Raw genomic sequence first — 144,179 nt, forward strand, 5'->3', positions numbered from 1 at the left:
AACTGACATACTAATATGCATGTCAACACATACAAAGGTCCATTCCATCTAACCATTCATCATTTGTTGACACTGCATCTTTCTGTAATTCCCTTGTCAGTCATCTAGTTTCAGAGTGTTGATGGGAATAGGTATTTGTTGATTCTTGAGAGCAGCTTTCCTTTTAAGTACCTGAAGCCAAGCTTCCTCTTGGGCTTCATCAATAACCTGTTGTCATTTTATCTTTCTTTGCATAGCTGCATGCATCCTTTCTAGCATTTCATTGGTTAGTGGAAAATTGTACTTCTTTAAGCGGCATCCACTAATCCAATTAGCCATGGGTTAACCATCTAGGGTGGACAACTTAACAGCTCCACCTGGAGATACATCTTCAATGATAAACGGTCCGTCCCTTTTTCTTAAACTTGGGAATGTGTTGCTTAAGGGAATAGACTAAAACTAAGCCCCCTTTTTTGAAGATTTTTGTAATTAGATGGGAATCAGAAAACTGTTTTTGTTTCCGCTTTTGTGCATAAATGTGAGCTATAGCAGTTAGCCTTTGCTTATCAAGCTTTTCTAAATCTTCAAGCCTCTCTGAAAATTCATGTCCAGTCCACTCGAGATCTTTAGTTGCCCTTAATGTCGGCAATAGAAATTCTATTGGCAGTATGGCATCAAGACCATAAACAAGGTTAAAGGGTGTAGCATTTAAAGTTGTTTTGAATGAAACTCTATAAGCCCATAGAGCAGCATGCAGATTTATTTCCCAATTTGTCCTTCCTGAACTAGCCACTTTAGTCAATACCGAGCTAAGAGTTTTATTTGTATGCTCAGCTTGTCCATTTGCTTGCGGGTGATAGGGAGCTGCTTTGTTATGGATGACCATAAACTCATTAAGCGAATACTCAATTACCTCACTGACAATTTCTATTGGTAGTCCATATCTTGTGAACGCGTACTCATATAATAATGCGGTTGTAGTTCTGGCATCATTCTTTTGAGTTGCTTTAGCCTCTGTCCATTTGGACAAATATTCTATAGCTATAATGATATATTGAGCTTGGGTTCTATAAGCAGGTGGTTGTATTGGCCCAATGAAGTCTATACCCCATTTTGCGAAAGCTCTAGCCCCCATCATTGGTCTTAAGGACATGATATCTACACGGGTTGGCATTTAAGCTCGTTGACATGCATCACATCTTCGAATATATTCCTTGGCATCCGCAAAAAGTATTGTCCACCATATGCATGCCAATACTTTTTGCGGATGACAAGGAATATATTCTTGTGGTGGTCTCACTAGAAAAGTGACCTCTAGCTAATCCAACATGTGTTTTTTTATAATATGAATGTATTTGGTTTCATTTTCACAAACTCAAGTGTTGATCCTTACCTCTCTGATACAATTGGTTTCCAATAAGAGCATAGTCTCTTGCTTTCATTTCAATTGCTCTTTGACGGCATTTACCCATATCCTCAGGAAATGTTTGGCTTGATAAGTAAGTAACTAGATAGTTACTCCACTTAGGAACAAGTGATATTTGGAACAATGTCACATGAGGTATGGGTGTTTGTTTTTGACATTGAGGATAATTTTTCACAAAAGAGTGAACATCCCTCCTCATAGTTGGCCAAAATACTCCAAGTCTCAAGATCCTTTCCATAGTTTGGTCTTCCGCAAAGTGAATTCCTACTATGGTAATATGTGCTTGACTCAGGTATTGGTTTTTCTCCTCAGGGTTAATGCATAAAAGCAATATTCCATCTCGATTTCTTTTGTACAACCTTCCATCTAATAATTGATAGATATCTGATTGCTCAATTAATCTTATTGTAATAGAAAGTGGTATTTGCGAATCCACTTGAGCTATGGTCATCAAGGATACCATGTTTTCCGACCATCGAGGTATCATTTCCAGAGAGAACAAATATGCATCTAGTAGATCATCATCTACTCCCTTAGGTGGTTCTCCTAAAACAATCCTTGACAAATGATTTGCTCTTTAATGAGTGGTGCCCTTTTTTACAACTACAGTGAAATTAAATTTTAGAAGAATGATGAACCATCTTACTATTCTTCGTGTGTTGCATGGCTTGTTGACCAAGTACAATAAGGCTTGGTGGTCCACAAAAAGCACAAATTTGTTTGCTAATAGATAATAACTATACTTTTTGACGGCATAGATCATTTCTACTCCTTCCTTTTTGGTGGTTGTGTAGTTTTTAGTATACATTCGATGGCAAAATTGGAAGCATCTATATATATGTGGAAAATCTTATTTCAATCTGGTGCTTTCAATATCGGAGCTGAGGTGAGATCTTGCTTAAGCTTCATGAAGGATTCTTCACCCTCATCAATCCATTCAAAGTGTGTGATCAAAATGTACATGGGTTTTGCAATTATAGCGTACATGTAAATGAACCGTCTGTAATATCCACAATGTCCCATGAAGGGTTAAACCTCTTTGACTGTTGTCGGTCTAGGCGAATCAGCAATAACATGAATTTTATGCATATCATTAGCTATGCCATTTTCAGACACTATATGTCCAAGAAGTTTTCCTTGTCTACCCATAAAAGAGCACTTTTTAGGATTTAAGCAAATTCTATAAAGTCTACATTTTTCAAATATCTTTTTGAGGTTCAAAATGATCAGCCCAGATTGATGAATGTACACATAGATCATCCATATATACTTTCAAGAAATTTCAAAGATATTCTTTAAAAGCATGGCTCATCAATCTTTGAAAGGTGGAAAGAGCATTAGTTAATCCAAAAGGCATAACCCAATAGGCAAAAATACCCCATTCAGTTGCAAAGGCAATTTTATACAGATCCTTGGGGTCAACCAAAAGTTGATTGTATCTCAAAAATACACCCAAAGAGCTATAAGCTTCTTTTCCTGCAACTTGTCTAAAACATGCACAGTGATTGGAAGAGGAAAGTTGTCTCTAATGGTAGTTGCATTCACTTTCTTCAGATTGATGCATACTCGTAGTTTTTCATTTTTCTTGGGTACTACCACAATTGGAGACACCCAATCTATGTGTTCAATTTCATAGATGAATTCGGATTCCTTTAGCTTTTCAATATCTTCTTTGATTTTTCTTGCAAATGTTTCATTACATGTGTATGGCCTTTGTCTGCTCGGTTTCGCATCATATTTCATGGGTATGGTATGTTGATAGATTTCTAGATCAACACCCTTGAGATCCTTATAAGCCCAAGCAAAGATATCTCGGTATTCTTTCAGTAAGCTTAACAAAATCTCTTCTTCTTCTTCTGTAAGGTCATTTGCAATGTAGGCAGGTCTAGGCTCTTCTCTTGGCTCGACCGGATCTATCTTTTTTGCATTTTCAGGTCCTTCATAGAACTTGCTCTGTTTTCATAGTTCCCTAATAGGTTGTTCGACTATGATTTTTTGGTCTTGGAAAGTATATTTTTTGTAATGGGATGGAACACTCATTACATCTTTACCTTCCTCTTTAGTGATTTCCATTTCAGTTGTATATATCTCCTTTAGATCTTTTTTTAACTCTTGATATTTCTTTTTCCGTTGAACTCGTGTCATTGTTGAATTCTTGTCCTGGTGTTTCGGTTTTGCTTGAATTTCCTTTCTCGTTTTTCTCGATGTTTTTGATAATTTCTATTTTTTGTTTATAGGATATCTACCAGTGATTTTGTCCTTGACACAATCATGTGCATCTATCTGCATCAAAAATTGTGTTCTACTGGAGACTGATTGCATAGGTCTAGCTTTCAAGTTTTTGTTGTCTCTTTTTCTTCTATACCATTTTTGTCTTCTCGGTTTCTGGTTAGGAAAGTCAAAAACTTTTCCTCCCCTCCTTTGATGAGTAGTTTAGCTCTCACATGTTCTTTTTCTTACCTCAAATCATCTAAGGTAGCTAAATGTTCTTCTAACTCATCTGTTGCATCATAGTAGACGTCTGAAAAGACTTTTTGAGCTTTCATCAAGTCCTTGGATTCTTGAATTTTGTCTTCAACGTGAAGGATTGAGATCATTTGTATGGGAATTATGTCATAGCCATCCTCATTCAAAAATTGATTAGGCATAGACGTATTTACACATACATCCATTGTTGCTAAAATTTGAGTCCACTCAAATGGCTCAAACAAATGCTCTAGAAAGGGTTCAGGTACATAGGCTTTGTTTGTGCAATCCTTTCGAAGATACACTCTTCTCGTTTTAAACTCTCGTGTTCTAAGGCTCTGCACATCCAAATAGGTGTGTCTTTGTTCAACCAAGATGGAAGCTTAGTTTCAGCCGAAGAGACTAAATCAAACTCGTGTATGGTTGGTTTCATGACATATCTATAAGTGTGATCTTTTAGATTAACCCGTGTTATTGATCCCACTTGCTGCAAGTACAGATAATTGTTTCTCCAATCCTGGATGAGTTGTACTTGTCGCATGAAAGGTCTTCCCAAGATGATTTTGTAATTGAGTTTCTTTCCAAACTCTACTATGGCAAAAGTGTGTTGATATTCAATCCACAAGAATTAACTATCACTTTTTCAAGCAGTCCTAAGGGGTCTTTTGATGTATCCATTAGCCAATTGCAATTTCGTTTGAGTTTGTCTAATGGTTGGTTGTCCCCATGATTCCCATACTACTTCTGTGCCTATGGCTATGCATGCCCCACTATCCAGTATTGCCATGGTTTCTATATCATTATGTCTCACTGGAAGGGTTGTGTTTCCTTCTTCCCCTTCGTAGTATTCTTCAGCTTTGTTCATTGGAACAGATCTAATCTCTTTGGTATCCATTTCCTGTTGCAATTTTCCCAAGTTTTTTGCGATTAGACCTGTTATCCCCACCTTCTCCAGAGTTTTCTATAGATCATTCCATAAATATGGTCTGATCTTTAACAGTTCTCCTAAAGTAAGAGTGCATTGGATGGGTGTAGACATGATTGAATGGATGTTGTCTACCTCTAGGGTCTGTTCTGCTCTTTTTACCTGAGTGGTTTTACACACTATGGATTCATCTTCATTATCTCCCAAGTAAGAGGGTAGTGTTTTCAAATTCAACGGTTTAGACATTTCTGAAGCTTCAGATCCGCAATCATTAATCTCTCTAACTTTTTCACATAAGTGTCCTGGCCAGTCTTCTTCTACGAATGGAATTTCATCTAAGGCATCTTCGCTGTCCGGCAATATAAGTTTTGGCTTTTTTGTTTCAAGGTGGGGTTCTACCACCACTTTGGATTTTTCTTTACAGGTTCCTACCACAATCTTCTCAGGTTTTATCATATTCTCAAGCTTGGGTTTTTGTTTTTCCAGCATCTCTTGCATAATTCTTACCAAATTTTGATAAGCTTCGAGCTTAGCTGCTTCCATGTCTAGAGAAGGATCGGTTTTTCATTTGTTTTCCATGTTTTGTCCTGCTTTAATTCTCGCTTGATAAGCTTCCAAAGGTGCATTAATAGGCTCAAAAATTTTGTCTACCAAAATTGATCCTCCAGATTTCACAGCGGTTTCTTTGATTTCGCTCCCAGTTTCTTTTACTTTTTCTTGGATTAGTTTCTTTGCTACTCCTCTTTACCCCTTTAGAAAAAGCACTCGAGCTACTGTACCCGTGGCTCAAATACCATTAATTGCAAGGAATAGCAGAGAGGGTTGTTCAACACCAAAACAGCACCGGCTCCTGTCAAGCTTCTAATAGCTCAATAGTGGTTTAGCCGTAGGCAAGCCCCATAGGACTCCACTATTAAGACCATAGCTCTTGACGGTGATGCCCCGTTAGCTGTAGGAAGGCACGCGCACTGCAAGGTTGAAAATTCCCTATTCTACTTACTCACAGGCAATTAATAATACCAACCATTTATAGCTAGCTTGAGGACCTCCCTTCTTGAGCAAGAAAAGAGAAACCTTGCGCTCTGATACCAATGTAACATTTAATGGCCTAAAAACTTATGTGTAGCGGAAATTAGCATGAACATAGTGGGCATTTCATTAGAATAGGTTCATAATGAGAATTACAAGAGTGCTTGGGTGGAGAGAGCAACAAAAAGCATAACACCTAGTTAGATAGAATGAAAAATACTTTGAAAAGAGAGAGAAATTAAGCTATTGACAACAATTGAGGACCGGATTTACATGGAGCCGGTCCCCCCTCCAAAAGGCTTTGTATTATGGTTTCTCCCATCAAGAGAGACATTGTACAATACAATTCTTTGTGTTTCTTCAAGACTAGCTAGTGCAATGAAAATGAAAGCTTCATGCACTAAGAAAAACACTTATCAAACACAACATCAATTCTCTCCGGTCTCAGACCCAAGACCTCACACACCTTCGAAGATGGTGAGAGCTAGCGGGGTATGAGAGTAGATTGAGAAGAAGAAGGAGTATTCTTACGAGAAAGATGTACATCTCCTCACATAATCACTCATATTAGCATAGCTTAGCTTAGTAATTAGCATGGTGGAGGAGATGAGCATGCATTGAAGCTTGGCTCTTGGTTGGATTTTCATCACAAAGCCAAGAGTTGTTGTTGTAGGCCTCCCTTCTCACAAGCTTGGAGTAGGTGGTAAGCTTTCCATTAAAGCTTGAGAAGGAGAGAGAGTCTTCTTTACTTCACACATGAGATTTTGTGAGTGTGTGTGTGTGTGATAATGGCTTGCAAAAATCAGCCCCCTCTCTCTCTTGGTCGACCCCTCTTGCTATTTCCTCATGCTATAGTCTCATTGGACCTCCCTAGGGCTAGCCAATGATAATTAAGCAGTATAAGTGATAGCATTCTGACATGTGTCCCCCTTTCCCCTTTTGTGAGAGCTTTATGTAATTAAGAAATACAACTAAACTCTCATTGGACCCCTTTGCCTCCTGGCCAATAGGAATCAGGCAAGCCATTGGGCTGCTGAATGCTGATTGGTCCCCTTGGGAGACTGTCCAATAGTCTTCTAGAGAGCTTAATTCTCATTGATTCTTTTATTAAGTGTTTTTAAATCAATTAAACTAGATTTACTCTAGCCTAATTTTCATTGGTCCACCTCCAAGGCCATCCAATAGGAATTGGGTACACCTTGTGGGCATCTGGGCTAGGGAGCTGACATGTGTCCCTCATTCCCTTTGTGTAAAGGGAGCTTGTGTGTGTGTGTGTGTGTGTGTGTGTGTGTGTGTGTGTGTGTGTGTGTGTGTGTGTGTGTGTGTGTGTGTGTGTGTGTGTGTGTGTGTGTGTGTGTGAGTTTCTCTCTCATCCCCTACTCCCAAGGCTTGCCCCCTCCTATGTAGGGATTGATAAAGACTTTTGGGACACACACAAAGCATCCAATTCCCCCCATGCTTGACCTTTGGACACAACCTTTGAATTTTGGAACCTTAGCATTTTGGAAGTCTTAATGGGCTGAACCTTAGGGTCTTTTAAGCCCATTGTTGCACATGGCTCTTTTGCAGATGCCCCCCCCTTTGGATCCCTATTTTCCCTCCTTTGGATCCCTATTGTGGCCGGTCTACTAGCTTAACCAATATTCTAGCTTTTTCTCCCCTGGCACTTCCCTATATTAAATGATCAGTTTAACATGAGAAAATCATTTAGGAGAATTAGATATTGATTATTATGACATTACCTCTCTCTTGAAATCATAGTCGTCGTCGAATATGGGGTAGAGAAGATAAAGCATATTCATTAGTCCTTTTCTTAGCGGGTAGACGATCCCTATGTTACCCTACGACATCATTCCACAATGGATAACTAGTCCATTTGGCGCTGAGAGCCTGAGGCTGCCGCAAGCATGTTTGCACATTAGTCCTATCAATCTTCCATAGTAGAGTGACAAGCTCTACTTGGTGTTTGGGAGACGTCGTCTCCACAAACTTGATCTAAGCATGCATACTACTTCATTTTTGTGCACAATAAAGAAAAAGAGAGTCTTATAAGACAAAAACTTTGTTCATTTTTAACATTTTGTACATTTGCTTACTCTTGGGAAGCATTGTAAACATTGACAAGGTTTAGGTTATCCTTTAATTGTATGCCTTGCATCCATCTAGCATCTTCAAAAGGATAATTCTTAAACTTAATAAGATATCGTCGGATAGTCTTACCGCCTCTTAGTACCTTGTCTTCATGTCGGAGAATGGACACGGGCTACAGCACCTCTTCTTGGTCCTCGATCTCCGGTGGGTCTTCAGTAGTTGGTGGTTCTTGAGGTGGCTCTCCTTTGTAAGGCTTTAATAGGCTCACATGGAAAGCATTGTGTATGATCCAATGATTGGGCAACTTGAGTTGATAGGCCATCTCATTAATTGGCCTAGGAATCTGAATAGTACCTTTTTGCTAGTTTAGCATAGTACTTTTGGTGTCCCATAGGATTCTTGCCCGTCATGTGCCTTAATCGAGCCTTTGGAAATTTTAATAAGACCCAATCATTTTCTTTAAAGTCTTGGGCTCTTCTGTGCTTGTCAGCAGCAGCAGCCTTTTGCCTTTGTTGTGAGATAGAGATAGCATCCTTAATCTTTTGAAAAGATTCTTGTAGGTCTCGGCTATACTCATCTGCAGCGAAGATCTTCCCATGTATCTTAAGTAGCAAGGGACTTTTTGATCTTCCCTCAATTACCTCGAAAGGTGCTTTTCCTGTGGAAGTATGTACATTGTTATTGTAAGCATACTCCACTAAGGGTAAGTACTTCTCCCATTGGGATCTTTGATCTACTTCCGTTACATAGGCTTTTAGTAGATCAAGAATTGTTAGGTTAGCTAGTTCACTTTGGCCATCCGTTTGTGGATGATAGGCCGAAGAGAAGTTTAGCCTTGTCCCTAAATTCTCAAAGAGACCCTTCCAAAAATTACTGGTCATTTTAGGATCTCTATCCGACACTATGGACATTGGCAAGCAATGGTACTTGAAAATTTGTGAAATGAAGAGGGTTGCCATTTGATGGGCTTTGATAGTCTTTTTGATAGGTATAAAATGAGCTTGTTTACTGAACCTGTCTACTATCGTCCATATTCCCGTATTCGCATGGATCGACTTAGGCAATCCAAAGATAAAATTCATGGATATGCTCTCCCATGGTGAAGTAGGGATTGGCAAGGGTTGAAGCAATCCAGGTTGCTTCCCTCTATATCTTTTGGCATACCACACGTTTAGAAACATACTCTTGTATGGTCACTTTCATGGTAGGCCAATAGATTGTTTCAATTTCCTTTAGGGTAGACTGAATCCCTCTATGCCCCGCGTAAGGAGGAGCATGAGATTCATACATTACTTTCTCACGTAGTGAGTTAGTAACGCATAGTCTATTGCCATAGAGAAGATAACCATCGTGTAAAGTAAATGGTTCTTCTTTCTTCCCTAATGCAAGGGTTGAAATCACATCTCTAAAATCGGGATCAATAGCATACTCATCTATCATTGAAGATAGATCATTGTGAGTTGCTATGAAAACCGCATTCACTCTCGGCCGTCTTGAGAGTGCATCGGCTACTTGATTATGCTTGCCAGCAATGTGAGCAATATGAAATTAAATTGCAAAAGGAAATTTTCCCACCTCATTTGTTTGTCGGAGAGCTTGGTCTGCGTCATGAAGTACTTAAGACTTTGGTGATTCGCAAAATGAAAGGAGTCACCAATAAATAGTGCTTCCATGAGTCTAAGGCATGTAGAAGTACAAGGAGTTCCTTTTCATATATGCCTAGAGCTTGCTCAACAGGGTCAAGCCTTCGACTTTCATAGCCTATGGCGTGCCCTTCTTGAAGCAAAACAGCTCTAAGGCAATCACCACAAGCATCACATTGGACCTCAAATGGTTTTGAGAGATCCGGTAGTGAAAGCACAGGTTGAGAGATAAGCTTTTCGAAAGCATTGTTCTCCTTAGCAGACCATGTATACCTAACGCTTTTCTTTGTTAGGTCATGTAATGGTCCCACAATTTGTGAGAACTTTTCTATGAAGCGTCTATAGTATGCACACATATTTATAAAGCTTCTTAGTTCATGAAGATTCTTTGGTTTAGGCCATCCTTTTATTACCTCTAACTTTGATAGATCCATTTGGATGCCATCTTGAGAGATAATGTGACCTAAATACTGAATCTCTTGCAAGAAAAATTCACTTTTCTTTCGATTTACATAAAGTTTATTCTCTCTTAAAACTTGAAATATTACCTGGAGGTGTTGCTTGTGTTCGTCTAATGAATTAGAGTAGATGATAATATCATCAAAGAACACTCCAGTGAAGGTTCGATGAGGCATGAACAGCTTCTCCATCAAGCAGTTGAATGTGGCTGGTGCATTGGTCAAGCCAAAAGGCATGACAATGTATTCGTAAAGACCAAATGTGGTGCAAAATGTGGTCTTTACAATGTCTTGATCAACTATCCTTATTTGATGATAGCCACTTTTTAGGTCAATCCTACTGAAGTAGGTCGATCCTTGTAGCTTATCAAATAGGTCTTCTACCCGTGGAACGGGAAACCTATTCTTGATAGTGATCCTATTTAGTGCTCTATAGTCGACACACATACGATATGTGCTGTCTTTCTTTTGCACTAATAGCACAGGTGAGCAAAATGGAGATGAGCTAGGCCTAACCATGCCCTTCTCAACTAACTCATGAACTTTCCGCATAATCTCCTCTTGTTGAGCTTGAGAAACTCTATAAGGAGGTTTGTTAGGCGGTGAACTTCCTGGAAGAAGTTCAATTGCATGGTCATCATTACCTCGTTTAGGAGGTAGCTCACAAGGGATGTCGTCAATAAAAACATCTTGAAACCCCTCGAGAAAATTGGATAACTCTAATTCCTTTTGGTTGCTTTTATTTTCTTTTGCTAAAGCATAAGGTTCATTTTGAGAATCTTTAACCACAATTATGTACACGGAAATAGAGGTCTTTATTGACTTGTTGAAAGCTGGTGTATGTACAATGGGAATAGTGTTACCCATTGTTGGAATTAGGGTTGCAAAGAAATGCACACAGCTTGGAGAAGACGAAGGAAACTCAAGGCACACAACTGAGAGTGTATTACTTAGTGTGCAATGGAAAGATAGATAGCCCTAGAGTGATGGGCATATATTCAATGCACGGGGGAAAAAAACTACTAAAGAGGGAAAAAATGCCCCAGCGGTCCTAATGTGTTCACACACAGCACTACCACATGTATATGGTAACAAATCCCCCCTGGAGTGATGCGGTGAACGAGAGCTGGCACATGAGTAAAGGGAAGTGCCATGCCCTAAGGATAGGCTCAGTCCACAAAGGAGAGTAAGCCCAAAGCTTTGCGGAAAGCTTCAAGCTTCTCACGAGACAATGGCTTTGTGAAAAGATCTACAAGGTTATCCTGTGTTGGCACATAAGCCAAGCTGATCTCTCCTACTAAGAGCCTCTCCGTGGCATAGTGGTAATGCACCTCAATGTGCTTTGTGCAAGCATGAAAAGCTGGGTTCCTCGCAATTGCCAATGCGCTCTGACTGTCAATGTAGATAGTGTTGGTAGTGTCCTGTCCAACACCCAAATCAGCCATAAGGCGTCTGAGCCATACACACTCAACCGTAGCTATGAAGACTGCCCTGTACTCATCCTCACAACTCGAAGTGGCCATAGTAGGTTGCTTCTTGCTCAACCATGATATACATGAACTGCCAAGCATGAAACAAAAACCACTTGTGGACACTCGCGTGTCAAAACAACCAGCCCAATCTGAGTCTGAAAAAGCATGTAAGTATGGCCGCAATGATCCCCCCTTGGGTTAAAACAAGCCCAGATGTAAAGTGCCACTAAGGTAGCGGAAAATCCTCTTAACAGCCTGCCAATGCTTAGACCCTGGGCTATGCATAAATCTGCTGGCCTGTGAGACTGCAAACTGAATATCCGACCTCGTGTTGCATACATAAATGAGGCAGCCAACAGCAGTTTGGTAAAGAGTGACATCAGCAGATTGCCAGCATCATGTAGACTCAACTTCAAACCTGTTTCCATGGGAGTGGCAATAGGTTTGCAATCCTCAAGTTTAAACTTACACAGCAATGTCTCTATGTAACTTTTCTGACACAAGGCAATACCACCATCACACTGCTTAAACTGTATACCCAAGTAATGATGCAACAGTCCCAAATGTTGCATCTTGAAAGTAGCATTCAAATCAGCCTTAAATTCAGCAATATGTCTCTCATTTGGTCCAGTGATCAGCAAATCATCAACATAAAGAACCACAATGAGAAGTACATCACCCTCACACTTTACATACAATGTGCTTTCTGTTGGACTGTTACGAAAGCCTTGTTTGACCAAATGAGTGTCAACTTTCTCATACCAAGCACGAGGAGATTGCTTCAACCCATACAAAGCCTTGTTACATTTGCACACTTTGTCCTTTTGTCCTTTTATGACAAAACTGCAAGGCTGCGTTACATAAACTTTCTCAAATATGTCACCATTCAAGAAAGCAGTAACAATGTCTAATTGATGTACATCCCAACCAAAATGAGGAACCAATGCACATAGAAAATGCACAGTAGTCATACAACAAGTGGGAGCAAAAGTCTCTGCATAATCTATGCCTTTTTGCTGTGCAGAACCCTTTGCAACAAGTCGAGCCTTATGGCGATCAATCTCACCATCCGGCTTGCGTTTCAACTTGTAAACCCACTTCATACCAATGGCATTTTTTCCAGGAGGCAAATCACATAAAGTCCATGTGTCATTTTCTATGAGTGCATCATATTCTAATTGCATGGAAGCCATCCAATTTTCTAAATTCTGTGCTTCATCAAAACACAGAGGCTCCTCAACATCATGTAAGCTAGACACAGCCAAAGCATAACAATCTGATGCATAAGATGCATGGCGAGAGCCTGAACGAGTATGACTAGACAAAGGTGCATCCAATTTACTATCACGCAAAGTGTGCACCGGCCATTTTGGCATACCTCTAGCCTGCTCATTTTCAGCCCTTTCCTCATCAAGTACATCATGTACTTCTGCATCAGTAATAGGCTGATCTAAAACATTTTCAAAAACCCCCATAGGCTGTACATTTGCCTCATTGGAACTTACATTCGTATTTCCACCACCAAAAAGAGGCAACAAAGTGTCATAAATGTCCTGTGAGCTTACATTATTGTGTCTAGTACATGACAACAAGGGCTGAACAGAATCTTCCACAAACACTACATCCCGTGAAACCAGAATACGTTTTGTTTGTGGATGATACAACCTATAACCTTTGCTTTCAGCACTATAACCAACAAAAATACATTTGACAGCCTTATCATCCAATTTTCTTCGCTGTGTTTTTGGCACCAAAGCTTTAAGCGGAAATACCCATGCATGCCTAGAGTAATCATCAATGAAAGTCACGAAGTACAGGTAATTGCCCAAGGACGGAGTTTGCATGGGCCCACAAACATCACTATGCACAAGCTACAACCTGCATGTGGCCCGAACTGAATCATCCTCTGGAAATTTAGAACGCTGCATCTTACCCAAAATACAGCCTTCACAAACATGTTTGACAGGTGCTTCAAGAGGCAGCAAAGAAGAAACCATATCAAATTTCTGCAAACGCAGCAAACTGGCAAAATTCAGATGACCAAAACGTGCATGCCAAAGTTTTGCATCTGAAATAGCCCTTGAATCTGCAACAGCATTTGCAAAATTTTGCTTGTCCACGCTTGTCATACAAAGTGAGCTTATACAGCCCACGGCACAAAAGGCCAGATGCAACAATTTCATCACCAAAACTGAGATCATGCACTTTACATCTGTCATCCACAAATTTGACTACAAGTCCAAGTCGAGCAAGTGTGGATACAAACAAGAGATTCTTCTTGATCCAAGTACATAAAGTGCATCAACAAGTGTGAAAGAACTGCCATTAGTAGCAGTAAGCACAATCTTTCCAACTCCCTGAACTAGATAAGAGGCGTTGTTGGCACAAGTGACTGAATTCCCATGAGGGACAGACTCGAGAGAGGTAAAAAATTCACGATGTGAGGTAATGTGCTTTGTAGCACCACTGTCGAAATACCACACATGTGAATCTGCAGCAACTGACAAGCACACATCATGGATAGCAGGATTGTAAGTGTACTCTGCACTAAAAGCCCATTCTGCATCAACATCAGCATTACAGTCTCCTTTCACAGAAGACTCAACAATAGCTGCATTTGTAGTGGAACCAGCATTTGCAGTGGAACCACCCTCTTTCTTCTTGGCCTCTTTGGCCTTCAACTTAGGACACGACTTGATCAAGTGATCATTAGATTTACAATAATGGCAACGCATCTTCTTTTTGCCCTTGTCACCAGAATTTCCAGACGAATTGCTGCAAGCAGAAGCATTAGGAACAGAATTTTTTCCACTCGCAGCAGAACCTAAGAAGTAGCTGCATTATTGTTACCACCCTTTCTTTGAGAAGCAATAAAAGCTTGTTCAATTGCACGCTGCCTAGTCCTATTTTTTCTGGAAAGTGACCCTTGCAACAGCAATGTGCATAATGCATCAAACTTGACAGCTTCTGGATTTCCTTGGGTCATAAGTCTCCAAGTACTAGCAAAAGTCTGGTAAGAATCTGGTAAGGCATCAAGAGCAGTCTACACAAGGGAACTGTTTGAAATGACTTCACCTGCAGAAATAAGTTGCTCATTGATATCCTTGACACTAGCAAGGAAAGTGTCCATATCATCTTCCTCATGCATAATCTTCGACTCCAGCTCTTTACGCAGAAAAGCAATTTTAGCCTCATTGCGGCTTGCATAAAGACCTGCTAGAATATCCCAAGCCTGTTTTGCAGATTTTGCCGCACAGATGTGAGGAACAATGGTGCGCTTCATAGAAAATGCAATTAATGCATGAGCCTGCGCATCCTTAACATCCCAATGAGCTTGTTCTGCCCCGTAGGCAAAACAACTCTAACAGCAGCAATCCTTGCAGCAAGACCTGCAACATCCTCAACATCGCCTACATCTTCAGAACCAGGGCGTACATCAATGCCCTGCACAATGTTCCAGACGCCATTTGACACAAGAACATGTTGCATCATATAAGCCCACATAGCGTAGTTGTCCCCATCCAACCTGTCCTTAGCAGCAAACATCTTGAACACATCTATGTTGTTGTTGTCAGCCATGGTAAATGCTGCACCTAATGTGAAAACTGCCCGAAAATAGGAGAAACGAAGCGGGAACAACACATGCTATATAGCACAAACCGTAGAAGACGCAGAAAACGGCACTGACAGAAATTCTACACAAAATGATGAAATAGCCTGTGCAGTACTTCCTGTAGTGGAAACGGAGGCCGAAATGAGCTCAAATCAAAACTATGAGTAGATCGAGCTCTACGAGCTCACCCGAAGTATTTGTCGACCTACGAACGCTCACCAAAGCTCACTGAAATCGGAGAAAGTGAGCAGGCGTGTACTGGAGCAGCTTGCGACTAAGCCTGGGAGCAGCTGGATAAAGGCCAAGACTTTGTCCGTAGCACCAAAGGTGCCATCATAGGTAAGGAAAGAGATGCTCTTCCCTCCCTCCTTGAACTTCTTCAGCTTGGACGACCTCTTCCATGCGGCATAGGATTTCCTATGGCCTCTTCTTTTTGATGGTTCAAAGGTTGCATCATCAAGAAGTAAATTCTTGAGCCTTTCGTAGGATTCTCTTCTTCTTCCCGAATCGGAGAGAGACCTCTTTTGGAAATCTCACAAGGAGGCTTCCTAGGTGTTCTCTCGTCATGGTGGTGAGCTTGGAGAATCCCATGAGCACGGAGCTACCGTTGCACGTCATTTTGGAGAGATGGATTGCCCATGGCTTGTTGAAGCCTAGAAACAAGATGGTTAACAAGCATCAGGGCATCATTAGTAGCTTGCTCATTAGCAAAATCAAAGTTATCAACATTAATTTCACTCTTTTTACTATTGTCAGCCATTCTAACAACTTTTAGGTGTAAACTTTTTAGATGTACTTTGGCACTTCAAGCCCTAGTTGCTACTCCTCTTTACCCCTTTAGAAAAATCACTCAAGCTACTGTACCCATGGCTCAAATACCATTAATTTCAAGGAATAGAAGAGAGGGTTGTTCAACACCAAAACAGCACCGGCTCCTGTCAAGCTTCTAATAGCTCAATAGTGGTTTAGCCGTAGGCAAGCCCCATAGGACTCCACTATTAAGACCATAGCTCTTGACGGTGATGCCCCGTTAGCTGTAGGAAGGCACGCGCACTGCAAGGTTGAAAATTCCCTATTCTACTTACTCACAGGCAATTAATAATACCAACCATTTATAGCTAGCTTGAGGACCTCCCTTCTTGAGCAAGAAAAGAGAAACCTTGCGCTCTGATACCAATGTAACATTTAATGGCCTAAAAACTTATGTGTAGCGGAAATTAGCATGAACATAGTGGGCATTTCATTAGAATAGGTTCATAATGAGAATTACAAGAGTGCTTGGGTGGAGAGAGCAACAAAAAGCATAACACCTAGTTAGATAGAATGAAAAATACTTTGAAAAGAGAGAGAAATTAAGCTATTGACAACAATTGAGGACCGGATTTACATGGAGCCGGTCCCCCCTCCAAAAGGCTTTGTATTATGGTTTCTCCCATCAAGAGAGACATTGTACAATACAATTCTTTGTGTTTCTTCAAGACTAGCTAGTGCAATGAAAATGAAAGCTTCATGCACTAAGAAAAACACTTATCAAACACAACATCAATTCTCTCCGGTCTCAGACCCAAGACCTCACACACCTTCGAAGATGGTGAGAGCTAGCAGGGTATGAGAGTAGATTGAGAAGAAGAAGGAGTATTCTTACGAGAAAGATGTACATCTCCTCACATAATCACTCATATTAGCATAGCTTAGCTTAGTAATTAGCATGGTGGAGGAGATGAGCATGCATTGAAGCTTGGCTCTTGGTTGGATTTTCATCACAAAGCCAAGAGTTGTTGTTGTAGGCCTCCCTTCTCACAAGCTTGGAGTAGGTGGTAAGCTTTCCATTAAAGCTTGAGAAGGAGAGAGAGAGTCTTCTTTACTTCACACATGAGATTTTGTGAGTGTGTGTGTGATAATGCCTTGCAAAAATCAGCCCCCTCTCTCTCTTGGTCGAACCCTCTTGCTATTTGCTCATGCTATAGTCTCATTGGACCTCCCTAGGGCTAGCCAATGATAATTAAGAAGTATAAGTGATAGCATTCTGACATGTGTCCCCCTTTCCCCTTTTGTGAGAGCTTTATGTAATTAATAAATGCAACTAAACTCATATTGGACCCCTTTGCCTCCTGGCCAATAGGAATCAAGCAATCCATTGGGATGTTGAATGCTTATTGGTCCCCTTGGGATACTGTCCAATAGTCTTCTAGAGAGCTTAATTCTCATTGGTTCTTCTATTAAGTGTTTTTGAATTAATTAAACTAGATTTACTCTAGCCTAATTCTCATTGGTCCACCTCCAAGGCCATCCAATAGAAATTGGGTACACCTTGTGGGCATCTGGGTTAGGGAGCTGACATGTGTCCCTCAGTCCCTTTGTGTAAAGGGAGCTTGTGTGTGTGTGTGTGTGTGTGTGTGTGTGTGTGTGTGTGTGTGTGTGTGTGTGTGTGTGTGTGTGTGTGTGTGTGTGTGTGTGTGTGTGTGTGTGTGTGTGTGTGTGTGTGTGTGTGTGTGTGTGTGTGTGTGTGTGTGTTTCTCTCTTATCCCCTACTCCCAAGGCTCGCCCCCTCCTATGTAGGGATTGATAAAGACTTTTGGGACACACACAAAGCATCCAATTCCCCCCATGCTTGACCTTTGAACACAACCTTTGAATTTTGTAACCTTAGCATTTTGGAAGTCTTAATGGGCTGAACCTTAGGGTCTTTTAAGCCCATTGTTGCACATGGCTCTTTTGCAGATGGCCCCCCCTTGGGATCCCTATTTTCCCTCCTTTGGATCCCTACTGTGGCCGGTCTGCTAGCTTAACCAATATTCTAGATTTTTCTCCCCTGGCACTTCCCCATATTAAATGATCAGTTTAACATGAGAAAATCATTTAGGAGAATTAGATATTGATTATTATGACAACGTTCACTACTGTTTTACCCTTGTTTAAAGGATTTTCAGGACAATCTTCAGGGAAGCGTCCTCCCTTTTTGCAACATTGTATGAAATAAGATTCAATTGGCTTAATGTTCTTGTCAGGCTCTAAGCATTCATCTTTCCAATGATCATCTGCACCACAGTTATGACAGTTTCTAGTTCTTGGATTAATCAGAGGTCTTACCATAGGAGGTCTAGGACCTTGATTAACTACATAGCACATTGGTGCAGGTTGTGGTGTAGTATAAGTCATAGGTTCTTCCATTGGTGGTGGATGTGAATTATACCAATCTCCTTCTACCATTACTGTAGATGGACTAGTCTCCGCATAGGATATAACAGGCACTAGTGCTTGTTTATCTATGAATCTCTCTGGATGCATGTACTTTACAGGCACTACATTATGGAGGTTGTTGACCTGACACGTGCTGAGGTCTTTCCATACCCATTGGTGGTCTTTGAGTTGGGGCCATATAAAGTTGATATATGTACATGGGTTGTCCTTGTGGTCTCATAGGCATGTATTGAACATTCCCATCATACTTCAGTGGTTGGTAATAGCACTTATTGGTCTCATGGTTGGTCCATTTACCCTCGATTGCACACCATTTTTGCGGCCTAATTGGTTGTCCCTGTTGAGGTATCCCTTGCCTTGGTCCCCTCATAGGTGCTTTTTGCATGTTATTCATCATGTCATTCATCCTTTTGAGCATGTCTTCTATGGTTGAAAGCGGTGTTGTAGCAGTCATTCCCACTTGTGCTGGTTTGGTGGATGTTGTTTTTTTGCTTTGTTTTCCTTAGGGACATCTTCTTTGTTGAAAATATCACAATTGTCTCCTAAGTCAATAGCATCTGACACACACTCTTCTAGGGTTGTATGCTTCTTTCTATACAGTATAGCATGAAGTTCTTTGTTTATCAGTCCCTCTAGAAACAATGATACTAGTCGTTCTTCTGCAAGTATCTAAAGCTCTGGAAATATTGCAATGTATTGCTTCATTCGAGTTGCACAATCCCTAACAACCTCACCTTGTTTCTGTTTAAAGCTATAGATTTGAGCCACAGTATTATGTTTGATCCTTGTTTTGGAACAAGCAACTACAAATCCTTGAGCTAATGTATTGAAGTCCATGATTGACCTTGGTGGAATGTTTTGGAACCATGTCAATGCTTTTCCTTCTAATGTCATTCCAAACCGCTCGAATTGAGTATGGAAATCAAATATGCATTTTGCTCTTAGCACTTGTTTAAATCTTGCTAAGTGGTCATATGGATCCCCAAATCCACTGTATTTTTTGATCCATTTTTGAAAATCGGCTGATCTAACTCCCAGTCTCCTGGCAGTTGGTCATGTTTCGAGTCCTTCAAACCGGTCTATTTGGTTCAACTCCCGGTCTCTTGGCAGTTGGTCATGTTTCGAGTCCTTCAAACCAGTCTGTTGGAAATAGTGACTCATCTAGCCCTAGACTGGCCTTAGTGTCACCCGGTTTTCTTTGTGATGAGGTGGTTTCTAGTTTCTTAACATTACTCTCAAAAGATGTCTCACGGTGTTCATTTCTTGGAATAGTTTCTGGTCCTTGGCCTAATATTCAATCCCTTATGGAGTACCCTTGGTATTTGGTTTTTTCCACCTCCTCAGGAGTCATCATAACAAATTTATTGTTATAACAATCCCTAAACAGATAGTTGGTAGATTTTTTGAACCCTTATCTTTGATTTTGAAGATATAGATGTTCTTCATGGGTGTTAGCTGTCCTGATTTGGCATGAGGTGTGCATAGAATATCTTTTACGTTTCTATCTTCCCAACAATAGACTCCGATACTAGGATTATCCGTACTAAGCCGTTTCAAAGGCTTCAAGTCAACTTGATATTATCCCTTGAATTCTAAAGTTGGTGGTCCTTCTTTTGCTGCCATATCTAGAATTATGGTATTTACCTCTATCCCCATTTGTTTATCACGTCGGGGTTTTCAACTTGTAAATACTGAGTTCCGTTTCTATCCATGTACATGTTTCCTTGTTTGTTTGCCTTGATTTCCTCTTCAAACTCTATTCCATGGTCATCAATGCAAATAGCATACTCTTCATTAGGATCCAGGTAAACTATTAAGTATGGAGCTTGATGTAACCCTTGTAATTTTTTGTGGTAAAAACGCACATTTGTAAGGCCCCCATTATGAGGAGAAGCCATCGTGCCTCAAGAAAAATCACTCACCAAAAAATAAAATCACTTGTCGAAAACCAAAATTTTCACGCCCAATCTTGAGCCTAAACTCGAGACTGGCTTCGCCACAATACTCCTTTTCGTCGAAATGTTATGGCCGAACAGCAATCGAAAAGTAGTCGGAAACGACCGGTCGGTTGGCCGGTTGGCCAGTAGTCAATGGTCAGTGGCCGGTGCCCGAATTCAAAAGAGGACTTGTCTTCTCACGGGCGGCCACACATGGGTGGATTGGAGGGTCCGATTTGAACTTATCTACACAAGGGTGGCTACACATGGCTGCCTCTTATGAGAGAGGGCAGCCCTTTTGGCCTATAAAAGGAGGCCATTTCTACACATATTTCTTAGTGTGAAGTTGATGCAACAAGGTGGGTGTGAGGTGGTGAGAGTGAAGCAAGGCGAGAGCTCCAAAAAGGGTATAATCCCTTTGTAACCTACTTCTTGTTTTGAAGTACTAAAGCCATTGAGTGGCTGCTTTCCCGTGGACATAGCCCACATTGGGTGAACCACGTATATCGTCTCTCTCTCTCTCTCTCTCTCTCTCTCTCTCTCTCTCTCTCTCTCTCTCTCTATAATCTTTTGTGTGTGAAAATTTCTCTCTCCCCATTAAGTAAGCTACTCAAACATCTATTTAGCTACGTCATATTTCCTACAACTGGTATCAGAGCAAGGTTTGCTCGTAGCTAAATTACCTCAAGGAAAGGATTCCTTGAATTGAAAGGGATTAATGGCGGAGGAAGGTAAGCTCAAGATTGAGAAGTTCAACGGCAAAAACTACCAACATTGGAAGATGCACATTGAAGACTGTCTCTACCATAAGACCTATTTGCCACTAGGCGGTCTTCAAAGAAGCCTGCAATGATGGCAGATGAAGCATGGATTTTCCTTGATCAAAAGGCATTGGGAACAATCCGGTTAAGCTTGGCGTCAATGGTGGCCTTCAATGTTTTGGAGATGAACACCACAGCAAACTTGATGAAGTCACTTGACGACTTCTACAAGAAACCATCGGCATCCAATAAGGTATTTCTCATGAAGCGCTTATTCAATCTAAAGACGGTCGAGAATGGTTCAGTTGCAAAACATAAATGACTTTAACACAAACATAAGTCACCTTCTATCGTTGAAAATAAATTTCAATGATGAAGTGCGAGCTCTCCTTATACTATCATCTCTATCGGATTGTTGGGACAGCCTTGTGATGGCTGTAAGTAATTTTATTTTTGGCACAAATACTCTTAAGTTTGATGATGTTGTGGGTGTTCTCCTAAGCGAGGAAATGCGAAGGATAAGCACAGGAGAATCATCAAGTGATGCACTATCAGTAGAAACAAGAGGAAGGCCTAAGGAGAGGTTCAAAAACTAAAAGGGTCGTGATCGCTCAAGACGAAGCAAGTCACACACGAAGTCAGTTCTTGAATTTGGAACTACAGCAAGAAGGGCCACGTCAAGAAGGATTGTTGGTCCAAGAAGAAGAAGGAGTTGGAGTCTCAAGACAACAAGCCAACATCAGAGGCCAATGTGGTAGGTAAAATAGAGCAAGATTCTCTAATTATCTCATTAGACAATGTGTCTAATTCCTGGATAGTAGATGTCGGGCTTCATTCCATGCGACACCAGATAAGCAACATTTTCAAGATTACACCAAAGGTAATTTTGGGTATGTATACTTGGGAGATGATGAAGCTTGTGAAATTGTTGGCAAAGGTACAGTTTGTGTCAAAACTACTAACGAAAATGAATGGAATCTTAAAGATGTTAGGCATGTTCCTTCTCTTCGCAAAAATTTGATCTCTACAAGACATTTGGACAATGAAGGTCACAACATTGCATTCGGAAGCAAACAGTGGAAGATCTCAAAGGGATCTTTGGTGGTTGCCAAGGGAGAAAAGGTTGGTACACCTTACTTGTGTATTGTTAGCACGCAACCTTCATCTTGTGCAACAACTACAGAAGTCAACAGTGCGGTGTGGCACTACCGGCTTGGGCATATGAGTGCCAAAGGAATGCAAATCCTTCAAACAAAGAAACTTCTACCAGGTTTGAAAGAAGTGGACTTAGAGTTCTGTGAAGATTGTGTTTATGGTAAACAAAAGAGGCTAAAATTTTAATAATCAGGAAATGAAAGAAAAATAAAAAACTTGAGTTGGTTCATTGTGACGTTTGGGGTCCTGCAAGTACACCATCACTTGGTGGCTCATTGTACTCTGTAACATTCATAGACGATGTGACTAGGAAAACATGGGTTTATGTAATGAAGAATAAATCCAATGTGTTTTCCATATTTCAAAGGTGGAAAGCCTTTGTGGAGAATGAAACAAGTACTAAGGTTAAATGCCTCAAATCTGACAATGGAGGCGAATATTACAGCCAAGCTTTTGAAAGATTTTGTGCTAGCAATGGCATTCGGAGGCAAAGAACAACCCCAAGGACACCTCAACAAAATGGAATTTCCGAAAGATAATCATGGAGCGAGTACGAAGCACGTGGCTATATGCAAGCCTACCACTTGAGCTTTGGGTGGAAGTTGTAAGTACGTCTATGTACTTAATCAACCGGTCACCCTCAACGGCATTGGATGGGGGAGTTCCAGAAGAGGCATGGACAGGTCAATCGTGAATTATGCATTTTCAAAGTGTTTGGGTGTGAGGCTTTCATGCACATAGATAGAACCCTAAGATCAAAGCTAGATGCAAAGTCCAAAAAGTGTTTCTTCATTGGCTATGGAGAAGGTGACCTTGGGTATCGCCTATGGAATCCTGAAGATGGTAAAATTTTTAGGAGTAGGGATGTAACTTTTATGGAACAAAATATGTACAAAGATTACTTGGAAAGAAAACACACAAAAGAAACAGGTGATGAGTACATGGAGCTTGAGGATGGTGAAGACTCAAGGACTGTAAACGGTGATAATGTGCAACAACGTCAACAAAATGAGAAGCCTCAACCTATTCCCCAAAGATCTACAAGAGCAAGTAGACCTCCAGAAAGGTTTATTCCTTCCTTCAACCATCTCTTGATCTCAGATTCTAGAGAGCCGGAATCGTACGAAGAATCTATGCAGCACTAATCCAAAGAAGAATGGACGAAGAGCATGCAAGTGGAGATGGACTCACTACATCGCAACCAAACATGGGAGTTGGTTGAGTTGCCTAAAGATAAGCGGGCACTTCAAAACAAATGGGTGTACAAGCTGAAGGAAGAAGAAGGTGGGAAGAAAAGGTACAAGTCTAAGCTTGTGGTAAAAGTGTTTTCTCAAAAGAAAGGTATTGACTTCAATGAAATATTTTCTCCTATTGTAAAAATGAACTCAATTAGGCTTGTTTTAATCCTTGTGGCTACTCATGATCTAAATCTTGAGCAAATGGATGTAAATACGGCATTCTCTCACGGTGACTTAGAGGAGGAAATTTACATGCTTCAACCAAAGGGGTATGAAGTAAAAGGTAAGGAGAAAATGGTTTACAGATTAAAGAAGAGCTTGTATGGTTTAAAGCAAGCATCAAGACAATATTACTTGAAGTTTTATCGATGGATGTTAGATCATGGATTCAAAAGATGCAATTTCAGATCATTGCGTCTACACGAAGAATTTGGGAGGTGGGAAGTTCATCATCCTAATGTTGTATGTTGATGACATGGTGATTGCAAGTGCTAACATGCAGGACATTAAAGACCTAAAATAAGAGCTATCTAAATCTTTTTCAATGAAAGATTTAGGTGTTGCAAAGAGGATACTTGGTATGAAGATACAAGGGACAGGACGAAGAAGACAATAAAGCTATCTCAAGAGGATTACATCAAGAAGGTACTAGAAATATTTGCAATGCAAAATGAAAAAACTGTTTCTACACCTTTGGCTGGTCACTTTAAACTAACCAAAGATATGTGTCCAAAGACGCAAGAGGAGATAGCCTATATGTCTAAAGTTCCATATGCTGCAGCAGTAGGTTCTCTCATGTATGCTATGGTCTGAACAAGGCCAGACATTGCACATGCAGTGGGAGTTGTAAGTAGGTTCATGGACAACCCAGGTAAAGAGCACTGGCAAGATGTGAAGTATTAGGTATCTAAAAGGGACAATAACAAATGCTTTGTATTTTGGAGGAACTGATATATTTCTAGAAGGGTATGCTGATGCAGATATGGCAGGTGACAAAGATACTCAAAGAAGTAGTACTGGCTATGTCTTCACGGTTGGAGACACAGCAGTAAGCTGGGCTTCAAAGATGCAGAAAGTTGTCTCACTTTCTACCACGGAAGTAGAGTATGTAGCAATGACAGCGGCAAGCAAAGAAATTATGTGGCTTCACAGATTCTTAGAAGAGCTTGGATTCAAACAAGACAATTATGTCTTGTACAGTGATAGCCAAAGTGCTATCCATATTGCGAAGAACTCAGTCTTTCATTCAAGGACAAAGCACATTGAGGTGAGAAATCACTTCATACGCACTCTTTTGGAAGAGGGACAACTAAAGCTAGGAAAGGTGCATACAAGTGAAAATCCTACAGACATGTTTACAAAGGTGGTCAACAAGGAGAAGTTGAGCTTTTGCTCATCTTCAATCGGCATTCAAGGATAAAAAGCTAGGATGGAAAGCAGTCACAAGTTTGGTTTGGAGATCAGTCTCCAAGTGAGAGATTGTTAAGTATGGAGCCTAATTTAACCCTTGTAATTTTTTGTGGTAAAAATGCACATTTGTAAGGCCCCCATTATGAGGAGAAGCCATCGTGTGTGAACAAAAATCACTCACCGAAAAATAAAATCACTTGCAGGAAACCAAAATTTTCACGCGCCCAGTCTCGAGCCTAAGCTTTAGACTGGCTTTGCCGAAATGTTATGGTCGGACGACGGTCGAAAAGTGGTCGAAAAACGACTGGTCGGTTGGCCAGTTGGCCGGTTGTCAATGGCCGATGGCCGGAGGTCGAAAGTCAATGGCCGATGCTGGTGGCCAAATTCAATGGCCGGTGGCCGAATTCAAAAGCGAGCTTGTCTTTTCAAGGACGGCCACACATGGGCGGATTGGAGAGTCCGATTTGGACATATCTACACAAGGACGGCTACACATGGCTATCTCTCATGAGAGAGGGCAACCCTTTTGGCCTATAAAAAGAGGCCATTTCTACACACATTTCATAGTGTGAAGTTGATGCAACAAGGTGGGTGTGAGATGGTGAGAGTGAAGCAAGGCGGGAGCTCCAAAAAGGGTATAATTCCTTTGTATCCTACTTCTTGTTTTGAAGTACTAAAGCCATTGAGTGGATGCTTTCTCGTGGACGTAGCCCACATCGGGTGAACCACGTATATCGTGTGTACTCTTTCTCTCTCTCTCTCTCTCTACTCTATAATCTTTTGTGTGTGAAAATTTATCTCTCCCCATTAAGTAAGCTACTCAAATACCTATTTAGCTACGTCATATTTCCTAATATAAACCTGAGCCCCATGGCGATTGGTCTTATACAAAGAGAGTATATGCTTATAGCGCACTGTTGTTTCGGTTTGTGAATGAGTCGAATAGGAAGACATTTCAGATGTTGATTCTAAAAAAGTTTCTGAGACTTCTTCAAGGATAGTGTGCAAGGAATTGCCTTGATTCACACTTTCTTCGGTGGCTACTTTACTAGCGGTCTCTCCAAATATGTCTTGGTTTGCTAGTATACGACCAAATCTAAGGTTCATATAGACTTGTGAAGCCCTGGATAGAGTACTTACCAATGGATTGATTGGTTGTCAATTTCTTCCACTTGACTTGATTGCAACTTCCAACAAGCTATCAATTCCTTGTCTGCAACTTGATTCCTGTATCAATTTTCATCAAGTTTGTTATTCTTTCACAAAGAGTGTACAATTCTTGCTAACTAATGTGACTGGTCTATGTGTATCTCTTCAAATTGAGCTAAGTGAGTCAGCAATTGAGAATTTTAGATTCTACTTTTGCAAAAAGTCAAAGGACTAATCTGTAAAGTGGAAAGTAAGCACGAACATGTACCAATTTGAATCCAAAATTGCCGGGTGGCCTTGTATTATGTTGGTCTAACATTGTACAAGTTCAAAAGTTTTACTTTTGAAATTTTTTGCACTTTCTGGCTTGATTTGCGAAGTATACAACTTGTTAAGGTCTCTGGACAAGTTTCACTAAGTTTGGATAAAATTTTTTCAAGTTATCAATTGTTTCGTGTCCGCAGACTCAGTTTTCAAGAATCTGGCTTAAGTCTCAATTTTGTGATCCAAATTTCACCATAATTGATTTGTGTGGTCTACTTGATATGCTTGACCATGTGGTATACTCAAATGTGCAAAAATATCAATTTTTATAGCAGATGTAAATAATTGCAAGGATCATTTACTCCAGCTATTTTTTGCACTTTTTTGCAACAATCTTGATACAGATTTGTTAAGCAGCTTAGCTTAAGCTTCCTAGCCAAGTTTCATCAAGTTTGGATAATTTTTATTCAAATGGTCATCAGTTTTGTATCTGCAGACTCTGACTTTGCAAATTTGGTCACAACTTCCAATCCAATGATCCAAATCTTACCAAATTTGGTTTTGTGGGCTTATTATAACATAGTAAAGCTGATGGTATGCAGACTTGGTCAAAAAAGTTGAAAAATGGGGCAGATATAAATTTACTTCTAACAAATTTTTGCATCTTTTTGGTCAAGTGAGCAAGTACACTTGTCTATCACATCAATATAAGCCTATGAATCAAGTTTCATTGAGTTTGAACAAAAAAATTTCCAATTCACACTCAAGTTCACAAAAGTTAGTACAGAATTCAATTTTTACCCAGTTTTTGGTCAATTTGGTGGTCCAAATCCTATGTGCCTTTACAAAAGTTGTTTGTACACATGAATAGAGTCTATGGTATCAACCTTGGTCACTTTTAAGCTGAAAGCGGTTATTTAATTTAGGCCTAAAATGAACACTTTTTTGAACTTTTTCACTAGCCAGTCTTTTCATGAGCTATTGTAAGCCTCTGAGTCAAGTCAAAACTTAATTTGGCCTAAAATGTCAAGAAAAAGTAAATAATTTGAGTTTTTGCAAACTGTTGAAATTTTTACCTCAATGTGTCCATGAGCTTACCCACTGGTTCATACAACTTTTAAAGCATACTCTCCAGTAGGATTGAGTGGTTGACAGTCTTTTGGTACTATCTCTAGTCGTAGACCTAAAATTCTCCAACTTCACATAACAACTCACAATTGATTCTCTCAAAGAGAGCAATCTTCTGAAATCCACCTCGGATTCTACTTACCCTACTCCTAGGTTCTACTCAATGGGGTTGTGGAAAGTGTCCACAAACACTCGTTTTCTTGTTTTTTATGGTTTTTTGAGCTTTGATCTTAAGACTTGTCTCGTCCATCAATCGTTCTCAAAGTCCTTATGTAATTCTACAATCCTACAATCCTAAAGGCACTCATCAAGTACGATTACTTCCAAGCTACCTCTACACAGCAAAAGACGACAATCTTAAGCTATGCAATTTTAAAAAGAAAGTTTTGATTCTAGGTGAACCTAGAGGAAGTTAATGGATAACTTCACAGGACGCTCGTGTTTTTCCCTAGTTTAGATCTCTTTGATCCTCGACAGCGGCACCAAATGTGGGACGGGTGTCTAACCTCACTCGTATCTTATTGCAGACATAGTGAGAACCACGAATAAATTATCAATCTATGGGATGAAGCTGACTCGACTAGTTCATAGAGGCTACAAGAGGTTTTGATACTCTTGGAAAACAATAAACTACTCGCATCTAACTCAGACTACACTCACGTGACTGAAATCACCAAAAGTCAATCGCTCATCGGCAAACAAATCACATCCGTTATAGCATCAAACGACATCCAAACGTAACAAAACTTCTAGGACATGTTTATAAGACCTTAGGACACATGCTTATGGTCTCAAATCTCACTTTAGGTCAAGTGCAAAAATCACGATTATTAACAGCATTGAGTTTTTGACCTAGTCGTTTTTGACCCAAAATGCATCTAAATGCTTAGCAATGATGCCCCAATACCCCACCTATACTTAGTTTTTGCTTTTGAAGTGTAAATTCCTACTTATGATGAGATTAGGCCGCGGGTCTCGGCGACGCCAAAGGCTACAAAATACTGTGAAATGCTTACATCAATGCGTACAGCTCTTATCTGCGGTTGCAACGGAACAGATGCAACTGCAATGTGACAATTGAGGAGGGAGTAGGAAGCGCGAGAAGGAGATAAGTGAGCGTCGTTAGCTCATGCTATATTTCATTATCCAAAAACTTATGAAAAACTTATAAGAATTGGCTTTTATACCTCAGCCAAGGTTTTTGGTGGTCAAAACTAATAATCTAGGAGCTCTAACTAAAGACAGGTTGATACAATCTGGAAGCTTGTAGCCCCGGCTCATCAATTACAAAGTTTATCTAAAAAATAGGAGTTATAATATTCCCAATTCATCAAAATAATAAATGTTTTTACAATAAAAGCTTCGAAAAATGGTATCCGAGTTAGCTTGTTGCTAACAATGGTATGGAGCAAATTGTGATAGCAAGTGGTGATGTGTGTAGCCTTTTGCAAATTACTCCCGCGTATGTATCCCTTTAAGTAGCCTGAGGAGTGTGTATATGTATGTGTGTGTGTGTGTGTGTGTGTGTGTGTGTGTGTGTGTGTGTGTGTGTGTGTGTGTGTGTGTGTGTGTGAGAGAGAGAGAGAGAGAGAGTTAAGGAGAGAGAAAAATATTAACGTGAGTGTGTATCAAGAAAAACACCGAAATTGGTTTTGCTAGGCAACAAGCACGTAAGTATAGCCAGCTAGAAGATGCCACTAAAGCACTATATGTAGGGTTTGTGTGTGTGTGTGTGTGTGTGTGTGTGTGTGTGTGTGTGTGTGTGTGTGTGTGTGTGTGTGTGTGTGCGCGCGCGCGCGCGTGCGCGCGTGCACGCACCCACCCTCACCCAAGCTGCAGAATGAGTCGACAGTAGGCACATTGAGTATGGGCCTACTACCTCATCAAGTTGATGAAAGTAGAATAGTCATGTATGAAGCCAAAAGGTTGTATCATATCGAAAAATCCATGAGTCTTATTAAATCTATAAGTGATAATGTTAACAGAGAGAATTATACTCTAGTAGGAGTTTCAAGCCATTTTAGCTAGTAGAAAATAATATGGACGTCATTCACTGTCAATTGTAGAAGTTTTCCATGCTTTTACCCGGTTGTAAAAGACCGTCCATCCAAGAGTTATCCGTTTACAGGTAAAATGTTCCTGAAATCATAAGAAAAAACACAAGGAAAAGTAATTTTGGATTAACCTACAACCTAAAATCAGCAGAGACAAAAAGATTATAGTAGCTGAGAGCAAGAATCCAATCTATTGACAAGGAGAGACCATCTAACACATCTCAAGCTAACAAGAAATTATAGAAGGTGGGTCCATCAAAGCCTTTAAATAAAAATCTCCAAAGCTACCATCCTGGTTATCCAGTATTTTGGGAGAACCTTGTAGTCATCAATTTTGTCATGGGTTTCTCAATTTGTTTTGTTGTTTCTTAGTTTGTCTTATTTGATCTCTTTTGTGTCCACATTTTTTTATTAGGAAACTCGTAGATAATCAGCTTCATTTGTTCTTTTGCATTTTTGTTTCAAAACTACTTGAGAGTTCATCTCCCACATTGTTTGCTAATTCATCGTTCCTCAAAGCATGATATTTATCCTTGTCATCTTGTGAAAGGTCCCATATGGAAACTTTGGCTAGTATTCATTTGCAATTTCTTGTTTGTTCAATCTTAGTTGTTTTGAAAATGTTTTCAATTTCATGGACAGTGGATACCATTAGAAAGGTTCTGATATTGTAACCATCTTTGTCACAAAACGTAGTATTGGTCACCTTGTTTACATAGACATCAAGAGCTGCCATTAATTTTTTCCTACCAAAAGGGTTCAAACAACTCCTATGGAAATGGCTCCTTCATATAGTAGTCATCAGCTACTGAATTCTCTAGGATGCAATCTTCCTTTGAAAGATCCCCGAATTGTGATCACACCCAAATGTGAGAATCTTCCACTAGCTAAGCAGGCAATTGTGTTCCGTCATCCGTAGTGACAGCAAAGTCTTCTATCAGAATTTGGTTCCTTTGCGTCTTTCTTGCTCTATTGCTCATGTCTAAGCAGTTCTTTTCTTTGATTCAATTCCGTTTACAAATCTATTTTCTTCTTCAACCTCTTTGCTTTCATTTTGTCACGTTTGACCTTCCATGATTTTCTTTAGTTTTGATTGATCCGCTTTCAAATTCTATTTGTTCGAGAAGTTTCAAATCGTCCTCTATAGGCCAATTTTTTGTTGCTTCTTGAGCTTCATCTCTAGTCACGGCTTTGTTTGATATTGTTGGCTTAGACTCCGATCCGCTCGTGCATGGTAAAATTCTTATAACATCGACAATTGTGTTCCCCAAATAGCCATGGTTCTTCGCACAATTTTGAATCAAGTGGTCTCTCCCAGATCCATCACAAAATCCAAATAAACTCATTCGTTGAAATTTATGGAGACATTCTCCTGTCCAATGGTTGCCTCCACATTCATAACATGGGCCCTCAGGGTGGACTACTGGTGGTGCCCCCATTGGCTGGCCTGCCCTCAACGGTGGTTTGCTATGAACATGAGTGTATTTTGGTCCATCGTGAACTGATTTCTAGAAGTTTGAGCTACATATAAAGGTTTGGTTATTTCATCAGCACTATCTCAAAATGGACACTCTCAGGGGTAAGCTACACCCTATGTCTCCCTTGCATGACTCGCGATTGGTTCTGCATAATACATAGTTGGTGGTATCATCGGCTAAGTTATGAGAGACTCTTTTGGTTGCACATAACACACAATGGCCAGATTATCCTGAGGTAAAGGCAATTGTTGCCCCAATACTGGTTGTGGTTTGTCCCCTCCCTGTATGGTGTTGTTACATCTAATATAGTACCTTGGAGGTGGTGGAAATTGCTGTACTACCCATGGTCCATACGGTCTTTTCCTCGTGTAATTTCAATTGTAGTAACACTCACTAGTGTCATGGTTTGTGTATTTTTTCTCTATAGCAGACCACTTCAACATTTGTGGAGCATCGACTCCTTGTGGTTCTTGTGGTTTCATATTAGATTTGGCATGTAGGATTGATTCATTTTACGGACCACTTCTTTGACTAACCGGTCCATATTTTGTGTGATTGAAGCAGGAGCACTATGTTTTGCAGTAGACTCACTGGTGGTAGAAGAGACACTACTAGTATTGGTCTCTACATCCTCAGTTACCTCGCCGTATGTTTTTCAATTGTCAACCAGGTACAATGCTTCCCTAGTGACTTGTTCAAATGATGTGCACACTTTTAAGTGTAAGTCATTTTTTAGGATTTTGATTATCAAGCCCTTGATAAAGAGAACTGATAGGCGATCATTATGTGATAACTCTTGCAATGAGCATCTTTTGATGTATTGCATGAAACAAAGTGAATCTTCCTTCGCCTTTTCATTTTCTTTCTGTCTGAAAGCATAAATTTGAGAAATCATGTTGTGCTTGATCCCCCTCTTAGAGAATTCCTCCGCAAACTCTCGTAAGAGCTGATCGATATTTAGGAAATCTCTATTGTCTAGTGGTTGAAACCAATTCAACGCCGTTCCTTCCAGTGCCAAACCAAATCCCTCGTAGTATACATGGAAATTTGCCACTTGCTCTACTCTTAAGACTTGCTTAAAAATGCAAACATGAGCATATGCATTTCCCAATCCACCATACTTCTTTGGCATGCACTTAGCCACTTGAAATGGTCGCATTCTTCCATTTTTTGCTACAATCCTCATCATTCTAGGCTCTCCCATCATTATATATCTTGTCTCGTACCCACTAACAAGTGCTCTAGAAGGGGTTTGATCAATTGCTCTTCCTTGGATTCTTACATGTCGGCTTTCAATTTTGATATCTGGCACCCTCGTACTGAAAATCGTAAGTGCAATGTCACTACCTTGCTGTGTAGACATGGGAACCTGAGATTCCAAGAATCCCATTGATCTTGGTACAAAAAAATGCGATTGACTAAATGAGTCTTCCACATGAGATTTCAGACTCGCTCTTGTGGTTTTTGGATTTGTGGTTTTTGAGACTGTAGGTCTGAGTACGCTAGGGGTGACATAGCATTGATGGAGTGGGCCCCCAAAGTACGTATATCCCTCAATCTCATTATTGCTCACTATCGGATATTTCCAACCATACTTGTCTAACATAATTATTTGTGTATCTCTCTCAACCTCAAATGTAAATACGTACAAGTATTTTTGCTCAATTAACTCCCTCACATTGGGCTCCTCAAACCTATAGCAGAGCATTTTCTCTCCGTTATCATACTTATATAAGCCGGCATGCGTGTTGTCGATGTTGACGTGTGTAGCCACATTTATTCATCTAAGCTTGGCATTTGGAATAGGCGGCTTCTTTTCAAGCTCTACGTCAACTTTTTCTTTGGTGCCTGTTAATTCCCACTCGTCCACAATAAAAGGATTAAGCACAACTATATACATATATCTTTCTTTATCAAAATACCGATCAACACTATAATCTACGAGCATTACGAGCTTAAGCTCAATAGGCATCTCTTCAATTTTAACGCAATAACGATCCATACCGTCTTTATAGATTTGAGCACCTTGCTCATTCTCAAATTGACATTGCAAGTGCAAAAGTTTATGGCTTGGTGCATGCTACGATGGTCTCGCTCCCATTCTGGTGTCTTCTTTGAAACTCACACTTTTGGATCCCTTAGCCATATGGGTGTATGATCTCTTCGATGAGGTATCAAAAAGAATCTCCTCCAAGGTTGGCTCTAAGGTGGGTATGGTCCCTTGATTGACACTACCCTCAGTTGAAATATGGCTTGATTGGTCTCTATTAATAGGGTTTCTACTTTGATAAAATTTGTCTGATCTCGCAAATACATCAAGAAAATGAAGTTTGCAAAATCTTGACATGTTACCTTTTATGAGCATTCAGTCCTCCAACCAAAGGCAACTCACTACAACTCTAATTCACAGAACCTGGACAAAATTCACTTGGTGGTTGTAGCTCTATAGTCATTGGGTTAGTCAAAATCTATCGGAATCAAAATTTTGTCAAACTTTTGACAAAACCCCTATTTTGCTTGCAATTTCCACAATCCAACTCCAAATTGAATCTTGAAAACACCACTATGCTCTATAACTTGTGCTATCAGTGGTACCAATCTGGGCAATTTTTGTGTTAGGGGGTCATGGATCGCGATCCATGTAACCCAGTGCAAACTCACTTAAAACTTGGCACACAGGTCTCCCACAGACTCTTGATAGCTATTAAGTGATTTTTAGATGGTTTGATCCCCTTCAAGTCTCCCAAAAGTCACTTTGTCGGCCTGTTTTGCGTTTTTTAGTCTAGACTGCCTCTGGTCGTGTTTGAGCCTCTTGTTAATGTTTTTTTCTACCCTTGCTTTTGGACAAAATATTTGTGTTGGTCTCTACTATAATTTTGTAAGACTGCACTCCCAGGGGGTTACGGATCCTAATCCATGTTCCTCGATCTCTGGACTCTAAACTTGGTGAGATTGTTACTTGATGCCTGTGGGTCTACCTATCCACTAATTTTTGGATTTGAAACCCTTTCACCTTGCTAGAAGCAAAATTTTGTGGCTGCGACCTTCACAAAAGTATTAGATGGGATTTTGGTCCACTTTTTGTTGTTTTTTGCTATGATGACCTTCACAAAAGTTTTTCCAAATGATATCAACTTCTTACTGTCCATTATTAGATGCTTTAGGGGGTCATGGATCGCGTTCCATGTTCCACAGCATCTGGTCATGAAATTCGGTCAGTTGTATGTCCAACCCCTACAGAGGTTAGATTTTCTCTTATTTATTAATTTGGACATCTTAAAGTCAAAAAAGCCCATTTTTTGTCTATTTCCAAGGTTTTTGGTGTCTTTGCCCATTTTTCTAACCTACCACTTTGTCGCATCCGAGGAGGTACCAAAATCACGATCCATCATGATCAAGGTCTTGGAATTGTAACAAACGATACCAGAAAGGTTTCTCTAGGGTCTAGGAACACTCTCCTATGGTTAGAATGTCAAAAAATAGTCATTAACACACTCAATTTAGCCTACTAACGCATGATCATAAATCACATTAGAATAGACAATGAATATACTTGAAAGAAAGAGCAAAGGACAAGGAACACAAGGCAAGTTTCAAAATCAAAATGTGATTACCAAAGCTCAAGTTATGACGATTACAAGTTGCGAGAGAGTAGCCGCTCTCAGTCGTACACTTCAAACTCAAAACTTGTCCTTTTTCTCTTTACTAAATACACTTTATACCTAGGGCTCTCCTTGCCAGTGGCCATCTTTACAAGATTCGGACTCCATTACAAATTTTACAACTTAGCTTCTCAGAGATTTCTACATATAATCAAAACTATCAAAAAATTACAAGGCTTTTCAAAAAAATAATGAAAATACATCAAAAATTTTGGGCTCATGGGAGAAGGGGTCAACTCGAAGGGCGCCTGTCTGGGTTGACTTCCAATAGATACCCTCTCCTTTAAGTAGAGGCCCCTCCAGTCTCGACAGACAGAGACACCCACAAGCCGAGCTTCCAGAATCAACATAAAATCCTACTAAGCATGTAGTGCTTTATAAGACCTAAGCACACATACTAATGGTCTCAAATCTCACTTTAGGTCAAGTGCAAAAATCCTGATTATTAACAGCAAAGAGTTTTTGACCTAGCCGTTTTCGACCCAAAATGCATCTAAATGCTTAGCAATGATGCCCCAATACCCCACTATACTTAGTTTTTTATTTTGAAGTATAAATTCCTACTTATGATGAAATTAGGCCACGGGTTGGCGACAACAAAAGCTACCAAATACTATCAAATGCTTACGTCAATGCGTAGAACTCTTACCTGCGGTTGCAATTCAGCAGACACGACTGCAATGAGACAACCGGGGAGGATGTAGGAAGCGCGAGAAGGAGAGAAGTGAGCGTTGTTAGCTCACGTTGTATTTCATTATCCAAAAACTTACAAAAGTTGGCTTTTATACCTAAGCCAAGGTTTTTGGTGGTCAAAACTAATAATCTAGGAGCTCTAACTAGAGACAGGTTGATACAATCTAGAAGCTTGTAGCCCCGGCTCATCAATTACAAAGTTTATCCGAAAAATAGGAGTTACAATATTCCCAATTCATCAAAATAATAAATGTTTTTACAATGAATGCTCCAAAAAATGGTATCCGAGTTAGCTTGCTGCTAACATTCCCCCCCTCCTCGCCTGTGTCATCCCTTGACACAGCTTTATGGGCTGAAGTAATCTTTGGGTTGACGGCTAATGAGGCGGTCTTTAAGTGCATGTAAAGCTTTCTCATATCTGATCTTTCTTTCCTTGTCTGGAACCTGCAAGAGTTGCATGTTCACCGTGTTTTTTAGCTCAATAACTAAGTAGCCAACAGATCTGGAGGTTAGGTTGCTAATCACTGGCCCAAATATCTTCGTTCACCAAGTGAAGAACCCTGTATAGAATGCTTCTTCAAACGCCAACATATTGCTAGATGGCAATGACATGCCTCGGGCGTAGAAGCGGTAAAGAGCTTCTTCAAAAGGCTGGCGGCTTAGCAAAGACCCTTATTGCTCTCAAGGAATGATATCCACGGTGGTCCAGCTTGCTCTGGCTCGTGAAAAGCTTCAATGCATGTGAGCAGCATTCGAAAAATCTTGCAGAGCATGGCACATGTGAGATCAGGGAGACTTTTGAAGAATGTCATGGTGCCCGTTAGGGTTTCCACCATGTATTCCTCCATTGGTGTTTCCTCCTCTAGTGCTGGAAATCTTGGATAATTCAGCCATGTAGGTCGCTTCTTTGTCATTGCTTCATGTGCTTGCCATGTCCTTACCCTTGGTATATGACAAAAGGTCGGGTCTTTCTGAAGTGCTATAGGTGCTCTTGTGAACGGAATCAAGTATTGTGGATTCTTGTTTAGCCAGCTCTTTCTCCACTTGGGGTGGACTTCCTCTACGCCTTCTTCCTGCATATCTTTGTATAATCTTTCTTTGACTTGTAAATGTTCTACCTTGATCAAAGGATATGGCAGTGATTGTTGATGCAATTGTGCATTGATTTGGTTGGGAGTGAGTTGAGTAACGTACTGAATGGAGAACCCTCAACTCCCAATCCATGGCTACTTTCCATTGTTCATCTGTGTTCTGAGTAACCTGCTCCTTGAGTGCATCTTCTTAAGCTTCTAACAGCTGGACCAATAGCACTTGCTCAGCATCTGTTAGTGGTACCTAAATCTTCCTCTCCTCCTAGCCCTGCTACCGACTGTGTTTCCATCTCATTAAAAGATACGGATGGAATTTCAATGCTTGGTTGCTCTGAGGTACCAGCTTCTTCTTGTGTCTCTGGTTCTGTCTTGTAGCAGCTGATTGACTCTCTTTAGCTCGGCTATCTCCTTGAGCAGATGTTCTTCTCTTTGTATCTGCATCAATGCAAGGTCACTACGTTGTGACTTCTCTAGCTTTAGCTCTAGCTCAAGATCTTTATTCTTCTTTTACAATGCCTTATATACTTCATCGGCACTTTTGATCGAGGCAACTGCAGGAGTTTCCCTTATCTGTCTCAAGAAAGTTGCCTGATCATTGATCCTTTGCTCTGAATATTGCACTGAAGCATTCGCTACGTCGAGTTGTACTTGGATCTTTTGTACTGACAGAGTTATAGTTAAGAGTTCATTGATAACCTCTGTCAGTTGTTCATCTTTGGTCTTGCAGGCATCTGATAACTTTGTGAGAAGTTCACCCAATTTCTCCATTTCCTTTTGTTGCTTCTCTTTTGCTAACAAGTGTTGTTCAGCCTCAGCTCTCAGCTCCTGGATTTGTCTTTGCAAATTTGTGATGACAGTCATTCTGTCTTCTAGCTCTCCTTAGAGAGTGTTTATAACCATATCCAGCTCTCTAGCCTTAGTACTACGGCTAAGTGCTGCTGTTCGCAATTTCTCAATCATCTCCTGCATCTACTTGGCATATTCAATCACTTGTATGATGACTTCATCGGTTGTCTGCCAATCTTCAGGCTCTGTAGGCTGTCTGGATGTTTCAGCTGTTTATGTGTGTTCCTTGGGTTTTTCTGTAGTGGTTGCTTATGGTTGCGGTGGGGTTTTACCTCTCCTTGAGTCTGTGTGGTTTCCTTGGCTGCTTTGTCTTCATGAGGCTTCATGGATTCCTCGGCCATTTCCTATTGGGTGGTGGTAGAAGGTGTGGTTTCTGCCTTTGTTGCCTTGGGTTGTTTAAAACTTGTTGTTGCCTCTGGTTCAGGTTCAGGCTCAGGCTCCTTTTCTTTGGCTTGCTCGTCCTCAGTGGGTCTAACTGTCGGTGAAGGGGGAGGGCTTGGTCTTCCTATTCCGTATATGGTGATGATGGTATGGAAGACATCTCACCCTGTTCGTGTTGGGCTTCACTCTATTGGGCCGCTTCAGCTTGTCTCTGTTGCTCCGCTGCATCTTCCCTTGCTTTTCTTTCTGCTTCTTGAGCTTCTTTTTGCTTTAAGGATTTTGCTTCCTCGTACATGCGTTCAAGAGAATCGTTGGGATCTTTTGGTTCTCTCCTGGTAGGATTCTTTGTTCGCAGGCCTTTTATTTCTCTTGGAACCCACCGTGCCGGGTCCTCACCTGCAGCTTGGCGGCTTCTTTCGTTGGTTTGTTTTTCCCTTTCAAACCTCGCCTTCTTTTGCTGAGGTTCTTCCTGATGTGCAGCCACTGCTTTCTTCTTCATCTCCCCTCTTCTGGCTCTCTTCTCTTCATTGTTTGAACTTTCACTGCTATGTGCTTCATGAGAGCTTTCTGTCGACTCTTCATCAGATTTGTAAACTCTCTTTGTCGAGTGGGTGGTTCTTGGAGATGGCTATGCCGACACAATCCATGTCCTCTAATCTGGGGGGGCAAGTGGCAAATTGTCTGCCATGCTAATAGCATGGTATGCTATTCTTGTCAATACCTCAGGTGCACCCAGATACGTGATCTTACCCTCTTTCTTGGTACCTTTCAGCGTTGATAGCACATACTGCGTGTGATCAATGGGTTGCCTGGTTGTTGACTTCAACACTTGGGTGAATGTACTAGCAACTGCATGATTTGGTATTGTGTACCCTGGCGGTCTCTTTGCTAGAAAATGAAAGTGTTGATGATATAACCGTGTTGGTTCTTCCACTTGCTTCTGGATGAGATCGGCAAAGGTTGTCGCAACACTTTCTTTGGTGAAGGTGCCTACTGTCTTCGTGTTACATGGGCCCTCATTGTCATTCCTTCTATCGGCAACTTGAGTGCCTCAGCCACAATCTCTTTTGTGATAACCACTTCGACTTTCTACCCTTGCTGGTCAGTAATTTGGGATGATCCCTTTTCCTTAATTGTAGACAAGAGCTCATAGGCTTTCTGGAAGTCTACACCACATGGTTCTTGGTCATAGAATTCTCTGAGGCCGAGCCTTCTATTGGCCTCCTTTGTGTCAGGCTTTGCCATGACATCATAGATTTCTTTTGGTAGTAGTTGCAGCTCTACCTGATGTCCTTCTTCACTTTTAAACCTGCCTGTGAAAATGGTTGTATTGTTTTCCTCAAGCTGTTCTCTGGACAAGTGCGTTGCTTTGGTTGACTTTACTTAATTGGGGTCCAGTTGTTGGTAGGGTGGCAGTTCTTGCATCTTCTCTTTTTGAGAGACCCTCTTCTTGGCCTTTTCCGCAACTTGCATTGCTCCTATTAAGTGAATAGGGTGTCAAAGTTAGAAAAAAATTTCAATTTCGCTCTAAAATTCCCTTCAGACTGAATTGCTGACAAATTGAGTCCATTTTGCTTCAAATCAATTTTTGAATATGCATAGATGCATAAAAACATGTAAAGGTCAAATCCATAAAGTCCAAACAAAAATTTGCAACAAAAGTAAATAATCGCGATTATTTATAGCTGAGAAATTTTTCCAGCTTTTTGCAATTTTGACATCATAGGCTTGAACTATATATCAATTAGATACTTTAAGTGAAGTCGGGGCTCATTTGAGTGCACAGGGTGAAAATGGTGCCAGATTTAGGCTTTCAGTCTCTGAAACGGTAAGATATAAAGGGACTTTGAGATTTTGAGATCCAAATTTGCTCAAACTTGCTCAGTGGGCTTGGGACATCATTTGCTTTGGTCCCATGATGTCAAAGTTGCAAATTCCCCCCATCTAGGCAAAAAAGTAAATAATCGTGATTATTAACTTTTTCATCAAAATAAACATTTGTTGGTGCAACTTGGTTCTAGGCTTGATATAGACTCTACGTATGAGATATGGGGTGATTTGAATCAAGAAATATGACAGATAACTCAAAATTTGGATTTGAAGGACTTCTTTGTGTTTTTTTGACAATTTTCCAAGTTATCATTGATCAATTTGGCTCATACTTATGTGGCATGTAATAGGTGTGCACAAGTGATAGGTGATGTGAAGGTACCATTTTCAAGCCAAAATTTTGCAAAACTAAATAATCGCGATCATTTACAGCAATCAACTTTTTTCGCTAAACTTGACAAATTTTGACCTAAATATATTCAATACACCTCAAACAAGTCCTAAATTGAATCTGGTAAAATTTTGTCTTGTCGGCATCACTTTGTGCTTTGTTGACTCTGAAATCATGGATTTTTGTGACCACATGGCCTATGGAGTTGGTTAGTCACTTTTGAGGCTAGGGACTTGTGCGCTACATAGTCCTGAAGCAATTCATCCAGTTTTGGCCCATTTGGAGTCAGTTTGACTTCGTATGTCAAATTTGACGCTTTGTAGTCTTTGAGCTGTTTTCTAATTTTTGAGAGCTTGCCTTGATTGATTTTATGAAACCAACCATATAAATTGTATATAGACCTAGTCTATAAGCTGTCTGTGGAGTCAGAATCCAATTCTAGCATCTGGCAAAAACCTAGCTTTTCTACTTGGACCCCCCTCGACCCCTACCGAATGGTCAGCTGTTGATATAGAAGTGTTCTCTTATGTAGGGGCATGCTACAGTTCAAGTTTCATCCGATTTGCTTGAGCTGACAGGCCGCTACGGTCAAATTTTGGTTGTAGGACTTCGTGCACTGCTCGGATTCTAGGGTATTTTCCTTGGGGTTTAGACTAGCTACCAGCCATACAGTATGGATCATTGATAAGTACAGATTTTACCTCTCATGTCTCGTGTAAGATGGCGTTGTAAACGGGCGACTGTGGACTCCGGAAAATGCACGCGAAGAAGGTCGAAAGCTCTCTCTCCAAGGGCGACAAGTGAAAATGACGTGATTTTAAACTACCCTAGATATCTATACTCAAACTTCCCGAACCATTTTTTCCCAAATTTCCCTAATAGTTTTACTAGGCCGTGAAATCCATGTTAGACTCAAAAATTTCTCCAATCGGATTCATGTAGCTCATTCTGCAAGAATTTTGCAAAAGTAGGCCTTGATCGCCTAATTTAAGCTTCCCGCTTCTATCTGTCAATTTGACTAAAAAAAATTGTGCCTGTCCACCTTGTTCTTCTGATCATCAGCCTGTCTTCAATTTCTTCATCTGAGCTCATTTGCTATTTATTATTAATTTTTGACTTGTTTATTAAAAAAATCAAAAAAAATATCAAAATGCGCTCAAAATGCAAAGTGAAAATCCAATAATTAAGAGAATCCATTGAAAAACACAGTTTTATTGTTTTTTGTTGGATTTCTCCATTTTTAAGTCCCAATTTCAAGAAAAATGATGAAAAATAACCAAAAAATACTATTGTTTGATGATTTTCTCATAGCATATACACTATTTACACTCATCGGGGAGATGTTATCAGTTAAATTTTCCCAATTGATGATTTGTAAGGGCATTATTAGGTAGTTTTGCAAAAAATCACATGTTAACATCAAACTTTCCCTCTTCAAACATTGCCCTTAATTACTTAGTTTCCTTCCACCCCTCCTAGATTGCGTACTCTGGGATGACTATGTGCATGGGTTGAACAATCGTGTCTATGCATAGCCTTGGTTGGCTCTACAATGCTTTGAAGATCAATGTAGCTCAAACCATTATGTTGTGCAAGAGTTGGGTCTTGAGTAATTAACTCAAGGGATTCTGATGTCGAGGTTTTTTTTTTATGTCTTCCAAAGAGCAAATCTTGTAGCTTGTGTGCTCTTTGCTTTATTGTACTATCAGGGTGCCTTGGTATACTAATTTCATGAGCTATCGGTATCAATACTGATTTTGTCGAGCTTTTACCCGCCATTGTATCTTGGTTTGCTTGGGTCAGAATGATGTGGTTGAGTCTTTTGAGACTTAACCCTCCATTGCTTGATTGGTTTTACAGTTTGCAGAAAGATAAGTGCTCCTTTTTCTTCCAAATCCATTTTGTTTTAGGTTCCCTGTTTGAAGATGTTATTCTTTGTGTTTTGAACCTTGGAACCGTCTTTGGTACAGCAGATGATGTTTTGAACATCTAGATTTGAATCGACTTGTCCTTAAGATGTGCCTTTGGTACCCAAATTTGCATGACTCCTTGCATGCTACTTGTAGAATTTTCTTTTCTATAGAATGGAGAAGATTGATTGCTTCGTGGTTTGCTCTGCTGGTAACCTCCTTTCCATTCCTCCTTGCTTGGTGCAATTGGAACAATGAGTTGTCTGCCTTTAGGTGATAGTTTGAGCTGATTGGTATCCCAATCATGTACTGCCTTGTACGTCCGCATCCATGAGATTCCAAGAATCATTGTTTCATTCATGTGTTCATCTGATAAGCATCCAAATTGATGAGGGAACAAACATCCATGTACTATCACATTTAAGTTGACTACTCCCAATGTTGGTGTTGGGTTCTTGTTGCATCCTTTAATAGTCGTTATTTCTGCTGTCAAAGACTGACTTGTTTCTTTCTTGTACGTGGAATAACTGGCTGCATTTACTTGAGCTCATGTGTCGATCGATGTATTTGTGCTATGATTGTTCAATTTTACTTTGATGCGAAGGTCCATTCCATCTAACCATTCATTATCTATTGACACTGCATCTTTCTGTAAATCCCCTTGTCAGTCATCTAGTTTCAGAGTGTTGATGGGAATAGGTATTTCTTGATTTTTGAGAGAAACTTTCCTTTTGAGTACCCAAAGCCGAGCTTCCTCTTGGGTTTCATCAATAACCTGTTGTCATTTTATCTTTCTTTGCTTAGCTGCATGCATCCTTTCTAGCAATTCATTGGTTAGTGGCAAATTGTACTTCTTAAACGGCATCCACTAATCCAATTAGCCATGGGTTCACCATCTAGGGTGGACAACTTAACAGCTCCACTTGGAGATACATCTTCAATGATAAACGGTTCGTTTCCCTTTTTCTTAAACTTGGGAATGTGTTGCTTAAGGGAATAGATTAAAACTAAGTCCCCTTTTTCTAAGATTTTTGTAATTAGATGGGAATCAAAAAACTATTTTTGTTTTTGCTTTTGTGCATAGATGTGAACTACATCAGTTAGCCTTTGCTCATCAAGCTTTTCTAAATCTTCAAGCCTCTCTGACAATTCATGTCCAGTCCACTCGAGATCTTTAGCTACCCTTAATGTTGGCAATAGAAATGTTATTGGCAGTATGACATCAAGACCATAAACAAAGTTAAAGGGTGTAGCATTTAAAGCTGTTTTGAATGAAACTCTATAAGCCCATAGAGCAGCATGGAGATTCATTTTCCAATCTGTCCTTCTTGAACTAAGCATTTTAGTCAACACCAAGCTAAGAATTTTATTTGTATGCTCAGCTTGTCCATTTGCTTGTGGGTGATAGGGAGTTGATTTGTTACGTACGACCATAAACTCATTAAGCAAGTACTCAATTACCTCATTGAGGAAATGAGTTTCCCTATTGCTGACAATTTTGATTAGCAGTCCATATCTTGTGAACATGTACTCATATAAGAAGGCGACTATAGTTCTGGCATCATTTTTTTAAGTTGCTTTAGCCTCTGTCCATTTGGTCAAATAGTTTGTAGCTACAATGATATATTGAGCTTGGGTTCTATAAGCAGGTGGTTGTATTGGCTGAACAAAGTCTATACCCCATTTTGCGAAAGCTCTAGCCCCCATCATTGGTCTTAAGGGCACACGGTTTGGCATTTTAGCTCCTTGACATGCATCACACCTTTGAACATATTCCTTGGCATCCACAAAAAGTGTTGGCCACCATATGCCTGCCATTAAGATTCCTCTTGCGGTGGTCTCACTAGAAAAGTGACCTCCAACGAATCCAACATGTTCTTGTTCTATAATAGGAATGTATTCATTTTCATTTGTACAAAGATGCAAGTGTTGATCCTTACCTCTCTGATACAGTTGGTTTCCAATAAGAGCATAGTTTCTTGCTTCCGTTTTGATTTCTCTTTGATGGCGTTTACTCATATCCTCAGGAAATGTTTGGCTTGATAAGTAAGTAACTAGATAGTTACTCTACTTAGGAACAAGTGATATGTGGAACAATGTCACATGAGGTATGGGTGTTTGTTTTTGACATTGAGGACAATTTTTCACAAAAGAGTGAACATCCCTCCTCATAGTTGGCCAAAAAACTTTGCGATTAGCCCTGCTATCCCCACCTTCTCCAGAGTTTTCTGTAGATCATCCGATAAATATGGTCTGATTTTTAACAATTCTCCTAAAGTAAGAGTGCATTGGATGGGTGTAGACATGATTGAATGGATGTTGTCTACTTGTAGGGTCTGTTCCGCTCTTTTTACCTGAGTGGTTTCACACACTATGGATCCATCTTCGTTATCTCCCAAGTAAGAGTGTAGTGTTTTCAAAGTCAGCGGTTTAGACACTCCTGAAGCTTTACATCCACAATCCCCATACAAGGATTGTACATCCATATCAGGAGGTAGGTTGTCTAACCAAACTTCCTCTATAAGGACTCACTTCAAAGTTAGGCTCCCATCATTAATCTCTCTAACTTTTTTCCATAAGTGTCCTGGCCAGTCTTCTTCTACGAATGGAATTCCGTCTAAGGCATCTTCGCTGTCAGGCACTATAAGTTTGGCTTTTCTGTTTCAAGGTGAGGTTCTACCACCACTTTGGATTTTTCAAAGTTAGGCTCCCATCAGTAATCTCTCTAACTTTTTCCCATAAGTGTCCTGGCCAGTCTTCTTCTACGAATGGAATTCCGTCTAAGGAATCTTCGCTGTCAGGCACTATAAGTTCTGGCTTTTCTCTTTGAAGGTGAGGTTCTACCACCACTTTGGATTTTTCTTTACTGGTTCCTACCACAAGCTCCTCAAGTGACCATACTCTCAAGCTTGGGCTTCTGTTTTTCCAGCATCTCTTTAGTAATTCTTACCAAATTTTGATAAGCTTCAAGATTAGCTGCTTCCATGTCTGAAGAAGGATAGTTTTTCCATTTGTTTTCCATGTTTTGGCCTACTTTAAGTCTTGCTCGGTAAGCTTTCAAAGCTGCATTAATAGGCTCAGAAATTTTATCTACCAAAATTGATCCTCCGAATTTCGCGGTGGTTTCTTTGATTTCGCTCCCAGTTTCTTTTACTTTTACTTGGAATAGTTTCTTTGCTTTCTCCTTGATTTCAGCCCTTTGTTTCTATCTTCTCATCGCATACCTTTTGTTTCTGCTTCTTTTGGCCTTTTGCAAGGAATTTTTTGTATTCTCCAAGTTATCAGAGGAGTTATGTTTCTTTTTCTTAGCATGGGCTCTGGTGATTACCTTGATTGTGACAATTGGTTCACTTTCCGATGAGCTACTAGGTATCACTTGGACTACGTTCACTGCTGTTTTACCCTTGTTTAAAGGATTTTTTGGACAATCTTTAGGGAAGTGTCCTCCCTTTTTTCAACATTGTATGCAATAAGCTTCAACTGGCTTAATAGTTTCCAGTTCTTGGCTTAATCATGGGTCTTACCATAGGAGGTCTAACACCTTGATTAGATACATAGTACATTGGTGCAAGCTCTGGTGTAGTATAAGTCACAGGTTCTTTCATTGGTGGTGGATGTGAATTATACCAATCTCCTGCTACCATTACTGTAGATGGACTAGGCTCAGCATAGGATATAATAGGCACTAGTGCTTGTTCATCTATGACTCCCTCTGGATGCATGTACTTTACAAGCACTACATTATGTCCAAGATATGGAGGTTGTTGACCTAACATAGGCTGAGGTCTTTCCATACCCATTGGTGGTCTTTGAGTTGGAGCCATATTAGGCTGATATCGATACATGGGTTGTCCATGTAGTCTCATAGACACGTAATGAACATTCCCATCATACTTTGGTCAGTAATAGCACTCATTGGTCTCATGGTTGGTCCATTTACCCTCGATTGTGCACCATTTCTGCGGCCTAATTGGTTGTCCCTGTTGAGGTATCCCTTGCCCTGGTTCCCTTATAGGTGATTTTTGCATGTTATTCATCATGTCATTCATCCTTTTGAGGATGTCTTCTATGGCTAAAAGCAGTACTGTAGTAGCCGTTCCCACTTGTGTCGATGCTGTTTTCTCGCTTTGGTTATCCTTAAGGACGTCTTCTTCATTGAAAATATCACAATTGTCTCCTAAGTCAATAGCATCTGACACACACTCTTCTAGGGTTGTATGCTTCTTGCTATACAGTATAGCATGAAGTTCTTGGTTTATCAATCTCTCTAGAAACAATGATACTAGTCGTTCTTCTGCAGGTATCTCTAGCTCTGGGCATCTTGCAATGTATTGCTTCATTCGAATTGCACAATCCCTAACCGACTCACCTTGTTTCTGTTTAAAACTATAGATTTGAACCACAATATTATGTTTGATCCCCGTTATGGAATAAGCAGCTATAAATCCTTGAGCTAATGCATTTAAGTCTATGATTGACCTTGGTGAAATGTTTTGGAACCATGTCAATGCTTTTCCTTCTAATGTCATTTCAAACCCCTCGAATTGAGTATGGAAATCAAATATGTGTTTTGCTCTTAGCACTTGTTTAAAGCATGCTAAGTGGTCATATGGATCCTCAGATCCACTGTATTTTCTAACCCATTTTTGAAAATCAGCTGATCTAACATGTCTATTTGGTTCAACTCCCGGTGTCCTGGCAGTTGGTCATGTTTTGAGTCCTTCAAACTAGTTTGTTGGAAATAGTGACTCGTGTAGCCTTGGACTGGCCTTAGTGTCACCCGGTTTTTTTCGTGATGAGGTGGTTTTTGGTTTCTTAACATTACTCTCAAAAGATCTCTCACGGTGTTCATCTCTTGGAATAGTTTTTGGTCCTTGGCCTAATATCCAATCCCTTATGGAGTACCCTTGGTATTTAGTTTGTTCCACCTCCTCAGGAGTCATCATAACAAAATTTTTGTTATAACAATCCCTAAACAGGTAGGTTGGTAGATCTGTTGAACCCTTATCTTTGATTTTGAAGATATAGATGTTCTTCATGGGCGTTAGCTGTCCTGATTTGGCATGAGAAGTTCATAGAAGATCTTTTACGTTTCTATCTTCCCAACAATAGACTCTGATACTAGGATTATCCATACTAAGCCGTTTCAAAGGCTTCAAGTCAACTTGATAGTATCCCTCAAATTCTAAAGTTGGTCGTCCTTCTTTTGCTGCCATATCTGGAATTATGGTATTTACCTCTAACCTCCATTTGTCTATCACGTCAGGGTTTTCAACTTGTAAATACTGAGTTCCATTTCTATCCAAGTACATGTTTCCTTGTTTGTTTGACCTGATTTCCTCTTCAAACTCTATGACATGGTCATCAATGCAAATAGCATACTCTTCATTAGGATCTAGGTAAACCTCCATGGCAATTAGTCTTATAAAAAGAGAGTATATGCTTATAGTGCACTATCGTTCCGGTTTTTGAATGAGTTGCATAGGAAGACATTTTAGATGTTGATTCTAAAAAAAGTGTCTGAGACTTCTTCAAGGATAGTGTGCAAGGGATTTCCTTGATTCACACTTTCTTTGGTGGATAGTCTACTAGCGGTCTCTCCAAATATGCCTTGGTTTGCTAGTATACAACCAGATCTAAGGTTCATATAGACTTGTGAAGCCCTGGATAGAGTACTTACCATCGGATTAACTAGTTGTCAATTTCTTCCACTTGACTTGATTGCAACTTCCATCAACAAGCTGTCAATTCCTTGACTGCAACCTAATTCCTGTGTCAATTTTCATCAAGTTAGCTATCCTTTCACAAAGACTGTACAATTCTTGCTAACTATTGTGACTCATCTATGTGTATCTCTTCAAATTGAGCTAAATGAGTCAGCAATTGAGATTTTTAGATTCTACTTTTGCAAAAAGTCAAAGGACTAATCTATAACCTGAAAACTGAGTGAACATGTATCAATTTGGATCCAATTGAACCCAAAATTTCCGGGTGGCCTTGTATTATGTTTGTCTAACACTGTACAAGTTCAAAAGTCAAAATTGGTCTCTCTTTGTAGCAGTAGTAAATAATTGTTGTAACATTTAATGGCCTAGTAACTTGTGTGTACCGGAAAATAGCATAAACATAGTGTGCATTTCATTTGAATAGATTGCTCATGAGAATAACAAGAGTGCTTGGGTGGAGAGAGCAGTAAAAAGCATAACACCTAGTTAGATAGCATGACCAGTTCTTCAAAAGAGAGAGAAATTAAGCTATTGACAATAGTTGAGGACCGGATTTGCATGGAGCCGATCCCCCCTCCAAAAGGCTTTGTATTATGGTTTCTCCCATCAAGAGAGAAATTTTACAATACAATTCTTTGTGTTCCTTCAATACTAGCTAGTGCAATGAAGATGGAAACCTTAAGCACTAAGCAATACACTTATCAAACACAACGTCAATTCCCTCATGGTCTCAGACCCAAGACCTCACACACCTTCAAAGATGGTGAGAGCTAGTGGGGTATGAGAGTAGATTGAGAGGAAAAAGGAGTAGTCTTACGAGAAAGATGTACATCTCCTCACATAATCACTCATATTAGCATAACTTAGCTTAGTAATTAGTATGGTAGAGGAGATGACCATGCATTGAATCTTGGCTCTTGGTTGGATTTGCATCACAAAGCCCAAGAGTTGTTGGTGTAGGCCTCCCTTCTCACAAGCTTGGAGTAGGTGATAAGCTTTCCATTAAATCTTGAGAAGAGAGAGAGAGAGAGAGAGAGAGAGAGAGAGTCTTCTTACTCCACACATAGACTAGTGTGAGTGTGTAATGCAATAATCCTTGAGAAAATCAGCCCCATATCTCTCTTGGTTGACCCCTCTTGCTATTTGCTCATGCAGACACCTCATTGGACCTCCCCAGGCTTAGCCAATAGGATTTTAGGAGCATAAGTGATAGCCTTTTGACATGTGTCCCCCTTTCCCCTTTTGTGAGAGCTTTAGGTAATCAATTGATGCAACTAAACTCTCATTGGACCCCTTTGTCTCCTGGACAATAGGAATCATGCAAGCCATTGGGCTGTGGTGAATGCTCATTGGACCCCTCGGGAGACTGTCCAATAGTCTTCTAGAGAGATTAATTCTTATTGGCTCTTTTATTAAGTGTTTTTAAATTAATTAAACTAAATTTACTCTATCCTAATTCTCATTGGTCAACCTCCAAGGCCATCCAATAGGATTTGAGTACACCTTGTGGGCATCTGGGCTAGGGAGCTGACATGTGTCCCTCGTTCCCTTTGTGTAAAGGGAGCTTGTGTGTGTGTGTGTGTGCATTTCTCTCTCATCTCCTACAACTAGGGCTCACCCCCTCCTATGTAGGGATGCATGAAGACTTTTTGGGACACACACAAAGCATCCAATTTCCCTAATGTTTGACCTTTGGACACAACCTTTGAATTTTGGAACCTTAGCATTTTGGAAGTCTTAATGGGCTGAACCTTAGTCTTTTAAGCCCATTGTTGCACATTGCTCTTTTGCGGATGGCCCCCGCTTTGGATCCCCATTTTCCCTCCTTTGGATCCCTATTGTGGCCGGTCTGCCAGCTTAACCAATATTCTAGCTTTTTCTCCCCTGGCACTTCCCCATATTAAATGATCAGTTTAACATGAGAAAATCATTTAGGAGGATTAGATATTAGTTATTATGACATTACCTCTTTCTTGAAATCATAGTCGTCCTCGACTATGGGGTAGAGAAGATAAAGCATATTCATTAGTCCTTTTCCCAGCGGGTATGTAGAGGATCCCTATGTTACCCTACGCCATCGTTCCAGAATGGATGACTAGTCCATTTGGCTCTTCAGATCCTAAGCTCCCGCAAACATGTTTGCACATTAGTCCTATCAATCTTCCATAGTAGAGTAACAAGCTCTACTTGGTGTTTGGGAGATGTCGTCTCTGTAAACTTGATCTAACCATGCATACTACTTCACATTTGTGCACAATAAGAAAAAGAGAGTCTTTTAAGACAAAAACTTTGTTCATTTTTAACATTTTGTACATTTGCTTACTCTTGGGAAGCATTGTAAACATTGACAAGGTTTAGGTTATCCTTTAATTGTATGCCTTGCATCCATCTAGCATCTTCAAAAGGATAATTCTTAAACTTAATAAGATATCGTCGGATAGTCTTACCGCCTCTTAGTACCTTGTCTTCATGTCGGAGAATGGACACGGGCTACAGCACCTCTTCTTGGTCCTCGATCTCCGGTGGGTCTTCAGTAGTTGGTTCTTGTGGTGGCTCTCCTTCGTAAGGCTTTAGAAGGCTCACATGGAAAGCATTGTGTATGAGCCAATAGCTGGGTAGCTTGAGTTGATAGGCCATCTCATTGATTGGCCTAAGAATTTGGAAGGGACCATAGTACCTTTTTGCTAACTTAGCATAGTACTTTTGGTGTCCCGTAGAATTCTTGCCCGTCGTGTGCCTTAATCGAGCCTTGGGAAATTTGATTAAGACCCAATCATTTTCTTTAAAGGCTTGGGCTCTTCTATGCTTATCAGCAGCAGCCTTTTGCCTTTGCTGTGACATAGAGATAGCATCCTTAATCTTTTGGAAAGATTCTTGTAGGTCTTGGCTATACTCATCTGCAGCGAAGATCTTCCCGTGTACTTTAAGTAGCAAGGGACTTTTTGATCTTACCTCAATTACCTCGAAAGGTGCTTTTCCCGTGGCGGTATGTACAGTGTTATTCTAGGCATACTCCACTAAGGGTAAGTACTTTTCCCATTGGGATCTTTGATCTACTTCCATTACATAGGCTTTTAGTAGATTGAGAATTGTTAGGTTAGCTATTTTACTTTGGCCATCCGTTTGCGGGTGGTAGGCCAAAGAGAAGTTTAGCCTTGTCCCTAAATTCTCAAAGAGACCCTTCCAGAAATTACTTGTCATTCTAGGATCTTTATCCGACACTATGGACATTGGCAAGCCATGGTACTTGAAGATTTGTGAAATGAAGAGGGTTGCCATTTGATGGGCTTTGATAGTCATTTTGACAGGTATAAAATGAGCTTGTTTGCTAAACCTGTCTACTATCGTCCATATTCTCGTACTTCCATGGATCGACTTAGGCAATCCAAAGATAAAATCCATGGATATGCTCTCCCATGGTGAATTAGGGATTGGCAAACGTTGAAGCAATCCAGGTTGCTTCCCTTTATCAAACTTCGTCTTTTCGCATACCACACATTTACAAACATACTCTTGTATGTTTCATGGTAGGCCAATAGAAATATGTTTCAATCCCTTTTAGGGTAGACCGAATCCCTATATGCCCTGCATAAGGAGGAGCATGAAATTCATACATTACTTTCTCACGTAGTGAGCTAGTAACGCATAGTCTATTGCCATAGAGAAGATAACCATCTTGTAAAGTAAATGGTTCCTCTTTCTTCCCTAGCGCAAGGGCTGAAATCACATCTCTAAAATTGGGATCAATAGCATACTCATCTATCATAGAAGATAGATCATTGTGAGTTGCTATGGAAACCGCATTCACTCTCGGCCATCTTGAGAGTGCATTGGCTACTTGATTATGCTTGCCATCAATGTGAGCAATATGAAAATGAAATTGTGAAAGGAAATTTGCCCACCTTATTTGTTTGTCAGAGAGCTTGGTCTGCGTCATGAAGTACTTAAGACTTTGGTGATATGTTCGCGGAATGAAAGGAGTCCCCAATAAATAGTGCTTCCATGAGTCTAAGGCATGTAGAACTGCGAGGAGTCCTTTTCATATATGCCTAGAGCTTGCTCAACAAGGTCGAGCCTTCGACTTTCATAGGCTATGGCGTACCCTTCTTGGAGCAAAACATCTCCAAGGCAATCACCACAAGCATCACATTGGACCTCAAATGGCTTTGAGAGATCCGGTAGTGTAAGCACAGGTTGAGAGATAATCTTCTCTTTAAGCTTTTTGAAAGCATTGTTCTCCTTGGCAGACCATGAATATCTAACGTTTTTCTTTGTTAGGTCATGTAATGGTCCTGATATTAGTGAGAACTTTTCTATGAAGCGTCTATAGTATGCACACATACCTATAAAGCTTCTTAGTTCATGAAGATTCCTTGGTTTAGGCCATCCTTTTATTACCTCTAACTTTGATGGATCCATTTGGATGCCATCTTGAGAGATAATGTGACCTAAATATTGAATCTCTTGCAAGAAAAATTCATTTTTCTTTCAATTAACATAAAGTTTATTCTCTCTTAGAACTTGAAATATTACCTGGAGGTGTTGCTTGTGTTCATCTAATGAATTAGAGTAGATGATGATATCATCAAAGATCACTCCAGTGAAGGTTTGGTGAGGCCTGAATAGCTTCTCCATCAAGTGGTTGAATGTGGCTGGTGCATTGGTCAAGCCAAAAGGCATGACAATATATTTGTAAAGACCAAACGTAGTGCAAAATGCGGTCTTTACAATGTCTTGATCAACTATCCTTATTTGATCATAGCCACTTTTTAGGTCCATCCTACTAAAGTAGGTGGAACCTTGTAGCTTATCAAAGAGGTCTTCTACCCATGGAACGGGAAACCTATTCTTGATAGTGATCGTATTTAGTGCTCTATAGTTGACACACATACGATATGTGTTGTCTTTCTTTTGCAGTAGTAGCACAGGAGAGCAAAATGGAGATGAGCTAGTCCTAACCATGCCCTTCTCAACTAACTCATGTACTTGCCGCATAATCTCCTCTTGTTGAGCTTGAGAAACTCTATAAGGAGGTTTATTAGGTGGTGAACTTCCTATCCAGAGATTTGGAACTTGATTTGGTATCAGCTTTCCCTGCAAAAAATCCCTTATTTGCTTCAGCCAAATTAGACATTACACACAAACACCTTGTATTTTATCCTTCCTAACAAGATAGAGAAGGGCAGTCTACAGAAAAAATGCGAACAAAAAGCTTTTAAAGTTTAGCAAGGATACATCACAGTGAGAATCAACGTTGCTAAGTTCATATAATACTTGGATTACGACCTAGTGGCAGTTCACTAGAGGCAGCTAGAAGAAGTTCAATTACATGGTCATCATTGCCTCGTTTAGGAGGTAGCTCACAAGGGATGGCGTCAATAAAGACATCTTGAAACCCCTTGAGAAAATTGGATAAATCTGATTCCTTGTGTGTGTGTGTGTGTGTGTGTGTGTGTGTATAGTTTCTTTTGGTAAAACATTAGGTTCATTTTGAGAATCTTTAAAAAATCATGTACACGAAATAGAGCTCTTTATTGACTTATTGAAAGCTTGTGTATGTACAATGGGTATGGTGTTACCCATTTGGCATCTATGTACATATCTTTTTTCCTGAACCTAAAGTAGATTCTCCTTTCAGGGAATTTAACATTGGCAGCCATGCAATCAATCCATGGTGCCCCTAGGATTACATCCTCATGTTTGAGAGGAGAGATAAAGAAGTCCTCTTTGTCCACATAGCTTTGGACATGGAGTTTCAATTTCCTGATTCACGGAGTGACTGAAGCTTCTTGCCCCTTGAAAGCACCGTCTTCCGGGTAGGAAATCTCCCATCTCACAGGCTTGTATGACTAGCTTGGTGGCCAACTCTGTGGATATGAAATTATGAGTAGAGTCAGGGTCAAACAGAATAAAAGCATCATGTTCTCTTACCTTTCCCCAAGCATGGCATACAGGAGATCCTTTGTGGTGAGTTTCCTCCTCTTGGATTTCAACCAAGGTAGCTCTAGGAGGCTCATGGCGGGTGTTCTTTTAAGAACAAGTGAGGTATGTATGCCCTTGCTCGCTACACTTGAAACAGCGGTGATCCTTGCGATAACGCTCAAGCTCTTCAGGAGAGAGTTTGTTTTTGCCTTTGTAAACTTCCTTCTCCTTAGCTTTGTTGGAGTTGCCCTTAGGAGACTTTTGGACATTATCCTTCCCCTTAGGCTCATTGGAACCCTTGTTTTTTGTGGGCTTAAAATTTCTCTTAGACCCTGTTTGGAAATTCATTCAAGAAGCCACCATAGTATGGTGTATAACCGTTGATATGGTGTGTGGCCTTTGGGAGTTGACACACTCCGGAAATTTCTTCAATTAATCCTGCACAAAAATTTGTTGCTTTTTCTCTCCAAAATCCAACTTTTTGAAGATAGTGGCTTTGAGTTGTAAGTCACAAAACTTGTCTACATATTTGTGAATGGCTTCATAGGGAGAGAGCTTCAAGCTTCACCATTCGGTGAGTACTTTGTCTTTGGCTTGTCTTTGGCTTCATAATGGAAGCTCTTAAAGCTTTCCATGTTCGTGGAGCTTCACCATTGGCCCGTAGGCTAGACCACCATTCTCTGGCGGAATTTTGAAAGTGCATAGCTACATGGCATAGCTTAGAGGACTACATGAAGCCCTCATCTCCAAACGCCACATCGAACTGTTGGATAAAGGCCAAGACTTTGTCTATAGCACTAAAGGTGCCATCGTAGGTAAGGAAAGAGATGCTCTTCCCTCCCTCTTTGAACTTCTTGAGCTTGGACGACCTCTTCCACGTGGCATAGGATTTCCTATGGCCTCTTCTTTTTTATGGTTCAAAGGTTGCGCCATCACTTTCTTCAGAAGGTGAAGAATTTGAGGAAGATGGACAAGAGGGTGACCTCTTTATTGCCTTTTTCTTGCCTTGATCTTCTTTGTCTTCACCATCACTTTCATAAGAGGAAGAGGATGAAGAAGATGGAGAAGATTTGAATTATGATGTGGAGAAGTGTGCGATGGTCTTCTCCGTTTTGGAGGTGATGGAGAGTGTTTAGCCCGCCGTCTTCATGGAGCCATCTCCGCCGAGGTGGTAGAAGACTCACTTCTTTCTCGTTCCTTCGGTGGGGGCTCTTGAATTCTCCTTTGAGAAGGAGATGCATCATCAAGGAGCAAATTTCTGAGTTGCCTAGTAACTTGTGTGTAGCGGAAAATAGCATGAACATAGTGCGCATTTCATTAGAATAGATTCCTAACGAGAATAACAAGAGTGCTTGGGTGGAGAGAGCAACAAAAAGCATAACACCTAGTTAGATAGCTTGAACAATACTTCAAAAGAGAGAGAAAAATTAAGCTATTGACAAAAGTTGTGAAGACTGGATTTGCGTGGAGCCGGTCCCCCCTCCAAAAGGCTTTGTAATATGGTTTCTCCCATCAAGAGAGACATTTTACAATACAATTCTTTGTGTTCCTTCAATACTAGCTAGTGCAATGAAGATGGAAACTTAAGCACTAAGCAATACACTTATCAAACACAACATCAATTCGCTCACGGTCTCAGACCCAAGACCTCACACACCTTCAAAGATGGTGAGAGCTAGCGGGGTATGAGAGTAGATTGAGAGGAAGAAGGAGTAGTCTTACGAGAAAGATGTACATCTCCTCACATAATCACTCATATTAGCATAACTTAGCTTAGCAATTAGCATGGTAGATGAGATGAGCATGCATTGAAGCTTTGCTCTTGGTTGGATTTGCATCACAAATCCCAAGAGTTGTTGGTGTAGGCCTCCCTTCTCACAAGCTTGGAGTAGGTGATAATCTTTCCATTAAATCTTGAGAAGGGAGAGAGAGAGAGAGAGAGAGAGAGAGAGAGAGAGAGTCTTCTTACTCCACACATAGACTAGTGTGAGTGTTTAATGCAATAATCCTTGAGAAAATCAGCCCCCTCTCTCTCTTGGTCGACCCCTCTTGCTATTTGCTCATGCAGACACCCCATTGGACCTCCCTAGGCTTAGCCAATAGGATTTTAGGAGCATAAGTGATAGCGTTATGAAATGTGTCCCCCTTTGCCCTTTTGTGAGAGCTTTAGGTAATTAATTGATGCAACTAAACTCTCATTGGACCCCTTTGTCTCCTGGCGAATAAGAATCAGGCAAGCCATTGGGCTACTGAATGCTCATTGGGCCCCTTGGGAGACTGTCCAATAGTCTTCTAGAGAGCTTAATTCTTATTGGCTCTTCTATTGAGTGTTTTTAAATTAATTTAACTAGATTTATTCTAGCCTATTTCTCATTGGTCCACCTCCAAGGCCATCCAATAAGATTTGAGTACACATTGTGGGCACCTGGGCTAGGGAGCTGACATGTGTCCCTCATTCCCTTTGTGTAAAGGGAGCTTGTGTGTGTGTTAGTGAGTTTCTCTCTCATCTCCTATAACTAGGACTCGCCCCCTCCTATGTAGGGCTGCATGAAGACTTTTTGGGACACGCACAAAGCATCCAATTTCCCTAATGTTAGACCTTTGGACACAACCTTTGAATTTTGGAACCTTAGCATTTTGGATGTCTTAATGGGCTGAACGACCTTAGGGTCTTTTAAGCCCATTGTTGCACATTGCTCTTTTGCAGATGGCCCCCCCTTTGGATCCCTATTTTCCCTCCTTTGGATCCCTATTGTGGCCGATCTGCCAGCTTAACCAATATTCTAGCTTTTTCTCCCCTGGCACTTCCCCATATTAAATGATCAGTTTAACATGAGAAAATAATTTAGGAGAATTAGATATTAGTTATTATGACAATCGCGATTATTTACTTTTGCAATTTTTTGCACTTTCTGGCTTGATTTGCCAAGTATACAACTTGTTAAGGTCTTCTAGACAAGTTTCACTAAGTTTGGATAAAATTTGTTTAAGTTATCGAACTGTTTTGTGTCCATAGACTCGGTTTTCAAGAATCTGGTTTAAGTCTCACTTTTGTGATCCAAATTTTACTAACATTGATTTGTGTGGTCTACTTGATATGCTTGACCGTGTGGTATACTCAAATGTACAAGAATATCAATTTTTGTAGCAGATGTAAGTAATTGCGAGGGTTATTTACTCCAGCTATTTTTTTGCACTTTTTTGCAATAATCTTGATACAGATCTGTTAAGCATATTAACTTATGCTCCCTAGCCAAGTTTCATCAAGTTTGGATAATTTTTGTTCAAATGGTCATCAGTTTTGTATTTGCAGACTGACTTTGCAAATGTGGTCACAATTTCCAATCCAATGATCCAAATCTTACCAAATTTGGTTTGTGGGCGTATTATAACATAGTTTAGCTAGTGGTATGCAGACTTGGTCAAAAAAGTTGAAAAATGGGGTAGATGTAAATAATCACGATTATTTACTTCTGACAAATTTTTGCATCTTTTTGGTCAAGTGAGCATGTACATTTATCTGTCACATCAATATAAGCCTATGAATCAAGTTTCATTGAGTATGAACAAAAAAAATTTCAATTTAAACTCAAGTTCACAAAAGTCAATACAGAATTTAGTTTTTACTGAGTTTTTGGTCAATTTGGTGGTCCAAATCCTATGTGTCTTTACAAAAGTTGTTTGTACACATGAATATACTCTATGGTATCAACCTTGGTCACTTTTGAGCTGAAAGTAAATAATCACGATTATTTACTTTAGGCCTAAAATGAACACTTTTTTTAACTTTTTCACTAGCCAGTCTTTTCATGAGCTATTTTAAGCCTCTGAGTCAAGTCAAAACTTAGATTGGCCTAAAATATCAAGAAAAAGTAAATAATGTGAGTTTTTGCAAACTCTTGAAATTTTTACCTCAATGCGTCCATGAGCTTACCCACTGGTTCATACAACTTTTAAAGCATACTCTCCTATCGGATTGAGTGGTTGGCAGTCTTTTGGTGCTAGCTCTAATCATAGACCTGAAACTGTGCAACTTCACAAAACAACTCACAATTCATTCTTTTGGAGAGAGAAATGTTCTGAAATCCACCTTGGATTCTACTTATCCTACTCCTAGGTTCTACTGCAATGGGATTGTAGAAAGTGTCCACAAACACTCGTTTTCTTGTTTTTTATGGTTTTCTGAGCTTTGATCTTAAGACTTTTTTCGTCCATCAATCATTGTCAAAATCCTTATCTAATTTTACAATCCTACAATCTTAAAGGCACTCATCAAGTACGATTACTTCCAAGCTACCTCTACACAGCAAAAGACGATAATCTTAAGCTATGCGGTTTTAAAAAGAAAGTTTTGACTCTAGATGAAAGAGAAAGTTAAAGGATAACTTCGCAAAACGCTCGTGTTTTTCCCTAGTTTAGGTCTCTTCGATCCCCGGCAGCGGCGCCACATGCGAGATGGGTGTACCACATGCGAGATGGGTGTATAACCTCACTCCTATCTTATTGCAGACATAGCGAAAACCACGAATAAATTGTCAATCCATGGGACGAAGCTGACTCAATTAGTGCATAAAGGCTACAAGAGGTTGTGAATCTTTTAGAAAACAACAAAATACTCGCATTTAACTCAGGTTACACTCAAGTGACTGAAATCACCAAAACCCAATCGCTCATCGACAAACAAATCACATCCATTATAGCATCAAACAACATCCAAACGTAACAAAACGTTTAAGCAGTGCTCGAAAAAAACCTAGGTTTAGTGTAATCTCACCTACAAATTTTGAGATTTACCTCATTAATTTTTTATTCTAAGTTTTGGAAACCTAAGGGAAAAGAGATCCCTAAGGTTTTTGAATTGTAAGGAGTGTGAGAAAAGATAAACCACCTTTATAAAATATAAGAGTAACATTCTTTTAAGGGCAAATAAAAAAGTATGAGGTTTATATTATATTGTGTGTGTGTGTGTGTGTGTGTGTGTGTGTGGATGTATGTTATGTGTTATGACTCATCACTCTCATGCCTCATTAATAATTATGTGATTTTAGACACTAAAGTCTTAGTCTAGACTCTAAAAGTTAAAACATGAATCCTAATACCTATGTGCACCAAATTCCAATCAGTGCGACCAAGTGGCAAGTTGTCAAAATTTTATTCATGCTTTAAAAATTAATTAGCCCAAGTGGCAAGTTTCAACTCCCAACGTTCAAAATAAACGTTATTTTAATTTTTAGCTCAAGGCTCAAGGGGCAACTTGCAAGCCTAAACTTTCAAGGCTCACTTATATAGTTTAAACTTTAAACTTTGAAGCTCCCCCCCCTTTTACTCTCATGGAGTCTCATCCCCCGCCTCTGGAGTTTGACAAATTGCAAAATTTGCAAGCTTGGTGCCTCATTTTAATGGAGTGTGCACTTGCCATTTAGCATTGACTAAAGAGCAACACGTTACACAACATCTCTGTCATTCCCGTTCCTCATCACATCATCTCAAAGCTACTATAATCAAGAAGAACTCAGACGCTGCTAAGCATTGGGGAAAAGCTTCTTTCCTCATCCCATCTCTGCCTATGCGATTAAGAAGAACTCCAAGAAGAGGTCAGCTTCTCTCTCCGTCTCTCTCAATCCATTGTAGTCTTTTAAGACTTTATTTGAATAACAACTCCAGAGTACAGATTCATTACTTGTGGGCTTTGTGTGTGTGTGTGTGTGTGTGTGTGTGTGTGTGTGTGTGTGTGTGTGTGTGTGTGTGTGTGTGTGTGTGTGAGAGAGAGAGAGAGAGAGAGAGAGAGACAGAGTTAGAATTAGTCATGCATAGCTTATAATCTTTTTACTCTCAATATTCCAAGTTTTTTGCTTTCAATCACTTTGAGGTTTTCTTCAACAATGTGTACTCATATTTTTTTAGAAGTTTATGAATCTTAATTTTATCTTGTGGACAACCTTTCCATGCAGAAAGCAACTTGGAGCTCCTTTTCAAACTAATTGATATGTGTTCGCGCACGAAGCTAAAGCTATAAGATCTTTCGGATTATCTTTCGATTTAGGAGCCACCACATCAAACAAATTCTCTTGCAAGGTTTTCTTATGGCCTCAAATTCCTCTAAGCAAAAATCTTTGCTTGCTATGCCTGGGTTTTCAAAGCAAGTTAACATTAGCAATGAAAAAGGAAAAAGAAAAATTGAACTTCTGCTTGATGATAATGATGTGGATGATATAGAGGTTGAAAATGTCGGTATAATAGAGGACGCCAAAAGGCGTTAAAAAACTCTAACTTCGTGGAATGATAAATGGAAAATTTTCGGGTAATAGGTTCTTGAAGTGCAAAATTTAGGGATAAAATTAATTTACCTATGTCTACACGTTTTTTAGTTTTTTTAATTAGAATTTATTTTAAAAACCTACTTACTTCCATAGTTGAAGGTTTTATAAGACTAAAAATCTAAGTTTTTTTCAAGCACTGCTTCTAAGACATGTTTAAAAGACCTAAGCACACATGCTTATGGTCTCAAATCTCACTTTAGGTCAAGTGCAAAAATCACGATTATTAACTGCAGTGAGTTTTTGACCTAGTCGTTTTCGACCCAGAATGCATCTAAATGCTTAGCAATGATGCCCCAATACCCCACCTATACTTAGTTTTTGATTTTGAAGTGTAAATTCTTACTTATGATGAGATTAGGCCGCGGGTCGGCGACATCAAAAGCTACAAAATATTGTAAAATGCTTATGTCAATGCGTAGATCTCTTACATGTGGTTGTAACGCAACAAACGCGACTGCAATGTGACAATTGGGGAGGGAGTAGGAAGCGCTAGAAGGAGAGAAGTCAGCGCCATTAGCTCACACTGTATTTCATTATCCAAAAACTTACGGAAAACTTACAAAAATTGGCTTGTATTCCTTAGCCAAGGTTTTTGGTGGTCAAAACTAATCAGCTGAGAGCTTTAACTAAAGACAGGTTGATATAATTTGGAACCTTGTAGCCCCGGCTCATCAATTACAAAGTTTATCCGAAAAATGGAAGTTACAATATTCCTGATTCATCAAAATAATAAATGTTTTTACAATGAAAGCTCCAAAAAATGATATCCGAGTTAGCTTACTGCTAACAATGGTATGGAGCAAATTGTAATAACAAGTGGTGATGTGTGTAGCAATTTGCAAATTACTCCCTAGCATGTAGCTCTTTAAGTAGCCTAAGGAGTGTGTATATGTGTGTGTTACGGAGAGAGAAAAATATTAACGCGAGTGTGTATCAGGAAAAACGCCGAAATCGATTTTGCTAGGTAACAAGCACGTAAGTTTAGCCAGCTAAAAGATTCCCCTAAAGCACTATATGGAGGGTTTGTGTGTGTGTGTGTGTGCGTGCGCGCGCGTGCACCCACCCTTACCTAAGCTGGAGAATGAGTCAGCAGTAGGCACATTGAGTATGGGCCTACTACCTCATCAAGTTTAGTATAAAATAGTATGGACGTTATTCACAATCAATTGTAGAAGTTTTCCATGCTTTTACCCGGTTGTAGAAGACCGTCCATCCAAGAGTTGTCCGGTCACAGGTAAAATGTTCCTGAAATCATAAGAAAAATACAAAGGAAAGTAATTTTGGATTAACTTGCAACCTAAAACTAGCAGAGTCAAAGACTATAGTAGCTGAGAGCGGGAAGCCAATCTATTGACAAGGAGAGACCATCTAACACATCTCAACCTAACAAGAAATTATAGACGGTGGGTCCATCAAAGTTTTTAAATAAAAATCTCCAAAGCTAGCATCCTGGTTATCCAGCATTTTGGGAGAACCTTGTGTTTAAGACGTGTGTGTTGTTGTTTTTATACTTGTACTTATACACAAAAGAGCATACACTTCAAAAGACAATTGACTTTAGACAAAGGACAAGGATTAGCACAAAACCGACTCAGTCTTTTATTCATTTTTGTACATCATAGTGAGAATGAGGTATCATTCTAGTGATATGTACATAAGAATTGTCAAAAACAATTGATTCTAAAGTGACGGAGGCCAAGTCAGGTTCAATATTGACGGACATCAACAAAGCCAAAAAAGATCCTTAGTAAAGATAGAGTCCTCACTTACATCCATATAAACAAAACAACAAATTCGTTAGCCTTGAATACGTTTAATAGGTGTCAACGAACCCTATCAATCGTTATCCATGTCCTACTTAAAACCATTTTTAACTTAAGCCTACCATCCATGAAGAGTTAAATATAACAAGTATCCATTTTTTTTAAAAAGTAATGAGGCTGTCACAGTGAGTGAAGAGGCCATTACCCCGCTTTATCTAGTGTAAAGTGAGTTTTTTATTTTAAAATTCATTTTAGACTTGTGATTAGAATGCCATCACCCCTTCTGATCCAAATGGAATTCTTATAGTAGGTTGTAAAAGTAAGTAGTTACCCCTTTTTTTCCTTTTAAAAAGGAAATGATTCATATAAATTAGATCAAGCTATAATTAGAAGGCCATCCATCACCCCTTCTAATCCAAGTGTTTCACGCAGTTTTATCCCATGAAGTCTATTTGTCAACCCACTTTAGGCTTTAAGATGTTCTTATTTCCAAGCAATCTAGGTCAAAAAATAGTTTAGTCACTTCTTATTCAAAAAAATCCATGGTTTAATTACTTCTTAGTCAAAAATGATTTAATCATTATCTATGCAATACAACTGACTTGTTCTAATAAATATAGTTACAAATGTTAAATCATTCCTAGTCAATAGCATCTGTACAAGCTAGGTAGTGAAAGGTGTTATCAACCAGGCATTACGCAAGTTATGAACCAACAGTCATTAAAGTAAGCGCCACTAGTAAGCTAGGTTTGAGATGAAACACCCAATTTATACCCTAAAAGGGTTAAAGTGAACATTTTAACATGTCTAATCATCAAAACATTACTAAGTAGGAAAGCCTGTCAACCCTAATCAGTCAGGTATTCCGAGCCATCACGTGGCCACCAACAAGTATTTAGAGCCAGCAAGTCGCATTACTTCTAAGCAGTCTTCTTGTTAAACCACATATAGTTTAAAGTTGTTTTTTGTAATGAAGAAATGGATCTAGGATCAAACCCTTTATAACCCTATTAGAGAGATATCCTTAGGGCCGAAATGTTATGTAAGTATGTATCAAAAAAAGCACAAAGATTTGATGGATTTAAGGACCCAATCATTGACCTAACTGGTATCGGTGTAAAACCTAGGATCACATATGCCATATTTATCCCCAACCAACCCAATTTGTGAGGTTCACTCCTGGTATTAACTAAAAATATGCCAACCATTCCCCCTAAGTTTGGGCAAAAGTTTAGGCCAAGTAATACCAATATCTGTGGTAGAAATCTCCCAATCTGGTTAGTAAACCCTATTCTAACAGCCATTAGGCTAATATTAGTTTCAATAAGCCTTCTTTCCAAACCACTTATGGTTTTCGTAAACAAGTCATCAGTATTATTATGCAAATATAAGTTTTTAAAAAAATCTCAGTAGCCAAGTACCACGACTCAACTGAGACCCCATATTAAACCTACCATAGTGTACGGTAAAAAATAGCATATATAGTTTACAATGAGGCAAAAATTACCCAAGTATTTCCATTAAAAAAATCCTAATTGTCACCATGTGATGCTAATCATGCCAGCTACAAAACAACTCAGAAAGCTACTTCAATATACTTGCATCCTTGTTAAATGAAAAATAAGCCAGAGAGAATAACTGAAATGTTATCGACAAGTAATCATAGGGAAGGAGCACATCTTGCTCAATTCGTCCCCTTCGAAGTTCTTTTGCAAACAAAATTGGTTTACCATAGCTATCCAATGTATGGTAGTAAACGGAGATTAAAAATGTGTTTAAAATATTCATACTACAGGTTCACCTCAGTAAAGTGAGTGCAAAACCACAAGATAACTGAGATTATATCTTTATTGAAAACAACAATATGCGGACTTTATACAACCCAAACATGCCTAGAAGCATTCCCTTAAAGCGCTCAATACCTCGTCATCAACCATCCAGCCAGCAAACATCAAAAGCACAGCCCAAGATTGTAAATATCTTTATAACGCAAAGAGAGAGACTAGTGCGACCTCAGCCAGTAAGGAGAAAAGCATTATCACCGAAGTTAAATCAAGGTGGGGGATCATTAAAGCAACTAATTACAGCAAAAATAAACCAGATGTAGGTTTTGCAGTAAATTTAAATCATGTATGGTTTAGCACCAACCTGAGAGGCGGTGCCCTACTCGACCAACTTTATGTTGCAAGGGTTTAGTTCAAGAAGCTTATCAATCTACACCACACAGTATAATCGCCAAAAAAGCCCTCAAACTCACTTTCCAAACACACATAAACGCAAGCAAGGCTAAGTGAGGGGCAAGACCAACCCTCACCTTTAAGTAGAGGCCCCTTTAGTCGATATCAAACAGAGACACCAGCATGCCGAGCTGTTAAATTTTGAAATCCAAGTGTGCAGGCAGTGGTCAAGCTTGTATGAGTCTACGGCACTGGCGAGAGAGAGAGAGAGAGAGAGAGAGGGGGGGGGGGGGGGGGGGGGGGGGGGGGGGGGGGGGGGGAAGATATACCATTGCTAGGATTTAGGTGGGGACGAAGCAGGCAAAGAGTCTCGTGACTCCACTTGGAAGGAGAACCATATTCAAGGGCGTGTAGTCCATAATGCTAGGGTTATTAACCCTTTGAGGTGTGTACGAGGGGAGTGTTCATATTATAGCAGAAAATCAATTCCCCAAATTGTTTAAGGGTGAGTTCCTCCAATATCATAATTACACCAAGGGCTAGATGGTGTGGTCGGTGGTTCAATTTACTAGGAGAGTGGAAGGTACGGAACAAGTTATTATGGGGGTGAGATTAACCTAAAGCAAATCGACACCCACACTTTGCTTAGGGTAATAGCCCTAAAGAGTAACTATTGTAGTTCTAGGTAGCTAGGTTAACCAACCATAGCCAAACAATGTAGTTTGTCAATTAGAGACCGAAGTTTCCATGTGTCAAATAGGCTTAGAATGAGCTATTGATGAAAGTGACGTGTGTGTGTGTGTGTGTGTGTGTGTGTGTGTGTGTGTGCGTGTGTAATAACCCATTGAGAGTAAGCTTTAGGGGTATGTTTACACAACATTAAGTCAGACTTCACTGATTAAAGCGGTGACTTCCCACCAGCAAAACTACAAGTAGTTTACTAGTTTGAGACAAAGGTATCAAGGTGCAAGATAGCCCAATGGTAGGCAACAGATGAGTGTGTGTGTGTGTGTGTGTGTGTGTGTGTGTGTGTGTGGAGAGAGAGAGAGAGAGAGAGAGAGAGAGAGAGAGAGAGAGAGAGAGAGAGTTATGGCAAGGACCCAAAATCATGATATAGCTACAACATTAGTGAAGATATCTTTTTTTTCTAGACGTTGAGTGCAAAATCGTAAACGTCATTTTTTAGGAAGCTATATTGCCTTCATTTGAATATAGTTATGATTGGTTTTCTATTTAATCCAATCCACATTCACATCCACAGTTTTTTCATACATGAATCAAATGTCAAAGGCAAACATGTATGTAAGTACAATTGGCGTATGGTTTCAATCCTTTAGTTGAAAGATACATGAGCCTAATTTTTTGAAATATTTTAAATACAAACATTTATCATCAATTGAGATAGCATGCAAATACTAGCAAGGAATATGTCTTGACTCATAAAGAATAATAGTAATGCAGGAAAAACCAAAGAGAAAAGTAAAGTTTGAAACTTTCATAACATAAATAAAAATTTCAAACCTTCATAAAGGAATCATAGGAGTACAATTGCACTAATGTTGCACATACTTTGCTGATGGCTCACCATGTCATGATACATAGTTTTTCATTCCCAACAAGATAGCCTTTTTTCTGGCATGCTTAAGCATTCCTTAAGAAGGGATACAAATCCCCTAAATCGGTGGAAGGGCTTATCCCTTCAATGTATCATGTGCTTTTGTTTTGTTTTAGAATAGCCACATGCAACATCACCCATATGATTGAGTGAGCATTCAAAGAAGAAATTTGCTATCCAGGCCAAGAAACCCTTTTGTGTGGAAGAATTAAGGCAATATATAGCCTTGAGATATGTACCCTCGCCACCTCAACGCAAACACAATGATCTCTTAATTCAATGGATACATACCATCTTCCACCGATAGCATTTCATCTGTATGCTCATACAAAAATAGCATACTCTGGAGAAACATGCAAGATTTCAAAATGGCATATAGATGTTTCATATAGGATCATGATGTCAAATTTATTATTTTTCAATACATGGTCATACTCCACTTTGCTCATGCACTCCTTCAAAACATTCAAATCAACAATAACCATGTAGCATGTTCTAATAATTGAACCAATGGATTGCCCGTCGTTGGGTATAAAAAGATGATATGCCTTGACCAGACACCTTATGACCAACCACACTACAAATGTTCACTCGATTGCCTCCATATGTGAAACTTAGCCAAGTGTATTTGCCCCGGTTGGACGAGAACAGCAGAGATGGCCAAGATTCCGTAGTCATCTGCTACACCAATCATTGTTGGATATGAAGAAGACAATGTGCCTTGACTAGACACATCAGGACCAGCCAAGACCTATCTCAACTCAATTGCCTCCATATGTGAAACTTAGCCCAGGGGGGAGAGCACTGAGATGGCCAAGATTCCTTATTCATCTGTTGTTGGTTCATTTATGTATGCCATGATTTCACATTTTACAAACATCGCATTTGTAGTGAGACTAATTTTAGCAAACTAATGGCAAGTCCTGGCAAAAAGCATTGGAAGGCATGAAGGATTATCTCTTCTCGACTACCTTTTCTCAAACAATATAAATATCAATATTCATGAATAAACTTAAGCACAGAATGGAGATGGATCCCCACATAAATTTTCCTGCATGTAGGTGTGTCAATAGTATTAATTTATCTTACTGTACAAATTTTATCTCAGAGCTCTGCAGCTGAGCAGCACAAAATCGTCAAGGGACAAAACGACGCCAAAGATCAAGCTCATTACCAGTAACCAGCAGAAAATCTACTGGAGACCAAATCAACTCACAACCTTTTATTGTTTTCTATATCTAAAGAATGAATAAAGATCCTGCCAGAAAGATTGAACTAGAATGTAAGTGTAGTAAAGCATGCTAGGTAGGGCTTACACCAGTCGAACTAAAAGCAATATCAAGAGGCCTTCAACATCAATGACCTGGTTGGTGTGGGCATGATTTCTATGATAGTGGAATTCTCATTTGCACACAAAGGTTGCCGCCAAGGCTCTCCATCCATCTGCATGTATATTCTATGTCTTTGATCAGCAATAAGATGCATTCGAATGGCACATGCCTGCACACAGAGCTCATTGGTTAGTACCTTCTCAAAGATGAACAATGTCATAAAATGGATGCCGAATCCTACCTGGGCAAGTCTTTTGGCTGAGCGTAGACTTAGCATCACAAGGGATGCATGCCAACCATCAAAGAGACCAAAGATCTCCAGAATCCCATCATGGGCTGTTGGTTGAACAAACCTTTTCTGCAATATGTAAGCCAGTATATAATCAGAGTAAAAATTATACTTAAATTTGTGGAATTTTTTTCCAAAATACCCCTCAACTTTCAAAAATACTCAAAATACCCCTCATGTCTTGCCAAAACTCCTACAATGCCCTCAATAATTTTCCAAAATCCCCAACATACCCCTTTGTTAAGGTTGCAAACATTTTCGAAGACAATTTCTTTCACAACTCTTCATTGGAAGACTGGTTCTTCCTCAATAGAAGACTAGGATTCAGATAGTACTCTGGGCTCTCAAGATGAAATGACTCTTTATTTATAGACACAAATGCCTCTACTTGCAAGCTTATTGGCAAAAAAAAATGTCCGAGACACTTGAAGAAATTCCACAAATTTCAGGCTTATTTTGGTGGCTTTCCCATAGAGGAATAGCACCACCATACATGCAAACTTCCTGCCACTTGCACAAATAACTACACCTATGCATTAGTTTTTGCCACTCTGCTTACCTTCTGATTGTACTCTTCAGTAGGATGACCCCAGGGATTCCGACCGCTTGCATAGCTTTGCAAATTGAGCATAATTACTGCCCTCACACTGCGGAATGGTTCAGATGAGCACATGAGACACAACTTAGTTACAAACTATTGAAAAATAGGTCTGCACGCACTTCTGAGGCAGATCAACAGGCTCCCAATCACCATTCGATTCCCTTTTGACCTCTAGTCGCATGATGTTCCGCAAAGACCTGCAAAAGATCCACAACCTCAGAAAAGGTCATATCTAAGAGCCACACATGAAGAACCACACATCTATGAATCATATCTATGAACCAAGGGCCCAGGGCCCATAAAAACAATGTGATGGGTCATTTTGGCCTTCTAAAACGAACAAAAAATAATAAGGACATATGAGGCTCTTAAATAAGAGGACCCATTTACAACTAAAATACCAAAAAAGATTTCAGTCATTCAATGCTTCACAAAGTCAAATGTATGCCTAACTCCCTTCTTTGCTAAGCTTTGTTTTAGAAAGCCAAAAATCACCAAAATGTTGGATTTCTCAATTGAACTTGCCTTACACGTGGGTTGGCTGAGCATGGTGTGCAAAACCATCCTTGCACGCAGCTACAGCCCGAGTAAACGATCTATACAATAATAAAAAAAGACAATCAAAACCTGCAGCATGGTATTGTAGCTAGCTGCAGCCATGATATATAGCTTGAAATACTTTTAATCATGCCACACAAGATTTTCACACCAAGATAAACACACACAACCTTCAAAGCATGCAATAAGGGCATCATCAGAAATTAATTTGTCACAAGGAGCGTGAACGCTGAACTTGGCGAGGCTGACATAGTCAATAAAGCCAATGCCCATTATTCCTAAACCAAAACTTAAAATACTCCATTTATGGAATGGCTGCCCCATTCAATAACTGTTTCATGTGTTTTCTTTGAAGCTAGGTCTTTACCTTATTAGAGATTGGACCCAGTGCAAGATATGGTTTTCTCTCACGAAGGTTGTGGAAACCATAAGCCACCTGGGCATCCATCCCTGTTATGAAATTGACAACTGAATTAGGATCAGGACACCTTTGAAGTGTAAATACATCAATTAGGCATACCAAATACACCCATAAGTGTTTGGAATAGACGCTTGTACAAATATTATGAGCATCAAGTGGATATGCCAAAATTTGATGAAAGTAACCATAGAAGGTCTGGTTTATGATGTTGGAAATGACACCAACTAGGACACTAAATAGCAATAACTGAACATCAAGTGGATACGCCAACTCTGACAAAAGTAACATAGGTTTTTTACTTCATAGGCCAAGATACTGCCACCTTGACCTGTCTAGCTGACCATTCACTTGAACCTTCATAGCACTGATTACACGAACACTAAAGAGAGATATGCAGACCTTACTAACAATTGGTTCCCACTGCATATGAGATAGAGTATAGAGTAGCTTTACTTACAAAGTTTTTAAGTTAAAAGTGATCAGATCCAACTAGCAAAAACAGACACCTTCAAGAGCTACTAAGTTTACCAAAAGTCAAAAGTTCCAAATTTAAGCTCATTAACAACAGCCCTAAGACAACCTATTTTTTAAGGCAACCAACAAACTTCATGCTATCAAATCGACCATACAAAGCATCGGACCACAAATCAAGGAGAGTTATATCGATCATCAATAACTGTTCATAATGATATCAATCCTCTACATGGGTGTAACGTACACACCTCTCTATGTGTCACATGCTACTACTACGTCTTTGGAACCAAGGTTTGTCTACACAATTTATGATGATAGCCATCCTTTGCATGGGTGTCACGTACACACGTCTCTGTGCGCCACGTGGACATGCTGCTACTACGTCTTTGGAACCAAGGTTTGTCTACACAGTTCGAGGAATTCAATTCCAACGGATTCCTCTTAACCTAAATCTACATGCTTATAATGCGAGATGCTCACCGAAGTGCAATAACATCCATCAAAATGCATACAAACCATTTATGCAAGAGGGTTCCAAAACTGGGAAAATTGTATGTATTATGATGGAATTGTCGGACATGCAGGTCCTCCGAACAGGCTCACAAAATAAACGTGTCCATTCCTGCAACAATGGATTCGTGGGTTGAGAGACGTGCAACGATTCCACCCAAAAACTAACCCTCCCAATAATTGGTATGGAAGTATGGAAAATGTATGATTGGCCAGCCTCAGCTGAATCACATGACCCTAGCCTACTTTAAGACAATACCATGTAATGCCCTACTTTAACAGTTTCATATTGATCTACCCTCATAAATAAAATCTATTGAAGACTTTATATAATGGGAATGATAAAGCAAAACCATCGATAGATAGTAATAGCTGCACACAAGCTTGCCCTATCTAGTATTAAGTCCTCGACTATCCGAGTCAAAAGAATATAGTTATAAGCTAGAAGCTATAATAAGCCCATACAATCTTCCCAAAGGCCAAAAGCATCCCAAATTGAGCCTCAAAATTTTATTTTTACACGAACTTGCAGGTGGAGTATGGAATGTGATATCATACACTTGTTTCGATGTGATATTATACACTTGTTTTCCATATGTTTGCCAAAGTAAGGAAGGAAAAAAACTACATTACAAAGCATCCTCTTCACCATAAATCTTCAAGGTAGTATTGTTGCTTTTCTTCTTACCCTTCTGCTTCTTGTTGTTGTAGTTGGAAGAAGCGGCGGCTTCAAAGCCTGACTTCTTCCCCCCATCAAAGGCTCCTCCTGGTTCAATACATTGGAATGGTGTTCAATCACCCACTCATAACCAGCGAAGAACAGATATTGGAATACTGAGGAGGCAACTTGGCCAAAATCTGAAAGGTCATGTCCTCAGAACTGATTTGCTTTCCCATATGAGGTATCTCATGTTGGAGTTCTTGCACCTTGTTGATATGGTCCCTCATGGACACCTATTTGGCATCCAAGGTCCACAATTGCACCTCCAAAGCAACCCGCTTCATCGGAGGAACTCGATCATATAATGAGGAAAGTCGATACCAAATCTGCTCCGAGTCCTCCATCAATCAGATGTGACTAATGACAGTTGGTGTACTGTTGAGAATGAGAAATGATCAGATCCGAGCATTGAGACGCTCCCATAGCTTCACTCTCGCTGGGTCCTTTGGCTTCAGTAAGCTGCTACTAACAAAGCCTCCAAGCTTATAAGAGTCAAAGACAGTTGTCATGGTCGCTTTCTAAATAGCATAGTTGTCATCATTCATTGCTATCTGAGGGAAAGATAGGAAGGGTAGGTATCTTGATTGGTTGATCACCTACGACGGAGTATAGATTGGACCAATCTCCCCACTCCTCATGACTTGTTGCTCCATCATGAGCTTCCTCTTCTTCCACTTCTTCATCTTGGACCAGTTCAAGTCAAAATCATCAACCCATGACATCGTCAATGCAAACTGGGGCATGTGAGGAAGCTAGGATGTGTTGGGATAAAGAAGAGCCTTTGAATTAGCCCACAAGAGCTCCAAATCAATCCAGAGAGGATGAAAACAGCAAAAACCAGCAGTACGCCTCTTTTCTTCATAAAAAATAAGCACCATATACTCACATAGATCGCCGATCTGACTCAAGCACACACCTTGGCTCTGATACCAAGCCAAAGGTGCACTTTAAAAGACGAATGGGGTGATAATCGAGTTTGATACCACAACCAAACCTCCTCTCGGGATTGAAAGTGATTGGATCTCGAATCTACAATGACAAATCTTCTCTGTAACGTCATCCGTGTGTTAATTGCCCATTGAACGGGCCTCAGTGCAACACATGTAAACAATGGGGTGGGAGGGGGGTGACAGAGAGTGGAGCAACGTAACCGCGAAACGTTTCACCCTGAAACGCGGTGTTTCATTGCGAAACGTTTCGGTCCAAAATGAGAGCACACTGAAACGTGAGACCGAAACGTGCGTTTGGCAACTTTGAAACTAAAATATTTTTTAACTTGTTGTTAGTGAAACGGCTTGTGTTTCACTTGGTGAGCGAAACGTTTCAAAGCCCGAAACGTTTCACCTGTCGTGACCTGTCGAAACACGTTTCATGGTGACGTTAGAGTGGAGCAATAGCAAGAGCTACAAAGATGGCAAATTGAATGCACAAGCAGAGAGAGAGGTCGCCAATGTAAACGTTAGAGAGAGGAGAGAAAGCGCTAGGCAATGATCCCAATACACTAGATTATTACAAGCAGAGAGAGAGGTCGCCAATGTAAATGTTAGAGAGAGGAGAGAAAGCGCTAGGCAGTGATCCCAATACACTAGCAATAATCTGCAAATAACAACATGAGAAAACACAAGGGGAGGGGGGGGGGGGGGGGAGGTTCCTTTTTACAGACTCCCCAAAGTTGCCCTACTCACTCTAGTATACTCCTCCACCTGCAAATATTGGGGACGCCCCAATAAATAAGCCACATCACCATAAGTGGTAACAAACTGGCTCAAGGGACCAAATTCGGTCCTCGACTAGGCATAGTAGGGGAAAATTGCAAATACAAAACCTTGAGAAACCCTAGGAATAGGGACCCCACCTCATGCCAACCTACTGAGTGGGCACAACACGTGTGTCATTGCCGAGAAGGTATTTCTGCCTCAGGTATGGCCGAGCACAACCACAAAAACAGCCCTCAACTCCCTAATCTACTCCTCGGAACCACCACCAAACAATGTGTTAGTCTAACACGATGTGGGGGGTCCCAACCAACTCTCTCTCTCTCTCTCTCTCTCTCTCTCTCTCTCTCTCTCTCTCTCTCTCTCTCTCTCTCTCTCTCTCTCTCTCTCTCTCTCTCTCTCTCTCTCTCTCTCGTATCTAAAGAAATCATCAATAATGCAAAGTTGCATTCATTAACGCAAGGAAAGAACCAAGGATTGTGAAAGTGTGAAAGCTCGATTCTACCTACTCTCTCAATTCTGTTGCATCTAACAATGGGCCATCTTCCCCTTAATGCACAAAGCTTTCTGCTCTGGCAATACCTCTTCAACTCAAGAGGCAACTCCCAAAAGTATCTCTCAATCTGTTTATCGAGGTTGACTATTCTGAAAAGAAAAGATGCAACTAAATAGAAAAGCATCCAAGAACTTTTGGTTGCAAAATTGAACTTCTGTTAGTGTCAACAACAAGGAAGAATATACCTAGATGAATCCAAGATAAGGCCAGATTCACCCTTAAAGGAAAGCGCAAGGTATAGACCCATGGTAGTCACCCACAAGACAATATAACCATCAGCTCCATCACAAATAACATTGACTAAATACCACGACATCCGCACTAACATCGTCAGTGCCCAATAGTGGGTGTAGAACTAGGTACTAACATATGCTCCCAAACACGACATACACCACACGCGCACGCACACGCACACGAGCATACATCAACACAAAGTTCATCGTACTGAGTTTTTGTCACGACTCTGGACATCAAGAGCAAACTCAGCCATAATGAAGCCTAGCAATAAAAGAAACATCAACCACAAGCAAACAACTGCTTGAATCCCACCCAAGTCTTCAATGACTATCCATGAAACAAATAGGGTTGACCGCCACTATAAAGCATACCCTTTAAGGAAAGAAGATACTTTTCTCACCTTAAAGCTTCTATAAAATTGCCCATTACGAAAGCGGTATCAAACTGCTAAATAAAAGTACGAGCTTTTTCTCATCTTGAGGCCCTCAAAAAATGTCGAGCTTGCCGTTCTGACCCCTTGTAATCCTTTTTGACCCCCCATTGGAGTCAATTGATCATAAGCACTCCATCATAGAAGTATGTTGCCCTCAGTGCTGATAGTCGTACACAAGGTTGGAAGCATCTTCCTCCATACATGTCATTGTTCCTACCCTGATGGGATCCATAAAGTATCCATGTATACCAATTGTATCTTACCTCCCTCCCATAAAGCCAGACATCCTTGCACCATATGGTCAAAAGCCACCATATCTAAGAAAGCAAGATTCTTGTCTAAAAAGTGAAGGTAGGGTGGCGTCTACTGCTGCTGATCGACAACAGAATTGCAGCCCTTCTTGTTGCTAGACTTTTTGCCTAGAAATCTTGGAAAAGAGTTGACTTACGTTGTTTGTGCATCGATACTTACCTCATACCAACCAACTGTTGATATACTGCCATAGATCTCCTCTTGACTGACAAAAGAAGTGGAGCCTTCCTTGTTGGTGTATGTCGTTGGCTTTGCTTTGGTCTTCATCTGTTTACGATCAGCCACAGCCTGCCACTGCTTGCAAACACTAACAATAGGCCGACTATACATATGTTTTGGCGTAGAGATGATCTTTGGAAAAAGCAAGCTAAGTATGTGAAATTGCACCTCCTCTTTCTGCCTCTACTCTATAACTTTCGACGCGATTAGGCTATGAGTCGGGCTTCATGACAGGACTACCATCCTCACTCTTGTCAAGAGATGCTACTTCCTCATCCTCTTCTTCCTCTTGCACTTCCACTTCCACCTACTTCCTCCTCCACGTTCACATACTCTTCCTCTAAGTCTCTATTTGTTGTTGGGTCCATGGTGTATGCAACAAAGAGTCGGATCGGATTCTCCGTACAAGAAGACTCGGTTGAAGCTCTGAGACCACTATAACCAACAAGTCACTGACAAGGCAGTGAAACGACAAGGCTGAACTAAAGACAAAAAATATTTGAACTTGAAAAGAGAAGAAGAACTGAAAAACTTGCGACAAGTGAAACCGGCCCGTGAGGCGGTAGGGCGTTGGCTTTCACCCGAAATTCTTTACTTTAGACACACACAAAGTACTTTGCAAGGGTAACCTATAACAGGGATTAACACCTAAGTACACACACGGCTCGGGGGCTAGAATGCTCCGAGCAGACGCCGACAACCTGTAGGCCCCAAAATTGGCGCCACTTTCGGTATTTTTTTATTCTTTAACAGAGGGAATAAAACCTGTGATCTCCTACAAGCTGCCCCGCACAATCTAGGCTAAGAAACTCCTGTTCTGGCCCGATTTCGGCAACATAACTATACTAGGACGCTTCACAGTCAGTATCCCCACGCAATAGGTGACTTTCCCGACGCATACGGACACTTTGCAAAACCTGGCGAGAATCTGCAGCACGCTGAATTCTCTGTTTTCTGCCCCGAAAATGCGTCAGTTCACCCGTACAACGATCCCCTTGCGTCCCCGAACCTCCTCTGGGTACTAGGGTCCGTTTAGGGCCGAGACCCTAAACCTGCAAAAATACACAGCAGGCTGTAATTCCCTATTTGGGGCTCCGTTTCGCGTGCCGGTCGCATTTGTAGCAAGACCTCGAGCTCCCGCACCTGTAGGTCTACTTGCCCTTTGAATCGGACGAGATTTCTGACGTGAAACCTCTCCGAATTCACCTGTACCTGCGGGGGATTAGCCGCTAGCTAATCCAGTACCTGTGCAAGAGGCTCTTGCCTCGGCAAATATGCATGAACCCACATAACTCTACATTGGTCAAATGAAAAGCCCACTAGTGGGGCATAACATACTGCTCATAGGGGGGATAGAGAGAGAGCAGTGCGTAGCGTGCAGGGCATCACTCTTGGCACCGCACTATACATAAGAGGGAAAGGAAGCACTCCATAGCTCTTAACCTGTGATGACAGAGAGTTGCAAAAGAGCCTCCCAGCTATAAAATCAGTGCCAACACTTCCTTGCATTGGAAAGTGCACAAAAATGTGCCACTTGGCGCATTTACAAGCATTTTCCCATTTCGGGTTTGCTGCTTAAAAATCTCCCAACTGGTCGCCCAGTTAACTTCGCGGCACAATTGTAAAATGTTTCCCTAGTCGTACCGGAGGTAATGACGCGAACACATTTCGTGGCCCAAAATAGCAGTTCCCTAAATTTTAGGAGATGATTCCATTGGGCTCCATGTGGTCATCTGACCATCTATCCTCATTGGGACCGCATCCAAAAGTGCAATGTGGCCCAACTATCGGATACTTTCTGTTGGCAGTCGCACCTTGACTTTGGACCTTTATTGAGTTCACTTCCTAGTATCCACCAACTTGCTAAGTGCGACGGGGCGACCTATATGATCTTGCTCTGAGCCTAGACATCCTCTTACCATACGAATTCCAGTGCCGACCACTACCCATCTGCAGGTGAAACTACCATTCACATTGGCCATGCAATGTCCGACCGTTTGCTACTTCAAGAAGAGGGTCTCACAAATAAAACAAAACCCATTGGAAAGAAACCAACAACTAAAGTTAGCAGTCGCCACGTCCTCGTGACATAGTTAACAGTTGCCACGTCCCCGTGACATACCCCCCTCTTGAAATCGCAAACGTCTTCGATTGCATACCATAAATACATGCCACTGATGATCTTGTGCTATTAACACTCTTTTATCATCACATGTATCCACAAGAAAGGTCATAACACATAGATACAAATGACTTAATGAGGCCTTCATACTTTTGTCATTTCCATCTATTACACTAAATTCATATGTACATTTGATGTATTAGCTCTATCATTACCCCTCCTTTGCACACGTTGGGTTGGGGCATAAGTAGGCTGTAACCCAAAGGCTTCAAGGTAAAGATGCAATACATTTGGTGACTTTGACAGTTCATGCTCTTCCGTCCACTTTGCATCCATAGGCGGATAGTTCTTGAGCTTCACCAAATAGCGTCTTGCAAATTGTCCTTTAACTTTTCTGTCCTTATGTGCCAAAACTTGCTCAGGTACCACGATCTCATCAAGTTCCTCAACTTCTGGCTGATCCTCGTCTGGCATATCTTCTAGCACATCACCCACGAAGGGTCTTAGAAGACTCACGTGAAACGCATTATGAATCTTCCACGCATCAGGCAATTTCAGCCTGTAAGCCACATCGCTGATCTTGTCAAGCACTTGAAAAGGCCCATAGTAACGCATGCTGAGCTTAGGAAATAGCCGTTCTTTGCCCTTCATCTTCTTTAACCTTGCCTTTTCGAACCTTAACAGAACCCAATCACCAGGTGATAACAGCAATTCACGACGGTGACGATCAGCAGCCTTTTTCTGCTTTGCCTGAGTCTTCTCCAAGGCAGCTTTAATCTTCTTATACATCTCATCCATGTTCTCAACATATCGATCTGCCTCAAAGATCCTGTCCTTTGTATGCAAAATGGGAGGAACCTTTTTGCCGCCTTCAACAATCTCAAAAGATGCTTTGCCAGTAGACGAATGCACCGTATTATTGTACGCATACTCAAGCATAGGCAAATACTGTTCCCACTTGCCCTTATTATCTGACACATAGCATTTTAGTAGATCTAAGACAGTAGAATTAGCCTCTTCTTACTGTCCATCAGTTTGTGGATGAAACGAAGACGAGAACTTGAGCGTAATGCCCGAGTTCTCAAACAATCCTCTCCAGAACAAACTGGTCATGCGAGGATCACGATCACTGCGATTGTGGCATACCATGGTACACATTGTACATGAACAAGCGTGCCATCTGATCAGATTTTATCTTCTTCCTGACAAGGATAAAATGGGTCTGCTTGCTGAACTTGCAGATAATGGTCCATATACCATCATTCCCTGTTGGCGTTCTTGGAAGATCAAAGATAAAGTCCATAGCAATGCTTTCCCATGGCTTATCCGGAATCGGCAATGGTTGTAACAACCCTGGTGCCTTTTGCCTGTCAAACTTGACCTTTTGGCAAACTATGCATGCTCGCACAAAAAGGCATCCACATCTCTTCTCAAGGTAGGCCAATACAAGAATGTCTCTACCGCTTTAACTAGTGCATCAATGCCACGATGCCCTGCATACAGTGGGACATGACTCTCTTCCATGACCTTATGTCGCAGTGGCCTAGTGACACAAAGTCTGCCACGCATCATCATAAAACTATCTCCGAGGAGGTAGTGCTCGTGATGTTGCCCCTCTTGTAACTGTTCAAAGATCCTTGCAAAACCTTCATCAGCAGTTCCTTCATGTCATCTAACTCATGATGATAAGGAATTGACACAGCTGAAATTTGTGGCTTTCTTGATAACGCATCAGCCACAACATTCTTCTTGCCTTCCACATGCATAATCTAGAAGTGGAACATGGAAAGAATGTTTGCCCATCGCATATGCTTTTCGGAACTTTGACTGTGTCAAGAAGTATCGCAAGGTCTGATGATCTGTTTGGACAACAAAATCAACGCCTAAGAGGTAGTGCTTCCAACTAGAAAGCGCATGAATCACAGCCAAGAGCTCTTTCTCATAGACTTGCATAGTCCTCTCTGGCCCTTGCAAAACTCGGCTTTCATAAGCTACTACCCGTCCATCTTGCATTAGCACTGCTCCGATGCTATTGCCACACGCGTCACACTGGACCACAAATGACTTCCTGAGATCCGGCAAAACAATAACTGGATCTGAAGTCAACTTTTCCTATAAGACTAAAAGCTGAAATCTCTTTTTGGGTCCATCTGAAAGTGACCTCTTTGTTTTGCAAAGCGTGAAGAGGCGATGCTATCTTTGCAAAATTTCTGATAAACCTTCTATAGTAGGAACACAATCCCAAGAAGCTTCTGACATCGTGCACAGTCTTCAAGTCTGGCCATGTCTTGATAGCTTCGACCTTTGCGGGATCCATTCTAGCACCATCCTTTGAGACTATGTGGCCAAGAAAGTGGATCTCTTCGAGGAAGAATTCACTTTTCTTAGGATTGACAAGTAACCTGTGACTGCGCAGCTCTTCGAACACAATGGTCAAGTGACGCCTATGCTCCTCTTCATTCTTCGAATACACTATCATGTCATCAAAGAACGTTCCAACAAACTGATGATGCGAGCAGAAAATCCGGTCCATCATTCTGTTGAAAGTAGCAGGAGCATTTGTTAGCCCAAACGGCATCACTAGAAACTCATAAAGACCAAATGTCGTTCTAAACGCAGTCTTGTGCACATCCTCTGGCCTTATACGAATCTGATGGTACCCACTCTTAAGGTCTATCCTGTTGAAAGTTGCAGCACCCTCTAAACGATTGAGAATATCATCAATTCTAGGAGTAGGGAACCTATTCTTGATGGTATTCTTATTCAACGCACGGTAATCAATACACATGCGCCATGAGCCATCCTTCTTCTGCACTAGGAGCACTGAGGAGCAAAAGGGTGAAGAACTAGGCTGAATCAGCCCCTTCTCTAATAACTCCTCAACCTGGCCCATAATCTCTTTCTGTTGCGCCGCACTAACCCTGTAGGAAGGTCTATTTGGTGGGCTACACCCTGGCACCAAATCTATCCGATGATCCTCAGGTCTCTCTGGCGGCAATTGCGACGGTAATGAATCAGAAAAACAGTCACTAAACTTTTGCAAAAATGCTGACCTTTCTTTATCTAACACAGATAAATTTGACTGATCACTATCTGAGACATCACGTTCAAAAATCAAGTACACAGAAAGATGATTCTTTATTACAAAAGTGATAGCAGAAGCAGATATAATAGGGACTGACTCTCCTTTAAGCTTTACATCCAAGATGTGAGTTTTGCCCCTATGTTGTACAGTGATCTTTTTGTTGTAGGCATCCAAGACTCTATGCACTCGGAACATCCACGGGATCCCCAACAAGGCGTCACAACCTTCCAGCAGCATGATGTAGAACTCTTCTGTGTCCACATACGACTGAATATGCAGACGCAGTTTTCCAATGATGGGAGTAACACACTCTGAGTGGCCAGGACAATGCCAACCCTGCCTCTGCTGTGTACCCCATCTCTTCAGCTCTGATGCCTAGCTTCATAGCTAACTCTGGTGAGATAAAGTTGGCTTGGCACCTGGATCAAAGAAGATGAGTGCCGTCTGATCCCTAACTTTACCCCATGCCCTGCATAACTCACTGGCATCTGTGTTGGGCTTGTCACCCACCATATCTGGCACTAAACCTGCCGTGGGTTTAGGCTTCTTGCCTTTCCGGTCTTCTTTATCCTCTGAGTCAATTGGCCTTTTCCTTTGTGGACAATCGATAGAAAAGTGACCAGGCTGCTCGCATATAAAGCATTTGTTCTCAACCATTAGGACCTTCTTTTCCTCGAGTGACTTGCGCACAAAAGGCTTCCTTTTCTGTTTCTTTGCGTGCGCTCCAGAAGTCCCAGCTGAATTCTTATCTTTGGTGGCCTTTTCTGACCCCTGTGACACATCAGGAGCCGTTTTCACAAAGGGCTTCTTCGCTGATTTTTCTTTTGCTGCCCTCCTTTGTCGTTGCTCGAAAATCCATTGTCCTCTCCTTTCAACAAGACAAGACGAGTGTTCGCAACTTCCATAAGCTGAGTGAGGGTAGCCACTCTGTTCTTTGTACAGTAATCGCGAAGCCCTTTAGGTAACCCACAACAATACTTCTCTATCTGCTCTGTCAATGGCACAAATCTGTAGGTCACTGAGAGTAACGCTTTACAAAACCTCCTATTGTACTCCAGCAAGCTCTTGCACGAAGCTGAAGTAAGTTGGTGCCAATCTGTCATGACGTCGGCTTCAAATTCATTTGACAGCCAAGCAGATGCAAACATTTGCTTGAAGTAAACCCAAGTAGCAGGTGCCTATCCTTGCTTGAAGTAAACCCAAGTGGCAGGTGCCTATCCTTGCATTAACAATGTCGTCCACCATGTAAGCGCATTGTCCTTTAAGAAAGTGGCAGCTTTCCTGACCTTCCGAGGCCTCTATAAAATTCCCTCCCGCATAAGCTGTATCAAACTGCTGGAGGAAGGTAAGAGCCTTTGCTTTATCTTCAAAGCCACTGAAAGTACTGAATTTTACAGTTGCACCACCTTCTTTGTAAGCCTTCGGCTTCTCTAGTGCCCCCAAGTTGTCATAAGGGATGGTCTGCAATATGGCACTGTAGTAGGCATGATCGGCACATCTTGGCCATTCACATTTTGCGACAAAGGTGCAATATCTGGCTGCTGTCCAAAAAAACCAGCCATGCCAAAATGACCCTGTGGCACCCCAAACTGGCCCTGGTTGGACTGAAAACCTTTCTGCATACCGATACTACCATACATGGGGTTTGGCATGATGCCTTGCATACCCCCAAACATTGTTCCTGGCATGTACGGCTGACTTCCAGGCGCATAACCAGCTATACTTTGGAACACTGATCCACCCCTGAAATACCCAGGATGTACAGTGGGTGGTGGAAAAACTGAGTGCATAGCCTCGTATCCAGTTCCTTGTCCATTCAAGACAACATGCTGGCTCTGAAAGGTGGCGGGCTGAACTGGCGTAACCTGTGGAATAGGCGTTCTAGCCACCTATTCAAGCACAGGAGGAACCTGTTTTGGAGCCCCTGCCTCCGCAACATGCGAGTGTTCCCTATCCTCCTGAGCCGCATGAAGTACCTGGGCTTGAGCATCAACAAGCTCCGTACGCGGCGTAGATTGCCTATTTTGTTGTTGCACTGGTGGCACTTGCAAGAACTCCATAAACCTTCGATTCTGCACCAGCTACGAAAAGACATTCACCGTGGCAACTAACTGAGTCTTGAACGCATCATCCTCAAGTTGCCCAGTCATAAAGCCCTGCACTACTGGAGGGACATTCACGTTGATAGGAGGTCCAGACTGACGTGGCCGTGAGCTCTCGCCAATGTCGAAAACCATAGGGATCTCTTGCCTGTCCTTTGAAGAGGAATCCTCTTCCATAATGCCCTTCCCCTTGTCGGCCATTGTGTAATCCCGTGTTCCTGTAGTCTGTGTCTATACCCAAAACAACCGAGGCTCATCTTTAAGGAAAAATTGATTGATGTCTCAGCAACGGAACCTTGAAACCGGCCCGTGGGGCGGTAGGCATTGGCTTTCACCCGAAATTCTTTACTTTAGACACACACAAAGTACTTTGCAAGGGTAACATGTAACGGGGATTAACACCTACGTACACACACGGCTCGAGAGCTAGAATGCTCCGAGCAGACACCGATGGTCAAATGAAAAGCCCACTAGTGGGGCATAACATACTGCTCATAGGGGGGATAGAGAGAGAGCAGTGCGTAGCGTGCAGGGCATCACTCTTGGCACCGCACTATACATAAGAGGGAAAGGAAGCACTCCATAGCTCTTAACCTGTGACGACAGAGAGTTGCAAATGAGCCTCCCAGCTATAAAATCAGCGCCAACACTTCCTTGCATTGGAAAGTGCACAAAAATGTGCCACTTGGCGCATTTACAAGCATTTTTCCATTTCGGGTTCGTTGCTTAAAAATCTCCCAACAAGTCGCCCAGTTGACTTCGTGGCAGAGTTGTAAAATGTTCCCCTGGTCATACCGGAGGTAATGACACGAACACATTTCGTGGCCCAAAATAGCAGTTCCCTAAATTTTAGGAGATGATTCCATTGGGCTCCCCGTGGTCATCTGACCATCTATCCTCATTGGGACCGCATCCAAAAGTGCAATGTGGCCCAAGTGTCGGATACTTTCTGTTGGCAGTCACACCTTGACTTTAGGCCTTTTGAGTTCACTTCCTAGTATCCACCAACTTGCTAAGTGCGACGGGGGGACCTATATGATCTTGCTCTGAGCCTAGACATCCTCTTACCATACGAATTCCAGTGCCGACCACTACCCATCTACGGGTGAAACTACCGTTCACATTGGCCATGCAATGTCCGACCGTTTGCTACTTCAAGAAGAGGGTCTCAAAAATAAAACAAAACCCATTGGAAAGAAACAAACAACTAAAGTTAGCAGTTGCCACGTCCTCGTGACATAGTTAACAGTTGCCACGTCCCCGTGACAACAAGACACAATGGAGTGTAGTTCTCCACCCAAATGCACTAGCCCCCAAGTCAAGCGCTCCTTGCGGTACTTCTTTATTGCTTGATCTCACTAATACAAGAGCATGGAAGCTCTCTTTGCAACTAAATACCCAAACGCACCCCCAAGGCCCATATTTAAAGGCCTTGAAAGCAATTGCTATCAACAACTAGCACCCCAAAAGCTTTGCAATTTAAGCTAGCACTTAGAAAGTCAACAAATTTCATAGCTTCCGAAAAGCACTGCCTCTACGCTACCATGTCATCACATCCTACTACCACATCAGCATGCCATACAGACTACCACAACAGCAATCTCGTGATTCGCGCCACGAATCACGTTATGAATCCCGTCGCGTTTCACACATCCTCAGGCTCATACTTGGGGTCCCTCCATCCAGTCCAACTCTAGCTTGAGACTCTCTCCACTTGCACTATGCTACAGCCATGTCAGATCATTACTTTGTGACAAGAAGAGGAAGGGGACCTTTGCTAAGGTCTGGCAAATATCTCTCAAATACCACGACCGAAAATAAAACCCTCAACCTATAAAAAACTAAAATGGCCAAAACAAGTTTGAGAAGGGCGAAGTGCTGGTGCAAACCATAAATGAGCCTAAGATCACTATGCAACAGGTGTGTGGATGGCCAACCCACATCCAAGGGCCAATGCACATGCGATGAGAAGCATGTAAGCAAGAGGAAACGCATCTTGAAGGTGAACATAATGCTCTACCATAGTTTTTACTTTCATTGTCTCCAAGTTGTGAATCAAAATTCCAAGTTGAAATTTGAGTCTTGAAATTTTAAAGTTCGAGTCTCCACTTCCATAACTTGGAATCTTGAAGTACATGTAACTTGAAGTGTGTATAGAAATAAGGTTAAGTCTTTTGTGCTCTAACAATTGCTTTGTTACCATGTTTAAAAAAAACAAAACGTTTTTGCATTAAAAGTAGCTACGTATGAGAAAAACTATGGAACTTCTAGCTCTACATTGTGATAGCCAGTAGCTATACAATTGGCACAAAATCCAATGTCTCATGCAAAGAAGAAGCACATTGACAGCAACGTATCGAGCTTGTCAAAATTCTCTCTATGGTTTGATGATGGCCATGAGTTCCTTACCTCATCTAGTGCTCCTGTAGTGGAGGGCATGCATGGTCGCATTAACTTGATACACATTAGCACTTAAAATACCAATAAAGAAAGAGTGAAAGCCTTGATACACGAAAAGTGATAGAAAGGACGCGTGCACCACTAAAGATAAAAGCAATCAATTAGTATGCCAATATACATGCTTGCAACTAAAGTGCTAACACACATAAGCAATGACACAAGGAGTGAGAAGCCACCGGACCTATGCTGAAATAATTGTAATAAATTCCTTCAAAGGAGGCTGCTTTAACATCACTAGACGCGTCCTGCATCAAAAGAAAAACACACATGGGACTTTTTTAGATTAACCCAAATTATAAGTCAACAAGAAGAGGAAGTACTTCATAAATACCAAAAAGACCACAAATAAAATTTACTAGGTTTGAATCAAAAAATGATCAAAAGAGAGCATGCTCCACTCAAAGTTGAAAGCATGCATCCTATGTGCATATTCACCATAAACAAGTAAATTTTCACGACTCTTTGATGACCTCATATAGCCGCAAAACAACATCAAAAGCTCCCATGCACAACAATCTAGCAATCACACAAATAAACTTTCTTAATTCAAAACAAATTGCACTCAAGGGTTTAAAAGAAGACGAACGCTTGCACAAATAGACAATATATACCTTCATAGGAGGCACACATGTACCTGATTTCTTAATGGATCAAAAAGAACTTAAACAAACAGTCACACCAAGGCATATCCATTACACTCGCTGGTGTTGTACCATTGCCCCCAGCACAGCACACACCCCACACACACACACACACACACACCCCAACCTTTTCTCTACTCTCACCTTGCCCCCTCCACGTCTTACATTGCACTTTCTTTTTCTTTTCTTTTGCACTAGCCCGTTCGTGCCCACTCTTTCTCTTTCGAGCTTTTCAACCATTGTGATAGACATGGACTTTCTTGAAGCTACCTCATGGCAACATCAATCATCTGCAAGATTGCAAACAAGCGCCCAAACATGGAGGCTTGGTGCACATGCTTGACCCCTTGCAGAGATGTGCAAGATCGTCCATGTGCAGATTCCGAACCGCGGATATTTACAAAATTATCTCTCAAAGTCTAGAAATACAAGCCACAGCATTGCATGAGAATCCTTCGGCTTTCCGTCCCATACAAACACACTTTTCACAAGGGCTCCATGGTTTTGATCATGTCATCGATGCAACTACTAAGGAGTCAGCCTGCAACGGGAGTACCAACACCTACTACCTCAGCTTTGAGATTTCCTTGGCATGATGGTATCTACAGTGAGTCCCCTTTGTCTGCTACCTCAATGACCGCAAAGGTGGCAAGGATCCCTCCTATTTGAGTTCTTCTACATCACCCGAAAACTGTCTGGAAAGTGGTTCTTCTTTCAACAATAAGGGATGGTAGGTAGCGAGTTGAGTACTTCGAATTGTCAATCTAGTGCATCATTTGATTGTCAAATGGCACATTTGGCGAAGGCTAGTCCTTATCGGAGACCTAAACCAATTCAAGGGCCCCATGCTAAGACACGGTCACCGGTGCCTAATGCCGATGATTCTTTGGCTGATCTACGCCCCGGCCCCCATTGCCTTGACTCCACAGGGGAATGCAATCCCTGAAATGAATGACCAAGGGTGGCAATCGCCATTCACAGACATCGTCACAACCCACCAGGCCAACACCCTGAGTTAAAGGCGCGCATACAACCGAAGAACACACGAGAGAGAGAGAGAGAGAGAGAGAAAGAAAGAAAGAAAGAATTTTGAACGTCTATAAAAGGCCGAAGTCGGCCTATGAGACAAATCAAAGTACATGAGGTGGGTGTCCTCTGTGTATCCTAAAGGATAAAAGGTACAAAAGTAAAAGTGACTATCCTGTATGATGACTGGGGGAGGGAAGTGATACAAAGGTGGGGATGGAGCTCCAAAACTAAGGAAAGATGTAATCCTATATGCTGGGGTAGAGTGTACAATCATAAGATGAAATGCTATCCTATCTCTGGTTCCATCCAGTACCATAATCCGAGTGTAGTACAAGACGCATGGGCGGGTAGGGTGTGAGCAATCCTCGTAAGATGGCTGTTGGATCTGCAAAAGCCCGGAGGCATCTCTCCTCCAAAGATCTATAGTAGTGCGGCGAGGCGCCCTGCATCCATGGGTACGTGGGCGTCTGCGAGCTCGGACCTCCTCAGCTTGCTGTAGAGTCACTCCTCTCTGGATGGTCGGAGGTGGTGGTGTTGCTATGGTCCTCTGAAAAAAGTCTGTGAGCTGTGTCTGGCACTCATCTCTCCCAGCTGATGCTACCTGGAGGAGGGAGTCCCGATGCTGCAAAAGGCCTAAGAGACCTATGATACTACTAACTAGAGAGAGAGAGAGAGAGATGAAATGGAATGAAATGTTTCTCAACGCTTGCAAAAGGCCTAAGAGACCTATGATACTACTAACTAGAAAATCGCATCATCATCGTACGATCCAAACGTTAAGAGTTCATCTTCAAATCGCCAATGGTGGCTCTTATATCTCTCGAGAAAATTAGGGAGTGAGGGTTGTTTTGTGGCCATAGTGACAACCCAAAACGGAAACGGAAAAGCCAGAGTTTCAAAGTTTCGACCAAGGTCAAAACAGTCAAGAAACAAGGTTTTTTTATTTTATTAAAAAACTCCAATATAATACTTAAAACAAGAAGCCTAGAAAGATAATTCATTGATCATATTATACAGAACTTCAGAATTTATATGACAAAAACTTAGAACCTTCAACCTACGCTCTACCAATGACCGCTTTGAATTCTGAAGGTCTGCAACGTTCGAACCAAGACTCAAGAGACATTCAATTTTCAATGTCATAAAAAAACAATCGTACATGATACTACTCAAAGTCTCATTGTGAAAAAAATAAGCAAAAAGTGACTGAATCATAAGAGAAGACTCAAGAGCCATAACATGTCCAGACTCCAAACCCATAAATCACCGCAATACAAAAAGATGGGGTTCATGAACATAAAGATAAGCAATCCATTGAGCCAAGACCAACATAGTCGTCCACTGGAACTATTGATGCTCAAGAATCTGAGTCTTGGAATATTAGACATATGCCCTCAAATTTTTTTGGGAATTTTTTTGGTCACTCAAGAAATATACCTAGATGAATCGAGGATAAGTCCCAATTCACCCTTAAAGGAAAGTGCTCAAGGGCAGACTCAACCATAACGAAGCCTAGTGTCACAACTCAATGACGTGGCTGCCCAATACTCGCACACACCTGCTGGCTGCTCCCAGAAAGGCCCTGTACGCGAAAATGCTGACGTGGCTTGCTGTACGGACGCCCATGTTTGGCGGGGGCTGTTGACGCGTGGCAGCAACGTACGGACAACAGCAGCAACTTTTGGGGACAACTTTTTGGCTATACAGGAGTTACGCAAGAGAGAGAAAGCTTTTAGTTTTTAAAAGCCTTGCTTTAATTTACTAAGCCTTGTGAGAGGCTAGCTTTTAAAAATTTACAGCTTTTGATTTTGAGGCTTTTTGGCTCCGCTTTTAGCATCCCTTGTAAAACTATATATATTATTGGCCGGGGCTCTCACTTCTCAGAGCATTTGGACGCAGAGTCTAAGAGTGAGACCTGACCACTCCCTTATACTTTGAGTTGCAGATTAATACAAAAATAAATATTGGAAGAGGCGCCAGTCTTTGGGGCCAATATCTCTAGGCACGAAACTCCGCCGGGCCAGCATCAAATCAATTGTGAACTGTGAACTGCTTTGAAGTTATTCTTGTGGTGTCGCGCTAGAATCTCGACTTGGAGTGTCCAAGTCTGTTATAGTGGTATCAGAGCGCGGCCGATTTCTCTTCTACCGGAAAATCCGATTCTTTTTACGCGACACTTATGGCTTTAGACAGAGATCAGTTGACTTCCTCTGCATCCGGGGATGCGGGAAGAGGTCACAACAAAGATTCACGCGAGTATGGCCCGCCTCAGCCTACCCAGGTGGAGCTCGATGAGATGGAGCGTCGACGATTGATCGGCGATGCAACAAAGATGATGCTAAATTTTGCGAAGGACCCGAAATTTGCAAAATTTATGAGCCAGACCTCTTTCAACGAGGTGCATGCACAGTGGTGTCAAACCACAGAACCACCCCTCAAAACCGCACTGAAGAAACCTCCTACTCCAAGGATGTACACAGAGCAAGAATTAGAAGAGGTGGTTGATGCACGAATTGCTCAGCTTTTTGACGTGCAGAACAAAGCAAAAAAGCACGACAAAAAGCAGAAGAAAGGGATTGACTTCCCGGGTTATTTGGGTCGTCAGTCTACATTTGCATCGACAAGAAAGAAGAAGAAGCGTGTTCCATTTGAAGGAGTACCCAGTTCTTCTTCTTCTTCTTCTGATAGTTCTTCTAGCTCTTCTCAATCGAGCGAAGAAGACAAAAAAGGCAAAAAGCGAAGCAAAAAGCAAAACTTCGGAAAGGGCAAGAAAAAGGCAAAGAAGCCTAAATCTCGCCCAGTGGTTGACAGTTCTACAGAGGACTCGTCTTCGGATAGTTCGGACTCTGACGACAGCAACTTTTATGCAAAGAAGAAGAATTTTTATAAAGCCAACCAGTATGACTTTTTGAAAGATAAAAGCAAGAAAGTCCGAGAGTTCAAAGAAGGTGGACAGTCAATTAAATTTGATACTTTTTCTGGTTATGAAGATGCTTCGAAGTCTTTGGCTTTCATACAGCAGTTTGACATAGCTTTCTCTGGAGGGCGTTACTCAAAGCACTCCAAGATTCGGAGGGCTACTTCTTACTTCAAGGGAAATGCTCGAACTTGGTGATCCACGCTTCTATTAAACAAGACAGCGCCAGTTAAATGGCTGAAATTTAAAATGCTTTTTATTTCTTCTTGGCTGACTCGAGAGTACGAACGCGACATACGAACTGCTTGGAACCATCTACAGATGACCAAGAAGGATACATTGGATGCTTATTGCGAGAAATTCTAGAGCTCTTTTCTACTAGCCTCTTCATTTAAGAAGATCTCGTTCAAAGAACAAATTGAGCGGTTTACCTTGGGTCTTCCTACAGAGATCCGAGATCACTGATTAGAGCAAAAGTCAGATTCCATTCAGGAACTGATCAGTCATGCAAAACGGGGTTTTGCCATTCACTCAGGCAATTTGACCTACCCCACAGATGAAATCATGACGCAAAGGACCGAACAGACTTCGAACAATGAAAGTAGAAAAAGAAAGAGCAACCCAGAAAAGAAAGAAAAGGATGCACGACCCAAACTCACTCCTCGAAAGAGAGCTCTCTACATCAAGGAGGGGATGTCACGTGACACATCCCAACCCTATGTGTTCGTGGACAAGCTAAACCACAACAGGGTTCAGTCAGTCCAGTCAGTTTAGATTAGCAGTGCTCTGGCACTTTTGTGAGTCTATTCGTAGACCGTGCATGCCTAGTCACTTAGCATAGATGCATATCCTCCGGTAGCACACAGCATGATCATCAGTATTCCCTTCAGAATCCATCAGATTCAGTCAGGGGAATTTTCCAGTGCATTTAGCCTATTTTCCCTATTTTTGGTATTTTCACTTATTATTTTTAAGTGACTTCCCAACAAAAGTAGGCAGGGCAATTTTGCTAAGTTAATATATAAGCAACCAAGTTAGCACTTTCTGGCAAATAAGCAAAGAGCACAACAGGCTTCCCCAAGCAACAGGTGCTCCCTCCCTCTCTCAACAAGACTCTCGCCAAGCCTCTTTTGGTGAGACCCATCCCCATCAGCCATCAGCGTTTTGGATCACCATCAATGCATCACTCTCCCCTGGCGTTTCCTTCTCCAACAGTTATCGCCATCAAGCCTCTGTGCTTAGCGTTTTTCCCCTACCACAGCCAGCGTTTTCAGCCAATCACTAACGCTAGCAATGCTACCATTTTCAGCGTTTTTCAGCATGGAACCCACAGCCCTTGCAACGTTTTCAGCGGGTGCAAACAGCCCTAAAAACGCAGCCAGATAGAGCAGGTATCTCAGCGTTTTTCATCACCATAGGAACCCCCCCCCCCCCCCCCCCCGACAAAACCAATCATTTTGAACCATAAAGACAACAGTAAAACAGTCATTTTCAGCCACCGAAACAGCCCCGAAATTCAGCAGATAGAAGACCACAGATTTCACCCTAAGTCGTCATCATCATCACCGTCGTTGTCGTCGGCATAGTCCAAGTTGCATCAGTCCATTGCATACGCATTGTACACCTTTGTGCAATCAAAGTAGACCACTCTCGCCGACGAGAGCGGGGCCTTCGGAGGAGGGTTTTACAACCTCTCGGGTGTCGTATCTCTCTTCTCTCTCTCTCTCTCTCTCTCAGTCTCATACACTTGCACGCACAATATCCACTCACTTTGTTCGTGATCATAACACTCTCCATAAGACGGAAGGCTCTCTCCTTCCCTAGGAACTAAAAGGAACCTTGAGCAAATATAGATCACTAATCTTGAGAAAATACAACATTCATTCCGCTGCACGTTACAGGGGAAGTGCTTTAGATGCGGGGAAACTGGGCACATCTCCGCGAAGTGCCCTAAAAAGGGACCGAAAGTATAGAGCGACAAGGACGAAGACAGGCCTGAAGGTTCAAGAGCAGTTGAGGAACGTGGACGAAAAGGCAAGATGAAAACAGGACTAGTTCCAGATTGCGTGGGTATTGACCGAAGCACGATGGACGAGAGTACAAAACTTTGCCGAGCTTGGGCAAAGCGAAAGACCAAGAAGCCCTGATCTTCTTTGATGGAGGAGCCAAGGCCAACTTCATTTCACCTGAATTGGCGGCACGACTCAAGACCACACCCGTTCGGATGGGACCACTAGCAAAGGCAGTTCTAGCGGCACACGACAAAGACGTAGCCATTACACTTGTCATTGGCAAACTTCGGTTGCATTGTCAGGGGTATTTGGGGCATGAGGACTTCTACATAATGCCTTTGGAAGGTTGTGATGTCCTCTTGGGAATTCCCTGGTACCACAAGAACAACGCCATGGTCGACTATCAGGCGAGAAAAGCGACTTTGACTACATAGAAGGGCGGAACCATTGTACTAGATGTAAAACTTAAGGGCGAGTTTGTCCCTATTGTATCGGCTTAGGCCATTTCAAAATTAATGAAATCCAATCTATTTGTTTACTCGACTTCTAAAGAGAGATGAATGATGAGAATAGGACAAATATGTTTGAACTTGATAAAGAATGCCAAGATTTTTTCCACACTCGTGCCCATTGCTTCACCAGCTCGTCCTGAACATCATACTATTGATCTGATACCTGGAAGCACACCACCGAACCGGCCACCTTATCGTGTCAGCCGAGCCCAGAACGAAGAAATTATGAACCAAGTGAAAGACCTCTTGGGAAAGGGTCTTGTCCAGCCTAGTACTTCACCGTACTGCTCTCCAGTGTTGTTGGTTTTGAAGAAAGACGGATCTTGGAGAATGTGCATCGATTATAGAGCTCTCAACAAAATCACCATCAAGAACAGATTTTCGATTCCCAAAATCGATGATATACTTGACCAACTACAGGGATCCTCGTGCTTTAGCAGGATCAACTTGAAAAGTGAATATCATCATATCTGAATCGCGCCAGGAGATGTCTACAAGACAGCTATCTGGACAACTTTTGGGTTATTTGAGTTTTTGGTGATACCTTTTGGCTTAACCAATGCTCCTGCGATATTTAACCGGATGATGGACAGGATTTTTCAAGAGTATAGACTATTTGTTGGTACTTTCTTTGACGACATCATTGTTTTCTCCAAGGATGAGGCAGAACATAGAGAACATCTGCTTCAAGTCTTTCAGGCATTACGAGATCACAAGTTGGTGATTAATGCGAAGAAAAGTGAACTTTTCCTACCAGAGATACACTTTTTGGGACACTGTCTCAGCAGCATGAGTGCAAATGGACCCGGCCAAGGTAGAGACCATCCATGATTGGCCCGATTTGAAGAATGTCCATGAAGTTAGAAGCTTCTTGGGCTTGTGTTCGTACTACAAGCGGTTCATTAGAAAGTTTGCAGAGGTTGCTTCCCCTTTGCATATCTTGACACAAAAAGGAGTCCCTTTGTCGTGGGGACCCACAGAGGTGACTGTCTTTCAGACATTGAAAGAGAAATTGACTACAGGACCAGTTTTGACTTTGCCAGACTTGCAGAAGTCATTTGAAGTATATTGTGATGCTTGTGGTCGTAGTATAAGTGCGGTCTTAATGCAAGAAGGCCATGTCATTGCGTACGAGAGCCGACTGTTCTCAAGGTCGGAATTGACAGCACAGATTTATGAGAAAGAGCTTTTGGCAGTTATCAATGCTCTTACTCAGTGGCGACATTACCTACTCGGAGCGGATTTTACTGTCTTTATAGACCATCAGAGTTTACGCTACGTCTTGTCACAGAAGCAGCTACCGGAAAAGCACATGCGGTGGACGAACATCTTGTCACAGTTTCACTTTCAGATTGTCCACGTTCAGGGACAAAAGAATTTGGTGGCAGATGCTTTGTCTCGAAAGCCGTTGGTTCTGGCTATTTCCGCAATACATCATAGGAGCTTCGAGGATATGGTCAATCAGTATGCCACAGATACAGATTTTGCAAACATTTTCACACGGATACGAGACAGTAGCGGGATATTCCATTCGGGATAGCTACTTGATGAGGAAAACCATGTTGTGCGTTACATAGCCGTTGAGGGAAAAGGTTATGACCGAATGCCACTGTTTACCTTTTACGGGTCACCACGGCATTGCTACCACCTTGAAAGGGGTAGAGACTTTTGACCGAGACTCAAGAAGGATGTGGACGAGTTTATGCGCAGTTGCTTGGTATGCCAGAAGGTCAAGTTTGGCACGCATAAAGCACAAGGATTGTTATAGCCTTTGCCCATACCCACCCGCCCCTGGGAAAGTATTGCAATGGATTTCATTTTTTATCTTCCGAGAACACAGAGTGATCACGATGGTATCTGGACTGTTATTGACAGATTTAGCAAACAAGCTCATTTCATTCCAGTGAAGAAAACAATCAAGCCGGATCACTTAGCGAGACTGTTTGTGGCCCAGATCTTTAGGTTACATGGCATCAGTATTCGGGAAAAGTGTGCCTCAGCTTAGCCTTGAGCCGGTTGCAAAATCAAAGTAGCTGGTTGAGGGGAGGGCAAGAAGGAGAAAATTCTACTTAAAATACATGGAAAATAGTGTAATTTTGCAAAAATACTCGGTAGTATTGTAAAATTTCCGGTTCATATTTGTCTTGGAGGGATTTTTGCATATTTCCGACAACGATATTTCCCGAACATTGCATGGCATGCTCGAGACGATTGTCTCCGACAGGGACCCCAGATTCACGAGTTTGTTTTGGAAGGCTATTTGGGAGAACATTGGCACGCAGTCGCAGTTCTCGTCATCTTTCCACCCGCAGATTGACGAGCAACCTGAAATTGCCAATTTAGTGATTTTAGACTTATTGAAGTCTTACATCTCGGATCAGAAGACTCAATGGGAAAAGTATCTACCTTTGGTGGAATTTGCCTACAACAACAAGATACACTCTTCGACGGGAAGGCGCCATTTGAGATTATTGAAGGTGCTACGAAGGTTCCACCCTTCCTAAGCACAAAAGATAAGATTTTTGAAGACGATGAGTACACGCGCAACTTGGACACGGCTTTTGCAAAGGTCCGCGACGCTTTGCAGAAATCTCAAGAAAGACAGAAAAAGGCAGCAGATCGCCATCGTCGCGATTTGAAATTGAAGAGAATGATTGAGTGCTCTTACGTTTTGAGAAGGCACGCTTGAGAAAGAAAAAGAGAAAGGAGAGGCTTTTTCCAAAGCTTAGTATGTGATACTACGGACCTTTCCAGATCTCCGAAAAGATAAATGATATCTCTTTCCGATTGAAGCTGCCTGACACTTGGAGGATTCACAATGCTTTTCATGTGTGTCTCTTGAAGCCTTTTAAAGGCGATGTGCCCGAAGATGGGAAGCCTGATTAGCAACCCAAAGTGGAAGAAAACGAGGAGATCCTTGTTCCAGAACAGAGGCACATAAAGAAAGAAAGATTTAGGGTAAAGCGAAGAGGCGGTTCTTGGTTAGATTCAAGAACTATCCTGCATTGGATACGAAGTGGATGGAGGAGGAGGACCTAACGAATACTCCTCAGATTGTGAATCTTTACCTTGAAGCTTTTCGTTTAGCATAGTCTATTCCAAATGGAACCCCGAATTCAGCTTGGCCGGATATCTGGTGCAGTGGGTATGCACAAGAGGGGAGTTACTCCGCTCCTTTGTCAACAGATGCCTCGATTTTTGAATACTAGAGTCATTGATGTCTCTTTGAGCTTCAGGGATATTGAGAGCTGATAGTATTCTGCTGTATGACTTTATGAAATGGAATTCCAGAAAATATGAAACTGATTTGTTCTTGACTTATTTAAGTGCAAGAACTGACAAACGAAATGACTGCAACATTTTGGTCTGAATGATCTCGATAGACATGGTTGCAATAGGGATTAGTCAATTGGGCATCTATGAGGTCCTTAGTGAATCTAGATGCGATTGCTAATTACATTGCTGATAAATCATGGTTTGAGATCCGAATGAATGTTCAATGTGATTTGTCATGTGATGTCCTGTGATGTCGTGTGATGTGACTGTCAATTTCGTACATGTGCTAGATGTGTGTTCCTAGTGCGTCGATACTGACAGTCAGTGTCTGCTAAGACAGTTTATGGCTTCTGTCAGTTTTGCAAGCGTGATCGAGGGCAATTACAATGATTTCAAGAGGGGGGTATGTCACTACTCAGTGATGTGGCTGCCCAATACTCGCGCACACCCGCTGGCTGCTCCTGGAAAGGCCCTGTACGACGGAAATGCTGACGTGGCTTGCTGTACGGACATGCACCTCAATCTGGATCTTTGGAATTCTCTGATCTACCAGTTGATCCCTTAATGTTCTTTTCTTGTGCCCTAGGACTTGTTGGTAGCCTCGCTCGCCTCCCTTGTCTATTGGCACTTCAATCTCAATCGTCTGAATTCTCTAAGAAACCATCAGTTGATTCCCCTACTTCGTTGGAAGCCTCAGATGCACTATCATCCGATTCCCTCTCCGCTAGAATCCTCTAATGAATTTGCATTTGGTTCCCTTGGTTTGTCGGAAGCCTCGGATGCACCATCATCTGATTCCCTTCCAACTCTGGAATCCTAAGTTGTCTCCTCTACTCTTTTCTAAGGACACGCGGTTCCCTCCCGTTACAGTGGTATCAAAGCTCCAATTGTGTGCTTTTCTCAAAGCATATCGGTCCTACCAAGAACAAACAAAGCATCATGGCATTTATGGATTCAGCTGAGTATCTACAGTTTCTTCTCGACAAGTTATACTTTTGCAGCACCCATAGAAGAATCTTCAGACGCTACAAGGTTGATGTCACGTGACACATCCAACCCTATGTGTCCGTGGACAAGCTACAGCATGACAAGGGTTCAGTTCGGTCAAGTCAATCTAGAATAGGAAGTGATCTGGCACTTTCGTGAGTGTTCGCAGACCGTGCATGCCCAGTCACTTAGTGTAGATGCATATCCTCTAGTTGCACACAGCATGATCATAAGCATTCCCATCAGAATCCTTCAGGGGAATTTTCCAGTGCATTTAGCTCCTATTTTTGACATTCTTCACTTATTATTTTTAAGTGACTTTTGTTGGAAAGTAGGTAGGGCCAATTGAGTAAGTTTGTATATAAGCAAACCTAGACTAGAACTAATTGGCAGAAGAGGCAGCAGGAGTACCATTGCTCAACAGGCAACTTCTCAACAGAAACCCAAGCCCTAGCGTTTTTGCTCCACAGCAAACACCTAGCATTTTTGGACCAGATCAGCCAGCGATTTGCACTTGTAGATTCCAACGACAGCAGAACATCAGATCAGCCTAGCGTTTTGCACTTGCAAGACAACCGACGACAGATTTGCATATTTTCAGCCCTAGAATTTTGCATCTGCATCATAACCCAACGTTTTGCAGATTCACCGTGACGGCAGATCAAGAGACCTCAACGTTTTCAGTTTTCAGCCCTTAGACACCTTCCCGCAGTCGTTCCTCGCCGCACGGTCAGTTTCCGCAAGGTTTACAGTTTCAGCCCAGAAAACGCAGATTTCAACATCTGCGTTTTCAGCGCGCCGTCGTCGTCATCGACATCGTCCCCGACATAGAGTCAGAATTCAGTAGATAAAGATTTGCAAATTTCAGCCCGTCTCGTCGTCGTCCTCATCGTCGTTGACATCGTCGGCAAGTTCAAGCATTGTAGAGATTTGTGCAATCATAAGTAGACCGCTCTCGCCATAGAGAGTAGGGCCTTCGGAGGAGGGTTTTACATCTCTAGTGTCGTATTTCTCTTCTCTCTCTATCTCTCGGTCTCATACATTCGCGCGCACAGTGTCCATTCACTTTGTTTGTGATCATTGCACTCTCTCATTAAGAACAGAAGGCTCTACCTTCCATAAGAACAAGAGGAACCTTGAGCACAGTTCGAAGCACTCATCTTGAGCCAAGTTCAAACATTCATTCCGCTACACCTAACATTGGTAGCAGAGCTTTGGCAGTGTTCTGTATCACTCAAGGAAAGAACCACAAGAATCACAGATTTTTTTTTTTTTTTGCTTGTTGAGGTCGCACGAACCCAAGTTTACTTGGGCATGTCGATTCCTAATCGTGTTTTTGAAGAGTGACAGGAAACCCAAGAAAGAAGGGCTTGTCCAGCCTCCCCTTGTGCCTCTTTTCACTCATTGAGAACTGACCGTGCACTTAGCGGCCGGCCAATCGACGTGAGGTGGGAAAAAGCAACCTTGGTGTGTGCGCAAGGCCGCCAAGGGGTGCGCCCGCAGAAAAGAGCAGAACTCGGGTGAAGAGAAGATTCTTCTCAAACATAGCTTGCAAGCGAAAGAAAAACCTCAAGACCCTCAAGAACCCCAAGACCCGCAAGAACCTCAAGACCCGCAAGAACCCAAGTTCCTCGTGAACTTAAGAACCCACAAGAACCCAAGATCACAATGTATGGTCATCACTCAAAGCGGAATGGATACTTCGCTTAGAGGTGATGAGCATGAGAGAGGCGAAGAAGAACTTTCCCCACCAAGAAGTTTTTCCGACCCTCCCCCTTCCCCATCTACGTCAAGGATTGCACTAACTCCTATGAAGGAGTTGCCGTAGTTGTTTATGGACAAGAAGTTAGATCGAAAAGCAAAAATAGAGCGTGAACACGAAGAAAAGATGGCAACCATACATCGCGAGAACAAAGAAAGTCAAGCCAAGTTTGATCGTGAGAACAAAGCAAGACAAGCAGAATTTGATCACGAGAACAAAGCCATCAATGAGAAGAGCGATCAACACATGAAAGAATTCTTGCGACTCTTTTATCAAGTTCAGGCACAGATGCAAGAGAATCAAGAAAAGGACTCTCTCAGTCTCTTCTTCTCCCAAGCATGACACATAGGATTTGCATGATGATTTGAATGACCATGATAAGCACGATGATTTGGATGTTAATGATGAGCATGATGATTTGCATGATCAAGATGTGATTTCTCACAAGCATGATGAGTTGCATGAAGAAGATGTGATTATTCACAAGGATGAGGTGTTAGTGAATGCTTTTTCTAGCGAAGCTAACCTCATTGCAGATTCGATCAACCACGAAGAACCGATCTTGGCTCTCGAGTCAAGGTCCAAAGAATCCCCTCAGGAAGAACAGATCTTGGCTCTCGAGCCTAGGTCCAAAGAACCCTCACAGGAAGAATTTTCAGCCATGGAAATTCTTGAAGAAGAAAGAAGCATGACACTCGACGAAGTTGAAGCATCGAAGGAGCCACAAGACTTTGTCGCTTTCGGCGCGGCCCAAAGAAGCGAGCGTTGCAGACCTTTATGAAGTTCAAGTATCGCACGACCCACACATCAAAGTGGGCCGGCGAAGAGTCCCTTCCAAGATTCCGGATGCTATTGGCGATCTCCCTCGACGCCATACAGTTCGGTACCAGTACATCACTTTGAAAAGGAGGGGATGTCACATGACACATCCAACCCTATGTGTTCGTGGACAAGCTACAACATGACAAGGGTTCAGTTCAGTCAAGTCAGTCTAGAATAGGAAGTGATTTGGCACTTTTGTGAGTCTGTTCGTAGACCATGCATGCCCAGTCACTTAGTGTAGATGCATATCCTCTGGTTGCACACAGCATAATCATAAGCATTCCCATCAAAATCCTTCAGGGGAATTTTCCAATGCATTTAGCCTATTTCTATTTTTAACATTTTTCACTTATTATTTTTAAGTAACTTTTGTTGGAAAGAAGGTAGGGCAAATTGTGTAAGTTTGTATATAAGCAAACCTAGACTAGCACTAATTGGCAGAAGAGGCAACAGGAGCACCATTGCTCAACAGGCAACTTCTCAACAGAACCCCAAGCCCTAGCGTTTTTGCTCCACAACAATCACCTAGCGTTTTTGGACCAAATCAGCCAGTGATTTACACTTGCAGATTCCAACGACAGCAGAACATCAGATCAGCCTAGCGTTTTGCATTTGCAAGACAACCGGCGACAGATTCACAGATTTTCAGCCCTAGCGTTTTTGCATCTACATCATAACCCAGTGTTTTGCAGATTCACCGCAACGGAACATCAAGAAACCTCAGCGATTTCAGTTTTCAGCCCTTAGACGCCGCAGATCAAGTCCCGAACCTCGTAGATCTCACCTTCCCGCAACAGTTCCTCGCCGCACGATCAATTTCCGCAAGGTTTATAGTTTCAACCCGGAAAACGCAGATTTCAGCATCTGCATTTTCAACGCGTCGTCGTCGCAACGTCCCCGACATAAGAGTCAGAATTCAACAGATAAAGATTTGCAGATTTCAGCCCTTCGCATTTTCAGATTTCAGCCAGTCTCGTCGTCGTCGACATAGTCAGTGAGTTCAAGCATTTTAGAGATTTGTGCAATCATAAGTAGACTGCTCTCACCATAGAGAGTGGGGCCTTCGAAGGAAGGTTTTACAGCATCTCTGGAGTTGTATTTCTCTTCTCTCTCTATCTCTCAGTCTCATACACTTGCACGCACAGTGTCCATTCACTTTGTTTGCGATCAGTGCACTCTCTCATTAAGAACGGAAGGCTCTACCTTCCATAAGAACAAAAGAAACCTTGAGCACAGTTTGGAGCACTCATCTTGAGCCAAGTTCAAACATTCATTCCGCTGCACCTTACAGTTTCCAACATTCTCTAAATTACACGTTACCCCCTTTGATGCCTCAAGTGGTATACCCCCCCTCCTCTGGCACCAAAAAGTGAGCCTCTAAATAGCAACCTTCTCAATGTTCCGATTGGAGGAGTCTTCAAGAACATGGTGCAACCATCTGATCCTCATCCAATGCTACCACCTCTTCCACCATCGTTGCCACCACCACCACCACCAGGATACAATGGTTTGAGCCCATATGGATATCCTTATTATTTGTATCCGAGATATGCGCCTAACCAACCAAAGGATTTCAAGGATGACGGCACGATAGTCAAATTTTTCACTTTTTCTGGAGTGAAAGAACGAAAGAAAGCATTGCAATTCCTACAATAATTCGACAATATCTATCCTTTGGAAATTTATACGGAAGAATCAAAGATTCCTCGAGCAACCGGATTTCTCAAGGATAATGTTGTTCAATGGTGGAGTTCTATCGTGGCAAAGCCACATGCTCCAAAGACATGGCAAGCTTAAATATATTCAGCTGCACCCAAATCTTTCATAGAAAAAGCTGAATTTAACTTCTTTTTCAAAGCATTCAAAGTTTCTTTATGCTTACCTGCAATCAACATATCATCCACTTATAAGACTTGCACAATAAGACTAACATCAGGAGCCTTTTTAGTGTAAAGACAGTGATATGCATGACTGCGTTTGAACCCATGGTTGAGCATAAAAATATCAAACTTTTTGTACCATTGCCTAGGGGATTGTTTCAGTCCATACAAGCTACGTTTCGGTTTACATACAAAATGCTTTTTCCCTGGAATGACAAAGCCCTCAAGTTACAGCATGTATAGCTCTTCATCCAAGGTCACCATGTAAGAAAGCAATAATTACGTCCATTTGATCCAACTCCAAATCCAAGAGAGCACATAGAGCAAGCAAAACCCGTAGCGTAGTCATCTTCACCACAAGTGAAAAGATCTCTTGGAAGTCTATGCCTTCCTTCGGGTGCATAACCCTTAGCAACCAAACGTGCTTTGTACTTGGGTTTGTCATCAACACATTTGACCTTATAAACCCACTTGTTAGGAATAGCCTTCCTAACTTTGGGCAAAGGCACAAGCTCCCATGTATTGTTTGCATGCAGTGACTGCATCTCAGATTTCATAGCAAGCTCCCACTTACTTTTGTCTTCACAAGACTCGACCTCTTTGTATGTAAGAGGCTCCCCTTCATCTGTCAACAAAATGCAATCCATAGATGGTTGAAACCTATGTGGTTGCCTTCTAACGCGTGTAGACCTTCTCACCCAATGATCTGCATCAACTGGTAATGGGTCTACATCGTCCAGAATGTGCACACCATCAATTGGTGGCTGATTTTCAGCATTATCTCTTGCTGTAATTCATTTTCAGCATGTTGGTCATGTGGTATAATCCCATTTTGTGCATCTATTTGTTGTCCGTTGTCTTTCGCCAATTGCACAATAGGTTGCTGATCATTTTCAGTATCAAAAGGAGTCAAATTTTGAGCCAAAGGTTGCTTTATGGCTGGCTGATTTTGTTGAAACTGACCTTCGTTTTGTCAATGTCTACATGTATAGCATTTTTCAGCATTTTAACCTCATTGAAAACTACATCTCGGCTGCATATTGTCTTCCTGTACTGAGGTATCCAAACTTGATAACCCATCTCTCCCTCATCTCCATATCCCTTGAAGATTCCCATCATGGATTTCATGTCAAGTTTGGTCCTCTGATCAACAAGTACATGCACAAATGCATTGCAACCAAAAACTCATAAATGGTCGTATGAAGCCGGTTTGCTAGACCAAACCTCTTCAAGAATGCCATTATCTAACGCACGATTTGGAGAGTGATTGTGCACATGAACTGCAGTTTTAAGAGCCTCCCCCCAAAACTCTTGAGGGAGATTAACCGTAGACAACATGCATCTCACTCTCTCAAATTGTGCGATTATATCTTTCAACCACTCCATTAGATGATGGATTATAAGGGACTGTTAATTCTTGCTTAATACCATACACCTCACAAAAACTGTTAAACTCACGTGATACATACTCTCCTCCATTGTCCGTCCTAATAGCTTTTAATTTCAAGCCCTTTTGTATGGTCACAAATGCATGAAACTTTTTCAATAAGTCAAGTACATCACTTTTACTTTTTAGTACATACATCAATGTCTTTCTACTGTGATCATCAATGAAAGACACAAAGTACCGTACACCTCCATGTGAATTCACAAGCATAGTGCAAACATCAAAATATACTAAATCAAGAACATGCAACTTGTGAGTGACACCAGAGGAATAAGAGACCTTCACTTGCTTTCCATAGATACAATCATTACAAAAATCAAGGCCAAGCTCTTTTACATCAAACTTCCCCATAGAGGAGATAACATCAAGCCCTTTTTCACTCATATAGCCAATCCTTTTGTGCCAAAGCTCCTTGTGAGAATAAACTACAGCCACAGCCAAAAACTTACCAGGTAATGCCTTGCAATGTAAATAATAAAGAGTTCCCTTCTTACTGCCCTTTACAATCAGCATAGAGCCTTTAAGCACTTTCCAAAAGCCACCACCAAACATAGTGTGTAATAACCCTTTACATCTAGCTGCCCAACCGAAAGTAGACTTTTCTTGATAGCAGGTGCATACCTAACATCATGCAAAATCAACTCTTGACCATTTTCAAGCGCCAAGTGTATAGTGCCAACGCCCTCAATCTCACATGCATGGTTATTGCCCAAGTAAACTTTACCCAGACTACCTGCAGTGTACGAAGCAAAAGACTCCAAAGATGGAGTAACATGAAACGAGGCGGTACGTATTTTTACTTGCCTTAAACCCCAAACTACTCAATATAACGTACTGTATGTACATATCTATACGGTAAACTACGTTTGGTTCAACCTTGCTTTTGTATGTTAAGTCTAGCCTAAAGGACTATTGCACATGTGACATGTTGACAAGAGTTTCTCCAAAAAGGAGCAAATATGACTTGCAAAAACAACAAGTTCTTCAACAAAATGAAGCATAAATAACTACATGACCAGTTGCAAATATACCTCCTCAACAAGCGGTATATGTTGTTGTGGATGAAGAGCATGTGGTAGCTGCACTTTATCACCATACTTTGTCATCACCATAACTTGCCAACTACGAGTTACAAGATACAAGAAGACTAACGAACTTGAGTAAAAGGAAGAGGAGATATGGCAAATCCTGTAGCTGCCAAGATTGGCACCAAGAAATCAGTTGAAATGAAACAACACCTGTCCAATTCAGCAGTTTGACTTGATGATGCTTTACGCAAATACCTCCTCACAAATGGCCGACATGAAAACATGAAGGAACCCCCCTGCAGCATCCAACACATCAAATAAACGTCGGCAAATAAATATCAAACTGTTGAAATAATAAGAACATCAAAGACCTTGGCTTAAAAGCAATGTGTACAAGGAGGAGGCGCACCCATCCAAAGCTCCGAGATAAATCATTGCCAGTGCCTAAGGGAATAGTCCCGACAGGCGGAATGGGCATGCGATGCTCGACATGTAATTCTATCGTGCTCCCTAAAACCCAACCAACAGTCCCATCCCCACCAGCAACCTAAACACCACACAGACTATTGAAGACTTTCTTTACAAAATTCTGCCAGAAAAACTCCTCATGAAAACCACTTACAAGGATCCGCAAACGGTTTCGTGTATCCTTGGCGCACTGATCTCCATATTCTGCAAGCCTCTCCAAACAACGTAGCCCATATCGAAAAAAGTCCTTGGGAGGAGTGACTGATAGGTCAAAGACCTACAAGCAAGGGTGTTGTACAGTACGTGCCTTAAGAAACCAAGAAGTATCAGTCTACCTCTCCTAATAAAACATTTGATGTTCTCCAAATACAACACACAGAAAAATGATTGCGGAGGGCAAGAAAAGCCACCTTCAAATCTTCTGCACAGCTGTACAACAATTAAATTACAAAAACCTTCATGAGATACCTCAAAGCTGTATTATGGGAGAGAAAAAAATTGCATTGGAGGCAATGACAAGTTCTGGTAGTATTACCAACCTAGTAGGGGGTTCCAAAAACGTTGCAACATTCAAAACCTGGTTTAAGATCTAAAACAGCAGAGCCGACATCAAATAAGTCATAATCTAGTTCGACTTGGCCACATAATTCACCTGATTGTCTTTTACATATTGTAAGCATGGGACATAGCTGACATTCGTTATGTGAAAACGGATCAATTCATAAACTTGCTTTCCTTTTACACGCCCTAAGATTCATGTCCTCAAATGTCAAACTATTTGAGACTCGGTAAGAATTTCAGGGAAGCCTGCCGTAATTTAAAAGATAACGAAGAGTATTATATAGCTGTAGATCTGTTGAATGGTTGTGCGCTCACGTTTAAGCGTGCATGAAAAATGCTTGAGCATGGAAACTTCTGGAATGATTCACAATTAGTCTGGCAATTCAAGGTCATTAATGAACACTATAAATTATCAGCATAAGAACTTGTTCCAATGTGTAATGTGTAGGGTGTACAAAGGAACCACTAACCTGCTCCTTGCTGAGTAAATCATTTAACGCAGCTCGAAGAGCAGGACCTTTCCTGCCACCACTTCTGGAGTTGATCATAACAATGAGAGGGTAGAGAGGAGCATTTGGGTTTTGCGATTGAGTTGGGACATCAGACCCAGGATATTCCACGAGCTTGGACTCAACAGCAGCCGCCATAGCCATCCTCAAATACTGCGGCATCACAAACTGCTGCCTGAAGAGCTCATCTTTTGGGCTGATCCTCTTTCCCTGCTCAGTGAAAGGATTTGGTGGTAGGGGCAGTGTAGCAGGTCCAGGAGCTGATGCCACCCGTGCAGCTTTGAGTTTCTCATCTTCTTCTGAAGAGGATGAGGACGAAGAGGAGTCATGCTGGAGAGCCGCCTGCTTGGCGCCAAGTTCTTGCTCAAGTTCCATAGCAAAGAGCAAGCTCTGAAGAAGAAATGGGTTGTGTGCATATGCGCGAGCGAGAGAGAGAGAGAGAGAGAGAGAGAGAGAGAGATGTGCACGCGCGCGCGCGCGCGTACGTTCATACACAATGAAATCCTCTCTTTTACAGAGCACCTGACTTCTTGGTCTCCTTCGCAATCAATGGGACTGCCGGCTCCGGGCTCACCTGTCACCGCTGGCACACCATTGTTAATTGCTGGCATTGTTGATTCCTCTAAATGCGCACCCTTATGCAAACCAATGAAAGGGCTTCTGCCATCACCCATTTTCACATTGGCAAGACTCGAGAACTTTTCAATTCGAGCCAGCGTTCTTTCGGGACGAGAGAGAGAGAGAGAGACGGAGAATTGTTTGCACAATATACCATGTTCACACTAGGCACAGGAAATTAGCATAGAAAGTTATGCCTCCAGCTATGGATGTTCAAGCATCGCAGCACCAACTCTGAGGCGCTCTCATGGTTACACAGATGATGTGTTTTTGCTATTGGTTGTGAGTGCGCTTGAATCCTTGCTATCAAGTTGCAGTCAGCTTTTTGAGTAGCAGCTCCGCATTTTCGAGGGGGGAGGTCTGGAAGAGCTTGAGAGTGGGTAGCAAGTTTTGCATATAGTCGGGAGCAGCCATGTGGCGCCAGGTCAACTTTTGCTTGCTTACGTTGCTTCGTCTGAACCCACCCTAAGCGGAAAAGGCTTAACTAACATGCTTGAGATGTTAAGCAATTTGAACCCACCGTAATGCTAAGATTAGCTTTTGCCTTGCTTAAAAGGCCCGATATTGGTAGGTTGCATTGTCCACAAGAGCTTGCCTATAGTGTATTTGTATTGGCCATGATTTTAGGAACCAGCTCAACTAAAACCTTCCCATTATCCATTACCAATTCAAAACTAGGGAAACACTTAGACTACTCACACATCGCGTGCCCAAGCTTGGGCTCATAGACGTGGAAGCCAACCGTCAAAAAAGCATTAGATGTGCAACACTGGCACTAGACAATTCATAGGTAGCCAGGAGCTCTTGCCCAATGTTGGGCGAGGGTTTGAATTGGCAACCTCAACACAAGAGACAAATGCCTCACTCAATAGACTAACGCGCTTTTGCTGCATGATAATATTCTTTTTAAAATAATGAATCTACTTGGGCAAAGGGTGTGTAATGTGCACTCATCCATTCCCAAAAAAGCTCATGGCAGTGTGTATCTGGCCTTAGAAAGCAATTTTTGATAGAGTTATGGCGACGTATATATCTTGTTGTTGCCTTTGTTTAGTTTGTAGATAGGTCCCTTCATCTAAGGACCTTATGATTTCCGTTTTTACTTTTTGTTTTAAAATGCCTTTTATCAATTTGTAAATTATGTTTTCGTTTTCCTCTTGGGCGTGGGTTTTGGAGGTTGCTTTCTGGACTCTTTTCTTCCATTGGTTGTGTGGATGTTTGAGGTACCTTGGGAAAAACAAACGGGTCTTTCTTGCGAGGTAGTTTGCACGTGAATATTGGCAACACGTGCACTTTACCACAACAACATACTTTTCCTTCGTTCTTACGGAGGAGAAGTGATGTGCAAAGGAGATCCTCAAGATGAGGATGTCTCTCTAGCAAGCATGCCTTGCATTCACAAGGAGCAATTGTTGCCACGATGATTGGATTTGCATTCTCTTCGTGATCTAACTTGGAAGAGGTTGTCCTCGCTTTGCCTAAGGTGTAATATCAAAAAGTCTTGGATGGTAAAGAGAACCATGTTCAGGTGTGTGACATTGAACGTGGAAGTTAGTGATGGCTTACTATTGAAGGGGAGTGGGGTTGGTCAGGTATCTGACATTTAGAAGAGAACTGAGTTATAGTTTACTTCTAATTGGGCGTGGGGTGGGGCAGGTGTCTGATAGTGAGCAAGGATGAGTTATCATGTATTGTTCAAAGTGCCAGTTGGGAGCAATATATGAGGCATTGTTGTCATGCTTAAATAATATGTTATTAGATTTCTTTGTTCAGTTTTTGCCATTTGCTGATGGTAGGTTTTAATGTGCATTATGCCGCTGAGTTTGAATGTAATGGAGCAAAGGCCTAATAGAGCATTTGAAAGGGCATGATGTATTTCTCTCCAAAACTTGCCAGGACAACGGCAAGGCCGGACTAGACAAGGGCAAGGCCGGGCTAGGCAGTGTGGAAAGGGAGTCCAACTAGGGCAAAGGGCTAAGAGCTAGGCTATATAGTGGGTGGTTGGGAGGTGGACTCCGAGGTTCTAGTTCCCCTTGTCTAACATTGGTATCAAGAGCAAGGTTCGTTTTTTGGGAAAGGCACAGCCGTGGAGGAGGGGAGCCACACAAATTTGCATGCTTTTTTGCATGTCGGGGTCAAGGGAGCGTGGAACTCACCTCCTGTGAGGAGGACGACATGCCGAAGCCGTGGGCAACTGCCCTTGCAAGGAGAAGACGCCGAGGTTGGACCTACACCAAACGGCGCCCTTGCGGGCTCTACGGCATCGCGCCAGCGGGGGGAGCTTTTCCCATGCCTGTATAGCAGGCGGAGACGAGCAACGCACGAGGCGGGGGGAGCTTGGCTCAACCCCTCGCGCTGTCTGCAAGCGGCCATAGCCGGTGAGCAATTCTCTCTACACACCCGACGAGCGCCCAACCCCTTGGGGGTTAGTGGCCAAAGTTTTTGTTAACACAAGGGACGGTACCCACAGTGGGGTACCCCCCCCCCCCCCCCTCCTCCCTCTTGTGGGGCTTCGGCAAGGCTCGGCATATCGACACGGCTGGCAAGTACTTCAACACACATATTTTCTGCATATTATCGGCAGAAACTCATAAATTTAATCAAAGCATCTCGAGGGGAGTTCAAAGTGACATTATATTTCAAAATCAATTACGGTCAAATGCATAATTGATTCTGCTACAAGGGATTAAGGAATTCCCTACACGGCGGACATTTCGGATCGATTTCCACCTGGATACTATCGACTTTGATGAAATTAGCAAGGCTAATTAAACTTTGCAAATGCTCTCAATCTCAGGTATTTTTCTGACTAATCCTTGCACTGCATTGTGTCGCCATGGATTCCGATATCAATATGACTTTTGATTTTGAGCAAAGTACGCCTGATCCTGCACAAGATGGCCCGCAGAGAGTACCCGCGACGCTACGGCAGGTGATGACAATTATGAATTGCTCGACATTCAAGAATTTCGTGCACTTCAGACACGCATGTTAGTCATAGATGAAAATTTTAAAGCTTTAAATGCAAATGTCACTAAACTATCCACATTAGTGATTCAATTAATGCAACAGCAATCCAAGGGTCCTGCTGACAAGCACAAGCATGAGCACGTAGCTACACAAGGGCAAGGCCCCAACTGCTAATACGTTGCACACTCTCACTGCAAAAGAGGTGGATGAGTTGTTGAAAAACACCAAACCACCGATTTTTAAGGGCGAAGACTAAGACCGCAATAAGCATGCAGTGAATATCTTTCTCACCAAGTAGGATAGAATTCACGCCTTACGGCGTACTTTAAACGAAGTCAGAGCTCTGCAAATGAGCTTAACTCTGGAAGGCAAGGCCTACAAATGGTGGATGTCTCTCAAGGAGAAGAATATCATACCACAGAGTTGGGCCGCTTTTGAAGCTACGTTTCGCAAAGAATTTTCCCTACAAATGAGGCAAATCTGAATTGGACGGATTGGCACACGTGTTCCATGTGCAAATACCCATCATTGCTTGAATATATATCTCACTATCAGGATGTTATCCTCAAGTTGGAAGGCTTAGATAACTTACAACAAGTACGTGGGTTTATACGTGGTTTGACACCAGAGCTTAAGAAGTACGTCAAGACCCAAGACCCTAAAACACTTGACGAAACCATAGTGAAAGCACATATTCACGATGATCTAGATGAAAAGAAAGCACATAATATTCACGTTCTTGCTAATACACATGGTAATACACGCACTCAGTATGGGCACAATAAAAGGAAATTTATAGTAGCCAATTCAGAAGCATCTAAAAAACCCAAGGGGTCCAGAGGTCCTCTCTCTCCTGAGGACTTTGACAAAGCTAAGAAAGAGATTTATGTTTTCAATGTTTAGGAAGCGGTCATGGAAAAAAGGATCGTCCCAAGGGGAAATGTACTGCTCATGGCAAAGAGAAAGCAGTGCACACGGTGCAATTGCTGCCCCTTGAGTCTTCCTCACGATTCTCTACAGTGGAAGTAACACACACCGAGGTGGTGCATGAATGCTATCTCACAGCTTCCATGTGGCAACAAACCTTTGGACCACATGAGTTAGTACGTATGCACGGATCTCTGCAAGGGCATAAGGTGGGCATCTTGGTAGATGACGGTGCTACTCACAATTTCATCATTTACGGATTGGTGAAAAAACTCAAATTGCCTCAAACTCCAAGTACCCACCGCTACAAGGTAGCAATGATGAATGGACATGATACTGAAATTTGGGATACTCAAGTCCCGTTGGAAGCACAAGGTTATTCACATGCTTGGATTTTCAGGTTATGAACATGGAGAGGGCAGACGTAGTCCTTGGTAGGGAGTGGTTGCATAGCCTAGGACCATCACTGAAGCGTACCTATGAGCACAACAGCTTGATTTTTAAATCACATGGCGCACATGTGTTGTTGTTAGGAGAGAAGGACGTACCTTCTTCACCATTGATTTGTACAGCTCAGCTTATGCAGCTTGTTTCTGATAATGAAATAGATCAAGTTTTCTTGTGTTACACACTGTCTCATTTTCTCTCTAACATTGAATCTGTTGAACATTCCTCAACGCCGCATGCTTCTCTCTCATCTCTTCCACCAATGGCTACTTCCAAACAAGTAAACGTTGCTAGTGAGTTACAAAAATTATTGAAGGAATTTCAAGATGTTTTTCTAATCATTTGCCACGAGGATTACTGCCGACACGATCGGTGCAACATAACATCCATGTGGTTGCAAGCTGTAAACCTGTCAGTAAACCGCCCTACCGTATGAGTTATTTTGAACCTGTTGAGGTGGAACATCAGCTTGCTGACTACCTTAGCAGAGGGTTTATAAAACCCAGTTCTTCACCATGGGCTTCTCCTATCCTATTAGTGAAGAAAAAAGAAGGCAGTATGCGCATGTGCATAGACTACCGTGGCTTAAATGCGGTTACGGTTAAGAACAAGTACACATGCCACGGGTGGATGAGTTGTTCGACAAACTCACTCATGCTCGCATTTTTACGAAAATAGACTTGCGGTCAGGTTATCACCAAGTCCGTATTCCACTTATTGATATACCCAAAACTACATCCCAAATAAGGTTTGGACACTACGAGTTTTTGGTGATGCCCTTTGGGTTAACCAATGCACCTGCAACATTCATGACACTTACGGATAGTGTTTTGAAGCCGTACTTGGGCAAATTGTCATCGTTTTCCTCGATGACATTCTAGTCTACAGTGCTTCTGAAGAAGAACACTTACAACACCTCAGGCAGGTATTCGAGTTGTTACGAACAAACACATTATATGCCAAGGAATCTAAGTGTGATTTTTTGAAAGAAGAAATTCACTATCTAGGGCATGTTATTTCAGCTGATCGGCTATATATGGATCAATCCAAAGTGGATACAATCCGGCAATGGCCTTCTCCTAAAAATCTGGAAGAGTTACATATTTGTTTAGGATTTGCAGGTTTTTACCACGCAGGTTCGTTAAAAACTATGCTAATATTGATGTTCCCATGATGGATCAACTGAAAGGCAAAGGCAAAGCTTTTCAGTGGGGACCCACTCAACATCACAGTTTCGATACGCTCAAGGATGCATTAGCTACAACTTCCATACTAGCTATTGTAGATCCTCTGAAACCATTCGTTTTGGAAATGGATGCCAGTAACCGTGCTATTGGAGCAATCCTGTTACAAGAGGGACGGCCAATTGCATTTGAAAGCAAGAAGCTTGATGTAGCTCAATAGAACTACTCTGCTTATGAGCGCAAACTCTATGCAATAGTGTCTACCTTAAAAACATGGCGGCATTATCTGTATGGTGCTCAATTTGAGATTGTGGTTGACCATGAAAGCATCAAATGGTTTACACAACAAACGGATTTGAAGGTTCGGAAAGCCAGGTGGGCCAAGATTCTTCGGGAATATGATGCCAAGCTCAGGTATCATAAAGGTCGATACAATGTGGTGGCTGATACTCTAAGTCGTATGCCGGAGATAAATTCTCTCTTGTTCACGGAACTTCGTAGTGAATTTTTGGATTCTCTCAAAGTCAAATATGAGCATGATGAAGCATATTCCAAAGTGTGGAGCCATGTCCAAATGAGGGATCCTTCTCACTCCAATGATGGTAGTGTAACATTAACCTCCACACCTAGTTCTCCTCTATCGAGTGATGAACTACAACGATGGAAGCATTTCACCATCGACGATGGGTACCTACTCCATAAGGGGAGAGTTTGTGTATCGACGGACACAGACATTCGGCGCCAAATTCTTTATGAATGTCATGATAGTCCAAGTGCAGGACACCCGGGTATTAGAAAAACTTATGCTCTCGTACGACGATAATTTTACTGGCTAGGTATACATGGCTTTGTTCAAGTTTATGTCTTGCATTGCCAAAAATGTCAAGTTAACAAAGCAGAGCGCCTGAAAGCAAGATGACTCTTACATCCTTTGGAGATTCCCAATGGAAAATGGGAAAGTATCTCTATGGACTTTAGTGTGGGTTTACCAACCACTGTGCGAGGTCATGACTCGGTATGGGTGGTCGTAAACAGGTTAACTAAACTATGTAAGTTTATTCCAACCAAATCAATGGTTAAGACACCAGAATTAGCCAAGTTATTTGTGGACAATCTATACAAGTTGTATGGTTTGCCAAGTAACATTGTCAGTGATCGTGATCCCAAGTTTAACAGTCACTTTTGGAGGGTTGTGTTTTAAATGATTGGGTACATAATTGAACCTCAGTACAACCGATCATCCAAAAACAGATGGTCAGACTGGAAGAGTTAACCAAGTGCTAGAGGATATGCTAACAACATACGTCAACAAAAAACAGTCAGACTAGGAAGAATACTTACCTGTTCTCGAGTTTGCGTACAATAGTGCTAAGCATGTCACAACTGGATTTAGTCCTTTCATGCTCATGTATGGGTTTCAACCTAGGTCACCTATTACGGTGGGGTTGGATCCCGAACAGCTCCAATAGGTTAAGGATTTTCTCCAAGACACATGGATATGCTGAAAATCGCTCGTCAAAATGTCCAACAAGCGCAGGATTGGTATAGGAAGTATGATGATGAGAAACGTCGGCATGTTACCTTCGAGGAAGGGGAGGAAGTATTTTTACGTGTGCCAGAACATTCAGAAAGTCGAAAAACTGGGCCAACACCTAAATTATCTCCCCAATATTGTGGGCCCTTCAAAATACTCAAGCGAGTAGGTGATTGTGCCTACAAATTACTGCTATCTACACATTCTCGTATTCATCCTGTGTTTCATGTAAGACGTTTACGTAAGCGGTTACATGGGGACGACAATGTCATTGACCAACAGATTTTGGTTGATTTCATTGAACCTCCTACCTTACCGCATGAACTGAATGTGTTCTCGATTATCATGAGTTATGTACACGTCATCATGTACGTCAACAAGCCTTAATGAAGTGGAAAGATCGACCTGAGGAAGGTGCCACTTGGGAAAACATTATGTTCTTAAGAAGAAGTTTCCCACTTTTGTTTTTGAGGAGGAAAACTCTTCTTTAAGGGGGAAGTAATGTTAGGACAACGGCAAGGCCGGACTAGATAAGGGCAAGGGCTAGGCAGTGTGGAAAGGGAGCCCAACTAGGGCAAAGGGCTAAGAGCCAGGCTATATAGTGGGTGGTTGGGAGGTGGACTCCAAGGTTCTAGTTCCCCTTGTCTAACAAAACTTTTAAACTCTTTTGACACATGTCAAACAACTAGAATTGAACGACTGTCACCCATATGGATACTAAGGCCTTTAGAAGGCCAAAAAAATCACTCAACTTATTTAAATTTAACCATTATCTTGAGTTGAGAAAAAAGCTCATACCCAAATCATCATCAATATAAAATCTTTCAAAAGATCCTATCATGCTGCTTTGGAGGGAATCAAAAGGAAGCCTTCATTTCATGTATAACTAATCATTGTTTTGATTTTAGAAAACAACTCAAATAAGAAACTCTTCATCATTTTGGGCTTGGCTAAAAAATTTACCCCCATTACATAGTCCCTCCTCTTGAAGGCCAAAAATGCTTAAAGCAACCATTCTTTAGAGAGGGAAGTATTTTAATTGAACTAGTATGACAGGGTTGCCTTCGGTGGCTGCACTACCTCCAGCAGTGCTATGTGGATGTCATAATATCAGCCCTTGGATGCAGCTGGTGCTCATCCTAATCAGCTCGCCCTCACCAGCTACTATCAAGTGTCCGAAGTAGCATCTCATCATCACCACGGTTGACCTGTTGGAAAGGGAGGTATCCATGGAGACTTGGAAGGTAGTCCTCATATGATGATATAGAGACTAAGAAGGCGAAGGACAAGTGGGTTGCGGGATGCCTACAGATACTTGAGGAAAGACATGATTGCATAGGCAACACTGGTGGGTTGTTGTACAGCCTGCAGAGCTCAAGGTGAGAGAGAGAGAGAGAGAGAGAGAGAGAGAGAGAGAGAGAGAGAGAGGCTTGAAGAACAACTCAGCTGTTAGCTAGCTAGCGTTCTTGGATTGTGGGGCTGGCTGGAGAGAGAGAGAGAGAGAGAGAGAGAGAGAGAGAGGTCAAAATGTGTCAAACCTCCCGCAGCTCAAGGGGGAGATGTGCAAGTGTCATGCTAGCCGTTGCTTTCCAGAATGGACAAGGCAGTTCTTTGCATCCATTGTGGTGCAAGCATTTGCAATCACGTGGATGCAAGAGCTGCCCTTTTTTATATAATATATAGATAGAATAGATGCGACCTTGCACTGTTATCTTCAATTAGTGGCCACAACCGGCCTTGCCATGGAGCTAGCATTTTTGCACCATTCACCAATTAGAAAAAGGGAGAGAGAGAGAGAGAGAGAGAGAGAGAGAGAGAGAGAGAGAGAGAGAGAGAGAGAGAGAGAGAGAGAGAGAGAGAGAGAGAGTAGATGCATAAGTGCACGGAGTTTTGATGAGGCTGAGTTTTCTCCTCTCATAGCCAGATGATATATCCAGGGTGGGTCAACATTGAAGGGGCATGTTAGGGAGAGTGGAGTCGGACAGACACACACACACACACACACACACACGAATCACATATGTGCTTTGTCGGGAAGCCATGCGATGTGGTTGAGTTTGAGAAAGGTATGGGATAGCTAGAGTCTTATGTGGCCATTTCCCCTCCCCCTCATTCAATTTTGTTGGGTGGCAAAGTGAAAAGGTTCTTTTCATGTCCTAAGTGACGTATATCTCGGGTCTTCTAAAAATTGAGCTCTATATGTGCCCTACTTTTTCTCCTCTCTCTCTCTCTCTCTCTGTCAACCTCCTCTCTCTAGAGGCCCATGTGGAAGAATCCAAATTTGAATCTATCTCAAAATTTCTTTAGAGCTTCTATATTTGTAATTGTCTATTGAGTCTCTCTCTACACTTCAGAATGTATGATCTGCTTCTCACTCTAACGCCCAAAGCTTTTGAACCTCTCTCAAATGACCCATGGAGTCATGAGCCTCCCCCCCCCCCCCCCCCCCCCCCCCCCCCCCCCCCCCCCCTCTCTCTCTCTCTCTCTCTCTCTCTCTCTCAGTTTTTAGCAACACTTCCCGTGTTATCTCCCTATTAAACCCCCCCCCCCCCCCCCCCCCCCCCCCACCTTGTTTTTCTCACTCTATCCATCTTTGGATGATATTAAGTGACTTACAAACACTAGCAAATAACCTAAAGAAAAAGTAGATTTTCTCTCGGTATCGCTCTAAATCTGTCTTTGTCCATCTCTCTCTCTCTCTCTCTATCTATCTGGGAGTATCCTTGCTGAGCTAATGAAAAAATCTAGGTCAATAGTTTTTGGAAAAACATTTCTTAAAGTGGTAAAGATGTTGTTACATCCTCTCTCTCTCTCTCTCTCTCTCTCTCTCTCTCTCACACACACACACACACACACACACACACACACACACAGATTGGAAATCCAAGCTAAAAATGAATGGATCCTTACTCAAGCAGGCTCACTTACTGTAAACACTTAACGTGGATGGGGACAAACAGAATATGTTAAAAAGGTTTTAAAGACACTGTGAGGTGCATGTCTGATAAGGAATATCTAATAGCTGGCGCCTTGCACTCATTCCCTTGAGCGCATGGTTGTATTGAAGGCTGCGATTGGGAAACCGGTCTGTTGTACTTATAAAAACGGAGGTCTGGAATACCAAAAATCCACCAAAAGCCCATACGCACATGCATAGCGCTAATCACACTGTATTGTTATACCCAAAGGCTCTCATCTAACCTACACACATAGCAGTATCCTCTCATATACACAACATACACACAAGCAGGGCAATTGCTACCCGTCTCTTCTCTTACATAGTACGTAACTTGAATAGACAATCACACACATCTTGCGGCATACTACCCAATCGTACAAACGCCAGTGAATCATCTAGTATTGTGATCGGTAGCATCTTTGGGTGGTGGCACAACAACACATAAAGGCTTGGTGCTACTTCTCATAGGTAATTAGACACTGGTTTTTACGTTATGTTCTTTTAACGCTTTGCATTTAATAGATTTTAAAGTAGTGTGATAGACATGTCCATTAACTTATGATAAACTAGGAGTATGACCTTGTTTTGCATAACATTCCTTATACTTGTTGAGTATTCGTATAAAGGCATAAGAAGGGAGAATATTCTAAATCAAAAAAATCCGCATGGTATAAAACACTATATAATCCGCATGGTCTGGAACACTGTATAATGAATCCCTCATCTGCATGACAGTAGACACTGGCTGGGGATACATAGCTGATAGAAAAACAGGCAAGTAGCAGGCCAAACTAGCTCTTGATTTTCCAAAATAAAACATTCAATAAGGTAAAGAACACTCTGGTTGGAAAACAAAATGAAGTTATGCAAAAATGATCGGCATGGTGTAACAAGTACTAGGATATATGTTGTTAACTCCATGAACATGCGTATGATATACCAGGTTTTTGGTTTTTTTTTTTTGTATAATACAAAGTCTGAAAGATAGTAAGAATTATTTTGAGAAGAACTTGGCAATTAAGTATATACATAATATGTCGTACTTAAAGGGACTTTTTTGAACAATGGTTGACTGTATGTCACATAATGGTAAACATCCGCTCATGAAATAGCATCTTATATGGTCTTTTTGGAAGCCTTACATCGGAAATCATTCGACACGGTCTCAACACAAAGCATACGGATGACGACCTTGAGCTTTCAGGTAGACTTTTGGTCTACTGAGAGGATGTCCAACCGAAATTTGGCATAAGTTCTTTGTAGGTTTTTCTAGACACTATAATAAATAGGTTTGTAAACAAAGTTACTTTTGAGTATTGGTCTTGAAATAGTGGAAAGGGTTTGCTTTACATTTTTAAAGATTGAACTAAGAACTTGTAAAGTAAGTTATTGTGGAAATGGTATGCTGACTGGTATGCGCATTAAAGAAGAGGTTTCCAATTTTTTTACATTTAAAAGAAAATCCTCACGTGAGGCTCCTTAGAGAGGATGACATGCTTAATTTGAAAAACTGACCTTATTACAAACAAAACTCTGCCAAAATTTTGACAATATACAAAAGATAGAAAAAAAGCTTTTTACTTGAAGGTCAAGTCCTGCATAAACCGTATCCATAAATTGAGATAAGTACTATAATAAATTTTGTCAAGTAATTATGGGTTTATCATTTAAATCCTCGTGTGAGGCTCCTAAAGAAGGAGGACCTGTTTACTTTTTGAAAAATGGGTCTATTTACAAACAAAACTCTGCCAAAATTTTGGTAAAATAAAGTACTTCTAGATTAAAAGGTAATATACATCTTATCCTTTGAAAAGATCACCTACAAATTTTATGTCCCCAAACTTGATTTTTTTCCTCTCTCTCTCTATCTTTCTTTCTCTCTATAGTCTCTCAAAGATCTCACTCTTTCTACCTGTGGGGTGGGTTTTCCAGTTTCACATGTAAGCTCCATACATAAATGCTACTCCCTCCTTGTTTGTCTCCAGCTATTCTTAGAAGTTATTATTTCTAGCATAGACCACTAATAGACAATAATTGGTTTACGGAATTGTACTACAGGGTATGGTGCTTTCTATCAGAAGCCCACCTGCGAGGGATATACCGTCCATTGAGAATGTGAGCCCAAAAACTCGTAAGTGATGTTACCTTTCCAATGGAAAGCCACGTCCTTCCGCCATACACAACTTTTCGGAAGGGTGCAAACCACTTTTCCTCATCAAACTGGAAACAACCATCGTACCAATTGAAACTATGATAGAGAAAAATCTACCAAACAAGCCTATTGTAGAAAATATAATTACAAAATGGATCATGCCCGATAAAGAATCAAAGAAAAAACTCCCTCGAAATGCATATAAGGAGAGTGAAGGCTATGGGACAACAATAACGAGCAGAATAGACTATTTGGATACATGTCTTCCCATCAAGGTTGCCCATGTGCTAACTGGCTGCTTGTGTTAGATGGTGACAGGTATAGGTCTATTCTTTCATAGATTCTGAGTCTCAATTAGTCTCCTAACAAAACCGGATGTACCAGCATAAATTAAAGAATTTTGGCTTCTGTCTATTTTGTCTTTGTATATTGTCTATTGTCTTTTATGTCTTGTCTATTTCGGTCAAGTGTCAATATATGGCTCTCTAAGAGGGGATATCAATTTTTATCTCTCGCTCTTTATTTCCTGAGTTGTCCTTGGTCGGACAACTGCCATATATTGAACTTGCCTTCATTGTACACTATTTATAATTTTGTCTCTTATAACATCCTTCAGGTTGGTTGGATTGTATCTCTTACACGGTTTGGCTACTTCAACAATAAAAGGATTCATATCCCTCCTATTGGTACACAATGCCTACTCTCGTGCTTCAAGGGGACAAAAGTATTCTTGACTATGAGAAAAAGGCAATACAGGAACAAGAGATTTCAGCTTTAAAAACAGCTTCTGTTAATGATTGGTTAAAACTCCTAGTCCTTGCCAGAAAAGATCATGCACAACTAATTAATGCAATAAGGTCTTTTTTATTATCATTATGCTTTAGTGATGCTCAAGACTGCTCGAATTTAGACTTCTATTTCTCATCACTACCTTCCATAGTTAATAAGCTCTATTTCATTAATAATCTCCCTATCCTTCCTCTTGCAATTAGGCAGTCTCAAGAGATTGTGAACCCTCTTTTGGATCTAGAGCTCTTAGATCAAGAACAAAAGGAGGCCCTGGGCCTAACAGATGACCTTCTTTTCAAAAAATTGAAAGGTCTATGTCCATGCATTTTTCTGAAGTCATTCCACTACTCCCTTTCAGACAAATTGAGGTTGACGTTATTCGTCTTGAAAACAAACTTTGGGATTTTTAGATACTGAATGAATGTGCTCCGTTTACAATTGATCTTTAGCTCTACTTTGTAGTTTTCCGCCTGATGTGGTCGAACAATGCAAAACATCAGCACTTCAATCAAAGCATCTATAATCACAGGATGAACCTTTTACACTAAAACACATAAACCTATCGGACATTGACAATAAAAAGTGCTCTAACACTTCCGTGGTAGCCCGTACAAAGGGGTTATCACTCAATGAGAAAGAAAATGACATTCGAAAGTTCTTGAAGAATTGTTGGAACACATACAGACCATTCATCAAGTGTACTTGTAAGAAGAACCCCGGTTCAAGCTGCCCAACAACGATCATATGGTTTGATCACCTTCTTTGGTTTGTATTTCAAGATCTTCCAAAGTTCTTTCCTTATTCCTCTGGATCCGCACAAGTATACGCTTTTATTGGATGGGTAACATCCTTTCCCATTGAAGTTCGACATGCGATAGTGTTTTTTACACTCTTCATGAACATCTGATTGATGCAGCAAAAGGTTTAGTATTATATACACCAGGGACTCCATTCCTCTCTCGAGTTTAAAATCACCCAATTGGTATAACCATCGACACAATTTCAAGCCCTCTAGAAGTAGGGAACAACTGAAGCGTATTGCTAGCACACCAAGCAATGCAGCATCATCATCAAAACAACCTCGACAATTTCGCGGATCTGACGACTTTGGCAAAACTCCAAGAATACTAGAATACAATACTGATGACGAGATACAACATTTAATTACTAGAATTAATTATTTACAATGGTTTAAACAATGTTAAAAAAAAGTAGACATCGGTTTATTCACCTAACTTTCACTGATAAATTTATGGAGTTTGTACACCCTCATACTTTTTTTGATGAATTGTTAAAGGATATTGGAATAAAAAATAATCTTGAGCACTTTCACATTAAATTTGGATGGAAATACACGAACAATATTGGCCAATATATATAAAAACCCTTTGACACCTTTGCTGAGCCTTTAATTGATCTTAGTAAACCTTGTGTTTGCCATATCCAAAAACGATTAAAAAACTTCCTGGAAAATTTTGACCATGTTGGTGAGCATGTTCTTACTACTCAGCCAACGTTCATAAGACACCACACATTAAGGGATAATATATCCAAAGGCTTCAACCATATCCCTCTTGTCCCTGTACATCTGCATTTAGTTAAAGCCGAGTTCAAGAGGGTCTGGATCTAAATCTGAATTGTACACCGTCTCACTTTCAGTTAATTGAAGGAAGACTAGAAAAAACCTTCCAATCCATCTTACCCAAACTACAGGCATAACGAAATTCCCTGGTTCATGGAAAAAGAGATCTTAGACGAAATAGAATATATCAAAAAACACATTTTTATATGTGGTTTGGACAAATCGGCCCAAACTATTGTCTTTATTTGTAAACGAATCATTAGATTGCATGCAAAGAACATATTGAATTCTTCGGAATTCATGGCTATATACAAATGCAATAACACCATCGTCTCACTCATTAATTCACGATGCAAGGAGTTTAATGTTATACCTTCTATTGATAGAGGTCTTCCCTACATTATGGGAAATTATAAAATTCACAAGTCAGAGTTTCGTTGGATAACAAATGCCCATGATTGTGTTTTCTCCCCTGTGGCTAGTATGATCACTAAGTTTTTGCATGGTTTATTTAACGGGTTTATTGAATATACCGAGAACTTTAAAAAAAACCTTCAAACATTCTCAAAGGTTAATACAAACGCATACTGGATAATTAACAACCGATACGAAGCTTTGATAAACCTTCCTAAACTGATTTATTCTATCCATATATATATGATATTAGAGCTTGTTATGAAGCAAATTCCTCTCACCATGGGAAGCATAGCCTGATGGAGTCTTTGAGAAACATTAAAAGATTAATAACTGGTTAAGGTTATAAACGTTTTAAACCATTTAGAAACAAAATCACCCTTACAAAAAAGAATTAAGAAGTAAAATGGTCCTTCGAATTCTTTGAGGCTTTAAATATCTTTGTGTTAGACAGTTGCTTCTCAAGGTTAGTGTCGGATATATATCGACAAACTAAAGGAATCCCAATGGGATACTCATGTTCTCCATTATGGTGCAATCTATACCTTGCTTGGTTTGAGCTTAGAATACGTTAGAAAATTATCCAGACTCAAAAAGTCTGATATGCATGCTTCTAGCTTTCATACACTCTAATCGGTATATAGATGATCATCTATTCATTAATAACACATATATTGCACAATGCATGAATCTCAACAGACCTTTGTCCCTTGAGGACCCCTTTACAATATATCCATTGGATATCATTTTAGTTAAACCAACTCATACAAGGTTTGGCTCTACATATTTGAACACAAAAAAAATTCTACAAAGACCTTTCATCGGAGAATACACTACGGAAACAGCATGGAAAAAAACGCATTACCAGGACACCACGTATCATTCATACAAGCAGCCAGCAATCGCCCTACAGAGTTAGCATACAAAGTATGTGTATCACAAGTCTTCTTCCTCTCTCTCTCTCTCTCTCTCTCTCTCTCTCTAAATTTTTAGCCAACACTTCCAGTGTTATCTCCCTATTAAAAAACCCCCCTTGTTTTTCTCACTCTATCCATCTTTGGATGATATTTGGCGACTTACAAACACTAGCAAATAACTAAAGAAAAAGTGATTTTTTATCTGTCTGTGTCCATCTCTCTCTCTCTCTCTCTCTCTCTCTCTCTATCTATCTGAGAGTATCCTTGCCGAGATAATGAAAAAATCTAGGTCAATACTTTTTGCAAAAACATTTCTTAAAGTGGTAAAGATGTTGTTACATCCACTCTCTCTCTCTCTCTCTCTCTCTCTCTCTCTCTCTCTCTCTCTCTCTCTCTCTCTCTTTCTTACACATTGGAAATCCAAGCTAAAAATGAATGGAACTTTACTCAAGCAGGCTCACTTATTGTAAACACTTAACGTGGATGGGGACAAACAGAGTATGTTAAAAAGGTTTTAAAGACACCATGAGGTGCATCCCTGATAAGGAATATCTAATAACTAGTGCATTACACTCATTCTCTTGAGCGCATGGTTGTATTGAAGGCACCGATTGGGAAACCGGTGCACTGAACTTATAGAAATGCAGGTATGGAATACCAAAAGCCCATACGCACAGGCATAACGCTAATCACACTGTATTGTTATACCCAAAGGCTCTCATCTAACCTACGCACGTAGCAGTATCCTCTCATATATTCAACATACATACACACAAGGGGATTGCTATCCGGATCTTCTCTTACACAGTACGTAACTTGCACACACAAACATACACACAATCACACACATCTTGTTGCATACTACCCCATCGCACAAACGCCAGTGAATAATCCAGTATTGTGATCGATAGCATCTTTAGGTGGCGGCACAACAACACATAAAAGGCTTGGTGCTACTCCTCATAGGTAATCAGACACTGGTTTTTACGTTATGTTCTTTTAACGCTTTGCATTTAATAGATTTTAAAGTAGTGTGATAGACATGTCCACTGACTTATGATAAACTAGGAGTATGACCTTATTCAGCATAGCATTCCTTACACTTGTTGAGTATTCGTATAAAGGCATAAGAAGGGAGAACTATTCTAAATTGAAAAAATCTGCATGGTATGAAATACCGTCCGCATGGTCCGAAACATTGTATAATCTGCATGGTATGAAATATCGTCCGCATGGTCCGAAACACTATATAATTTGCATGGTCTGAAACATTGTATAATGAATCTCTCATCTGCATGACAATAGACACTGGCTGGGGATACATAGCTAATAGAAAAACAGGCAAGTAACAGGCTAAACTAGTTCTTGATTTTCCAAAATAAAACATTCAATAAGGTAAAGAACACTCTGGTCGAAAAACAAAAATGTAGTTATGCAAAAATGATGGGCATGGTGTAGCAAGTACTAGGATATATGTTGTTAACTCCATGAACATGCGTATGGTATACCAGGTTTTTGGTTTTTTTTTGTATAATACGAAGTTTGAAAGATAGTAATAATTATTTTGAGAAGAACTTGGCAATTAAGTATATACATAATATGCCGTACTTAAAAGGAATTTTTTGAACACTAGTTGACTATATGTCACATAATGGATGGTCTTTTTGGCAGCCTTACATCGGAAATCATTCGGCACTGTCTAAACACAAAGTATACAGATGACAACTCCGAGCTTTCAGGTAGACTTTCGGTCTGCTAAGAGGATGTCCAACCGAAATTTGGCATAAGTTCTTTTTAGGTTTTTCTAGACACTATAATAAATAGGTTTGTAAACAAAGTTACTTTTGAGTATTGGTCTTGAAACAGTGGAAAGGGTTTGCCTTACATTTTTTAAGATTGAAATAAGAACTTGTAAAGTAAGTTATTGTGGAAATGGTATGCTGACTGATATGCGCATTGAAGAAGAGGTTTCCAATTCTTTTATATTTAAAACAAAATTTTCACGTGAGGCTCCTCAGAGAGGAGGACATGCTTAATGTGAAAAACTGACCTAATTACAAACAAAACTCTTCCAAAATTTTGGCAAAATAGAAAAGATAGAAAATATGCTTTTTACTTAAAGGTCAAGTCTGCATAAACCGTATCCATAAATTGAGATAAGTACTATAATAAATTTTGTCTATCTACTGGCTTCAAAAGAAAAAAAAATTCACTATTTATATAGTGCAAGGAGATTCTAAAGAGAAGAAAATGTTGAAGAGAAAACAAAGGAGAAGAGAGCTCAGCTTATGCTCAAATTGTTAGGTATTGTTTCTTCAGCAATACTTGGAAGACCAGAAATTGCCACGTATTGCATAGTGACCTCTATGTAGCTAATTTCTCATAGATTATACAGGAGAGTAAGGAGATAATATGTGTGGTAAGTAAAAGGTAACTCAGATGATTGGGTTGGAGCGACTCTCACCATCCGATCGAGCTGTATCATTTAAGGGCTTGAGAACGAGTATGTCTAAGTTTTGATGTAACCTTATGTCCCTCAAGGCTCGGCATGAGCTTGAGGCATCTTTGTAATCTTTTTGTGACATTTCAATACAACCACCACTCACAATTGTGAGTTTTGCAAAAAAGCAAAACAAAACAAAGGAGAAGAGAAACACAAATGTACCAATGTGCACTAGACCACCTGTTTATATGGACTCAAAAAGTCTTTTGACTTTCCACTTTCACGTGTCTTTCCATTTCCTAAACTCACCCTTTACTTATGCATTTAATATGTTTTGGAAGTATTTAGAATTTTCAAGATTGGGGGACCCTAATGGCTTTGTATGAAACTATTCAAAGTTTCATATATGGGAAGGTCCAAGTGAGTTCAAACTAAAATCCTACATATAAACTCTACAGTTTCCAAATCAAAGAGTTTAAGAATATGAAAAGCTATCGCCCTTATAATTTCCCCTCTGCATATATGCATCAAACTTTTGATACCATTGTCTGGGTGATTGCTTCAAACCATAGAGCTTTTCAGAAGCTTATATAGTAAATGTTCCTTGCCCTTTAACACAAACCCTTGAGGTTGGTGCATATAAATCTCCTCATCAAGATCTCCATGTAAGAAAGCTATAATGACATCTATTTGCTCAAGCTCCAAATCTTCAGTGGAAACCAAACCAAGCAACATTCTCAAAAGTCGTCTTCTTGACCACTCGAGAAAAGATTTCTTGAAAATCTATACCATATTCTTGCTTTAAACCTTTCGCCACTAAACGAGCTTTGTAGTTTTCAACACTGGATGCAATCTTCTTCTTGTAAATTCATTTACAAGGCAAAGCTTTCCTACGTTTTGGCAATGGAACCAATTCCCAAGTTTTGTTTTTTGAATACTAAACAACTCCCTCTTCATTGCATGTTTCCACTGAACCTTATCGTTAGCTATCATGGCTTCTTTGTAACAAGAAGGCTCACCACTATCTGTCCTCGACAAAACAAAATCCATGCCTGGAACAAACCGTTTTGGTGGATGTGAAACTCTTTGAGCTCTCCTAGGCTACTCATAACTTGTACTAGCCATTGTAGCAATTGGCTCTAGAGCTCTTTGTAAAGGAGGTGATACGTCAAAAACATCACTTTTCGGAATTCAACCTCTTTCACTGGATGTCTATGCATCTTGGTCTCATTGAAGAAAACATCATTGCTACAGATTACTGATCGACTTTTCGGATCCCATAAACGATAACCAAATTGACCATCTAGTCCATAGCCTATAAAGATCCATTTCCTAGACTTAGGATCTAGCTTAGCACGCAACTCCTTTAGTACAGGTGCATAAGCCTCACAACTAAATGTTTTGAGTTTATCATAAGAGAATTTGTGTCCTGACCATAATTCCAACAATACACGAAACTGTAATGAGGCATGTGGTGATCTATTGATCAAATACATAGCAATGTATAATGCTTCAGCCCAAAACCCTTGTGGTAGATTGGCTTGTGATAGCGTAGACATTATCCTCTCTTGGATGGTCCCGTTCATTTGTTCGGCAACACCATTTTGTGTAGGGGTATAAGGAGCTGTAAGCTCATGCTTAATTCCTTTACTTGAACAAAAGTCTGTAAACTCTTTGGAGATATATTCTCCAGCATTGTCTGATCTCAAAGCTTTCAACTTATGTTCAAACTGAGTTTCCACACTAGATAAGAATTTCTTGAAACAAGAAAATGTCTCATCCTTAGACTTCATGGCATAAACCCAAACATGTTGTGTTGCATCATCGATGAATGTGACAAAGTAGGACGCCCACCATGTGATTTAGAAGGCATAGGCCCACATAAATCATTGTGCACAAGCACTAAGGGTTTTCTTTCTTTTTCAAAAGAATGTGTACGATGTGTTCGTGTTTGTTTTCCATATTGACAGTGCTCACAAAAAGGAAAATCTGAAAATGGTAAAGACGGTAAGTAGCCCAAACGAGAAAGTGTTTCCATTCCCTTCTTTGACATATGACCTAACCGGCTATGCCACAAAGCAACAGTTGGCAGCTCGATTACAGAAAGAACAATGTTTTTTTCAGATACATAAAGAGGATATAATGAACCAACTTTTGAACCATGGGCTATAACAAGATGAACTTTAGCAATGCGCCAAGACTGCGGGTGAAAAGTAACTTTGTAACCCAAGTCATTAAGAAGTCCAACTGAAATCAAATTGCGTGTCAGGGCTTGAACATGATGCACATTATGGATGATAAACTTCACACCATTAGCCAACACCATGGAAATATCACCTATGCCCACAATGTCACAAGAGTAACTGTCACCAAGTGTAACAGAGCCATTGGTTTCTTCGTATGTAGTAAACCAATCTCTATGAGGTGTGACATGTAACAAAGCGCCTGAATCAAGAACCCATGTGTGGGACACTTCACCACTAACAAGTAGTTCTCAACTAGCATAGAACTTTGTAAAAAGTCAAAGTTTATTGTGCATCATAAAATACATCTCAATGTTTAGTCAACACATTAATGTCTTGCCCATCACTGTCATCTTGAACTATGTCCAATTCTTCAAAATTTAGCAGAACTCTTTGGCCTTTCGTCTTTCACATCAAGATCCTTGCCTTTGCACTTGCCCTTATCACACTTCCAAGCATGACAATCTTTCTTTATGTGACCATACTTATCACAATAATGGCATTGTATATTGCGGCGACCACGAAACTTTGATCTACTTTTTGACGCATCTCTATTGCCCTTTTTCTTGGATTCATGATGCCAAGAACGACCTTTACACTGTTTATCATCCTTTTGCACATAATGAGCTTTGCCATGATTATTTCGACGCATTTCCTCTGACAAAAGAGAACTAGTGACATCATTGTACACTAGTGTACCATTATGAGCAGAATTACCGACAGTTGTGCAAAAGATATCCCATGATGGTGGCAGCAAACAAAGCAAGAAGATTGCTTTCATCTCATCATCAATGTTAACAAAGAGTCAAAGTCATTGATATGATTGGCAAGACTGGATGACTCCCTCATGTGAAGGTTAAAGAGTTTTCACATCATGAAAACCTTATTACTAGCCGTATCTTTTTCATAACTGTTGCATAACTTTTGCCATAAAGCATAGGTAGTATCACATTCTAACACTGAAAAGTATACTAACTCAGCAAGGTGTAGTCTAATGGTAGACCTGCATAGCTCATCAAGCTCTTTCCACTGAAACTGCGTCAAGTTCATGTCTTCAGTTCGTGCCACATAGATAATATGCAATTTCTGTTTCTTTTGGACAAGCACATCTTGCATTTGGATTTTCCAAAGCTGAAAATTAGTGCCATCGAACTTCTTTATGTCATAGATATCACACTTCTTGGTAGTAGACATTATGGCAAGTCCAAAAGATTCTTGGAAAATTTTAGTAGAGTCTCCTTTATATTTGGGAATATATCAATCGAAATATAATAGACAAAATGACCAATATCTCAATTAAAGTGCATAAAGAGGGCAATGCCACTCACAAGGCATACATTATAGAGAGCAACTAAGGCGCATGAACTGTCACACTGGATAGACTGCCAACTTGGCATCAAGAGCACCTATCCAACTCTAACATGTCCTATGGTAAGGTCATGTAAGGGTAACTCCAGCTGGCTGTATCACTGAAGGTATCTCCACATTTGAGAATACCCCAACCCAAGAAAATCCCACCATGACCCTCTCAACATAGGATATGCAATAAATGTATAGCCAAGTCTTAGGAATGTCTATCTTTCGGACCAAGTCTCAGAAATGGCTGGGATTGCTGTATAAGCCAAAAGTTGCTCCATAGAGGGTGTACAAAGGCAATATCCACAAATAACGTACAAGATTTGACAATGCGCTCAAACATGCACCAAAAGCATATGCAGACAACCGCAAGTGACTCCCACTTGCCAAAAAATCACTCTCTCAAGAGTGTATGCAACACATAGAAAATCTCAAATCCGGGATAACATCAACCGGAATGGCATCCCATGTAACATTTAATGGCCTAGTAACTTGTGTGTAGCAAAAATTAGCATGAACATATTCAACATTTCATTAGAATAGATTCCTACTGAGCATAACAAGAGTGCTTGGGTGGAGGGAGCAACAAAAAAGCATAACACCTAGTTAGATAGCATGAACGATACTTCAAAAGAGAGAGAAATTAAGTTATTGACAACAATTGAGGACCGGATTTACATGGAGCCAGTCCCCCCTCCAAAAGGCTTTGTATTATGGTTTCTCCCATCAAGAGAGACATTTTACAATTCTTTGTGTTCCTTCAATACTAGCTAGTGCAATGAAGTTGGAAACTTCAAGCACTAAGCAAAACACTTTTCAAACACAACATCAATTCCCTCACGGTCTCAGACCCAAGACCTCACACACCTTCGAAGATGGTGAGAGCTAGTGGGGTATGAGAGTAGATTGAGAGGAAGAAGGAGTAGTCTTACGAGAAAGATGTACACCTCCGCACATAAACACTCATATTAGCATAGCATAGCTTAGTAATTATCATGGTAGAGGAGATGAGCATGCATTGAAGCTTGGCTCTTGGTTGGATTTGCATCACAAAGCCAAGAGTTGTTGGTGTAGGCCTCCCTTCTCACAAGCTTGGAGTAGGTGATAAGCTTTCCATTAAAGCTTGAGAAGGAGAGAGAGAGTCTTCTTGCTTCACACATAGACTAGTGTGATTGTGTATGCAATAATGCCTTTGAAAAATCAGCCCCCTCTCTCTCTTGGTTGACCCCTCTTGCTATTTGCTCTTGGCAGCACCCCATTGGACCTCTCCCAGCTTAACCAATGAAAGTTAAGTAGCATAAGTGATAGCCTTCTGACATGTGTCCCCCTTTCCCCTTTTGTGAGAGCTTTAGGTAATTGATTAATGCAGCTAAACTCTCATTGGACCCCTTTGTCTCCTGGGCCAATAGGAATCAGGCAAGCCATTGGGCTGCTGAATTCGCATTGGACCCCTTGGGAGACTGTCCAATAGTCTTCTAGGGAGATTAACTCTTATTGGTTCAATTATTAAGTGTTTTTAAATTAATTAAACTAGATTTACTCTAGCCTAATTCTCATTGGTCCACCTCCATGGCCATTTAATAGGATTTGAGTACACCGTGTGGGCATCTGGCCTAGGGAGCTGACATGTGTCCCTCATTCGCTTTATGTAAAAGGGAGTCTTGTGAGTGTGTGTGTGTGTGTGTTTCTCTCTCATCCCCTACTTGCAAGGCTCACCCCCTCCTTTTGTAGGAGTTCTGAAGACTTTTGGTACACACCAAGCATCCAATATTCCTAAGATTTTGACCTTTGGACACAACCTTTGAATTTTGGAACCTTAGCATTTTGGAGGTCTTAATGGGCTGAACCTTAGAGTCTTTAAAGCCCATTGTTGCACATTGCTCTTTTACAGATGGCCGCCCCTTTGGATCCCTATTTTCCTCCTTTGGATCCCTACTGTAGCTGGTCTGCTAGCTTAACCAATATTCTAGCTTTTTCTCCCCTGGCACTTCCCCATATTAAATAATCAGTTTAACATGAGAAAATCAAGGAGAATTAGATATTAGTTATTCTGACATTACCTCTCTCTTGAAATCATAGTCGTCCTGGACTATGGGTTACAAAAGATAAAGCCTATTCATTAGTCCCTTTTATAGCGGGTAGAGGATCCCTATGTTACCCTACAACATCGTTCCAGAATGGATGACTAGTCCATTTGTTGCTTGAGAGTCTAAGCTACCGCAAGCATGTCTGCACATTAGTCCTATCAATCTTCCATAGTAGCTCTACTTAGTGTTTGGGAGACGTCGTCTCCGCAAACTTGATCTAAGCATGCATACTGCTTCACATTTGTGCACAATAAAGAAAATGAGAGTCTTATAAGCCAAAAACTTTGTTCATTTTAAACATTTGTCCATTTGCTTACTCTAGGGAAGCATTGTAAGCATTGACAAGGTTTAGGTTATCCTTTAAATGTATCCCTTGCATCCATCTAGCATCTTCAAAAGGATAATTCTTAAACTTAATAAGATATCTTCGGATAGTCTTACCGCCTCTTAGTACCTTGTCTTCATGTCGGAGAATGGACTAGAGCTGCAACATCTCTTCTTGGTCCTCGATCTCTGGTGGGTCTTCAACAGTTGGTTCTTGAGGTGGCTCTCCTTTGTAAGGCTTTAGTAGGCTCACATGGAAAGCATTGTGTATGAGCCAATGGATGGGCAACTTGAGTTGATAGGCCATCTCATTGATTGGCCTAAGAATCTAGAAGGGACCATAGTACCTTTTTGCTAACTTAGCATAGTACTTCTGGTGTCCCGTAGGATTCTTGCCCATCTTGTGCCTTATCGAGCCTTGGGAAATTTGAGTAAGACCCAATAGTTTTCTTTAAAGGCTTGGGATCTTCTGTGCTTGTCAATGGTAGCAGTCTTTTTCCTTTGTTGTGAGATAGAGATAGCATCCTTAATCTTTTGGAAAGATTCTTGTAGGTCTTGGCTATACTCATCTGTAGCAAAGATCTTCCCGTGTACCTTAAGTAGAAGGGGACTTTTTGATCTTCCCTCAATTACCGGTGCTTTTCCCGTGGAAGTATGTACATTGTTATTGTAGTGATACTCCACTAAGGATAAGTACTTCCGTTACATAGGCTTGTAGTAGATCAAGAATTGTTAGGTTCGCTATTTCACTTTGGCCATCCGTTTGCGGGTGATAGGCCGAAGAGAAATTTAGCCTTGTTCCTAAATTCTCAAAGAGACCCTTCCAGAAATTAATGGTCATTTTAGGATCTCTATCCGACACTATGGACATTGGCAAGCCATGGTACTTGAAGGTTTGTGAAATGAAGAGGGTTGCCATTTGATGGGCTTTGATAGTCTTTTTGACAGGTTTAAAATGAGCTTGTTTACTGAACCTATCTACTATCGTCCATATTCCCGTATTGCCATGGATAGACTTAGGCAATCCAAAGATAAAATTCATGGATAAGCTCTCCCATGGTGAATTAGGGATTGGCAAAGGCTGAAGCAATGCAGGTTGCTTCCCTCTATCATTTCATGGTAGGCCAATAGAAATATGTTTCAATCCCCTTTATGGTAGACTGAATCCCTCTATGCCCTGCATAAGGAGGAGCATGAGATTCATACATTACTTTCTCACGTAGTGATCTAGTAATGCATAGTCTATTTCCATAGAGAAGATAACCATCTTGTAAAGTAAACGGTTCCTCTTTCTTCCCTAGTGCAAGGGCTGAAATCACATCTCTAAAATGGGGATCAATAGCATACTCATCTATCATAGAAGATAGATCATTGTGAGTTGCTATGGAAACCGCATTCACTCTCGGTCGTCTTGAGAGTGCATCGGCTACTTGATTATGCTTGCCAACAATGTGAGCAATATGAAAATGAAATTGTGAAAGGAAATTTTCCCACTTCATTTGTTTGTTAGAGAGCATGGTTTGCGTCATGAAGTACTTAAGACTTTGGTGATCCGTTCGCAGAATGAAAGGAGTCCCCAATAAATAGTGCTTCCATGAGTCTAAGGCATGTAGAATTGTGAGGAGTTCCTTTTCATATATGCCTAGAGCTTGCTCAACAGGGTCGAAACTTCGACTTTCATAGGCTATGGTGTGCCCTTTTTGGAGCAAAACAACTCCAAGGCAGTCACCACAAGCGCCACATTGGACCTCAAATGGCTTTGAGAGATCCGACAGTGTAAGCACAGGTTGAGAGATAAGCTTTTCTTTAAGCTTTTTAAAAGGATTGTTCTCCTTGGCAGACCATGTATACCTAACGTTTTTCTTTGTTAGGTCATGTAATGGTCATGCAATTTGTGAGAACTTTTCTACGAAGCGTCTATAGTATGCACACACACCTATAAAGCTTCTTAGTTCATAAAGATTCCTTGGTTTAGGCCATCCTTTTATTACCTCTAACTTTGATGGATCCATTTAGATGCCATCTTGAGAGAAAATGTGACCTAAACATTGAATCTCTTGCAAGAAAAATTTTCGATTAACATGAAGTTTATTCTTGCTTAGAACTTGAAATATTACCTGGAGGTGTTGCTTGTGTTCATCTAGTGAATTAGAGTAGATGATAATATCATCAAAGAACACTCCAGTAAAGGTTCGGTGAGGCCTGAGTAGCTTCTCCATCAAGCTGTTGAATGTGGCTGGTGCATTGGTCAAGCCAAAAGGCATGACAATATATTCGTAAAGACCAAACGTAGTGCGAAACGCGGTCTTTACAATGTCTTGATCAACTATCCTTATTTGATGATAGCCACTTTTTATGTCAATGCTACTAAAGTAGGTGGACCCTTGTAGCTTGTCAAATAGGTCTTCTACCCGTGGAACGGGAAACCTATTCTTGATAGTGATCCTATTTATAGTCAATACACATACGATATGTGCCGTCTTTCTTTTGCAGTAATAGCACATGTGAGCAAAATGGAGATGAGCTAGGCCTAACCATGCCCTTTTCAAATAACTCATACACTTGCCGCATAATCTCCTCTTGTTGAGCTTGATAAACTCTATAAGGAGGTTTATTAGGCGGTGAACTTCCTGGAAGAAGTTCAATTGCATGGTCATCATTGCCTTGTTTAGAAGGTAGTTCACAAGGGATGTCGTCAATAAAGACATCTTGAAACCCCTTGAGAAAATTGGATAACTCTAATTCCTTGTGAGTGTGTATATTTTCTTTTGCTAAAACATTAGGTTCATTTTGTTGGGGTATAAAGCCCAATGTGGTCGCCCAGGTAAGTGGGCGGGCCGCCAGGTATGTACACATATTCTTTTGTAAAAACCTAATAAGAACTCACTATGCTCTACACATTACAGTAGAGCGAGTTCACCATATCTTCATGCTCTTCTTCTCGCACTCTCTCTCGCGTCGCACTTCCGCTCGTACTCCTTCAACTGGTATCAGAGCTCAGATAGAGGCTCGGGGCAGCACTGCAGGAGGCTAGAGTCACCAGCTCAGATTGGAGTGAAATTCGACAGGCAAAGACACGGCCCCAAATCTTGTGGGCAAGGCCGTAGGGCTTGGTGTGCTCAGAATTTCATTCTGAGGTCATCTCGGTCAGCGTTCGGCTTCGACAAAGTTCTGCGCAGGTCATTTTCGACTATGTGGTCTCAGCGGGTGCAGATCCGACTCTGCAAATTTGGGGTTTTCGCCTACGACTGCAGGTGCTGAGGATATCGACACTCCCAGAGTGTTGATTTGTGGCTGTCTACACATCGAAGGACGGCTCACAGTTCTTGGAGGCGTGTCACATACGACACGGGCGCATCTACACACAGACTGTAGGCGACATCCGCTAGTTCATCAGGTAGCTTGTGTTTGCTGCTTGATATTCCGTATTTCATCGTGACATTGCAGGTACTTCCACATGGGATGTATTGTCAGAGATGATGTATGTCTGTTGAGGGTTTGCTGGCTGTGAGTCACGCAGCAAACAACCGCCGCAGCGGTTACAGCATACAGTGGGAAATTTGTGGATGTATGAATTTGTGGGAAGTCTATGTACTGTCAGATTTACTGCAGCCTTTGTTGAGGGTCGAGTGAGGTTTTATTGAGCTAGGGGATTCTCGAATGTTGAGATCCTTTCGGTGATACAGGTCTTAGAGCGATCCCTCGAGCACCCTTAGATAGGCAGCTAGGATGTGTTGACTGTGAGTTAGACAGTTGGGATTGCATCTTTGCTTTATTGCCGTTGAGGCATTGTCGCAGTCTATGCTTACAGGATAGTGACAGGACAGTCAGAGACAGTACAGGTGCAGGATAGGTTTACCCACATCTTACAGTGTTAGAGAGACAGTGGTTTTTTGAGCTGTTTTTTGGTCTGTTTTTAGTACACCAGAGCCATTTTACAAAGGAGACTCTGCCAAAATTTCTGCAGAATCTGAAGCTTTCTTGGTTCATTTGACAGGTTGATATTGGTTCAGAGGTCAGTTTACAGGGGAAACTCTGCCAAATTTTTCCCAGGAAAGTAAACTACTGTGAAGCGTAGCTATGGCTGGATCACATGACACTACTCTTTACAATATCAAGAAGCTGGATGTAACCAATTTCCCATTGTGGAAGAAGCAGATTTGGCACATGTTGGTACAAAAGAAGCAGATAAAACCTATAAAGCTCAAGGGGATAAAACCAGAAGATATGGACGAAGATGAATGGAGCGAAATGGATGAATTGGCACTTTCTACCATTATGCTGACTTTGGCAGAAAGCGTTTACTTCAATGTAGCAGACGAGATGTCGGCTTATCAAGCATGGTTAAGGCTCAGTGATCTTTATGAGAAGCAGAGTGCAGCTTCACAGGTATACTGGCTTAAGAAGCTTGTTGACTTGAAGATGAAAGAAGGGACACCTATGTCCAATCATCTGAATGAATTCAACACAATCTATAGTCAGTTGTCAGCTCAAGGTGTCAAGTTTGATGAAACTGTTAGAGCTATGTTCCTGTTGATCACATTGCCGGAAAGTTGGGACACTTTTCGCACAGCTTTGAGTAATTCTGCACCTCCAGATGGTTTGAACATAGGAGGTGTAGAAGGAAGTCTGCTTACTGAAGAAACCAATAGAAAGACAATGGACAAAGGCAACGGAACAGCCTTAGTTATCAGGGGAAGGACCAAAGAAAAGTACAAAGGTGGAAAGAGGAATCAGTCTCATAGCAAGTCCCGCAATGCTAAAGGCAAGAGTGACATAGAATGCTACCATTGTGGCAAGAAGGGTCACATGAAAAGAGACTGCAGAGAATGGAAAGCAAAAAAAGGCAAAGAGAAAGCTGAAGACCATGGTGAGAGGAACAAGTCCTCAGTGAAGATTCAAGAAATAAATGTGACATACACTATTGCAGAGGATGACAGTCTAGTGTCAAGAGACATCTACTTCTTGAAGAATACAATGGACTCAACTCTTCTTACAGCATCTGATGGAAATGCACTGAGTGACTGGATTATAGACTCAGGTGCATCACTTCATGTGTCTCCAAACAAGGAGTGGTTTACCTCTTATGTGACCACTAAAGATCATGTTCGGCTAGGCAATGGGCAGACATGTGAGATCTTAGGTGTTGGAGATGTTCAATTGAAGTTTCAGAATGGCTCTTCTTTCACGCTGAAGAATGTGAGACATGTTCCCGCAATTACAAAGAGCTTGATCAGCACAGGTCTACTTGATGATGCTGGCTACGTCACCACTTTTGGACAGAACATGTGGAAGATATCCAAGGGTTCTATGACAGTAGCACATGGAGTAAAGTCTAGAGGACTTTACATGATTTATGTATCAAATGTCTCTAAAAATGTAATCAATGTAACCGAGCAGCCGAACGTTTCTTTGTGGCATAGCTGGTTAGGACATATGTCCAAGAAGGGAATGGAAATCTTGTCTCGTTCTAGTTATTTGACTGGATTTTCATTTAATGATTTTGAATTCTGTGAACATTGTCTGTATGGTAAGCAAACACAACAGCCACATAAGCATAGAAGCAGTAGAAGAGATACAGAGTTGGCACTTGTTCATAGTGATTTGTGTGGACCTATGCCTAACCTATTTCTAGGGGGAGCTTCTTACTTTATGACATTTATAGATGATTACTCGAGGAAAGTATGGGTTTACTTTCTCAAGCACAAGGATGAAGCGTTTAGTGTTTTCAAAACGTTTGTGACACTTGTGGAGAATCAGAGTGGCAAGAAGCTTAAATGCTTACGCACTAACAATGGTGGAGAGTATGTTTCAAAGGCCTTCCAGGACTTTTGTGAGTCAAAAGGTATAAAACGTGAACTTACTGCTCCTTACAATCCTCCTCAAAATGGTGTTGCTGAGAGGATGAATAGGACCATACAAGAGAAGGTCAGAAGTATGTTGTCTAATGCACAACTGCCAAATGGGTTTTGGGCTGAAGCTGTATCAACAGCTGTTCATCTTGTAAATAGATCTCCTAGCAAGGTTTTGCAGAAGGATTCAGTGCCAGAGATGGTATGGTCAGGCAAAATGCCCTCATACAAGCATCTCAGATTCTTTGGCTGTGAGGCATATACTCACGTTCCAAAGGAATTTAGGAACAAACTTGAGCCAAAGAGTAGAAAGTGCATCTTTCTAGGCTATGGTAATTATGGTGAGATGGGGTACAGACTTTGGGATCCCGAATCCAGAAAGGTTGTCTGCAGCAATGATGTTCACTTTAATGAATCCAAATATCATTCTAAACCAGAGAGGGTTGAGGAGATTAGAAGAGTTGTCTTCCAAGAAGATGGACCTGCACGTGCAAGAAAAAATGTTAGGGCTCAAGAGGAGCAAGGGCAAGATAGAGGGGAACCACAGGTTGTGGCTGAGCCTGAGCCACCTATTGTGCGTAGATCTAGACGTGTCACACGACCTCCTGATAGGTTTGTTCCATCTATGAACTATGTCATGTTGACTGATTGCAATGAGCCTTCATGTTACAAGGAAGCAGTGCAAATGAAGGACTCCGGGAATTGGCAATTGGCCATGCAATCAGAGATGACAGCTCTGCATAAAAACAAGACATGGAAGCTAGTTAAATTACCACAGGGCAAAAAGGCTCTACCTTGTAAATGGGTTTACAGGTATAAGATCACCGCTCATGATAGTCAGCCAAAGTACAAAGCAAGGCTTGTTGCCAAGGGCTTTAAGCAAGAACAAGGCATTGACTTTGATGAAGTCTTCTCTCCGGTGGTCAAGATGACTACATTGAGATGCTTTCTTGCATTGGTTGCCATATTAGATTTGGTGTTGCACCAAATGGATGTCAAGACAGCGTTCTTGCATGGTGATTTAGATGTGGAAATTTACATGCAGCAGCCAGAAGGGTTTGTTGAGAAAGGCAAGGAAGATTGGGTATGCCAGTTGTTAAAGAGTCTTTATGGCTTAAAACAATCACCGAGGGCATGGTACCATAAATTCCACAAGTTTATGCTTTCTCAAGGCTACAAACGTAGTGAGTTCGATCACTGTCTATATACAAAGAAAGCTAAGGATGGTAGTTGGCCGATCCTTATTTTGTATGTGGATGACATGTTGATTGCTGGCAAGCAATTGGAAGAAATTTCAGCTTTGAAGTCAAAGATGGCAAAATCGTTTGACATGAAAGACATGGGTGAGGCAAGTCATATACTTGGTATGCGCATTGAGAGAGACAGATCAAAGAAGTTGATTTGGTTATCTCAAACAGAGTATATTGACAAGGTTTTGCAACGTTTCAATATGGAGAAGGGAAAGGCACTGAGTGTTCCATTGCCACCATATGTGAAACTTAGCAAACAAGATTGTCCTATGTCTAAGGAAGAACAGGTTGAAATGGATAAGATTCCATATGCGTCTGCAGTGGGTAGTTTGATGTATGCAATGATTGCTACTCGCCCAGACATTGCATTTGCAGTGGGAGTAGTGAGTCGATACATGTCAAACCCAGGCAAGCAACATTGGGAGGCAGTGAAAGGAATATTGAGATACTTGAAAGCTACAAAGAGTATGCGTATATGCTATTGGAGTCAGGAGCTAAGTGTAAAGGGTTTTACAGACTCAGATTATGCAGGTGACTTAGACAACCGAAGGTCTACGTCAGGGTATGTCTTTACATTGGCTGGTGGAGCAGTATCATGGCGTTCTAGATTACAAGGTTGTGTTACTCAGTCTACTACAGAGGCTGAATATGTTGCAGCATCAGAGGCATGCAAAGAATAAATTTGGCTTAATCGACTAGTAACAGATTTGGGAATCAAAGAAGAGATGCCTGTGTTATATTGTGATAGTCAAAGTGCTATACAATTGGCTCGCAATCCAGTTTATCACTCAAAGACAAAGCATGTGGATGTGAAGTATCATTTCATCAGGGAAATGCTCGAGGATAAGCAACTTCAGCTTGTCAAAGTTCACACCACAGAAAATCCTGCTGATCTACTTACAAAAGGACTTCCCTCAGAGAGCTTTGCGCATTTTCGCAAGTAGTTAGGTGTAGGGTAGTACATCACTTCTCTACATCTCTTGTATATTAGCTTGTATAGTAGCTTCTCTCACACTTAAAGTACCACATTGGACTTTAAGTGGGAGGTTGTTGGGGTATAAAGCCCACTGTGGTCGCCCAGGTAAGTGGGCGGGCCGCCAGGTATGTACACATATTCTTTTGTAAAAACCTAATAAGAACTCACTATGCTCTACACATTACAGTAGAGCGAGTTCACCATATCGTCGTGCTCTTCTTCTCGCACTCTCTCTCGTGTCGCACTTCCGCTCGTACTCCTTCACATTTTAAGAATCTTTAACAAAAATCATGTACATAGAAATAGAGATCTTTATTGACTTATTGAAAGCTTGCGTATGTACAATGGGTATAGTGTTACCCATTTCCTTAGCATCTGTGTACATACCTTTTTCCCTGAACCTAAAGTAGATTTTCCTTTCAGGGAATTTAACATTGGCAGCCATGCGATCAAACCATGGTGCCCTTAGGATTACATCCTCATGCTTGAGAGGAGAGATAAAGAAGTCCTCTTTGTCCATATAGCTTTGGACATGGAGCCTCAATTTCCCAATTAAGGGAGCGATTGAAGCTTCTTGCCCCTTGAAAGCACCATCTGCAGGTAGGACATCTCCCATCTCGTAAGCTTGTATGCCTAGCTTGGTGGCCAATTCTGTGGATATGAAATTGTGAATAGAAAAAGGGTCAAAGAGCATAAAATCATCATGTTCTCTTACCTTTCCCCAAGCATGGCATAGAGGAGATCCTTTGTGGTGAGCTTCCTCTTCTTGGATTTCGATCAAGGTAGCTCTAGGAGGCTCATGGCGGGTGTTCTTTTGGGGACATGCACGGTACTCATGCCCTTGCTCGCCGCACTTGAAACAACGGTTATCCTTGCAATAATGCTCAAGCTCTTTAGAAGAGAGTTTGTTTTTGCCTTTGTAAACTCCCTTCTCCTTAGCTTTGTTGGAATTGCCCTTATGAGACTTTTGGACATTGTCCTTCCCCTTAGGCTCATTGGAACCCTCATTTCTCTTAGCCCCTGTTTGGAAATTGATTCAAGAAGCCACCATAGTATGGTGTATAACCACCGATATGGTGCGTGGCCTTTGGGAGTTGACATACTCCGCCATTTCTTCAGTTAAGCCTGCACATAATTGCTGCTTTTCCTCTCCAAAATCCATCTTGTTGAAGACAGTGGCTTTGAGATGTAAGTCTCCCAAAACTTGTCTACATATTTGTGAATGGATTCATAGGGAGAGAGCTTCAACCTTCGCCATTCAGTGAGTACTTTGTGTTTGGCATTGGTGGCCAAAAACTGCTTTATAATGGAAGCTCTTAAAGCTTTCCATGTTTGTGGAGCTTCACTATTGGCCTGTAGGCTAGACCACCATTGCTGGGTGGACTTTTGAAAGTGCATAGCTACATGGTGTAGCTTAGAGAATTCCATGAAGCCCTCATCTCCAAACGCTACATCGAATTGTTGGAGAAAGGCCAAGACTTTGTCTGTAGCACCAAAGATGCCATCGTAGGTAAGGAAAGAAATGCTCTCTCCTCCCTCTTTGAACTTCTTGAGCTTGGACGACCTCTTCCACGCGGCATAGGATTTCCTATGGCCTCTTCTTTTTTATGGTTCAAAAGTTGCACCATCGCTTTCTTCAGAGGATGAAGAATTTGAGGAAGATGGAGAAGAGGGTGACCTCTTTCTCGCCTTTTTCTTGCCTTGATCTTCTTTGTTTGCACCATCACTTTCATAAGAGGAAGAGGATGAAGAAGATGGAGAAGAGGGTGTCCTCTTTCTTGCCTTTTTCTTCTCTTGCTTTTTGTCATCCCTCTTTGAAGTATGGTGTGGAGAAGTGTGTGATGGTCTTCTCCGTTTTGGAGGTGCTGGAGAGCGTTTAGCCCACCATCTTCGTGGAGCCATGTTTGTTGAGGTGGCAGGAGACTCACTTCTTTCTCATTCCTTCGGTGGGGCTCTTGAATTCTCCTTTGGGAAGGAGATGCATCATCAAGAAGCAAATTTTTGAGCTCTTCATACGGATCTTCTTCTTCTTCTCGAATCAGAGAGAGACCTCTTTTGGAAGTCTCACTAGGAGGCTTCCTAGGTACTCTCTTGTCATGGTGGGGAGCTTGGAGAATCCCATGAGCACGAAGTTGCCGTTGCACTTCACTTTGGAGGGATGGATTGCCCATGGCTTGTTGAAGCCTAAAAACAAGGTAGTTAACAAGCATAGGGGGATCATTAGTAGCCTGCTCAACATTAATTTCACTCTCTTTACTATTGTCAGCCATTCTAACAACTTTTAGGTGTAATTTGGCACTTCAAGACCTAGTTTCTACTCCTCTTTACCCCTTTAGAAAAGCACTCAAGCTACTGTACCCGTGGCTCGAATACCATTAATTGCAAGGAATAGAAGAGAGTGTTTCAACACCAAAATAGCAGCGGCTCCTGTCAAGTTTCTAATAGCTCAATAGTGGTTAAGCCGTAGGCAAGCCCCATAGGACTCCACTATTAAGACCATAGCTCTCGACAGTGATGCCCCGTTATCTGCACGAAGGCAGGCGCACTGCAAGGTTGAAAAATCCCTATTCTGCTTACTCAAATGCAATTAATAGTACCAACCATTTATAGCTAGCTTGAGGACCTCCCTTCTTGAGCAAGAAAAGAGAAACCTTGTGCTCTGATACCAATGTAACATTTAATGGCCTAGTAACTTGTGTGTAGAGGAAATTAGCATGAACACAGTGAGCATTTCATTAGAATAGATTCCTAATGAGCATGACAAGAGTGCTTGGTGGAGAGAGCAACAAAAAAGCATAACACCTAGTTAGATAGCATGAACAATACTTCAAAAGAGAGAGAAATTAAGCTACTGACAGTAGTTGAGGACCGGATTTACATGGAGCCGGTCCCCCCTCCAAAAGGCTTTGTATTATGGTTTCTCCCATCAAGAGAGACATTTTACAATACAATTCTTTGTGTTCCTTCAATACTAGCTAGTGCAATGAAGTTGGAAACTTCAAGCACTAAGCAAAACACTTTTCAAACACAACATCAATTCCCTCACGGTCTCAGACCCAAGACCTCACACACCTTCGAAGATGGTGATAGCTAGCGGGGTATGAGAGTAGAATGAGAGGAAGAAGGAGTAGTCTTACGAGAAAGATGTACACCTCCGCACATAAACACTCATATTAGCATAGCATAGCTTAGTAATTATCATGGTAGAGGAGATGAGCATGCATTGAAGCTTGGCTCTTGGTTGGATTTGCATCACAAAGCCAAGAGTTGTTGGTGTAGGCCTCCCTTCTCACAAGCTTGGAGTAGGTGATGAGCTTTCCAGTAAAGCTTGAGGAGAGAGAGAGTCTTCTTGCTTCACACATAGACTAGTGTGAGTGTGTATGCAATAATGCCTTCTAAAAATCAGCCCCCTCTCTCTCTTGGTCGACGCCTCTTGCTATTTGCTCTTGGCAGCACCTCATTGGACCTCTCCCAGCTTAGCCAATGAAAGTTAAGTAGCATAAGTGATAGCCTTCTAACACGTGTCCCCCTTTCCCCTTTTGTGAGATCTTTAGGTAATTAATTAATGCAGCTAAACTCTCATTGGGACCCCTTTGTCTCCTGTCCAATAGGAATCAGGCAAGCCATTGGGCTGTTGAATGCTCATTGGACCCCTTGGGAGACTGTCCAATAGTCTTCTAGATAGCTTAATTCTTATTGGTTCTTTTATTAAGTGTTTTAAAATTAATTAAACTAGATTTACTCTAGCCTAATTCTCATTGGTCCACCTCCATGGCCATCCAATAGGATTTGAGTACACCTTGTGGGTATCTGGCCTAGGGAGCTGACATGTGTCCCTCATTCCCTTTGTGTAAAGGAGGCTTGTGAGAGTGTGTGTGTGTGTGTGTGTGTGTGTTTCTCTCTCATCCCCTACTTGTAAGTCTCGCCCCCTCCTTTGTAGGGGTTGTGAAGACTTTTGGTACACACACTAAGCATCCAATATTCCTAAGCTTTTGCACCTTTGGACACAACCTTTGAATTTTGGAACCGTAGCATTTTGGAGGTCTTAATGGGTTGAACCTTAGGGTCTTTAAAGCCCATTGTTGCACATTGCTCTTTTGAAGATGGCCCCCCTTCGGATCCCTATTTTCCCTCCTTTGGATCCCTACTGTGGCCGGTCTGCCAGCTTAACAAATATTCTAGCTTTTTCTCCCTTGGCACTTCCCCATATTAAATGATTAGTTTAACATGAGAAAATCATTTAGGAGAATTAGATACTAGTTATTATGACATCCAATGTCAAATTTCTAACAATGAAGAAACTAGTGTGTGTCAACTATCACCTGCACTAAAGTACCTGTCACCTGGACTGAAGGAAACTCCCAATAGTACATGCACAAGAGCTCTCAAGCTCAATCACATCATCAATGACGCATATAAAAGGTCCTACTGTCAATAACTTGTACCATGCTTAAACCTGTAAATTGTAACCTATAGCCACTCACGAAAGAGCCATGCTACTCAACCACAATGACATACATCAATAGAGCATGCAAGCTCTCAAATCTACAAAAGAACTTGCAACCTATAAAGAGTAGGGATATGGTAGCTCAAATGAAGGAGCTATGGAAGCCCTCAAACAAGAGGCAAAACACCTGTAGAATGTAGATTTGCAAGAAACATGCTGTTGTTTACTGCCTACAACCTGCTCTGTAGGCAAACTTTCAAAAATATCTCACAAACGGTGAGGAATCAGCGATGCACGTGAGAGGCAAAAAGTTGCAGAAGGCTGTTTTCGATAACCTTGATAGACAGAATTACAAAACTAGTTTTTGTTTTTGAAATTTCTCTAATGAGCACTAAAAACGTGCTGAAATCTACAACACATTATCCTTCTGAGATAAGTATAATAATCTCTTCTTACGATCTACAATAATGCGCATAAAGTTCTTGAGCGTTTTCGACGTGCAGAAGGGGAAGGCATTGAGTATCCCATGCATAGTTGAAACTTAGCAAGAACGATTGTCCCAAATCTGCTGAGGAAAAAGCTACGATGGCTAAGGTGTCTTATGCTTCAATTTGTGGTAGTTTCATGCATGCCATGGTGGCTACAAGACATGACATTGCACATGTAGTGAGGAATCAGAAGATGCACACGAGAGGCAAAAAATTGGAGAATGCTTTTTTCGGTAACCCACGCAAACAGAATTATGAAACTAAATTTTTGTTCAAAATTTCTCTAACGAGCACTAAAAACTTGTCAAAATCTGCAGCACAACCCCACTCAATACATAACCACCTGCAAGCACACTAATCTCCTACAATGTCCCAGATGTAGTATGCAACAAGTTCCAAAAGCAAGTTGAAATTATAGGTAAAGAAGCACTCCAAGCTTGAGGCAAAACAACCCGCAAAAGCTCTCAGTAAGAGGGTCTCACCGCCAACAACCTTGCTCTGATACCAGATGTAGGAGAAGAGCCGGGAGCACAGATGGAGAGGAACACACACACACACACACACACACACACACACACACACACACACATATCCACACATACACACACACAGCTTGGAGGGGGAGAGCCAACACATTGTGCCCCCTTTCTTCTTCTTTATCCAATTATACACACAAGCATAATACACACTAGACTTAATTTTAGTGGCTCACACAAGTGTATAGCTGTACACTTAGGGTCAATAGCAGATAGTGATGGGCGGCCAGCCACATGTCCATTAAACCTAATAGATTATAGGGTATTCGAGGCCAAATCTCTATTGCTAGTCCTTGTATGGATATGTTGTAGAGAGAACACCCAAGCAAGTGGGCATTCATATTGCTAAATTTGATACAATACAATTATTTTTGCATCGCTTTTGTTCATTCCTTCTATTTGCTTATTCTCCCATCTCTTAAGTGCTTTATGATTTGCTCTGTGGTTTACCTTAGTATTGAAGCATAACACTGTCTCACCCACTTGGTGGCTAAGAGTGCACACTGCCATTGAATCACCTGCACTCCTCCCATTCCGATGCTCCACAGGCTTTTCCGTCGTAATCTTGGTCAACCATGAACTCCTCTCAGTTTGATGCTTCTTGAGCATAAAGCCATGAATTTCTTACAAATTAGGGGAGATCCCTAAGTATATTCTAGGCTTACAATGATCTCTTCTAGGAAATTTCATGAGGGAAACAATGACTACTTCAATAAAATTTAATGGATTGGAAAATGATTGGCTTTCTCCCTTCTATTACAACTTAGATTGTCTCAAAATTATCGGGGTTTAGGCCAAGTGGTTGACCGCCAAGTGTGGACACACACACATACCCATCACATATACACACATAGTGTATTCATTATTTTGTATTCTAAGGATAAAATTGGGAAAGCTTACCTTTTGGAGCTCCAACAACATTGTGTGTCCCTCTCTATTCTCTCTCTCTCTCTCTCTCTCTCTCTCTCTCTCTCTCTCTCTCATGTGTGTTTTTGCTCTTATCAAGTGGTATCAAACTCGACGGTTTGCAATTTGGGGCTCCTGCTCCAAAGACTGTGTGCCTATCGATGTTGTGTTTGGAGAGCTAAAAGTATAGATTTGAGCTTAAGAATGTAAGTTGAGCTTTGTAGAGCTAGATGGCAAAGTGTTTGGGAAATTTGGGCAAAGAAGAAGTAGGACTTGAACCCAAGGGTTTGGCATCCGGTAGATGTGCCATTGATATCAAATTTCTGAAATTCTGCATAGATATATTGCAGCTACAATAACAGTAGAATGATTGCATAGGAGGGGTGACATGTAGATGCCCATATTGAAGGCATTGTGTAGATTGATATTTTGAAGATGTACATGATATTGTGGTGCTACTTGAGAGATAATTAAGCTTGCATTTGTGTACTCCATTACCGAGTTTGGATGCAAACTTGAAGTTGATTCACATTTGAAGGTGGTTTTGTGACATGTTCATGCTCAATTTTGCAATGCATACTTGATATTTGTGTTGTTATAGATGCTCTATTCTGCAAATTGTTTGGGTTGCTCGACATTTGGAGATGACTTGACATACATTTGTGTTTTAAAGTTATGTTGGCACTCTATGAAAAGATGCATCATTGTATACATTCCTTGATGTAATGGTGCAGACACAACTATGGCATTATGATGTTACCATGACATCATAAAAATTGAGTGGAGCCAGGAAACAATAACTTATTTCAATTGTTGCAAAGAGAGGTTACTCTTTGGTTAAGGATCTTGCATGCAAGTATGCCAATGTGGCTTGGTTTGAGACACAGCCTCATAGAATGCATTGATTGCACATTATTGCAGACTCAATCAATTTTTGCATTTGCAAAGAGAGGATTTCTCTTCCAAGATACATTAATTTCTTGTCTATGCCAAGGTCTGATGCTCTCAGATTGTGGTTTTTAGATTGAGCATGCATGCACCTTGTATCATGCTTTAATAATTGTTTATGATCACATTATGGACGTTGACAAGTGATCTAGTTTATGCTCTTAGCTCACTGTGAGATATTTGATGTGCATATATTTGTTTTGGTGCTAGCTATGAGCACTTGGCTACCATAACACATTTGTAGCTATTTATGTTCACTTAGATACTTAGTTTTGTATTGGATTAGGGGTTGATCACAATAGTGTCAATTTAGAACATATGTGGTTGCATTTTGAGCTATATTTGGAACATTTTGGCTTATATTAATGCTTGCTTTTGGTTGCCGTTCAAGCCAAGCTATGCCTAAAATCATATTAGATTGGGGCTCTTTACCTTGACAAATTTTAGTACAAATGTCTTGATGTGGAAAGAGCACATGCTTAATGCATAAAACATGTGTGACTTGTTGATATCTTTGCGTGGAAAGTCAATGAAGCTTAAGTCTATGTCTGACAATGATCAAGACAATTTGAATGCATTGGCTATATCCACAATTAGATTGCACCTAAAGAAGTCCATTTATGTTGACA

General features: G+C 41.1%; 1 protein-coding gene across 3 annotated transcripts; it reads right to left on the reverse strand.

Annotated features, from left to right (window-relative positions):
- Nucleotides 1-66,216: 66,216 nt before the first annotated feature.
- Nucleotides 66,217-103,783, reverse strand: LOC147463495 (diacylglycerol kinase 4-like). Of its 3 annotated transcripts, none has more exons than XM_086489290.1 (12): nt 103,163-103,783; nt 102,286-102,408; nt 102,073-102,210; nt 101,919-101,959; nt 101,667-101,823; nt 83,532-83,595; nt 68,351-68,433; nt 67,951-68,021; nt 67,545-67,622; nt 67,384-67,471; nt 66,777-66,893; nt 66,217-66,704 (listed from the first exon to the last, which is right to left on the reverse strand). In XM_086489290.1, exons 1-12 carry the CDS (start codon nt 103,574-103,576, stop codon nt 66,543-66,545), a joined length of 1,536 nt encoding a protein of 511 aa, XP_086345416.1. In that variant the 5' UTR covers nt 103,577-103,783; the 3' UTR covers nt 66,217-66,542. The 3 variants fall into 3 exon arrangements, with proteins under 3 accessions (XP_086345416.1, XP_086345408.1, XP_086345425.1); XM_086489282.1 differs by having other exon boundaries at nt 101,667-101,829; XM_086489299.1 differs by having other exon boundaries at nt 101,667-101,757; nt 101,874-101,959; nt 103,163-103,781.
- Nucleotides 103,784-144,179: the final 40,396 nt, after the last annotated feature.

The sequence above is a fragment of the Adiantum capillus-veneris genome, chromosome 2, assembly GCF_014529385.1.
Source record: "Adiantum capillus-veneris isolate H3 chromosome 2, ASM1452938v2, whole genome shotgun sequence".
Classification (NCBI taxonomy): Eukaryota; Viridiplantae; Streptophyta; class Polypodiopsida; order Polypodiales; family Pteridaceae; genus Adiantum; species Adiantum capillus-veneris.

Bases quoted from the DNA above. Each gene is read 5' to 3' on its own strand.
- LOC147463495 (XM_086489282.1), bottom strand. From the start codon at position 103,576: ATGGAACTTGAGCAAGAACTTGGCGCCAAGCAGGCGGCTCTCCAGCAT. The intron at 101,960-102,072 runs GTGCGCCTCCTC...TGGATGCTGCAG, and splicing joins TATCTCGGAGCTTTGGATGG to GGGGGTTCCTTCATGTTTTC. The intron at 83,596-101,666 runs GTATATTTGCAA...CTTTTGATGCAG, and splicing joins ATATACCGCTTGTTGAGGAG to GACGCGTCTAGTGATGTTAA.